Here is a 144,179-nt window from a genome sequence, read left to right as displayed (position 1 = left end):
TGTTGGACTGGCTTCAAGTTCACTCTGAGGAAGATCCCTGCTACTGATCTCTTGAGTCTGCAACTGATCACTGGACTCTTTTCCATCTGAACTGAGATAGTCTGTTCCCAAAGCTTCCTCAACAGCAGAGTCTTGAAATGCAGGGCTTTCAGACTCTTGAACTACCAGGCTTTCAGTGTCTTCATTCACCCATCTCATGGTTCTTTCCTCCACATCCATCGGATCAAAGTCTTTCACGCAGAACTCACTCCTGATGCTGTGTGTCTCACACTCTGACTCTCCTGCAGAAGGTAGAATGCTTCCCTCCTCATCAGGCGACTCAACAGGTAGGAAACTAATATCCAACAGCAGGTTCCTGTGCACTATCCTCACACTTCCTTTTTCATCTTTCAGCTTGTAAGTGTGCATCTGCAGGTTTCTGTCCACTACAGTGTACACTACAGGGCCCCACTTATCTGCTAGTTTCCTCTTTCTCCTTTATTTGCCACCAGCACACGGTCCCCAGTATTCAGACATGTACCTCTGGCTTTCTTGTTGTAACCTTTTGCCTGTTTACGCTGCTCTTTTTCAGAATGTCACTGCGCGATCTCAGCTGCTTCATGGAGGTATGACATCAACGACTTCAGGTAAGTACCATGATCAACAACTACGGGGTCATGTAGCACCTGTCTGAACATAACGTCCACCGGCAATCTCGGTACACGACCAAACATAAGCTGAAATGGAGCGTACCCTGTGGTCTCATGGACTGTAGCATTGTAGGCGAAGGTCAGTGTTTGTATTTGCTCTGGCCATTTGTGCTTTTCTTTCAGGGGCAGGGTTCGGAGCATACTCCCCAAAGCTCGATTAACTTTTGGGTTCTCAACTGGGTTTAAAGCTGAATTACAACGGAGTGTGACTCTGACGACATCTTTAGCTTTACCCATTAGTCTGCTTAAGATCTCTTGATGCTGCTCTGCTAATGGTATTCCTCTTTTTCTCAGATACGTGTCCATCAGTTCCTCCCATTCGCGCACACTAAGCTTGTCTGATGCATCAACACGGTACACTGGGGCCTCTTTTGCTTCACTCTGCATGACCAACCTCACTCCAGTCAAGTTAAGTGAAGGTATTTTGGTCTTGCTGGTACCTAGCCTTGGTGTTTGTGCACCTCTATTCTCTTCTTTACCATAACTAGCCTCTTTTTGAGATGCTAACATGGTCTGCCCCACTTGTTGAGCAATGTGTGCTATCAAACCTTCCCAGTTTGGATCTGTCATGTCTGGAACAGCTAAGGGCACAGTGTCAGCTACTGGATTGGGATCATGATCAATTACACATGTGGAGCATAATACAGGAGTTCTTTTCACTTTACTTTCCCTCACAATGGGAGTAAATGGGAGTAAAAATAGTCACTTAAATGAGAAAATTCGAAAATAAATATTAGAAATACCAAATGTCTGTTTGTTTTCTCACAGTTCTTTACTAACAAAACAGTGAACCTCAATGCAGCGTCCCTCGGCGACCCAACTGACGTAGATCTGGAAGCAAATCTTCAAATCCGGGTCACGGCACCAATGTAACGATCCGTTGCTGACCGCCGTTACCATCATCTGCGTTGTGCATAAGAAGACCCAGGACACTTTCACTTCTGTTCACCAAAAGGGGATTTATTGACAGCCACGCCCAGCATTAACGTCATTCCTGTGGATTAACATGAATAAAGTTCATATCTCTTTAAATAAAGACAATAATCTCCCCAGCATAAACAAAGCGAACTGGCGAGAGGTGTGCACTCACTTGAAAATGGCGTCAGTAGAGCACCAGGAGAAGATGTTAAAATAAAAGTCTCTAAACAGTGAACAGTAGACATATATTACTTAAAGAAAAACAGAAATAAATAAATACAAAATACAATAGTAGGATTTTAGTGAAAAAGCAATGTGTTACATTCAAATTGTATTTATTATAACTCGTTACACGCGTCTGACTGTTTCTATAGAAACCGGAGCTTCTAATGGCCGCTGCAGTGACGCGATGACTTTACCAATCGGCAATTGGCTTTTATTTAAAAGGCAGGACTTATTCCGCCATATTGCGCATTGCACTTTTCTCCCATTCAAAACAATATGAGTGACGCATCTTGTGTTCTATAGTCTTTGACTGAAGTCTCACAGCAGACATGCCCCTTAAAACAGAGCGTTCAAACCAGAGGGCTAAAATCAGTGTAGGAAAAATGCCTTTTATTTATAAATTATGACAATTTTGGATGTAAAGCATAATAACATTATAAGTGAACCCAGGAAACATTATAAAACAATAAAACAACGCAGTTCATGACCCCTTTAAATGTATAGGTTCATCTAAAGTTCAGATTTTCTAGCTCATACAAGCTGACCTTTCTGAATGTAAACTTCCTTCTGCCACAACAGTGTGTTAGTGCCTGGCACAGCGTAGCCAAAGGAGTCAGCCAGCCTGTTGTGTAAGAAGTGAAAGTTTTGAGGAAGTGTGAATCTCCAGTCTTACAACAGACCTGGCAAGAAAGCTTGCTCTACTTTTTTTTTCAACACAGAAGCGACAACACATCTGTTTGTTTCCCATGCTGACCTCATATGGTTTTATCATAACTTGAAGCGGAAATTACACAACTCAGTGCTGGATTGTTAGGAATGCTTACTTTTGTATGAGTGAACCATAACACAGAGTGAACCACTCTGATATTCTATATTCAGACCATATAGTCAAAAAATTCTTAAAATTTTATTATTAGCATGGTAAAGATGCCAAACGCTGTAAATTATAACGTTCAATTAACTAAAAAAAACTGATTCTCCTATTTTTGCAAAGCAAACAAAAGGGGGGAAACATATGTAATCAGATAGAAAGCAAGTAAAGAAAGCAAACTTAATGAAGATGTATCTTGATTCTTGACAATGCCTTAAAGGGTTAGTTCACCCAAAAATGAAAATAATGTCATTTATTACTCACCCTCATGTCGTTCCACATGAAATTAAGATATTTATGATGAAATCCGATGGCTCAGTGAGGCCTCTATTGCCAGCAATATCACTGAACCTCTCAAGATCCAGAAAGGTAATGAAGACATATTTAAAACAGTTCATGTGACTACAGTGGTTCTACCTATTATAAAGCGACGAGAATACTTTTTGTGCACCAAAAAAACAAAATAACGACTTTTCAACAATATCTAGTGATGGGCGATTTCAAAACACTGCTTCGAAGCTTTACTTTTTTTTTTTTTTTGAATCAGTGGTTCGGAGCGCCAAAGTCACGTGATTTCAGTAAACGAGGCTTTGTTTACATGATCCGAACCACTGATTCGAAACAAAAGATTTCGAGTTCTCCAATTTAAAAATAGTTTAAACCTTGGCATAAACAGTAAATCAAGAATAAGAATGTTTGATCCTGTTTCACAAGAGGTAATTGAAATAACTGTCTCCATGTCTGAGATTCTTTGTGAATTAATTTTTTTTTTTTTTTTTTGCTTGATTCCATTGGTATTCCATAATTTTAATCTGAAACACAAGATAAATAATGCAATGTATGACATATTGAACAGGCCTGTCCACTTTCATCTTCCAATCACATGCATCATTATTGTACACTCATTGGGAGTCAGAAACAGGAGGACATCCATCTAACACATGTAACACATGTTTTACAACAGGTAAGTATTGATTGTCAAAAAAAAAAAAAAAACTCTGGCTGGATGCTGTCACAGAAAATCCAAGAATCAGGTGTGAACAATACTGGTTTTCTGTCAATATCGGACACTGCAAACCAATGTTGGACACTGGTTTGCCATAGAAAGAGTTAAAGCTTGGAAAATATTGCATAGCGTGAATAAAGAGGGTGCAGAAGAAATGTGAATGAGCAGGTGGTGCATGTCTGTGCATGAATGTTTGTGATTATATAAGCGCCTCATATGTGAGTCAGCATGGCTTCCATTAGGATGCTAGTCTGTGAAATCCATCAAATTTCCTGTGTATACTTGTAAGGTTGGGTGAAACTCAGAAATGAGGGAGAGTATAGGATCCAATTTCAGAGGTTTAGAAATAACAAAAATACAAATGACTAAGGGGCTGTTTACACGACACCGTTTTCAACTAAAAACAGAAAACGTTTTATGCGTTTTGGGTATTTATTTGCACGACAACGGTGTTTTGGGGGCCTGAAAACGCAAACTATTGAAAGCGGGTTTCAGAGGACAAGTTTTTGAATATGATACCGTCTCTGTGTAAATATAAAAACACAAATTTGTGAAAAATGTGATGCCACGTGCATGCGTATTACGTGTTTAATCTATAGGTGCGTAGTGTTTCTTTACAAAGTGACATCGCCAACTACTGGCCTGGCATGCATAAGACAGCGATAGTCGTTATCGTGGATCCGTGTGAACGGATCATTTTGAAAACGTTGTCACCTGTACGCGAAAAATGCAAAGGAAAAACTTTTCTGTGTTTGGTACATTGTTGTCATGTAAACTTACTCTAAGAAAACAACAGAGAAAACTACACAGGACTACAACATGTGGCACAAGAACAGAACAGGGCAGAATGTAACCTAAAAGTCAAACATAAAAACATAAAACACAAGGTTAAACAAAACTGGGAATATGTAACAATACTTTACTTTAAAAGTTCCACTGAAACTCTGCACTGAACCTCTGCAAATTTCTTTAAAAAAAAAAAGTATGATGGATATTTGGTAGTGACAAGTATGAATACAAATTACATTACAATACATTACAAAAAGAACCAGCCTAAACCAGCATGGAAACTCATAGCCAGGAATGATGATGACTGTGGCTCTGGACTCAGTTCCTCGGTTATTACTATAATTTCTTTTATACTTGTTGGATGATGACCAGAGCTTTCCCAGAAATGTCGTAAAAACCACTACATGAGCAACTCTCATATAATTTATTCAGATAGTGATGGCTGAAGACCATTGTCCACTGCTCCCTTCAGTATACTAGCATATAAACCTGTTGTCCCTTAAAGTTCACCTGCAGGTCAGATCTCTTTAGTTCCTCTAAGCTTATGAGCTCAAAGTTATGGTGGCATATTTGGCATGAAGTATTTTTTCTGAGTAACAGTAATTCAAAGTAAAATGACATGACAAAATGAGACCTTTATTGGCATATGCAGGCAAATGAGGGACTGCATGTAGTCTCTAGTCTAGGCATATATAAAATTTGTGTTTTGAGAATGGCGCAGTTCGTTGTAGGCTTCTCAAAACTTTTGCAGTGCACGTGTGTGCGCAACAAAGAGACCCTGAGCTAACAGAACAGACTGGTAAGGTTGAACAGGAAACCTGCTTGCCTACTATTCTGCTACACACTCAAAAGTATGTACTTTTTCTTCACAAAAACAGCAGTCCTACATACTTTTAGGGCATAGTATAAGTAAGCGATTTGGGAGCAGGGTATTTAACTCTTGTCCCTCTAGCAGTTAAAAAACAAAACTGCATGCATTTTGCAGAAGAACATTGTTTTGGTTGTGCTTCGGCTCTGCGTGTTTGTACAGAGGAATATTATCCTCACTACTGGCTTAAGATACTCTCAAGCTGACTAGCTGAAGACATTGCTGTAGCTTTACCATTAATTGACATAGTACTTTGAAATTAAATTCCAGCGCAGCGCTTCAACAACCCATAATGAAACAAGCCTTCACAATAGATAATGATTTACAATAAACTCTGTTAGAGAGCTACATATGCCATGTTATCTGTTAAATAAAATACCTAACTCACCTGTTGAGTAACCGCCATGCTCAGCCAGAGCAACTTTTCTCTATTTACGGATATGACGAGACACAAAAGGGTGAGTGATGTGTGTACGCAATTTCCCACGAAAACCATCCCGACAGGTCTAAAATATAAACGCATAATATTATAACTTATATGATGCACAAACTTATTTGATATGGCTAGCTAAACACTGGGGTGGGTTGTAACATATCTTTAAAAAGTGTTATAAGCATCCCCTTGCATACAATTAAGAACAGTTTCTTTTTATTAATTTTACAGAATGCCTATACAGTGGAAAAGGAAGATGTGTGAGGAGGAAAAGGGCTGCCAGTGTATTAATGAAATGATAAGGTTTTAAAGAAGGGCAGGTCATTCAGATCAGTTGTGAAGAAAATGTTGAAATGTTGGTGAGGATTCTGAGACCGCAACAATGGAAACTTTTTTGTTGTCTGTATGGAGCCATTTGGCAAATTCAAAGCCAAAGGACATGTGGGTAAAATGTGCCTTATGCAGTTTCTGGGCCCACAAAGCCTGCACTCCAGGGTTAACAACATTCATTTGTCACCATTGTGACTCTGATTGGGAATTTTCACACACATTGACTCACACACACATTGACAGATTTTTTTTTTTTAGACCTATACATGTTCTTTACACAGGTACACTGGATTCAAGTGTTCATTAAGTATAAATACCATACAAGGAAGTTTGTTCTAGTAGACTTATTTACAGTACACACACTTCCGAGTCAAACGTGTTACATCCTACCCAGGTATGGTAGATTGTAACAAAGGCACACCATGTATTTTACATTACCTTATAGGGGCTGTGATATTCACGCTGAGGTTTGAATTGGTGCCTTTTGTAGTAAACAAATGTGGGTACTTGGTATGCAAGTTTGAGCACTCTAGCTCAAAAAATCAGTGAGTTACAGAAGTCTCCCCTATATGACAACCAGAGTGAATCAGGGTAAGACAAAAACACATTTTTGGAACAACCCTATGAGTATCTGCAACCTATTCCCACAGTGCCCTTAAAGGAATTTGTCTCTGGTTTCATAAGCATTACAATGAAGGTAAGTACAAAATCATGTGTCTACACACCAGAAAGATCACAAAAGCATGCAAATTGAATTGTGTTTTCCTTATTTGTTTTGTGAATATCTTTCAAAACTTATATTTTGAAGATTTATTGTGGAAAGATGTAAAATTGTTTAGATTATGATTATTATTTTTTGGCTGTTGAATGAAAACAGTAGCTTATTCAAAATACTATATAGGCCTACAATACACAGATACACAAATGGTATGTGTGTGTGTATAGACCTATGTATATACTGTAATAAAATGTAACACAATACAGATATTACAAAACAATAACCAACAGATCAATACATATCATGTGTTTTGTTTTGTTTTGTTTTGTTTAGTTTTTTTTACAAGTTAGACTTGTCATATGATGGCTGTGCATAATCATCCTCTCTATACAGGTGGTCTGAACTTTCACTTGTTATCTTTCATCCATAGACATTTCCATTCCAGTTTTGTGCCAGACGCCTGTTGCACATCCAAAATGTGTAGACAGAGACAGAACTCTAATACAGAAATTCCTGCTCCACACGCACAGACCACCAGGTTTAGTGAATCATTCCGGCTTCTGAAGCTTTTTTGAAAATGAGTTTTACAAAATCAACACGTATTAGTGGCTACAGTCCGGTTTACAGCAAACCATGAGTCAGTGGGAGAAACGTGTTTAAGATTCTTTTTTTTCCTTTACAGGGTAGTAAAGCAAGCAGTCGGTGTAGTGAAAGGAAAAATGTACATTCCCAGACGGCCGATTCATACTTCACAAAACTGTCGATAAAAGTTGAGAAACTATATTTCTCTTAAATGTTTATCTGTGTCTTTGACATCACTATGAGCTGAGCAGTGACAGTATGAGCTGATATCATCGATTTACACCCCGCTCAAAACAAATAAACAGCCCTGTGTCCTTAGCAACAGGCCTTGCCTAAGAGATTTAAAAAATGTGCGCTGAAGGAATCTGGTAGTATAGTTAACTTCACCCTTACAAGTACAACACATCCGGTCAATACACACCCACTCACCTGTCCTCTGTGCCAGCTTTACTTTAGATGTTTAAGCTTCTCAAATATTTAACTTTTTACTTCTCTGAGTCAGATCAGAAATGCCCATAATGAACTGAGAATTTAATTTTTAAATAATGACAAAGTAACTAAAATTTGGAAAAAGTGCTGCCCACTATCTTATTCTGACTACATTGATTATATGAAAGGATATGAAGAGGATGTATATAAACAGATAGGAGATGCGTATACAGGTGCAGAGGTCATTAGACCACTTTGTTTCATTTTGCGTCACTCTGTTTATTTGGTATATAAACAGTGCAGTGGTGATATACTAATGGAAATTTCCTGTTTCAACATAAGAAACAATATAAACTTAGCTGTAAATAACAAATTCTCAAATGACCCCATCTAGCTGACCTTAAATATGAAAGTGCTTCTATTTTGCTTTGTCATGATAAATATTATTATCAATGTTTAACAAAGAATGTTTAAATCCGGAGAGATAAGCCATTTTAACCAGGACACGGACCATGTCCGTGCGTCACCTATCAATGACATCATACCTGCGTTACCCTCGACTTACAGTTTTGTTTTGTAGAAACCATGGAAACACAAAGATCCTTTAATATATTACATGTTTTATTAGACAAGAGAACAACTGTTTGGTTATATTTATAGACAGAAAACTAATCATTGTTTTATAGCTCAACATGTTTAGTCTTATTGTTTGAATCTCGTTTTCTTGATTTTCCTCGATTGCATGTTTGTACCATGCCTTAGAGAAAAACAATATTTTGTCAAGTGGCTAACATAGCATAATCAGATGCAGCTTTATTTTTAGTAACAGTAATACAGCATTTTCTCCATCATACGATATGATTTAAAACTAATAGCATGTCAACTCCAGCTATCCAGCATTTATTAATATGATATTCTAATATCGATCTAGCTTACTGCAGTGTGTAACAAGTGTCTCATAGCAGCCGCTGAGCGAACGCTCAGAGTAATGTTACAACATCATTTTCAACACACTCAAATGTATCTAATCTAATAAACAGCGCTGTGTTACTTCATACGCTTGACTGGAAAAAGCGGAAGTGGTGAGTCTGGCGACTGCGGCATAATAAAAGTTGCGCTGCTCTCAAGGCATGTGTCGCGCTCGTCTCTCATTAGCAATTGCTCCAGCGGCCTCGTTCCGCTCCCACAGCACTCAGCCCTGCTCTGCTTCATACTACAGTAACGTTAATAATCTCATCCATGAACATGATTTCTGCCCGAGTCCCGTCCTGATTCTTTTCCACCGGCTGTGACGTGAAGCGACAGCTCCCAAGATTCCACGCTAAATCTCGGCATCATCAACCTACGCCTTTGTTTTGTATAGGTGACCTCTAGCGGCGAAAATTTACATAATGTGCCTTTAATGTTGAATCTTACACTTTTCTTTTTTGATTTTACATCATAATGTTTGTTTGTTGTTTTGTTTTGTTTTTGTTCAAAATCCTAAAAATTTCTGTTTATTTCAAGGTTTCAATTAGATTTTGAACCCCAGATTGTCAAAGTGGTCTCAGACATTTGGATCCCCCTGAACTGTATTATTTGACTGAATGATTTGAAATATCAACAATATAACTGTCAGCATGCAATTAACTGGCAATGATATAGCAATGTTGCAGAAAGCGATTTTTTTGTTTGTTTGTGTAATTCTTGTATTGAGAAATCTGTCTAGTCCAATGTCATCGTCTGACATCATATGAATGAAACTCATCTCATTGTCAGATGAAATCTGCTGGTGACCTGCAACCGATACGTAAGAAATTGTGATATCAAAGACCATACATATTAACTAGCATTTACAAAAAAATTTAATTGTATGTCTAGACAATGTGCATTAAAATATGTTAATGTCATCCCACACCATATTAACCAAATTCATTTATGCCAGAATTGTCAAAGCTTGTCTTGTATTGACAGTTTTATATAGCATTAATCATGAGTTGGTCATAGTTGTGGTCCTGTTATGCCAATACAAAACTAAATGACGTGTAGATTCACCTGTTATACTTTACAATCACAGCAGTGTAGTGAATGATGTTAATGTTATCTAGATGATCTGTATCTGTTAATGACAGGTCTGTCACTGCTTGTCATGTTGTATTTGTTCAATGGTGCATTAATCATCAATTTGTCATATGTGTCGTGGTCTCATATCAATGTGTTTACGCATAACTGAATGACGTACACTTCATACTTTATGCAATCTGTATTATTTATGCAAAGTATTTGTAGTGTATTGAGTGGGTTTTCAGGTGAAATTGTCTAGACTAACTAGAAAGTGTTTACAGTGTGAATGTGTAAGTGTGGGTTGTCTGTTGCATTGTTGCCATGAATACAACCGTATTTCTAATCACTCACACCTGCAGTCAATAATGTAATGTCAATCAAAGTCATGCTGCATAAATCAGTGTAAACATGCTTGTGGTTGTATCACCCGTTTCTCAACTTTTTTTTTTAAATTATATTAGATGCCCTAAGTGGCTTATCCTGATTCTGTAACAGCAGTTTAAAGTTGATTTGAAATGCTGTGCTAAATCTTTATTATTAAACTTTAATTAATTATTGTATGTAAAATATAATTATATATTAGCATGTGGATAGTTTCATGTGTTATTTTGATTATTTTGAAAATGTATTTTGTGTATACACAAAATTATGCTAAAGCAGTGGTTCTCTACCAGGAGGCCAGAGCCCACTAGCGGTCCTTTGCAAACATCTATAAGGGCCCCTCAAGATTGTCACATTGTGGTGTGGAAAACAACACGCACAAACAAGGAATCCTATTTTAAACAGTCATTAATCACAAAACCAAAATATGTAGGAGAATTAAAGGAGAGTATAGAGGGTATGCACTTGATGTCACTGTCGACCGTTATGACTGTGGTTACGCCCACTGAGTGGCAAAAGACTGAGTGGCAGGATTTTGGGGTAAAGTCATACCCTATATATTGTATTGTTATATATTGTGTTGACAACTCATCAATTAAATATTTACCATCTTATATTCTGCATAATTGGGTGTTTTTAAATAAACACTGACAAAAACTATACAAGTTTTAGGGCTGGACGATATGACGAAATATATAACAGATATAAGTGATCACTCCGATTTAGAACTACTTATATTGTATTTATATAAAGCGTTCACAGGCAGATTTGCTTTATGTATTTCCCCGGCGACGAAATCAGGCACATATAAATGTCAGGAAACACGATTCCTGGCTGCATGCCGATATCCATGAATTAGGTTTCTTTGACATGTCATAAGGAACAGTTTCGAGCCCAACCTTTAGTGTAATTGTTTGTTTTACTCGCGTTTTCGCATTTTCCCCTATTAAATCCAGTCATGCAGCCGGTTCTTTTGCCAATCAGTCCAGCTGAGGGAGCGCGTTCCGGCGTGAAAGTGACGTCCATGCATACCCTCTATACCACCACACAAATCAAAGACAAGAACCAATAAACACAACACAAGGCTATATATATATTCAAGGGGCAAACAAAGGAAGCTAAACTAGAGACAGGTGAAACTAAACAGTAACTAAGGAAACCAACAAGGCTAAATGGAAAGGAAACAAGAAACACCATTTTTATAAAGTTTATATTTTTATAAAGTTTTTTTATAGAGTTTTTCCTTCTTCGTTTAAAAAAAAAAAAAAACAACAACGCATCCACACAAGCACTGTATATATATATATATATATATATTTTTTTTTTTTTTTTTTTTTTTTTTTTTTGGTAACATTTGGGTGATTGGGACACAACGTTTGGGTGACTGGGACAGCACATCTGTCCATTGATTTAGAGTAGTGTAAGCATATTTACTGTATTGCACATGTTAGTTCATACTTTGATATAATTTTATATGCAATATTTCCTTTTCTGTTCATCATCATTAAGAGTCCATGTTTATGTTTGTTCAACTTTATTTCTCAGTTTATAAATCCATCCACAAAAGAAGGCTTTAAGTCCAAAAGTCATTGAAAATATTTAAAAATTAGCCTACCTGCGTAGTATTGCATTCTGACGCCTCTGTTCTGCAGTATAATGGGAGAACTGTGAATGTTTCTGTATACATGTTAACTTATAAGCCCTGGTAGCGCAGTTATAAGCAGCAATATTTTGGCTACGTCCTCCATTGCACAGACTAGCCTCATGTAAACAAAGGGGATAACAGCGCGCGCTCCGATGTCACTGGCCAAAATCTCAGGTTTCACCGTCTACACGGCAACGCTGTAACCGGAATTTCTAAAAATCTTCACCCTGGCCGGAGTTTTCAAAAAAGTTCGGTTTCAGTTACCGGATGCTGCGTTTGCTTGTGGACGAACGGCCAAACCGCATAGAAAAAGCTGCGGTTTTGAAAATGCCGTGTTGGTGTGGACAGCAAACACGTGAACAAAAGACAATAATCTTGACAAAGATTTTTTAAAATGTTTCAAAATAAGACAAAACATACATTAAAATACTATCTCTTATTTAAATTCACCCCCTCAACTGTTTTTTTTTTTTTTTTTTTTTTAAAGAAAGTACAGTGTTAGTTTGATCTTAATATGAAATATATATATGTAGATGCTAAGAGAGTTAATCAACACTGTCTGAATTTGACCAGCATGTTTTTCACAACAGGACAAAAGACAGTCGTCTTCTCATTCAGTCTGGACTGAACATCAATTTAATGGAACAAACACACTGGAGACTAAGTGGCAACTTGCAGTTGTTCCCTTTCTTTCTTCTTTTCTATAAATAGGTATTATTTAGTGTATAAGGATGATTCAGCTAGTTAATTTAGATGTTACCACATTTCTGTCAGGGATGCTGGTTGCAGCACAAAGAAATATAGTAAGGATCTTGATGCAGCAGCTTCTTCTTCTTCTTCTTCTTCTTCTTCATTCAAACAAATTCAAAACACCCGGAACCAGGAACAGAACAACCAAAATTACAATGACGAGGACAGACAAAAAACTGAAAGAAACACTACAAGATAATTAATCAGACAGCTGGGACAAATGAACTCAATGATGGTAACCATAGAAACAAAGGAGTGGTGGGAAACTGAACAAAGGAAATACAAACAGAAAGTCCAAACACAAACTGAAACGTGACAATTTTAGGTTAATATTTTTTCAGTGTAGTTGCTAAGCCAAGTCCTGAGCTATGTTCTGTCTGATAGAATCGAGGCTGGTCAGCGCTACACAATCCTTGGCCAATTTTTCTTTTCTAACCAGTCAGTTTCCAGCTCTTTTCTGCTTCTTATACAACACACGTGTAGTGAGCATGTGGGTTTCGTAACCTAAATTGCATCAGTGATTTGTAACCCCAGTTGACCCTTGTGAGTGATGTGCTTTATAAACACGAGCCTTTGAGACGTTTGCTCTTCCTTTCCCTTAGACTAAACATCCATCTCACTTTCAACTGTCACTTAGGTAATTTGGCTCACCACACCAATGAATGAGACATTTTTCACCAGGTTTTGTTTGGCATGTTGGTGCTTGTAGAGCCTTTCCTGAAAGTTCCCAGAAACACCCAAAGAATTGTCTCAGCACAATGGTAACCCAGTTTCTCTAATTAACATTTTATTCTTTTTAGTTTATTGTGGGCAGGCACACTTTCAGTGCAGTGCAATGAACTCTTTTGATATGTTTCGGCCTGAGCCTTTCCTTCTTTTCAAGCAATTTAAAAGTTCCACCCTTTCATTTCCCTAACTTCAAATTATCCCTCATGAATGAGAAGCCATGAAGAATATTTTTTAGTCAATATTCTATTATATTTAAGCTACCTTCAACTAACCACTTCCCTTTATCTACGTCTTAAACAGAAATCTTCCCTCCTCACAGAGAACCTGCGGTCTTCTGCATTTGAACTTTGCCTGTCGTCTGGAAAAAGTAAACTCTTATATCTATTTTTTTTTTTCTTCCAGTTAGCACATTTAAGGCACTAAACCACTTTCAGTTGCCATGGCAAAATTTTTCCTGCCCTACTACAAATGAGCACATTCCCGCACATCACCCTGTGCAGTTTGCTCTGTATTTTTCCAGCTTGATTGTTATGGGGCTTGACAGTGTATGTTGACTCAGGTCAATACGGTGGTGTTATTTTGTCTGGGTTCATTGCAGTCAGTATGCATCACATCATGCAAAGCCAGTTGGGAAGTTGGATCTGCTACCACTACTGGCTCATGAGATTCACTGATTCACTATTTTCTTTTCCCTATGCAGCCTCATTTTTGGCAGACATGCCGCTTTGCAAGTTCAGAGAGTTCAGCAATTTCCCTGTAATGTAAGAAAGGTTTTAGCTGTTACAGCAATTACAGGGCCAAGCACAGTGGATGAAACATAACTTTAGCACAATCCAATGAATCAGAGAACAGTAGAACAATTATTTTATGATAATCTGTACTATTCAGAATGCATATGCATCTAATAAAGTATCAAATATCCATCCAATAAATGTTGTACGGTGAACTTAAGATTGGACAAAATTTGTAGGAGATTTTTAAAAACTGTTCAAAAGTTTGGGTCAGTAAGATGTTTTTGGAAGCAGTCTTTCATGCTCACCACAGCTGCATTTATTTGATCAAAATGCAGATAACTGTGAAATATTATTACAATTAAAAATAACTCTTAATCTCAAAATGTAATTTATTCCTGTGAGGGCAAAGCTGAATTTTCAGCATCATTACCCCAGTCTTCAGTGTCACATGATTCTTTTGAAATCATTCTAATATGCTGATTTGCTGCTTAAGAAACATTTATTATTATTAATGTTGAAAACAATTGTACTGCTTAATATTTTTGTAGGCACCGTGATACATTTTTTTAGTATTCTTTCTATTCTGATGAATAGATGTTCAGAACAGCATTTATTTGAAATAGAAATCTTTTATAAAATTATGTCACTAAAAGTATAAAAATAGCCTATTCATTTCTTAAAAATGTATATTTTAGTTATATCCTAAACAAACCTCTGTGTTTTTGTATACTTTCTTTATATGCTTAATCTATGTCTTAAAAATCTTTAACATTTTTGATTGGCAGTGTATATATTTCTATGTATACGAGTAGATATAATACTTTAATTGTGTGAGTAAGAATAATTGCCATAAAAATGGACAGAAAACATATTAAAAAACAAAAAAGTTTTTATTCAAGAAATGCACATTACTGTCAACAGTAATGTGGATTGTGATTCATTTGGATGTCCAATTTTCAAAAACAGCATTTATCATTTGACACAAAAATCCACCCTAAATCCATACAAAAGCATCTGAGAACACCTCGTGATATTTTTTTTTTTAAGTATGTGTAAAAAAGGATTACAACGCATGTTGCAAGTCAATAACAATATGAAAAATCAGCAATAAATACATCATTGAAATAAATTATTAAAATAAATAAATACACAAATAAATAACAAATTAAAATATGACATCAAGTATCATGGTGAAAGCAATGAGACCTTCAAAATCTTTTAAAGCTCTGAACTCCGCTCGTTCAAGACAACTGTTGGATTAACATTATTTTGTGTGGAGTGCACTGAGCTTGAATTCATGTTTTCTAAACTTTGAACTTTCACATCAGGCACCTGAAAGGACACCATCGGACAGGGTCCATTGATATTCGAGCACACCAGCTTCTTCAGTGAGGCTGTGTTAACAATGTCAAATCCAACTTTCCCACCAAATGTGCTGGGCATCCAGTATTCAGGAGAACAAATAGCATTTCCCATGAGCCCTTTGAGAGAGTAGGGGGCTCCCATCTCCACCATAGTCTCCCCAAATACAGCATTGGGTCTGGGTTTCTCCACAAGAAGGCCAGGATACAGCTCAACAGCGTCTATGTGACCATACAGCTTCTTTAGTTCGTCTGCCAGCTCCTTGTCTCCTGTTTTACCATACAAAAAAAGTTACAGTTGAATAAGAGGTGTATTTTTCATAATATTCTCATTTCTAAATCTGTATAAAAAGAGTTCTTTGTAAATTTTTGCCATATTTTAGGCACTAAGAACGATAACTATATTAATGTACACACCAACAGATGATAACATTTTTTTTTTAAGCGCACAGTTGCATAAGCGCTTTAAACTCAGGTGGATTCTGATTGGCTTTCAATGTTTTTATGGTTCATCAACTGGACAAATTTGTTCTGTGAGTGATTCCAACAATATAGTTCTTCTGTGTCGTTATCATTGTAATTGTAGTGTAGACATCCATATTCTCATAGATTAGAATGATTATTAATACTTTTAAGTTATAATTATCATCTTTGGTGTGAATGGGCCTATAGGATTGACACCAGTGATGTTCACGGTTTGTCTTACCTGTCATCTCCTCAAAGGATGAGTAGGGCTTCATGTTGAAGCGTTTTCTGTAGGCATTGAAAGACTGGTAGCGCATCTGTCTGGAATGCTCCAGAGCATTAACAGCCACTCCCTGAACTGAAGCCGGCAGGTTACGTCCACCAGATACCTGTTCAGACAAAAAAAATTAGAGAAATTAGCAAAAACAGTAAAGTTTAGTTAAAGATGGACAGACATTTATGTACACTCATGTCGTTTCAAACGTGTATGACTTTTTTCTTCTGTGGAACACATAAGATGATATTTTGAAGAACTTTTTTGTCCATACAATGAAAGTCAATGGGGTCCAAAAAGATCTCACCCACTTTCATTATATGAGGAAAAAAAACCTGAAACATTTTACAAAATATCTTCTTTTTGTGTTCCAGAGAAGAAAGCAAATTATACAGGTTTTCAACAACATAAGGCTTCTCTAAGAAGCTTTCTATCTACAAGTGAAACTCACCCTTCCAGCCATCTGTTTAGTGAAGGACTCCACCATGTTGCGGATGCCATGTTCGGTCACTATAGAGTTGTTAAACACAAACTGGTGGTAGCCGTAGACCTGATCCTGGATCTGAAAGTTATCGGGCATCAGCGGGTGCCAGTGATACAGAGTGTTGAATTCGGCTGCAATGCGGTTCTGGTACTGGAAGCGTTGATTGAAGAGAAGCTCTGGGTCAAACTTGAGCTTGAAGTTGTAGCCACTCAGATGCTGAACATAGTCCTCGATCACGATTTTGATGGTCTCACCTGGGAGAAAAAAGCAGGAATATTTAATCCCTCTACAAAATTATGAAGATTAGTAATGTTTCAGATGATGCGACATTGACTCACCAATCAGGATGAGACGAGTGGTTTGAAAGATTCTCTCATCGTCCCAGTCAGGATGCTCTTGCTTCATGATATCACATACACGGTTGTGTTCACGGAGCCAAATGGTAGCATACATCATCAAACCTGGAACCAGACCGAAGGCTTCATGGCCCACAGCAAATTTATGTTGCTCTGGGACATGAGGAGGATAGTGCATCTCCACCTGGACATCCTTCACCAGCGGAGGGTACACCTCACCATCCACAACCTAAGGGTTAAATACAGTTTTCATTAACTTTTACACATTATACCAACAATCAATACTTGTATACATACAATACTGTATGACTTTCTTTCTTCTGAGGAACATAAAATATTTTGAAGAATGTCTTGAAAAAAAGTCAGTGGGGTCCAATGTTTTTTGGTCCCTACGGACTTTCATTGTATGGACAAAAACGGTTCTTCAAAATGGCGTCTTTTGTGTTCCGCAGAAGAATGACAGTCATACAGGTTTGAAACAACATGAGGGTGAGTAAATGATGACAGAAATTTCCAGTGTCCATTTGTCTCATTATAGCACAAACCTGATACTTTAGCTTTCCATCTTTAAATTGACGAAGTTTGTGTTGTCTTTCCAGTGTCTCTCCATAAATGTGCCCCAAGTCCACCTAAAACATTAGAGAACATTTAGAAATTGCATTGTAGTTCCACTTTAGACACTTTAGATGGGATGTAAAATGGTTAATGACAGAGCTTTGAATGCCACTTACTCCATGACCCAGGGCTTTGGTGAAAGCTGGTCCTTTTTTAAAGTCAGACTTAAAGAACTGGTGAGTGAAATGCTGGGCGAAGAAAGCAAACATAAGACTGGATCTCTGTGGATCAGGAATGAACTGTTTCCTCAACAGCACTTTCTCCACCACCTGCTTTGCATTTGGGAGTTCAAGAGTAGGGCAGTTCTGAGGCAATGGGGCGAGTGTGCGGGTGTAATAGGACAGATTAGAATATGCTTCCCAGCTTTTGTAGTTATAATCTGCATTGTACGTCGGTGGACTGTCGACCAAATGGGACCTTGCTGTAAAACAAAAAAAAGGCAATAGTTTACTTTGTGTATTTTTTATTTACATTCAGTTTTACACTTAAAATTAACTTAATTCAACTTACATGTCAAGACGTATCTCATTATGCCATCTCTCAAGAAAGAAATGTTGTTGATAATGTCCCAGATCCATTTATAATGCGTTAAAACGTAATGTACTATGTTTGCCTGTGGTTTCAGAGTTGATCTAATACGCGTGAGAAGCTCAGCTGTGAGGCAAGAAAAAACAGTGTTGAGTGAACACATTTTCTCTATGTAAAATGTTTATCTGTAAAGACCATCCATAGCCAGACTTACGGGTAGTGCAGTTTTCACCATAATAACCTGTCCTGGTACAGTCACATTCATAAGCATCAGCGCCTTTGGATAAACACACACCCTGGTTTTGGCAAGGCTGTGCACAGCAAGGGTCGTCTGCAAGAAACAGTCATAAAGAAAAAAGTGATTATTTCCATGCATGATTATAGGTTATTGCATTTGGGTAGAACAATCAAACTGTGAAAGAAGCACTTTCAAGTCTTCTTTGCTATAGCTGAGCTGACTTACATCCTTCACCGGGAAAGATCCAAAAGCTTGAAAGTAGCACCAGGCAAACCAGTTTATTCATTCCAGAAGTTTTTATCTAGAATGTCCTACACCGAAGCAGAGACGCGTACTCTGGTAGCTCGTGGAATTCTGTGCGCCTTGATGCGATCCTGCGCCTTTTAACTGCTGTTGGGGAAGGAAGTACCTCTTGCGCAATGTCCAAGATAAGAAAAAAAAAAAAGTAAGGTAACGTCAAAAGCAGACCTCATTTTTCCACAAGTGGCACATTCAACAAGGATTTATATTTAGGAAGATGTCTTCATTTATTAAATAAAACTGAAATAAAATTGTAGTATTTATTTATATCTGTTGGTAAAAACCGTTGGAATATATAAACCTAATAAAACATCTTAACGGTTTTATAGCTATATTCAGATTTACAATGGGCTATATTAAGTAATATAGCCTATAATTATATAATTATTATTATAAAGGAAACAAGCTTATAAATCATACAGGATTAGGTTTTTTTTTTTTTGTTTTTTTTTTTTGAAAATGTAAAAATGCAGAAGGTTTTCTGTGATGGGTAGGTTTAGGGGTATAGGACTAGTGTAAGGGGATAGACTACACAGTTTGTACAGTATAAAACCATTACGACTATGGAGAGTCCCCACAAAGATAGTAAACCAGCTGTGATGTGTGTGTGTGTGTGTGTGTGTGTGTGTGTGTGTGTGTACGTGTACATGTCTTTCCATCCCGGTGGGGACTTAAACTTGAATGTTCACATCCTCGTGTCACCGTGGGGACCTAAATTGTTTATAAACAAGCTTATAAATCATAGGCTACAGAAACTGTTTTGTTTTCTTTCTTTTTTTTCTTTGAAAATGTAAAAGTGCAGAAAGTTTGTACAGTATAAAAACCATTATATCTATGGAGAGTCCCCACAAGGACAGTGTAACAACCACTTGAAATGAGGGGGCAGAGAACAGTGCACCAGAATGACAGTTAACACTATTCTTTATTAATGTTTAAAACACACCACAACCTCATAAAATACATTACCCCCCTTTATCAGCTTGTAGAATCACACGTAGAGGGGCTTACGTCAGCGGGGAAGATACACTACTGTATTTCCCAGTTAAGTCACTCAGTGGAAAGAATCAGTCCATCGGGCTTAGCATAATCGTTCTGCTCAGGAACCAGAAGTTGTACCCCTAACTATCTGACACAATTACCCCCCACTAACTGGCTATGTTCCCTGCCGGAGACACTAATTGTCCGTAGTACGGTGTACATTTTAGGATTTCCTCACACCTCAGTCATATAACGTAAAGGCGTCATGCCTCAGACTAAAATGCTTCAGTCATCGGCAGTGGCGTGCACAAGGGGCGGGGGGGGGGGGCTTGAGCCCCTGCCCCTTTGAGCGCGAAAGTGAAAGTGCCCACAGTTTTTTGGTATTGCCTAACTTTCTATTGGACTTTTCTCCCATCATAATGCCGTCCTTCAGTTGTCTTTTTCTTTCTCCCTTTTTTATATATTTAACTGTTACTATACCCAAATTGATGTAAGATGTGTGTGCGAGCCTTAATTAAATATTACACTGGTTAGGTTCTATACAGAAAAGAACATGCTGATTTTCACATTGGTCTGCAGATAAACAGCAACGGGCTGAATGAAAATGTAAAATGTGACTCCATCCAGATAGTGGTATTCTGTTTTTATTGTTATTTTTATTTTTTATGCATTCCATTTTTATTCTTATGTATTTGTTTCCTTTTTATGTAAAGCACTTTGATTTACCATTGTGTATGAAATGTGCTAAATAAATAGAATTGCCTTGCCTTGCCTAATCGACTCTCTGACAGTAGGTGGCGCTGGATCAGCAGAAAAGCATAAAGCCGTTTCCTTGGTAACCTCTGTACACAAAGCAGCTGTGCTTATAACAACGCAGTCAAATAGCTCGAAAGATTTTTTACCTCTCTTATAAAAATTAACCATGGTTTTACTACAAATAAAACAAAAAACATGGTTATTTTAGTATACCATGGTAACCACAAATTACCCTGGGTTTTGCTACACTATAGTTTATGGTATTTGTAGTAAAATTATTGTTATACAAATAGTAGTCTATCAATTCGACAAAAAAAAAATTCATAGTTAAAATTTTAACCATGGTTAATTTTCGTATAGTGTTCACGATAGTTTGCAATGCAAGCTAGTTGCAATGTGTTATTTAGCTAACTTTTTATACATGCAAATAAAACAAGTGAATAATATTTACAAAATAATCTCAGTGGGATGTTTTATACAACTTAGTGTAACATTTAACTGCGTGCACGTGACGTCACATTGAGGCGGGGCCTTTTAGTCTGAGGCGCATTGCCATTTTGTCCGATGACTGAAGCCTTAGTCTGAGGCATGACGCCTTTTCGTTGTATGACTGAGGTGTGAGGAAGTCCTAAAATGTACACCGTACTACGGTCCCCACCAGTGAGAACTCCCGCACACAAAAACTCCCTGAGCAGTAATCAAACATTCTTTAAATAGCCTAATCATCTTCACACGCATCACCTGTACACATTAATTATATTAGGAGCACCTACTCACATTGACAGGGGACGTGTACGTTAAACATTCAAATAATTTCCTTCTATTCATCACAATAGTAAACCAGACGTGTGTGTGTGTGTGTGTGTCAAGGCAAAGATGTAGACAATACGGGCATCCCAGTGATAATACGGGCAATCGGGCATCCAATTCCAGCTCATGAGCGCCATCTATAGGGCAAATGTCGCTATTACATTCATTCGTAATCTTGCATAGATTTTGCATTATTTTTATAATTGAATTATTATTATTATTATTATTATTATTATTATTATTAAATAAATCTCAACTGAAAACCTAAACACTTACGTATGTAACGACATTTCACGTTTACAATATTAGGCCTATGAGAAAAAGAGAAACATAGAAAGACAACGTATAGCCCAGCGCTGAAATAATTCCCATCTGTGCCCATCAGAGTGCTTGTGAAATATGAAGATCTGGGGCGGGGAAAGAGTTTGCGAGTGTCCGCCCAAAATGTAACTGATTTTTAGCGAATCGATTCGTTTGAATGATTCATTTCTTTGAACCGGTTCAAGTAACCTATTCACTAGTCATTGAGTGATCGATCAAGTGCTACCATTTAACGTTTTCTTTTTTGTGGTTAAATAAATATTTTGTTCAATACTGATATTATTACTGATCATTTCGATTACGTTTTTGTATTGGTTGTATTTAGCGTAGGCCTACTTTTGTGGCCCTACTGTTTTTCCAGATAATCTAAAGATATGTTTATGGTTACAACACGTCACCTACATATTGTTGTTGTTTTACTTATAAACTATATTCTCCCTTACGGTCGGATGATTTTTTTTTTTTATTATTATTATTATTATAAACTGTATTCTCCCTTACAGTCGGATGATTTAAACGCTGTGCGAATCGGTTCAATCGAATCCTTACAATGAACAGTTTTAAATGAACGATTCATTTTCACGACTCATCTTTAGTCCGCCCAGTAATGCGCATTCTTCTTGGCTTCCTGAAATGACTTTCTTGTCGGAGAGGGTCCAACATCACTGTACCACCAGTTATGGTAAGTTCTTGCATGTTTCATTTCTCTATAAAATCGTAAAATGTTGAGTATCCACGCGTGTAAATGACTTATGCAACAAAATCGTACTTCAACAGTTTCTGTCATACTTTCTTCTGAACTGAGAGCGAACTTTTGGGTCTCAAGACGTTGAACTGTGTGTTATTCGACAAGGCAGTATCATGTTTCAACCTCTTGTGCGTTTTTCTTCCTCTTTTTATTGTCTAATTTGACAGATGTTTTGACCGTCTTGAAATAAAGTGCCTTCTTGAGCTCCAAATTGCTGTCAGAATGTCCTCCATAGACCCCTACCAGTACATCATAGTAAGTTACTCTTTAAGTTTAAAGCGTCATGTCAGTAAGGAACGTTTTAAAGTATCATGTATGCTGTTTCATTAATGTATGCATAACAGAGGCTTTAAGTCAGGGTAAATTATAGTCACTATAATGTTAACATTTATTTATGTCATAATTTATTTGTGGTTGTTATAAATGTGCATTAACATTTAGACTCTTAAAATGCTGAATTTATGACATTAGAGACATATCTTCTGTTTAGGCATAATTCTGTTTGGGAATCACCTGTTGTCCATTTCCTACTTCAGTAGTTAAATGAGCTTCCTTTATAGCCTACATACACATTTTACTGCTTTTGCCACTCTAAATCCCTGCCTTTGTGGATCTTTTAAATGTGCAGGTTGAGCATCAGTATTCTCATAAATTGAAAGTGATTGTGGTGAGAGCTGAAAATGTGACTAAAGGAGCGTTTGGCGATTTATGTGAGTATTTATTTATGCAGTCTTCTCGCTTTTTGAGGAAATCCTTAAATGAGCATTTATACTTAAGTGACTGTGTGTTTGTTCACAGTGGACACCCCGGACCCTTATGTGGAACTGTCAATTCCAACCACACCAGAGTCAAGAAAACGAACACGCCACATAAATAATGACATTAACCCAAAGTGGAACGAAACATTTGAATTTATATTGGATCCCAAACAAACCAATGTTTTGGAGGTAAAAAATTCAAACTCTAAATTACTAAACTAAAATAAATTAAAGGGATAGTTCACCCAAAAATGAAAATTATATATATATATATTTATTTATTTATTTATTTATTTATACAGTCAAATCAAAAATTATTCAGACATTTTTGATATTTTTGTTATATTTTTACTAGTGGGTGCAGGAAACTATAGTTCATTTATGTAAGTTAGGATAGCAAAATAAAGTAAACTGTGACATATTATACCCAAAAATTCTTCATTCAGTGGACTACCAGTAAAATTGACAAAAATTTGGAACCAAAAATTATTCTGACACTTTGACCTGACCATGTTTTGCTTTAGTGTTATCTGACATAATTAAGATTTTTTTTTTTCTGACACAGTTTAACTCTGAGATCTTGTCATATTTTATTACCATTTTTTTAAACTATAGTGAATAAACTGTATTAATGAATGAAATGTTCAAGGTGTCTGAATAAATTTTGTATATATAATAAATAAATATATATTTAAACATAAATAAACATATTTTTGTATATATAGTAAATAAATTTGATATATATTATATATATTATTTTTATATTTATATTATTATTATATTATTGTAGTTAATCAAATTAAATATGAGCATGGAGAAGTTTTATAACCAGAAAATTCCCAAATACTTGTTGTCTTAATTTTGAACTAGACAGAGAGAGAGATAAAGAATTAGATTGATCAAAAGAGACAGTAAAGAAACGTGTAATGTTACAAAATATTTCTATTTCAAATAAATGCTGTTCTTTTGAACTTTCCATTCATCAAAGAATCCTGCAAAAAAGTATCACAGTTTCCCTCAAAATATGTTTTTAACATTAATAATAATAAGAAATGTTTCTTGAGCAGCAAATCAGCAAATTAGAAGGATCATGTGACTGAAGGCTGGAGGAATGATGCTGAAAATTCAGCTTTACCATCACAGGAATAAAGTACATTTTAAAATATATTATAGAAAATAGTTTAAATAACTGTTTTAATAATAATTCACAATATTACTTTCTAAGAAATGCAGCCTTGGTGAGCATAAGAGTCTTCTTTCAAAAACATTAAAATATCTCACCCACCCCAAATGTTTGAATGGTAGTGTACATCTATTTTTTTTTAGCATTTAAAACCTAAAAAAACTCTTTTTGGAAATGTTTTGCTTTAAAAGTGTGTCTATGCTGTTGTTGGCTTGTACAGTATATGGTTTATGCAGCATTCATAAAGGTGTTGTATTGCAGTTTAGAAATATTAAAAAATACATCAGCACTATGTCATAATGATGTTTGAATGCTGTCTATTTAGATGACACTGATGGATGCTAATTATGTAATGGATGAAACTCTGGGCACAGCTAAATATTGCCTCTCAAAGCTCAAAGCGGGGCAGACAGAGCAAGTGACCCTCCCTATCGGCAAGGTAAAAGCCTAAAGCTACTTTTAGGTTTACACCTTTGAGCCTGTTATGAATTAACATCATGGTTACTGATTTAAAGTGTCATGTTGTTTACAATTATTCTCTTCTGATTTTTGCTAGACGACCAAAGTGTTCCTCGACTTGTTCTTAGAAGTGTGGTATGTATGAAGTAATGTTTATTTCTGCACATTCTGTGCTTCCTTTGTGGTGATCCATATATTTTTTATTATTGGTTTATCAAATAAGAATGAATAAGTGACTGAATGTGAATCACTTTTGTACAGCTCGTCCACAGACTTGCGCTTTAGCTTGGCACTGTGTGATCAGGAAAAGCTTTTCATGAAGACGCGCAGGGACAGAGTTATGCTCGCCATCAAGAAGCTTCTCAAAATGGAAAACCCACGCTTTCTTCCAGCCTCACCGAGAGAGGTAAAGTTAAAAACCACACAAACAGCCTTGTGAACCATGTTATGCTAAAAAAAGGATCTGTGTGGCTAGTGTTAGAGATCCTGTGTGATTTCAGTTCTGTGTGTGCTTAGGTTCCCACTATCGCCATTGTGGGCTCTGGAGGGGGTTTCCGTGCAATGGTAGGCTTCTCTGGTGTGATGAAGGCTCTGTATGAATCTGGGGTGCTTGACTGTGCAACATATACGGCAGGACTTTCTGGATCAACGTGGTCAGTAAACGTTGAATATTCAGAAAAATCCCATAGACCATTTCGAACACCTCAACAACTGCATAGCGAGCACCACTCACATCAGAAGTGGTAAAAATCTCATAAACGTCCATATTGGCTATTTTTCCACAGGTATATGTCCACACTGTACTCGCACCCTGAGTTTCCTGCGAAAGGCCCAGGGGAAATTAATAAGGAGCTGATGAGCAGGGTCAGCAATAACCCACTCAAACTGCTTCTGCCCCAAAATATCAACCGCTACGTCAAAGCACTGTGGAAGAAGAAATCGGCTGGACAGCCTGTCACCTTCACTGATATCTTCGGGATGTTGATAGGAGAGACTCTTATTCCAGCGGTGAGATACTGTGTGCAAGAATACAAACTGGTTTACTGAGAGTTCTTACTGCAGTAGGACATCAAGAGCTGCATGAACTGCGGTCCACTGTACTCTATTTATACTCCATTCAAGTACAAAGACTCCTTTGTATGTTGTTTCTCTATTATGCATCCCAATGCAAATGGACCCTTCTCTTTTAGGAAGGATCATCCCTGTAAATCAGGAAGATATTTATCTCAATATAAGAAGGCACTACCGTTCATAAATTTGGGATCAGTAAGGTTTATTATTATTATTATTAGAGAAAGAAAGAAATTAATTCTTTTATTCAGCAAGGAGCATTAAATTGACCAAAGGTGACAGTAAAGACTTTTATAATGTTCCAATAGATTTCTATTTAAAATAAATGCTGTTCTTTTGAACTTTCTATTTGTCAAAGAATCCTGAAAAAATATATCACGGTTGAACAGTAGTGCATCAGCAAAACTGTGCGCTTGATGTTCTGCATTCATGTTGCTTATCTGTTGACTGCAGTAAGAGAGTTTTAAATCATTTTCCCAGATCACTGATAACATTGTTTATCTGAATTTTCCATGTGACTTTTTATCAATTGAATGATTTTACTACTTTCAGAAATTCTGTATTTAAAGAATTTATAGCATGTGCTGATATATAGATGCAGCTTAAACACTGATAATGGTCCATTGAAAGTGTGTCTGATGTGCATGATGACGGTGATATTTTAGGAAAACTATGTTGCTTGAACCATATTGCTATCTAAATATATAGCTTGAATGGACCCACATTGTATCTAATAGAAAAAGAGGTCTTTCTTGACAGCACCCAAATATTTTATCATCATTTTACCACTTCTATGGAGCACAAAAGGAGACTTAAAATTTAATGGGGACTAGAGATTGTAAGCTTAAACCAGAACACAAAATCACCATAAAAGAAAATAATCAGTAAATAATACAACTTTATATATACAGTGTATAGTATGCTAAAGCCATACGATAGCTTAATGTGAGGAAAAATCCTGACTAGCACAGTCTTAAAGTTGTGGCAATAAGTGTTGCATGCACTGCAAAAAAATGAATATCTTCCTCAGTATTTTTGCCCAGTTTTCCAATACAAATACCTAACATCTTTGATTTACTTGAGATGCAAATGTAAAATGAAGTCTATAGTCTAAAGTCTATAAAAAAATAACAAAATTAAGTGAGTTTGTTTAAAACAAGAACAAATATCTGTTAATGAGTTATGTAAACTTCCATTTGAAATAAGCTGATTTTTCTGAACCCATTGGCAGATATTTGTTCTTGTTTTAAATCATAAACTCGCTTCATTTTGATCAGTTTCATAGAAAACAAGACTTTATATTTTATGTCTTTTTCCATCTCAAGTTAATGTATTTTGATGTAAGAATCTCCAGATGATTGCACTGGAAAACAAGACAAAAATATTGAGGAAGAGTGCGATCAGAAGGTACAGTAAAAGTTATTTCCATATTCTAGTGGTTGGGATCAGAGCAATTCAAGCTACTTTTGGTTTATGAAATGAATTAAAATATTGACATATTGTTTTCTCTTCAATTAATTCCTTACATTTTCTTTATTTGGTCTTTAAATGGTCTTTAAAAAATCATTTAAAAAGGTATTAAAAATTATCCCTGAGGTACCTTTTAGAAAGCGCTACGTAAAAAAGTATTATCTTAATTTAAATTTTTTGGCTTACCTCAACACAGATGCTGTGAACACCTAAAGAAAAATAAGTTTGATCATTAAGCTTACTTTGTGTGTTTTTGTGTGTTTTGCACAGAGAATGGACACAAAACTGAGCGCTTTGCAGGAAAAAATTAATGAAGGTCAGAGCCCGATGCCTCTCTTCACCTGTCTGCACGTCAAACCTGATGTTTCTGAGCTCATGTTTGCTGGTAAGGAGAGAGTTCACATTAAATGGGCTACAAATACCAGCAAATAACATTGTATTGCATTGTCCATTATTTATTGCTTTGTGAATGTATAAGTATTTTCAAAATGAAATGAAAAAAGACTGTCAGTACTTGTCATGATAAACAAAATAGTCAGAATTCATGACACCTTGCCCTAGCCTCCATAGAAGCTGAACACTATCGATTTGTTTATATTTGCTTAATACTGTGGAAAACATGCAAATATTTGTTATGGGGCCTAATGATTGACCCACTGTCAGTCAGTCTAAAATTCCACAGCTCCTCCCACAAGTGTAGACACACTATTTTTAGAGGCTGGTCATTGTGAGTAGGTTGTTTTCTGTTGAATGGGATCTGAGCATGTGACTAAACAGGTGAGAGTTAAGTGGAAGTATTTGTCAGGCACTGTCTTTGTGTCATTTTCATTTAATAATATCGGGTGTTTTTTTTTTTTTTTTTCCTGTCAGACTGGGTGGAGTTCAGCCCATATGAAATTGGCATGGCAAAGTATGGCACCTTTATGCCTCCAGGGCTGTTTGGCAGCAAGTTCTTCATGGGCAGTGTTGTGAAACAATATGAGGAAAACCCCTTACATTTCCTTATGGGTAAGACTGAGACAGCTCTGAATTTCAGACCCCTAAATGAAAATGAAAATGACAACAGTACAGTCACTCATGTACTTTACAATTACTCATACTTCCCATCAGATTTACTGAATATTTTTATTAGGTGAGCAACATTGTGACTATCATGATGATTAACTTGTCATTTAGATTGTATTGCAGCATTAAGCAGGATGTTTTAACAGCAATTGAAACTTTAGTAAAAAAAAATAAAATAAAATCTGTTCAAACTATCAGTTCAATGAACCAGTTGAACCAATTAACCATTTCAGTACCAATTTGACAGTTTGCGTCACTAAAATGATCACAGAAGTTTCTACATAGCATTTTTTCTATATTAAAATATATTTTAGTAAAAATATATGTACACTATCGTTCAAAGTTTGGAGTCAGTATGATTTTTAGATATTAAGATATTAATACTTTTATCCAACAACAAGGACACATTTAATTAATCAAACATGGCAGTAAAGACATTTATAATGTTACAAAAGATTTCTATTTTTTTAAATACTGTTCTTTTGAACATCATTTAACATTGATAATAATAAGAAATGTTTCCTGAGCATCAAATCAGCATATTAGAATGATTTTTGAAGGATCATGTGACACTGAAGACTGGAGTAATGATGCTGAAAATTCAGCTTTACCATCACAGGAATAAAAATTACATTTTAAAATATATTAAAATGGAAAACATTTATTTTCAGTTGTAATAATATTTCACAATATTACCATTTTTACTGTATTTTTGATCAAATATATGCAGCATTTGTGAGTTTTCTTTTTTTTAAAAAAACATTCAAAAATCTTACCAACCCCAAACTTTTGAACCGTAGTGTATTTAAATAAAGTTTGTTACAGTAGTTTATATAAGTGAAAATGATTAAATGTCATACATCTTTGTGTGCAGCTGTTTAGTTGAAATGATGGTATCTCTGATTTAAAACTTTACTGATCATATTCATGTTCTTCATACTTTTATTCTCACTATGAGCAACTCTTTTAAATGTATCTTATGTTGAATCAAGATCTCTAATCTTGCACAAGCATCTTAAACCTTTCTTAGTTGAAGAGTTTGAGTATGAGCTATACATCCAGGGTCATACGCAGGGTTTCATAATTAATGAGTCAAAAAGTAGAGTTTGCTAGGGGGTTCAGGGGCATGCAATTAATATCATTAAAACTGCCTCACTCATGGATGTGTGAATCCACTACGGAGCATCATCATTGCACTTTCATGTTGTACTTTGCAGCCGCTGCTATTGGCAAACAAGAAAGGGGCAGAGAGAGTTTAGCTTTATTTTCAGTTCAAAACCTCACAAAACTATGTAGCTGTATAGATGTTATTATTGCAAACAAGACCATACACTCAGTCCTGTTTTGGAAAACACAGTTTTTTAAACCTTTCTTTGGAGGGAGTCAAACATTTGAAAATTATTTTGTTAATTAAATATAAGCGAATAAAATGAGCTGAGGACAACGACTCAAAAAAAGACTATCCACACTTTCTTTGTTGGCCAGTCTGAAGTGAATAACATTTTGGATTTACAGGATGTCAATAAACATTTTACAGATTTTGTGCACATTTACAGGATGTCAATAACAGTTTGCACTGCAATATTAAAATCTAGAAAGAAACCACTAGACTGATTTTAGTGGGCTGTTGGTTGTGATTGGCTTAGACCCTGGCATGTTTTCAGTAATTTTTCAATTGTCCATATTTAGATAACTTTTTTAAATATGTTGCAGCATGCTTTGTTCTAATTTATATATTATCTTGAAGTGAAACAGATTATTATGGCAGTTATTATGCCTGTAACAGTTGGGTTCACTAGTTCTAAAAATGTTTTGCTGTTCCGATTTACATCTCATTTTACAACAGATTATATCTATAACAGTTGGTTTACAAGTTATAAATAATTCATCAGAGTACACTGTGGTAACCTGATTTTGTAGGGATTTTTTCTACTTGAGCTAACACTTGTGTGAATTCTGTTAATGTAGCCTTCTGTTACCAAGTTTATTAATATGAAGTACTAGTTTAGTCAAATAATAATAATAATAATAATAACAGTTAATATAAATTATCACATGAAGCACATTTTCATTTTATTTATTTATTTATTTTTTGTGGGTGGGAGGGGGGGCACTATAGACAGTCTTAATCCACCACTGAGAGTGTGCATACACATTCATTATTAATCTTATGCCTGATGAAACTGCATGTTCAACAATGTGTGTTCAACAAGCTGAAAGAAGTCGATCTGTTTCTTTGTTGGAAATGATTAAATGTAACTGAAGTTTTATTGTTGTCATTATAAATATTCACTTTCCCATGGCCACGGAGGAGTCTCAGAGATTGTGGGACACACATTCAGTTGACAGACAATGACACACTATTTTTTTTAAATATTTATTTCAACAAATGACAACCAAAATCAAATCTCTAGAAGCTTGTGAACAGTTTTGCAGTGGCAAAAGTTATGCTAATTCACAAGCCGAGTAAGAGTCATACTCGCAATGGTAATGTTAATTATTAAACTAAACAAAATACAAACCTTTCAAAAACACTCAGCAATGTGATTATTACTAGATTTGCTACCCAACATCTTCTTGTCACCTTCTCAACCTGCTTTCCTTGGTGTTTTTACACGTAGAAAAGGCTAAAAATGTATTATATTTCAGTACAGTTCAGGACAGTTTTCTCCCTGAACGATGATGTGAGTTACTGTGGCTGTTCTCGATGCAGCAGGAATGACCTACAATGGTGACATTTTTCATAATCACGACAGAAAATCAAAATACTGCCCTAAACTCACTAGCAGAAGGGTAGCGGAAGCGGGATCCTCCTAATACGGCATCTAAACAAGACAGTTACCCTGAAGTCAACACGGCGGACGTCAGCTTTACATTCTCTATTATTTCACAACCTTTATTATATACACCTCAGAAAAATACCGAGGTCCGGGCCTCGGGAACCTCAGCAGTCCTGTCTGCATCAGAATATATAATCCATCATAATCCTGTTTACCAGTTCCATGTATTGTTTGCTGTAGTATTGTAAAGTGTTTGATGCAAGTGTGTGTGCTGCAGGTGTATGGGGGAGTGCTTTCTCCATCCTCTTTAACCGGGTTCTGGGGGTGAAGGAGACAACCAGCAGTAGCACAATGGAGGAGGAGCTGGGTGAGTAAGATTGTTGCTCTTATTCTTCTAGCTGTCAAGAGCCAAAGAACTTGATGAAAGGGACAAATTGCACCATATTTCAAGAGAACACAAATGTAGGACCAGCTAGATTGTTATCTTATCAGCAAGTTTGTATTCTTGTAACATACTAAAATGTGCCATTACTAGTTCTTCTAGTGCAAACGTACAGTTGACACACATGAGTGCACAGTGTTTGTGTGGAAGTGATAAGATTAACACAGGGATCTACACACTATTGATGTATGACCTCAGTCAAACCCCTTGCAAATATTCAAAGTTGAAGTAAACCAACAGATAACACTAACAGATGAGTTTGTTTGGTATGTTTATGTTTATAAATAAAATTAAGTTGTGATAAAATTATATTTTACGACTTTTAGGACTGTTATAGATTTTCTGCACTGACACTTTATTTTCCACCACACTCTCATTACTGTAATCAAGTTATTAATTCAGCACAACAAATACTTCATGATGTACACTTACAAATACAAATAGTTTACAAATGTGCTATTTGTTTTTTATACAGTAGGCTATTAATAATCAGGGGACCACAGTGCACAAAACCTTAATATGCTTTTTCTAGGCAAAATTTAAATGCCTTTTTTTGAGCTTCACCAATAGTGTGTAACTCAGGACTGGGAAAGAAAGAGGCTGTGTGTGTAATACTGTTTGCATCTTCTGTTTTTCAGAGCAAATTAAGCCAGAGCATATTGTGGGTGATGATTCAGCAGATAATGAGGAGGAAACTCAAAGAGGTGAGAAAGAACTCTTTTCACTCTGTTTTACTTTCTCTCTCACAGACATGCTCAGTTCAATTCAGGGCTCAACAATAAGGACGGCCTGCTGGCCTGGGAAGTGTATGAGTTTTGGGCCAGTTGACAGGACTGTCATTTAGTGTCGCATCATTACATCTTGTGTTTATTCATCATGTACATGTTTTTATGCCTTAAACGTTTGTTTTTTTGTGATATGCTGAACATTGTTATCTATCTATCTATCTATCTATCTATCTGTCTGTCTGTTACCAAGGTAACATTATCCAACTGTCTAATCTTTTGCACCATATGCAGTCATTTTCCAGTAAAATTGTGTTCATAACTTTCATTGATCATAGTTGCATTTGGTTGCAATTTCAGCTATTATTGCGCAAAAAAAAAAATTAATAAAAATTTGGAGTGTTAAAAAAACTAAATGTATACGGTTATATAACGCTTATCTTTCTGAGGCATATAAAATGATACAAAAATATTTTTTTGTTTTTGGTTCAGTGAAAATATTGGCATAGTACGTAAAAATCTGGAAAAAAAGGAGCTGAGACTCATTGTTTGTTTCTGTTTCCTTCTAGGAGGCACAGAGTCCTCAGAGGCAGAAGATGAGCGGCAGCGTCATGCTCAGGCCAGCTGGGTTCAGCGCATGTTGACCTCCATTATGGGGGACAGCACCCTGTTCACCACACGTGAGGGCCGCGCCGGCAAGGTGCACAATTTCATGCTGGGACTCAACCTAAACTCTTCCCTGCCCTTCTCTCCCTTCAGCGGCATCATGAGCCAGACCTCTGTGGATGAGGAGGTTGATGCTGTTACAGGTACTAATTAATCATTTAGCTGCCACTTTTATGCACATTTACAAACATTTTTATGCCAAGAACGGCCAAATATGATGATCCCCTTGCGAGGACCCCCTTCCTAAAACAGAAAGTCTATTATAAATAGAAAAGTCATTTATTTTCATATATACAAACCTCATTATACTATATGAGTAAAATCTGTGACATTATAAAAGTGAGATATTATAAAGACATTTGTTTGGTGTTGTTAAATGATTGTTTTTTTAAATTATTATATTTAGTGTAGAGAAGGGATTAATATTATCTGGAAAATCTAGAAACTTTATCTTTTGTAATATTAGGGGCCAGATTTACTAACAGCTTGTGCCAGCGCAAACCCTCTTTTGGCGTTAAAAAAACTTCTGTCAGGATTTTCTAAAGACACGTGAAAAATTTGCACTGAAAAGGCATGCTATTTTTGCGGCTGACCTTATTGCATATGCATTTGTAGGAGTTTCCCTTTCAGACGCAAAATTTATGGGAGGAGAGTATTTAAGTGAATTGATTGATTAACTTTATTTTAAGTATTTAAATGAATCATACAAGGTGACTTACTAAGGTTTGCGTTAGTCAGTTTACTGGTATATGCGCCATTATTTAACGCATTATTTAAAGCATGTCTTAAACCAGAGGCTAAATTACACTGTTTTTGGTAGATTGCGTTGGTCATTTTGGAAATTATCCGGTTGTCTGTGATCTTTAATTTGTGTGTCGTCAGTAGATCACACACAGAACTTTCCACTGCCATCTGCGCTTTTTTGGAATTGCGCTCTCACGCTAATTTGCCCTGTTTAGTAAATCTGGCCCTAGTTGTACAAACCCAAAGAGAAACATTTTAAAGGTGCAGTGTGTACATTTTAGCGGCATCTAGCAGTGAGGTTGCGAATTGCAATATAGAGAAGCTACGGTGGCCAACACAGGACAAAGATGTCGTCGTCTGAGCCGCTCTGTAGAGCAGCTTGTCCGTTTGGGGCTACTGTAGAAACAAGCCGGCGCAAAATGGCAATTTAACATGTAAGGGGACCCGCAGTGTATGTAGATAGAAATGGCTAATTTTAAGGAAATAAAAACATAACGGTTCATTATGTAAGGTCTTTATACACCACTGAAAACATAGTTATGTATATTATATTGCATTTCTTTCTTTCTTTGTTTATTTATATAGCACAGTTTAATACAACGTTGGTTGTCCAAAGTGCTTCACAATCCCAAAAAGCTAAAGAACAAAAAAACAAATAAAACGATATAAACAAACATATAACTTTAGAGAAAACATGCACACTATAAAAATCAAACTCCATCATTAAAACTCACAGTCAGAGTTTAGCAAATGTGATTTTAACGTGACTTTGAACACAAGTAAAGGTTTGGCAGATCTAATAGCGACAGGGAGATCATTCCACAATTTAGGACCAGCTCGAGAAAAGACTCAATCACCTTTATGTTTGTATTTTGTCCTAGTAACGCAAAGAAGATATTTCCCCTGAAGATATTATTTTCGGATCTCAAGGATCTGGGGGGAGTGTAAATTGTAACCATCCCAGACAGGTAAACAGGGGCTAAATTGTGAATGGCCTTGAAAACAAGTACGAGAATCTATAACGGAGTAACAGAGTCATGTTTTTTTTCAGACTTGATCATTCTCGCTGCTGCGTTTTGGATTTTCTGTAGACTCATGAGCGCTCTACCATCAACTCCATAATAAAGGGAGTTGCAATAATCCATTCGAGAAAAAACCATAACTGAAATTGCCTTCTCAAAATCTGATAAAGAAAGAAATGGTTTAGTCTTTGCTAACAAACGTAAATTGAAAAAACATGATCTAACAACTGTGTTTATTTGACTATCTATCTTTAACTCACTATCCAAAACAAACCCCAGGTTTTTCTGTTAATAGATCCTCCTAAAATGTACACATTGCATTTTTTCAATTAAATTAAAGCGTATTTATATAGTGCTTCAAATAAAGATTATTGCTTTAAAACCCCCCAGTGAGCAAGAAAGTGCAACATTGGTTACGACAGACTAAATAGAGACTTGAAATTAACTTTGAAATTAACATAATTAATGTAATATTTGTTCACAAAACAAAATGCAGTTTTTTTTTTATTTACTATTGTTAAAAACAAGTTGTCAATAGAAGTTAATATATATAATCTTGATTATTTAAAAGCACAATATGTAAGGTTTTTGGACCACTAGAACAGTGTTATATATTTTGTTGACTTGTATACTTACATTATCCCAAATGTTTTCAAGAATGTTTAAGTCCAGAGAAATAAGCCATTTTAACCAGGATACGGACCATGTCCATGCGTAACATATTAATGACATCATACCCGCGTTATCTTCGATTTCCGGTTTTAATTAGTAGAAACCATTGAAATACAAAAGACACTTTAATATATTATGTGTTTTGTTAGACAGGTGAGCAACTGTTTTGATATATTCATCGACAAAAAAAACTAATCATTGTTACATAGCTCAACACAGTAAGTCTTATTGTTTAAATCTCGTTTTCTTGATTTACCATGAGTACCATGTTTTACCATGACTAATATCGATCTAGCTTACTGCAGTGTGCAACAAGTGTCTCATAGCAGCTGCCGAGCGCACAGAGTAGCATTATATCAACTTTCCACACAAATGTACCTAATATGATAAAACAGTGCCGCGTTACCCCACATACTCATGACCGGAAGAAGCGGCATAATAAAAGCTTAACTGCTCTCGAGTTGTGTGTCGCGCTCGTTTCTGATTAGCAATCGCTCCAGCGGCCTCGTTCCGCTCCAGTGGTTTTCTGCCACACCCTGCTTCATACTACAGTAATGTTAATAAATCTTTAATACATTAGCTCATCCATGAATATGATTTCTGCAAGAGCCTCATCTGATTCTTTTCCACCGCCTATAGATATGAAGATAACACCTCCCGTGATTCCACAAAATCAAGGCGTCATCAAGCTACACCTTTATTTTGAATAAGCGACCTCTAGTGGCCCAACTGGCCCAAAACTACATAGTGTGCCTTTAAAAAAACCACAATGAACAGTAAAAAAAAACTTTTTTTAGAAAACGTTGCTGTATTTTTCTCTAAAAATGTCCACAGACCCCCTAGCACCTACTGGTTGTATTCCGACTGTATGTTTTTTTTTTTTTTTGTAAACACCTGACTGACCGTAAAGTGCCTTGTTCAAAGGCACAATAGTGACAACTCAAGGATCATCCTTCGCAAGATTTAAACCTTCAACGTTTTGGTCCAGAATTTTACTCTGTGTTTTTCTTAATGCCTGAAACCTCTACTTAACTGGGTCTTGTGAAGTATGCAGTTAAAAGAAATGGGTGTGACGGACTGTAGGTGGAACAATAGGCTGAAATCTGGTCAGGTGCCACAGGACTTGATGATGGCTTTCAAACATTATTTGGTGCCTGAGTGGGAGGATGTCAGTTAGTCAGCTCAAAACTACTCACATCTAAGAAATACCAACACACCCACTGCAGATTAACTTTTCTCCCAGGGGTTAAATATACAGATATACCTCAATACATCACACAGGAAGCATCTTGGACACATCCATATCACTGCAAGATCAATGACTGATTTAAAATGAAACAGTTTTGAGCATTAGTTCGCTGATGAGTAAAGGCAGGGTTTCACTTGATAATTGCTGATGATGATAATAATAGCACTGTCAGTGTCTCTGTGGCTCAGCAGTAGTCTACTTCCTGTTGACAGTTGAGTGTGAGAAAAAAGATAAGCTCTTATAAGAATTTGTACAGTAATGTTGAATAAATGATGACATTGTTGCAAAACCTGCAACATAGAATCTTCATTACTCACAAACAACTAGGTGAATGTGATTGACGGCATCCTGTAGTTCCTTTATGTTATTGCCACAAAACAAACCACAACGGTAACATTCAAATGAATCTTTTCTGCAGATCCTGATGAGTTTGAGCGAATCTATGAGCCACTAGATGTGAAGAGTAAAAAAATCCATGTGGTGGACAGCGGCCTGACCTTTAACCTTCCCTATCCTCTCATTCTGCGACCTCAGAGAGGAGTTGACCTAATCATTTCCTTTGACTTCTCAGCCAGGCCCAGTGACTCCAGCCCGCCATTTAAAGTGAGTGTCTGCCCTCAGGCTTGTGCATGACATGTACATTTAAAGTTTAGATAAACTGGGAAATGTCACACAATGCAGATTGTGGTGTCAGTAAAAAGGAAGAAGACAGAAATATTACTTTCATTGATTTCTGCCTGTGTTTTAAACTTGGGTTGCGCTGAGAACAGCAGAATGGGTCTTGGTCATATACACCTCCATTTAAAGTTTGGGGTCGGTAAGATTTTTTTTAAGGAAGTCTCTTATGCCCACCAAGGCTGCATTTATTTGATCAAAAATCCAGTCTTCAGAGTCACATGATCTATCAGAAAGCATTCTAATATGCAGATTTGGTGTTCAAGAAAAAAATCGTATTAATGTTGAACGATGAATTGAAAAGAACAGCATTTATTTGAAATTATAAATGTGTTTACTGTCACTTTTGATTAATTTAATGTGTCCTTTCTGAATAAAAGTATCAATTAAATAAAAAACTTTTGAACGGTAGTGTTTGTTTCTCTGAGCGTAACTGTCATCTAAATGTGTCCTTGTTTGTCTGTGTTAGGAATTACTGCTAGCTGAAAAATGGGCCCGTATGAATAAGCTGCCGTTCCCCAAGATCGATTCGAAAGTATTTGACCGAGAGGGTCTGAAAGAGTGCTATGTGTTCAAACCCAATAAGGGAGAAAAGAACTGTCCCACGGTCATTCATTTTGTCTTGGCCAACATCAACTTTCGGAACTTTAAAGCTCCAGGTGAGAGAATGGCATTTTTATGCTACACATGTATATGAACAACCAGTCAGTAAATACTGATAGTAGTTTTAAGTTTCACTACCTTTATTAATTTTTTCGTTTTTAACATTTTTTAAGCATGAATAACAGAAACAGTTCTCATCTCATTTCATGTAAGACATGACCTGTGGTTGAGTTAGCGAGTGAGTCATTCCAGCTGATTCAAGTTGTGAGTGTTCTGACTGATTCAGTCTTATGATTCAGACTCTGTGGCTCCATTGTTCAATTCATTCTGATTGAACAATTTGGTCCACTTATTCATGAGCAAGAACCACAGTGATTTGTTTGCAAATTGTGCTGTTTGTTTGTTTATAGAATATAGAAATAGCGAACTCCTTTTTTTGTGGAAAAGGTCAGATTTAATAGTTCTCTTTTCTGTTTTTTTGAAGGAGTTCCTAGAGATTCAGACAATGATATAGAGTTTGGCGACTTCGACATATTTGACGATCCAGCCTCTCCCTTCTCTACTTTCAACTTCAAATACTCCAACCAGGCCTTCAAGAGGCTTCATGACCTCATGGAGTTCAACACGCTCAACAACATTGAGGTCAGTTCTACTCCTTCAAACTCTGATTCAAACACCTTCACAGAAATCAGCGTTTGGTCTTCATTCTACATGACTCTGTTTTGTTTTATAGGTCATAAAAGAGGCTATTAAAGACAGCATTCTGCGGAGACGAGAGAACCCATCATGCTGTTCGGTTTCCCTTTCACTCAATGAAATTGAAAACAAGAAGTTCCTGAAACGAGATACCAGCATTGCAAAATGACACACCTAACAGATAGCTATGCAAATAGCTATACGCAAAAGACTTGACATGTGAGAAGGCATTGGTCCGCTAGTGCTTGACGAAAATCAGAGAGCAGATTCATCACACAAGATTGGATTGACCTTATTACAGTGTCATTTTTTATGTTGCATTCCAGACAATATTGAATTTTCCCACCTCATACTTGAAAATAACCACTGGAAAGATGCTTGAGGTCAGACACATTAAATTCGAAGCCTTCAGGGTTATTATCATAAACTAAAACCATAAAACAACATTTTCATTAACTGAAATAAAATTTAATACAAATATTTAAATAATAAAAATGACAAAAAATTACTAAAACCGAAAATAAAAATTAAAACTAATTAAAAATATTAACTATAATAGTATAGAGGGTATGCACGTAACGTCACCGTTGGCCGGAGTGACTGCGGTTACGCCTACCGAGTGGCAGCATTGGTTTTCAGCGTGAATTCAGCGAAAACACTTCTACAACGGGAAAGAACTGTGCGATTGACTGTACAGATAGAATTGTTGAGAAATCTGAGGTATATTTTTACAGACTTTCGAAAGCTACAGAAAAGAGAAGCAAATGTATCGCTGCAGTTCACAGAAACAACTGGACTCCAGGCAGCGAAATGGGGGTTTGCAATTATCATTTTGTGTCAATATGTTGGATTTCGAGGTAAAATCATACCCTATATATTGTATTGTTATATATTGTATTGACAACTCATCAATTAAATATTTAGCATCTTATATTCTGCCTAATTGGATGTTTTAAATAAACACTGACAAAAACTATACGTTTTAGGGCTGGACGATATGGCGATATATATAACATTGATATAAGTGATCCCCCGGATTTAGACCTACCTATACTGTATTTATATGAAGCATTCACAGGTAAATTTGCTTTATGAATTTCCCCGGCATCGAAATCAGGCACATGTCAGGAAACACGATTCCTGGCTGCATGTCAATATCCATGGATAACTGGATCTTTGGTAAGTTGTAAGGAACACTATATCGAGTCCAACCTTTAGTTTAAACTGATAATCATTTGTTTTACTTGGGTTTTCACAGTTTTCCCTATTAAATCTAGTCATGTAGCAGGCTCTTTTGCTACTCAGTCCGGCTGAGGGGACGTGTTCCGGCGGGAAAGTGATGTCAGTGCATACCCTCTATATCAATGATACTAAAATAATAACACATACTAAATAAATAACACTGGTACCAACCCTGACTTCAATGAGAAGCACCATTTGATATAATTTCCAAGATGGCGACAAATAAAGCGACATTCAGTTGGTTATTTTAAAGTAGAGGTGGGACAATTCTGAGATCCTGGTTGTCTGGAATGATCTAAAGGTGGGAAATGGACAATTTCAATTCAAATTATGCCACCTCTGACATCTGGAATACAGAATCAGGGACATTTTTTGTATTTCAGCACTGATTTTGGGGGAAATTCTGTGGAATATTTTTCAATATGTTAAAATGTGTTAACTGATCTGAGAGCTGAGAGTACTGCACTCTTATAGGTCACTGAAAACTTATCAAATTAGCCAAAATTTAATAAACAAGTACTCAATGGGCAGGGGACACGAAACGCTTTGTAAATGAGAGCCATTATTCTGTGATTCGGTGTGGACCATTTTCCTTTTTTTATGTGAACATCATTCCAAAATGATGTATAAGTCATGTGGTCAAATTCTCCACACCTTTAATGTTAAAATGCTTACAATTTTGGCTGTGTGCTTCTCTACGGAGCTAAATACTGGCAGCTTTGTTTTCACTTGACATTTAAGCAGTAAATACTGTTCTGAGAGTAATTTATGGTCTCAGTGGTGGCTTGAACCTCAGGACATGCTGCTCTTTATGTGATTAGAAAACAATTTATGTTCTTCGTTCAGTTCTACTGTGACACACCTATGACCACTAGATGGTTGGTGGTAAGCCCTTCCTTCAGGACAGGATTCATCTCATTTTTCAGCGAAATATTCATTGCTTAGAAACTGGATTTAGCTGCTTTTATTTATTTTGCTTACAAATGTGTTCTCCTGCCCTAGGGGTGAAAGGAAGAAGGTGAAATGCCATCTCACATCTCCCACGCAGGACTCCACCTCTTTGTGAGGTGTCAGGAACAATGACATGATGGGACATGTGAAAATCTCCTCATTTCCTGTTTGTATCAGATATTTGTGGCAAATTATGGGACATACAATATCTAACTTCCCACATAGTCATTCCTCTGGTTTACATGATGAAAGTGTACACACGGTTATTTATTTGTATGCTTAATGCTTAAAGTTTTTTTTTTTTTTTTTTTTTTTTTTAAGTATTTTAAAATTCATTTTGAAATAAATGTCAATGGGAATAAAGCGATTAAAGTAGATCAGGTAAGGTCATTCATATAACTGAACTCAGGTCAGTAGGATAAAGGTGGAAGGTATAGATACTGCAAAGACTGGTTGTGTGGTAAAAATAGACCTTAAGTGTTAGAGTGCACTTTAACCCAACCCAAAATAAATATCATCCTTTAGACATTCCTTGATGTTTGTGGTCTGTACGGTTGGGTTTGTATAAACTTGATTATGATGTTGCGAACACCACAACTGTCAGATCCTTTGAAAGTAGAAATACTGTATGTTTGTATGATTCATGTATACACAACATAATTATGAGTGTCATGTACTTTTAAGTGAAGTTACTAGCCCATGAGGTGTAGTGTTGTGCATAAAAATAATAAAAGGATATTCATACCAATGAATCGCCTGGGGACTTCTGGAATTATGCAAAGTGTTTACTTTCAGAAAATGACTTCTAAAATGATATTCCAAAATATGGCAATACTATAATTTCACTAATACTTAATAGGCTATATATTTGATGAAAAATGTACTTTAAACAAAAACAAAACACTTTTACTGTGGAAATCACACAAGTGTCTTTTTATTGTTTTGGCAAAAAGGCACCTCATTTCAGGAAATGTCTAGTTGCTGGGAAAAACTGCAGTTAGGAATTTCCTGAAGGTACTGTACAGTAAAACTGAATTTAAAATGCAAATCCTCACAACTGAAAAGCAACGTATAGTTGTTGTTGTTGTTATTAATAATATTAATACATTAGCCTATGTAAAATAAGACAAATTATGTTAAATACTTTATAAAAATTCCATCCACCGCCTCAGCATCTTGTATCAGCTGACAAGATTTCAAGGTGAGTATTCCTGCACAGATTTCTTTCACATAGCCTACCTTTCATCTTTTATGAACAGAACTGTTATCTCAAACACACAGATCTCATCAGAGACAAGTGTTCTTCTTGGTCTTCCTTTCCCTTCTCCTCTTCCAACTCCGCACAGTTGTACTTCTCCTCTATTTCAAGTAGCCTGTTTACTATCATTTTTTGGGGTCCAGCATATTGGTGAGTGAACTACAAATTGTGTGACAAGCAGCTGAACAATACGTATAAAGTTTCTTTTTTGAAGAGTGCTATTGCCCAGGGAAGAACTTTGATGCCAAAAAACTTGTATATACTTAACACGTATGGTTGGTTAATAAAATTTGATCCATGACACCACATTCATATAATATAATGGGTTGATTTTTTTTGTTAATTCTAAAATGGCAGATGTCTATCTACTCAGATGTAGGCTACTTGTACAGCCCGTTATCTTCCCTAATACACTGGTAGAACATTTTGGCATTGCTTGCTAATCAAATTTGATAGCATGAATGAGCGCTTTTCAACTTTGGAAACGCATTCATTTAGCCTATGTCGCCATCTGCTGGATTGTTGGAGAAATCACATTTACTCAGTATTAACCTTAACTCATGTCTGACTAAAGAAAAGTATATGAACACACATCATTATAATAATGTGGTGCAGGATAACATTATTAAGTATAAAAAGAGTTAACTACATTCATGTCACTGATTGAAACCTAAAAGAAAGTCAAAAAAAGGTTGGGGAGAATTAAATTTTTTTACATAGTTGTTAATATACACATCAACACAGCAACGTCCAACCCAAATTGTTAAAAAAAAAAAAAAAAAAAAAAAAAAAAATGGGTGCCGTCTAGAGTTAGACATAAGATGACACGTGTAGGTGATAATTCAGGCCACAGACACTAGGGGGCTTTCTATGCGGAAGTCAACAAGCACCGAGCTGCTTCCTGAAAGTGCTGGGACTATTCTGTTTAAACTAGGATTTTCTAATTGATTGATTGAACCAGCCATGTCGAAGAACACAGTATCCGATCGATTCAGAAAGGTTGATATAGATGAGTACGACGAAAACAAGTTTGTCGACGAGGAGGACGGCGGAGAAAATCAAATAGGTCCGGATGAGGCTGAGGTGGATTCTCTCATCAGATCATATCCTTTCAGTCCCATTACTTTTATGGTTACTTTTCATAGATTTCTTGCTTACTTGCAGTATGGCATTTTGATTTGTCGTTTTTTAAAAAACACTTGATGTGTTGGCGTTAAGTTTCTAAAATTAATTATTTTTGCACTCTCGTCCAGACATGGGTGTGGTAGTCAGTCACTTCATTCATTTAGGTCATGCATCTTTCACATTGTCATTACAAGTTTACATTGCGGATTCAACTCTTCAAGTTTTTTTTTAAACCGGTAAATTGCGACTATAATGTTCGAAGAGTTTAGCACATAACCTATACCCTAAAGATGTGGCAATTATTTAGAATGGGGTTGCTGTAGAAACACTTCCGGATGCCACCGACTTCCGGTTGCAAGATTAAAATCTGAGGGTGCTCTTAATTCTTTACACTTTATAAATTATATTATATAATTTCCCACATATTATAGTAGTTGCATAATAATAACTATAATAGAATGAATAGTGATAATTAAGAGTGAATGTTATTAGTGAGTAGATTTGATTTCAGGCGTCCTGCGGTGCTTTCCTTAGTGCCTGATACAGGTAACCTGATGGGGGCTTTGCAGGCAGTATTGAAGAATCCACCTATCAATACCAAGAACCAGAATGTGAAGGTGAGTAAAAGCAAAATCACTCTGAATTATCATACCCCAGTTTCACAGACAAGACTTAAGCTAGTCCCAGACTAAAATGCATGTTTGAGCTGTTTGAGCTGAAAGCAACTTGCATTGACGTATATTGAAATATGTCAGTGCCATTGTTTTGTCTCAAGATGCACAACAGTAATGTTTTCTTTTTTCTTTTTTTTTCTTTTTTTTCTAGGATACATTTATACAAGCTACTTAAATGTCCTAATTGAACTAAGGCTTAATCCTGGCTTAGTCTAAGCCCTGTCTGTAAAACCAGTCCTTAAATTATCAGTCATGTTAAACTTTTAACATAATCATCCCCTACCAGTGGTTCTCTTGAAGTTAGACCTAGAGGTTTGTTTAGGTCCCCTAGCAGGTTGAGAATTTTACTTAGGTGATCATGATCACAAATATTTGCCTAACAATTAATTGTCTTACAAATAATTGCAATTAACAAATTAATCGGCTGTTACAGTGTAAGCTTAATGCCCATACATCTAGAGACAGATTTTATTCTCAATGTAAACTCAAATATTGAGTGTAGAATGACATTGATAAAGTATTATATCAATGTCAATGCCAGTTTTATTTATATAACACCATTAAAAACAACATATGTTGACTAATGTGCTGTGCTTTACAACAATAAATACAAAAAGATAATGATAATAAATAATAATAATAGTAAATGTATAGTAAAATAATAATAGTAAAAATAATAATAAAAGCAAAGAATTATACATTTTTTTTATATATTATGCATATTTTTATGTATTATAGATAAATATAATTCATGCTTTTTATAGATGTTAATAAAGTATTTTAATATTTTTAAGTATGTAAAATACACATTTCATGGCATTTCTATAAGTTACTTAAATTCTCTTGATTGGGTGGCCATATAAGATTGGAGGTGTATAGTCATCTTAAATGAATGGATTAAAGATGCATTTATTTTCAAGGGTAGCTCATTATATGTGTGTGTATGTGTGCAGGACCGGGCTGAAGGCCTCGTGTTGAAAGTGCTCAGCTCGTTCAAGGCTAGCGATATAGAAAAGGCTGTTCAGTCTCTGGATAAGGCTGGAGTCGATCTGCTCATGAAGTACATCTACAAGGGCTTTGAAAAACCCTCTGACAACAGTAGTGCCATCCTTCTTCAGTGGCATGAAAAGGTAAACACATTTCTTTAAAGGAATATTATAAAAAAATGATAATTCTCGCTATATTCATTTTCTCTTTCTCTCTCTCTCTGTCCATATAGGCTCTCTCAGCAGGCGGCGTGGGCTCCATCGTCAGAGTGCTCACGGCCAGGAAGACCGTTTAATGTTCAGCACCTCAGCACCATTGGCGGAGGGACTGGCTGGCACAAGCCCTCGTGGTCTGGTTTCTGCCCACACTGCCAAACTGTGGAGGATGTCCAGTCACTCACCTCTCATCTTTTTTTAAAACGATCAAACATTACAGTCCCATTTGGATTTGTTGCAGTGAAGATAAGCACCTTGGATCTATGTTAACGGAATGGTGATGAGAAAATGTTCTTGTTGACCTCAGTAGATATTAAGCACAGACATTTTAGCTATTATCAAAGGAAACGTCTCTTTACTCGTCCACTTCACGTACTTCACATTCTCATACCTGTCTCTACGTAAATTCTCAACAGAACAGAACAAACAGTGCATGTAATCACATGACTAAATCATTACACAGTCATGTCATTGTTTTTTGATTTATTTAAAGGAACAGTTGTCCCCAAAATAAAAAATTCTCTCATTTACTCACTCTCATATCATTCCAAACCTGTATTTTCTTTCTTCTGTAGAACACAAAAGAAGATTTTTGAAGAACGTTTGAGTGCTATCAACATTCCAAAACCTTTTTGTTTTCTTTTCTGTTGCACAGAAGAAACTCATACAGGTTTTAACCAAAATGAGGGTGAATAAATGATGACAACATTTTTATTTTTGGGAGAAGCTTTAGGAAGGTGATCAAGCTTTTGTTTGTAGAGGAAGTTCTCTTCACACTCTCTTGCTCATCTGCTCCCTTTTAAGCATAATCAGAGCTGGTTTATGGAATATGCCAACATCAGTATTTTCTTTTTTCCTACTTGCATGCTCTGCATAATATATTAGTTCAGAGTTGGTTGTTGAATCTAGCCTCATTTGAACGCCTGTGCTTTCAAGAGGGAGATTTCCAGCTCAATTTCTTGTGATCAGAGTGTTTATTTTCCTCCACAACCCCTTCAGTAATTCACACGTTTCCATTTTCTCTTTGGTTTCATATCACACCGGGATCACGTTTTAAGAAACAAAAAAGGGAATAACTTTTCTTAAGTTGCCAAAAAGGTTTTTATTGTTGATTAATATTAGTGTGTTTTTGTACTCTTTACAAAAACGATGAATTTAATTTTTTTTTATAACGCTGAGTATTAATCGAATTGTCCAACAAAAGCTTATGTATATTTTGATCACATCATTTTTGAACTGTGTTACCAATCGTAGAACATGATTAACATTATTTCTTAACTTTGAACTCAGACTTTATGTCAGGTGCTGATGATATAGCTAACCTCTGAGACACGAGTGTTTGTGTACTCTCACAATTCCCACCAAACACAGAAGCAAGCGCTCAAACTGCAATGGAGAATTTTGCTTCCACTGTGGTCTACTTATTTTTGCCATACTTGAAGCCATACATAAACAACGCGAGGAAGTCTCTACTTGTTCATTTACGGCTCTAAGTGAATGTTGAGTTTGCATCACGCCAGTCAATGATTTGATTAAGTGCAAAAATTATGAACTAGTTTACCAACTGCCTTATAAATTGTTCCTTTTATATTGTATGGTTCTTTTGAAAAATAAATGAAATAAATACAGTCTGTTTTCTTTTCCATCTGTTGATTAAATGTGCAAACCAGAAGACCTATTTGAGGTGTGTAGAAAGCTGTTGTGGCTGTTGTGTGTCTGGGTTATTCTTGTTAACTAAAACCAAAGCCATATAAACTAAAAATAAACATTAACTAAAATTAAATGGTGTGTGTAAAAAAACAAAAACAAATTATATATATATATATATATATATATATATATATATATATATATACAGTTGCAAGAAAAAGTATGTGAACCACTCGCAGAATCTGTGAAAATGTTAATAATTTTAACAAATGGAATTTGAAGATCAAGGTAAATTGTATTTAATTTGTCTTCCAGGAAACATGCAAGTATTTTCTGTTGCTTCCGAAGGGCAGTACTAAATTAAAAAAAATGATCAAGCGAAATAAGAAAAATTTGGACCTCTTCATCCTGTTCAAAAGTTTTCACCCCCTGACTCTTAATGCATCGTGTTTCCTTCTGAAGCATCAATGAATGTTTGAACCTTTTTTAATAGTTGTGTTTGAGTCCCTCAGTTGTCCTCCATGTGAAAAGACGGATCTCACAACCATCACAAAACAAAAAAACAGTCGTAGATCATCCAGGTAACCACACACAGTATTAAGAATCACAAACTTTTGAACTGGGTCATTTTAATAAATACAGCTATTTTTTTGTCTTATGGATTATATGTAAACATCTTTTATGTAAAATATCTTACTCAGGACAGTACTAAATAAAAAATAACATGCATTTTGTATGATCTCTCTTATTTTGTTAAAATTTTGCACATTTTCACAGATTCTGCAAGTGGTTCACATAGCATGCAGTACATTGGAAGCATCTTTAAAATAAAAAATAATTACATTTGAAAACATTAGTATAATTTACAGATTGCAGAGAACCCTACTGAAGTAGAAAAACATCCACACCTACAAACCTAGATCAAAAAAGGACATATTCCCGCATTTTACGCACTTTCAAAACAAAGACGTGTATCTTTTAAATATAGTTACATTATGTTACATTTTCAATATTCAGAATGTGTAACTATCCTACAGGACTTTCTACACTTTAATATTTTGCCGCTATAAACGCTTGAGATGCTACAGACATCACAGTGTTTACAATGAGAGTCGAGCACGTGCATAGCAATCACAAGGGGGCGCTGTTTTCTCTGCACTTACATGCTTCTACTTTGTTTATGCAAAGACTCATATCATATAAATGTGCGAGTGCAAATGTGGGTCACAAAAAGTGGTATCATGTGACAAGTTCAAAGATCAATGATGGGGTGAATATCTTTGGAAATACTGATAATGAAGTTAAAGATTAATGGGTTTGTGATTTCATGGGAATGAATCACTCTGTACTTATAACATGATTATTTTGATTTCTTAGAAACTAGTGCATCCAAAAATAACGTAGAGAGAAGAGGTTTTAAATATGCCATTTCTGAAGTCTTATATAAGACTGAGAACTAGAGCAGGAGTGGGTGGATAACTATGAATTAAATATACAGTCTTACAAAATACAGCACAACATCCAAATTAACAAACATGATTTCAAACAAAAAGATTAAAACTTTTAAGTCTGTTCCTAAAAAGAAGACTAGGTTGTATATTTAATCATACACATTTTTTAAATTTAGGTATCAATAACAGGAAGGTAATGAACTTCTTTCTTGTAAATGGCAATGACTTTATACATACATATTATTACTACCAACATTTGCAAAAAGCTCATATAAATGACATCATACCTCAGTGACAATAGTCTGACAAGTTGATTGTGCGTTGTCCGTATAAAAAAATCAATATGGACAATAAAAACATGAACCCTGCCTTCCTTTACATTCTAATGGCACATTTTAGGCATATTTTACATATATCAATATTTAGAGTAACATTTATTTAATTTAATACGAAGAGCCTGAATATGTCATTGCTTCCAAACAAATATATAAAAAGTAGTTTGTTTATAAATATACTTAAATAAATATCATAATACTGCCACAGCTGAATTTAATTAGAGCAATGAAACACACTTGTATTACTAAAATAAAACTAGAGCTCATTCCTGAGTGATGAGAAGTCTTGATTATTGAAGTGCGGCTCAAGAGTCAAGACTATCTGAGAATTATTATACTCTGTTGTCATGCCAAATGTGTATGTTTATACATCTCCATATGAGTAATCATGGGTCACCTGTCAGAAGCAGCAGAGGGGCTTTATTAGCCCATTGTGTTTTACAAGTGAATTGGCATTGTTTTCTGTGTGGCAGTTGCTATGGAGACATAAGTGCACAGCATTTTCACACAATTATACTACTAAACTTAAATGGCTTGCGTAACCAAAACACTTTACTGGTTCCCTGCTTACAAAGTAACAATGTACAGTCTGCCTATCGTTATTGCAGAATAAACCTAAATAGAGAGAGGTGCGCCTTCTTAAAATATAAAAATAGTACAATTATAATAAAAAACAAACAAACATAGAAAGCAGTCAAAGCAGACCTAAAATAAAGATTTGTCCAAAATGTAGTAATTGGCTTTTATTTATTATTCCACTAAAGGTATAATAACTTATTTTTATTTTACCTTGAAAATAATGGGTTAATTAGATCTATGGCAATATTAGGAAAAAGAAAAATGTTCAATTTAAATTTTAAATTAAATTTATTTGTATAGCCTTCCATTTTTAATAATGATTATCACTTCCAAACCAGCTTTAGGGACAAGTTCAAGTGAGCAAATTTAGGTGCAGAAATCAACCCAGAAAGATTTAAAAATTAAAAATTAAATTAAATTCCATATAGAGCACAGTTTAAAATCCTTGCAGAGTTTGTTTCCGGTGGCCAGAAACACGCACACTATCATTCCTATATTCCTTGTGATACGAACCTATACACAATAATAACTGCAAATTGAAACATTCATCAGATTAATAGTATATCTGCAGACTGTATCATCATTGATGTGAGCTTAGTGACTTAGTATGTTGTCAAACACGGTTCAGCTGAGTGTCTTATGTAACCTATGCTCAGCTGAACAAGTTTGCATAGAGAGATCCGTAGAGGGAAGGCAGGAGGAGGCATGTCTGTCTACATATTCATGTTTCTTTTTCTAAGTGGCTGGAAACCATGGAGACAGCAGGCTGAGGTGGAGGCGCTTCAGTTGTGCCCATGACGAGGTGGTTACATAATACAGATCTCCACAGAGGAAATGGAATAAAATGCAAAATGACATCACAGTAAACATGACATCTATTTACTTGTAATTGTTTTGTGCAGTGATACTCCTTACAGTCTCTTTTATTGGCCTCATATTTTTTGCTTGTTAAGTTGTATGTTCATTTTGACCTGAAAGCACTGTCTATCTATCTATCTATCTATCTATCTAATTAGTATAGATTAGAATCAAAAGATATGAATAATACAACAACACTATCTTTAAACCTCAAGCATTTGCTCCTGCTCCAAAATGTAAACACCTACAATTTGATATAGATAGTGTCTGGACACACCTGTTCTCCATGAATGAATTGCACTGTGTTCTGGTTGCTAGGTGGGGGGTAAGAACTGATCTACTGTGATTAAAGTGAATAATGGTTGGTAACATACAGCCAATCATGCTCACTGCATATTCACACTGGCATTCCATGCAACGCGTTTCTTATCATATAGGTCCAGATATAATACAATACATCCTTTAAGCAACATTTATTCTTTTTTTAACAACTGTAAAGTGTCATTATAAGCAAGTTAGGGATGAGCGCCATTATTTGTCCCTCCCACCGTGCTACTGTGCTCTCGTCATTAGTGACGTAGAATAGTTAAGCGCGCGCTCTTCGGTGTGGCACATCTCGTTAACGGCGGTTCTTTGGACGGATAATCACTCTTTTCCCTAAGTAGATATGATGTTCATGATCTTAAACAGACAAAGGAAATCGGTAAGACGTTTTTCTCATGTTTTGTTTTTAAAATTAAAGCGTTTTTGATGGTTAGGGGAAGGTTAAAGTGGTGTTAAAGTTAGTCGAGCTTGTGAAGTGACTAGAAAAATCCTGTTTTGAGAAAAGGCCACTTTTAGTATCTGTTTGCTGTTTTGCCTGAACGATTGCCCTACAGCTTGAATTTCGGGTGAGGAACATCGATAAAATATCCAGTTTTATATATTATGATAAACGTGGTTCAGTGTACAAAAGACTCAGCTTCTGCTTTTGACTCGACTTCATAGATCGGAATAATAGCACTTTAACTGACCGTTTAACACCATATTACGTTTTATGATTTATGATTGACGGTTAAAGATGTAGTTCACTTAAAGATGAAAATGACAGATGTTAGGCAAAATGTTGTTGACCGACAGCCTCAGTCACTATTAACTTCCGTTGAATGGCAAAACGATGCAGTGCAATTGAATGGTGACTGAGGCTCTCGTTCTGCTTAAATCTTTTTCAAATAAATGTGTCATATCAATAAGTATAAAGTATCTTGTCTTTGTCACATGACCTGTCAGCTTGCTCCAGACCTGTAATATGATGTTTATATTGCACCTGTTTTGAATATAAGGTTATGAGAGGTCACGTGCGTTTGTTTCGGCGGTACTGGTTTAATCTGGAAAGCTCAGTTCCTCCTCGAGCTCCGGGTCGCGTGTCTCTCGCGCCTTGAACAAACATTAAACCCGGAAATATAAAAACCACTGAGCGTATCGTCAGTTCAGCAGTTGTTTTGTTTTTCCTGGCTCCTTTTGTTTATGGACATTAAATGTAAATTATCAGGTTTAGAAAGTAAATTAGGTTTTAAACTACAGTTTGTTTGTTTTCTATATAATGTTGCAGTTGTTTAGCCCTACAGTTTAACATTTTTTTTTTAAAAGCAATATGACCCGAGAATATTGATACAAACCAAAAACACTGGTTGACTTATCCAAGTTGGTGGTTACAATTTTGGTAAACCCTTTCAGGGTTTCCACAGCCTTTGAAAACCTACAAATCTCAGGGTGATATAATTGGGATTTTCCATGCCTGGAAAAGACATGGGACTTTCTATAATCAATACAAAGTTTTCTACAGCTGTAAAATATTTATAGTTGACACTGAAAGTTAAATATCCCAGAAATCTGAAACTACTGGAAACTTCAGTGGAATTCATTGGTGAAAAGGTTTGTGAACCCCTGACTAAGTTAAACTGAAAAAAAAGGTCGGTAACATCTTTAAAAAAAAATGTCTCTTATGCTCACCAAGGCTGTGTTTATTTAATCAAAAATACAGTAAAAACTGTAATATTCTAATATCACAATTTTAAAATAAGTTTTTTTTTTTTCTATTTAAATTTTTTTTTTAAATTTGTAATTGTCAATCTAATATGCTGATTTGCTGCTCAAGAATCATTTCCTCATACTAGCTGCAGTTAAATTGTCATGGATGAATTCAGTGTGTTTCTCTTTCACTTCTTTAGGTCATCATGCATAATCAAGGTTGTAGAACTTGTATTCTTTAACCCACTGAGTGACATCAGACACGATTGGTGCAGCCGCTGTTTCTTCTCTGTTGAAAGGTCTACTAAAGTGCCTTAGAGCAAGACTGTTCTTCTGTTACATCTGTTTGGTAGGTTTGTTTCTTCACAAGACCTACGTGGAATCTGTGTCCACAGACTTTCGCAATCTGTGGGGATTTCTGCAGAATTTCAGGGTGCTTTCACACTTTAGCACTTTCATTTTTTTTGGATGATGGGAACACTCTTTTTCCAATCGCACCTGCGACCCGTACCCTAGTCTGCATAAAATAAGTGGTCTGGGGTACGGATCATGTGAACTCCATTAAGGTTCACTGATAATATGAATGCAATCCTACTAAATTGTGCAAGTTCAAAAACCGAAATATAAAAGTGAGGTGAGCAACACTGCATTTTGCCGCCTTCTCCGGTGTCGCCGTTACAAAGCAACAGGGGTAAACAGTTGCTGCTTTGATGCAAAAGCACCACGGTTCGGACCCAAATAATATAATGTGAACACAATCCAGTGGGGAAGGGGGAGCAATCGAATTCTTGTTCAGACCAGGCAATCGAACCAAGTGTGAAAGCACCCTAAGTGAGTTCTTCACATCCCCCCACTCCTTACATGTTCATATATTAAATATTTGGCTACTTATGCCCTCATCTTCCAATATAAGTGTAGTACTATCAGCTCAGTTTAACACAAACCATGTTTAAAGCCATTACACAGATATCCCCACACAGATATTGCAGAAAATGTGGTACAAAACTGCCCAGATTTCATGTGGGCCTTCTCATCACATATTTGTAAATGCTAAAAGAGAAGTTCTCATTTTGCTGTGTTTGCCTCTATCCACCTTGACTTTGATAGATCCACCAAAATGACTCCCAACGGATATTTAATATTTGAAGATGAGAGTTTCCTTGACTCTACTGTGGCCAAGATGAATGCTTTGCGTAAAAGCGGCCAGTTTTGTGATGTCAGACTGTTGGTAAGACCCCCTTTGTTTCAGGAAAAATAAACATGCCTTCCTTGTGATACTGTATACATGTACACGTATACTGTATTACCGTTCAAAAATTTGGGTTCAGTAAGATTTTTTTTTTTTCTTGAACAAACTAGGTTGCACTTATTTGATCAAAAGTACAGTAAAAATAGTAATATTGTGAAATATTACAATTTTAAAAAATTTGTTTAAGTTAATTCAGTATCACATGATCTTTCAGAAATAAATCTAATATGCTGGTTTGATGCTCAAGAAACATTTCACAATGTTGAAAAGTTGTGCAGTTCAGTATTTTTGTGGTAACAGTGATTTTTTTTTTTTTTTTTTTTTTTTTTTTTTTTAAATGGAGATCTTGATTCTTCCACGATTCTAAATAGACAACTAAACAAAATAACATGTAATTTACTAGAGGTTCTGACAAAATGTTAATTGCTGCTTAAAAATATTAAATTAATTTTAATGAATTAAATGTTTAAATTAAAGAATAATTCAATGACTCCCTCGTTAAGACTTCACTTGTTTCAATTCTGGATGAATATGCTTTTTGAACAAATCTCTTGAATGAACGATTCAATTACAATTTTTTTTTTTTAATAGTCACACCACCACCTACTGGTGTAACCATGTAATTGATACAGTCTTTAAAGCATCAAGTTACTTTCAAAAGTTTACTCTATTTTTAGCGCAACCGTAGACATCAGTGTTTATACCCGAACTATTTTTTTTTTTTTTACCAGACCTTTTGTGATAATTTAAATTATTGTAACACAGAAATAATGACACTGTGTGGTTGATTTGAGTGTTTGTCAAAAGTTTAGACCTTGCCGAACCGTTGTCATTTAGGAATAAGACTGCATGGGTGTTTGAATCGAGATTGCGATCTTGTAACGATTAATTGTGCAGCTCTAATTTAATGCATCCTCTTTGAAATAAATTTCTTTCAAAAAGTATCTTACTGACCTCAAACTTTTGTATAATGCTCTCTGTACCCACTCACAACATTCTTTATTATGGTACTTCTACAGGTCTGTGGACATGAGCTGATGGCCCATAAGGCTGTGCTGGCTTGCTGCAGTCCTTGCCTCTTTGAAATCTTCAATGCTGACTCTGAGCCACAGGGTGGGATTTCACTGGTTAAATTCGACGACCTCAACCCTGATGCTGTGGAGATCTTGCTGAACTATGCCTACACAGCGCAGTACATATCACATGGCATTTAAACTTTTCATTACACCTTTTATAATGTCAAGGACATACAGGTCTCATATATCCCCATATTCTCCTGTTGACAGACTGAAGGCAGATAAAGATCTGGTCAGAGATGTCTATTCTGCAGCAAAGAAGCTCAAATTGGAGAGGGTCAAACAGGCATGTACAGGCATTTACATGGTCAGAATTCTCTAATGTATACACTGCGGTACTGTTCCCTGATATCCTGAATCCTGTTTTTCAGATCTGTGGAGATTACCTGCTATCAAAAATAGACTCCCAAAGTGCCATTTCATACCGCAACTTTGCTAGCAGCATGGCTGATGGGCGGCTTCTGGGCAAGATTGATGGCTATATCCAGGACCATCTTCAGGAGATTTCAGAACAGGATGATTTCCTTAAACTTCCTCGACTAAAAGTATATCTATATATATATATATATAATATAATATAATATAATATAATTTTAAATACTAATTATGTTTTTTGCATTTACTTTTTTGTATAATTCCATTCATAACTGTGTCTATATAGCTGGAGGTTATGCTAGAGGAGAACCTGAACTTGCCTGGTAATGGCAAACTGTACTCAAAGGTGATAAGCTGGGTGCAGCGCAGCCTGTGGAAGAATGGAGATCCCCTGGAGAAACTAATGGAAGAGGTCAGTATTATGGCTTTATATGTACCCTTTCCTTTCACTTTGCTCATGTCTCCTGAATTTCTGTTCAAAAGGTTGACTCAGGTTCCCCCACTTCCCCTGCCCCCATAGTTTTGCCTTTAACCTTGTAAATTTTGCAGTACGTGCTCCTCAAAAATACTGAAACTGAACGGTTTTCCAGGTGAGCCGAACAAACTATGTTAAGTCTGATTTTTTTTTCCCGCCCCTTCGCTTTCTTTCCCTTGACTGTATTGACCTGAATTGTCTTTGTGACTTAACATTTTCTCCCCAACAGGGCTTTTTGGACTATTATTAATTTGATTCTAATGGCTGGTCCTCCCCATTGATCTCCCCATATCTCCTGTAGGTTTAGTATACACATCAACAGCAGATTTTTCCAGCCCTGAAGAAGAATGCAAGATCCCAACCATCAGTGGTACTAAGTCAACCTACCAAAAGCCATGTGCTCCCATCTGTGCAGTGTTCCCGAGAGCGTTGCAGCTTTTTTTCCAATCCCACTGTGCAGCGATCATTTGTTTAGATAGCTCTTTGACCCAAAGCGAAGTTACTTATAGTTAGAATGATCTCTCCTTCCAGCAATTTCTACTATCACAGTGACTGTAGACATGTGAAAGGTCATGGCTCCCTCAAGGTCCAGGCAGTACACAGTTGTCAAGGACCTCCCTCATAGCAGCTGACTCCACTGCTTCAAGGAACAAGGCAGAACATTGCTTTGTTCTTGTTATGGAAACACCCACATGGGTCTTGTTGGTGTTTTGTTGTTGCAGGTGCAAACGCTGTACTACTCAGCAGATCACAAACTGCATGATGGGAGCCTGCTTGAGGGGCAGGCAGAGGTCTGCAGCTCTGAGGATGACCACATCCAGTTTGTGCAGGTACATGACTGGATTTCAGTCCTCCCATTCCAGTGCACTGCCTTCTCTGCTGTAGAATAGCATGGCTCCCATTTGATAATGTTTCAGGTGGTTTGCACTAAAAGGCAGATCTGTAAACTACCACCTGTCTTAGCTGTGTTTGCACTGTGGAAGACCTTAAATGGTGGTATTGGCACTGGATGGAATGGGTTTAGCCTTTGGCCCTAAGTCTGTATGCATGCAGTAGAGATAGGGGGTGACGTTTGGGCAGGTTTAGAGCTGCCTGGTTTGGTTTTGCAGAAGAAGCCTCCTCGAGAGAGAGACGAGATGAGCTCAGGCGCCTCTGGCAGCCTCTCTCCCTCCATCAGCCAGTTCAACAAGCACGAATGGAAGTACATTGCATCCGAGAAGACCACCAGTAAGTCTATAGTGCTTCAAACTTTTATGCTATAAATTTCCATAGTTATTTATGCAGGGTCCCAATGGTCATGTTACCTGGATCAAAAAATTAAGTTAAGCATGATTTCCATGCTTAAAGTGATGAAGATTTCTATAGTGGACTTTTTCTTTTTACTCTGCTCTAAAATTTCCTGTTTGTGAATTTATTTTATTTTTTTTAATTAATAAAAAATATCCTTATCTACTAGAAAATCCTGGGTTTTTGTTGATTACAAGAAGTAAGAAACCTGTTTTTGTGTAAATTAACTAGATGTCTCTTGCAGATAATTCATACCTGTGTCTGGCTGTTCTGAGAGGCATGCTATGTGTGATCTCCCTGCATGGCCGCACCAGTCCTCATACTTCCCCATCTGCTACACCATGCGTGCTGAAGAGCCCCAGCTTGGAGACTCAATCAGAAGATCTGCAGGAGAAGCTGTTGAAGCCAATGCATTACGCTCGCTCAGGCCTGGGAACCGCTGAACTGGACAGCAAGCTCATTGCTGCAGGTATGAAAATGGGCTACTTTCCCATAGACTGAAGTGAGACCATAGATGTCTCTTGAGCTGTCGCAATCTGTCTCTTCAGCTGTTGCAGTCTGTCTCTTGAGTTTTACTAATTACAACATGAAATAAACATGAATAAACATCAGAAGGTATGTTGAAAGATACAGTAACAACCGCAGAAAAGCGTCAATAAAACTGCTTGTAAACAATCTCCCATTTACCTCAGAAAAGTCCAATAAATCATTAGTCCGCAAGAAAAATTAACTTGGAGGGGAGCATTTAGCTTAATATATGCACTATATCGCGCATTCGTTGTATTTTTACTTAACCTGTTCTTCAATATTGAATGTTTAAATAAATCAGTTTTATAGCACCCACCATTTAAATGTTAATATAAAAAAATTAGTAGAAACATAATTGTCATTAAAAATGTATTATAACATTATTATAAAAATGTCCTTATGTGCAAGTTCCTTGTATAGTTTACAGCATAAGTTGAGAGACTTTTTTTTTTTTTTTTTTTTTCTTTGAGGAAATTTTGTCATGTACTGTACCTGATAGGCCCCAAAGTAATCAATATTGAATCAAAGTTAATCGAATTGAAATTGAATCACAAGCTTGTGAATCGAAATCAAATCCAATTGTGAAATTTGTCAATGCCCAGCCTTAGTGTCAATAAATGTTTGTTTTTGTTTGTTTGTTTTTTTTCTCACTTGAAGCAAATGTTGCCCCCAGACCCCCCAACAACAATATATTTGTAAACATGTCACCTTTTTCACCTTTTGTGAGTTTGCGGCTCTGTTATTAAAATCTATTTTCTATTTTTTTCTTTATTATCAGAGCAGAACATGCACAGATGTCATGTAGGCCTTTTCGTGTCATTCATGCAAATTTTGCAAAACAAACATTCAGTGTTGATAGTGGTGGAGCTGGAGAAGAACAAATACAAAAACGAAAGAACCACATAGCATGACACAATAAATGGTCATAGATGGAAACATGAGCAGGTCATAGGTTTGTGAAGATGTGATGTTATCTGTCTAGGTGGTTACAACAGAGAAGAGTGCTTAAGGACAGTGGAGTGTTACGACCCAAAGAAGGATTGTTGGACTTTCATCGCTCCCATGCGCACTCCACGAGCTCGCTTCCAGATGGCTGTGCTAATGGTAAAGACAGTGCACTGTTTCCAGTCCTAAAGTAGCTTTACTGCATCTGCTATTACAGCTGAATGAATGGTTTTTCTCTCAGGGTGAGCTGTATGTGATGGGTGGCTCCAACGGTCACTCAGATGAGCTGAGCTGTGGAGAGATGTACAACCCCAAGGCTGATGAGTGGATTCAAGTTCCTGAGCTCCGCACCAATCGTTGCAATGCAGGTATGCATCGCTTCTATTGAGATTTTTGTCTTTATGCAATCAAACTAATTGTGTTTGTTAATTGCAAAAATAAAGTAATTGATAGCAAAACTCTTTGCAGTGCAAATAAATCTGTTTTCATCACGCATGCACAAATTTGCTCTCTGTTTTGCTGCCATTGTTTCCTACTCTAAAACCTTTGCTTGCGAGTTGAAAAGTTTTTGAGTTCTTTATCAACAACATGAAGTGGATTAAACATTACATCAGGGTTTCCCAGACTGGTGTTTGTGAAGGAACTGCAGGGGTTTTGTAAGTTTAATGAAAAACTAATAATTAAATCATAAAAATGTAAAATTAAAATAATATAAAATTATACTAAAAATGTTTTTGAAAGACAAATGCCTCTAGGGGTGGGCAATATGACAAATCTTTTATCAAGATATGAGTAATTTTATCACTGTGTGATAATTTATGTAAATTTGGATGCTGTCCCTGTAAGACTGACGGCACCAATCCATTATACTAGGGCTCTTCAACTGGCGGCCCGCGGGCCACATCCGGCCACAATCCTCTTTATCCGGCCCGAGGGCACCCCAACCTCACTCCTCTTCTTTTCCTGGTGGTGCGGCTAAATTTGGTTAGATACGTGGCCGCAGTGGCGCCTGCAGCTGCACTGTTTGTACCATGCACGCTCCTCCGAAAAAGGTGGTGTTCTCATTAAGGGGTGGATAATCTCTCTCGTTTCTTCTCAGGTGTGTGTTCCTTGCAAAACAAGCTTTTTGTGGTGGGTGGATCTGATCCCTGTGGCCGAAAGGGCTTGAAGAATTGTGACTCCTTTGACCCAGTGACAAAAATGTGGACCAGCTGTGCACCCCTCAACATCAGTATGTCAATTAAATTTTATATTCTGAAATGACTGATTTGTATTGTACAAACCTGAATGTGTGGTTGACTATTGTCCCTCTTCTGTGTTTAGGGAGGCACCAGGCGGCAGTGTGCGAGCTAAATGGATTTGTGTACGTGATTGGTGGCGCTGAGTCCTGGAACTGCTTAAACTCAGTAGAGCGCTACAACCCAGAAAACAATACATGGACCCTGGTGGCCCCCATGAACGTGGCCCGTCGTGGAGCTGGTGTGGCTGTGTATGAAGGTAAATGGAGACTTGTTGAAATAGGAGATATATAGATGGCATTCTAGTCCAGCAGGGTTATAAATTCTCACTGGTTGGAAAATGACTTACACTTGTTAAATTCAGAAATTGCCTTTAATTAAGTTATTTCCCAATTGCTTCCAGGGAAGCTCTTTGTGGTTGGAGGATTTGACGGCTCTCATGCTCTGCGCTGTGTGGAGGTCTATGACCCAGCCAAGAACGAGTGGAGGATGTTAGGTAGCATGATGTCAGCACGAAGCAACGCAGGGCTGGCTGTGTTGAGCGGTGTGCTTTGTGCTGTCGGGGGCTTTGATGGTAACGAGTTTCTCAACACCATGGAGGTGTATGACCCAGAGAAGAATGAGTGGAGCCCGTTTATAGAGGCGTTAACTAAGAACTGAAGGGTGTCGGGATCCCTTCCTCAATCCGACACATTATGCGACGTGATTGTGTTTTACTGATGTTCATCTGTTTGTTGAGGTGCTGATGAGAGAGAACTCTGATAGATGCTCATATAGGGTTGCCAAAAGCAACATAAAGCCTTTGCATATTGCATAATTACTATGTAAATAAATTTCTTTCTCCTTTTTTTTTTTTTAATATTATTTTTTTTTATTTGTTGTTTCACTATCAAAGCTTGTAGCTGGAGTAAAATGGAGATGGCATGACTGCAACAGGTTTATTAGATTGTTATAATATGATCTGTAACAAAGGTTCACAACTTGCCGCAGTGAGGCACAGTGCTTATGAATGATTTGACGATGATTATTGATGATAGCCTTTCTTATTGAAGATGCTATCTATATATGTAAAGTTGGCAAGTCTTAGACCACAGAATACTTAGCTAAAGCTTATCTTAAATGGAGCCATAATGCTTCAGTGGAATTGTATCTTTTGCCTTTTTATAGCATTTTTATACAACTTATCTAAGTGTCTAATATGTAAAGCTGACAAGCATACATTCCAGTTATGAATGAATCTGTGCCACAGGCTTATTTTTACCTAGATGCTTATCTGTGTCTGCTTTATGCTAAAGAAGCCAATGATGATAATGCCACTTAACACCAATTAATGTCTCATCTCATTTATTTAAAACCTTGTTGGACCTGATTTGTAAATGACTTTCTGATGTTTTACTTTTGGTGCAAAAATGGTGCAAAAATTAATAAACCATTTCAACTTGTAGTAGATTGAGTGTCTCAACTTTCATCTGTCCTACTGGAAGGTTACATTTTTAGTTTTAATTTTTTGGGCTGCTTTTTTTCGCTGGTTAGATTTAACGTTTTTGTTAATGATCCTGAAGAGTTAAACATGAAAGACAAGTCTGCTTGATAACATCTCTGCATTAGCATTATTAATCATGACTGGAAAGGTCATGGAAATTTTATAGCTTGTATGTGGGAAATCTGTACAGTGCAATGGAGATTGGGTATCATCATGTCAAAATCACTTTCATGCAGATTACATGCTGCGTTAAGAGAATTAGACTCAGGAGTAATAGAGAGTACTAGGTGCTAGGTGCCCGAGTGAAATTAGTCTAAAACATTTACTTTGCAGTTGGACTACGGGTCACAATTTTCATGCCCAAGTCATGAAGTCCCTGATCCCTGGTAATGTTAGGGCAGGCCACTGTAGGTAAATGGGTCAGGCAGTGTCACTGTGAGATGAGGAGACTTGAGAGTGAACAGATCCTTTTGAAGTTTCCACATATGTCCAGGTCAGGCAAGGATATTGACCTTGGATTCTATAAGACATTTCAAGAAACTTTTAGATACTGCTTTGTTACTTTTGTACTTAGCTGAAAATATAATGCTTCTGAAATTACTGAAAAGGAGGCCATATGAACCAGTGTTATTAGAATCATTGAGTGTAGTTTTTTTATTAATATTTAGAATTCATTTTCATTTGTATATTTTCTGTTTTCATTTTAATTTTAGTTCAAGCTTTAGTCATTTTGTTGTGTTTTTGTCATTTTTATTAATTTTGTAAATATGTAAAAGCTTTTATTAAGTTTTATTATGGTACATTAAGTTAAAATAAGAAATGTTTCCTCAGCAACTAGCTAAAATAAAGTTTGTTTTTAAAATATTTTATTTGTTACTTTTATTTTGAGTAATGAAATTTCTTTTATGGTTAAGTTTTAGTTAATAATAACCCTGATATAAACAGATGTATAGTTTTCATATTAATTTATATTCTCTTTATTATTTAGTGGTTCAATTTTTTTTTTTTACTTTGACTAAAAATGTTCAATAGCTCCAATCCTAGCTAGTGCCCCTTTTGTCCCAGTACTACCCTTGTATTAGCTGGGTATAACCAAGTATCTTATTCTATTTCACTGATGCTTTAATTGGTACATATCCTCTCCACATGTCATCTCTAGGGTGTATAAACCTATTAAACATGGTCCAAAAAAAAAAAAAAAAAAAGGGAAAAAATGACAATCAACCTGTCATATACTCCACTGTTTTGGTCCTTTACAATTAATTTTCATTTGAATAGCTCAGTACAACTCTGGTTCTGTTATGTGTAGAAAGCCACAGGATGTAGTGACTCACAATGAAACCACACAGTACTGCCAAAGAGCAAGAGCTGCATTCTAGACTATTCAAAGTTAAAATGGTGTATTTTCTATTTATAATCTAAAAAAAAATGTAATAAAAATCAACAAAATGAGGTTTGCAGTTGTGTAAAAATCAAATACTACCACACTAAACCCTCTCAGTGCTGTTTTGTTTTGTCTGAGAGGGGATTATGTAACCATCCCATTTTTCATAGTTGTGGTCTCTTACATAAGACAGGCAGTGCCTGCAGGCACAGCTTTTACAGACCCTTTACGCATAACATAAAATGTCTCAAATGCTTTGCTTTTACTGACACTGCTATTTAGAGACTTGTTCTTTCACTCACTTTATCGCCAGGATGTATGTGCTGGCAGTCGGCCCAAAAACAGGTGTGCGATAAACAGGAAATGACACATTACTTCATATAGTTCATAGCCCACAAAGTCAAACTCTAGAAGATGTGAGGTTAATTGTTCACCTCTCCTCTCTTTAACAGCATTTATCACACTTTATCTTTCTGTAGATAACTAACTGTCAAAAGTGCTTTCAGGAACACAACTTCAGTTTGCTATCAGTCCCTATACCCAGCTAACAACTTCTCAGAATGTTCAGGGAAAATTATTTTATGGTTATATATATAAAAATAAAAAAAATAATAAAAATAATAAAACGTAAAAAGAACATTCTTAGAATGTCATTTGGCTCACCCAAAATTAACCAAATTGGAAAGTTCTTACATTAGGAGAAAGTTTGGTTAGCTGGATAGCATCCTTTAGAAATTGCTTGGATTCTTATTGCTGGTTTAATCTATCACATTCACAAAGGCATTATTAATAATTAATGTTTTCATTTTTTGACTTTGCCACTCATTTGGAGAGTTATACTGAAACAAAGGACAACTATGGTCAAGGTATTTGCATCATGTGACCTTCCATAGTTCTTGAGGCCTAACCATGCAGATCCACCCTCAAGCAATGCTATTTGAGGACAGAAGTGTGTTGTTACCAATAATTAAATTTGCTAGGAATCAGAGCAAACTAGACAAACTACCTGTATCACCGGCAGCCTTGATTTACAAAAGCATTACAGTACTTTTCCAGAGTTCTGCTGAAATGTGAGTGAATGATTAGTTGAATAATTCATTTACAATATAATGAATCATTAAGTGTTTGAATACTCTATTAGGAAGTTTAAAAAGTTTGCCAGAGGTGACGGAAGCTGGGCACAATTGTATGAGGAGGAAGGGGAGAAGAAGGCATTGTATTTTTGGCAGTAGGCAGAAAATATCCGGCAGCTGCATTTCTTGTTTATACATCTGACACAGGACGTTGTTCCTTGCAAATATGTGCTACACGGACGAATTTTTACCCAGCGTCTCGCGCATGAGCGGAACATTTATAAATTAAAAAGTTCAACTTTTTAAAATGCAGTGTCTGTGGAACTTCTTTTAGCTTGACACGCCGTCAAGTAAATAACTATAACTAAACTATAACTATAAAGTGAATAGTGAAGTGACTTCACTGAACACCACACACCACAACTATAACAACACACAGGGACATTTTTCCAGCTGATGATGAATGATAAAAAAATCAGAACACAAGTTTAAAGAGTGCGAGCATTTAAAGTGGCAGACGACAGTGCTGCGTGTGTTTATAAAACAAAAACAAAAAAATGTTATGTCTGTTGGTGTGGAGCAGGAACGGTATTTTTGATCAAATAAATGCAGGCTTGATGAGCATAAGAGACTTATTACAAAAACATAAAATAGGAATGAGACTTTTGATACACACATACACACACACACACACAGTTTGTTTTGCTATCAAAGTGAGGACATTCCATTGGCGTAATGGTTTTTATACTGTACAAACTGTATATTATATCCCCTACACTACCCCTACCCCTAAACCTACCCATCACAGAAAACATTCTGCATTTTTACATTTTTAATAAAACATTGTTTAGTATGTTTTTAAAGCTATTTTAAATATGAGTACTCATGAAATGTCCTCATATTTCATGTTTACGTCGTAATACCCATGTCATTATACAAATTTGTGTCCTCATAAATCACAAAAAATGCTCGCACACACAAACACACACATATATTAATATATTTATATATTAATATACACACATTTTTTTACATTGCCCCTTTTTTACATTTGATCCCCTGCCCCTGAGGAACTCTCTGCACGTCCCTGGTGTGGATGAGTGGACACCAATATTGTTACAGTTATCATTATAGTTATCGTTCTTGGTGTGAATGAGCGTTAACTCTAAGAGAATAGCAAAGTCCAGAAACTCTTTTGTGTGTGAATTCAGTTGGTTATGTAGCATGGCTCACAGTCCCAGTCCCAGAAGGCAACTTATTATGCAGCGTGTGGTTTTAGTTCAGATGAATCCTCTTTGCTCAAGCTGTTAAGCATTCACATCCCATGGGTGAAAAATGTCCTTCTGGGACTCATTACTTTTGCAGACTGCCCAGAGAGTAGAAATGAAGAACATTTGTTTTAATGGATGTCTATATCAAAATTCAGAAGTGATTATTGCTAAGAATGCTTCCTTCATGGACATGCAATAGACATAAATATTCTGAAGAATTTCCACTCCAGTTAATGCATAATAAATGGTTTACTGGAATCAGGGAATATGTTCTTTGTTATATGACTTCCAATATTTAGTTTGTTATTCAAATGTTTAACTAAATTGAACATACAGAATGATAACTAAATATTAAAATATACATCTTCCTGAAATTAGAATGAATTATGTAACTTTTAGGTTGAACTAGTCGTTGACGCTTTCAGTTTTCTTTTTATGACATGATGAATTTCCTTTGAATGTGAAAGTAACAGGTTAAAAAGCATTTAATGTGTCACATTAGGACACAATTCCTAATGCTGTGCTAGAAAATATTTATGTCTGAACATCATAAATCACATCTACACACTGACGTAAAGATAGATAAGCTCTCAGATTTCTGTAAAAGAATTTTGTGTACGTGTGGTGCATGATCTGCTTGAGAATGCTTCAGGTTGTCACGTGATCTATAGTGAACACAGCGTTCTTCTGTGGAGGTTCTCTAATTTAGGAAGTCAAAAAACACCTTAGCAACAGCACACCAACAATTGTCCAATATGCCCGAATGGTGGCATGGTGCCCAGGTGCTCAGATTTGGCCCAAGAGTTTCTATAACCCCTAAACAAAGGGAGAAAGTGTTGGAAGCGTTCACATACAGAGCACCAATCACAACACAGCACATTTTGTACTTTTATCTCATTGGCTGAGCAGGCTTGATTCAGAACAAAGTGAAACTTTATTTAACAACAACAAAAAGGTTTTGTGGCACAAACATGAAGAATGTGCTTACCGAGAACATTTGCACGTGATAAACTAAACAGTCAGTCCAGGAACATGATAAAATACTAGAAGATAGTTGGCAGCAGATGCATGCAGGGAAGGTTTAATCACACAGGGGATCAGATAGTTAACGAGAACTTTGTTTACACAGAGAATAATCCACTATTTTTTAGAACCTCATGGGGGGGGCAAATATACAGCTGTCGAAATCAATCCACCCCCCCCCCCAACTGATGAGAGATGTTGATGCAGTGACTTAAAATATGCTGATTCTATCCTCTGTGTGGACGAACTTTAACCAGCATCAGTTTAAATGTTCATTTTTTGCCTTTTTGCCATTTATTATGATATTAAATATATTGAGAGGAAGCTAAATAGGTGAGAGAAGGCAGACGGGATCCAGAAAATTCCACAAGCCTGGATTCGAACCTAGGTTTTTTTGCGCGCAACTGCACCAAAAGTCAGTACACTGTCCACAAAGCCATTAGGAAGCATGAGGCTAATCTAATCTGATAAATATTAGAAACTCATGGGGGGGGGGTAACAGAATTCGACAGCAAATATACAGCTGTCGAAATCCGTTCCCCCCTCAAATGATGAGAGATGTTGATGCAGTGACTTAAAAGACGCTGATTCTATCCTCTGTGTGGATGGACTTTAACCAGCATCAGTTTAAATGTTCAGTTTTTGCCTTTTTAGAATCTCATAGGGGGAGGGGGGGGAACAGAATTTGATGGCAAATATACAGCCATATGATTAGAGATGTTGATGCAGTGACTGAAAATGTAGCGATTCTTTTTGGGAAAAGTAGCGATTCTTTTTGTGAAAAGTAGCGATTCTTTTTGGAAATGTAGCGATTCTTTTTGAAGAAAGTAGCGAATCTTTTTGTGAAAAGTAGCAATTCTTTTTGGAAATGTAGTGATTCTCTTTGGGTAAAGTAGCTATTCTTTTTGAGGAAATGTAGCGATTTTTTTTGAGGAAATGTAGCGATTCTTGTTGAAGAAAGTAGCGATTCTTTTTGAGGAAGTGTAGCGATTCTTTTTGAAGAATGTAGCGATTCTTTTTGTTAAAATGTAGCGATTCTTTTTGAGGAAAATAGCGATTCTTTTTGAGGAAATGTAGCGATTCTTTTTGTGAAAAGTAGCCATTTTTTTTTAGAAATGTAGAGATTCTTTTTGTTAAAAGTAGTGATTCTTTTTGAAGAAAGTAGCGAATCTTTTTGGAGAAAGTAGCAATTCTTTTTGTGAAAAGTAGCGATTCTATTTGTGAAAAATAGCGATTCTTTTTGAAGAAAGTAGCGATTCTTTTGAGGAAATGTAGCGATTCTTTTTTAAGAAAGTAGTGATTCTTTTTGTGGAAAATAGCGATTCTTTTTGAAGAAAGTAGCGATTCTTTTTGTGAAAAATAGCAATTCTTTTTGTGAAAAATAGCGATTCTTTTTGAGGAAAGTAGCAATTCTTTTTGGAAATTTAGCGATTCTTTTTGAAGAAAGTAGCAATTCTTTTTGGAAATGTAGCGATTCTTTTTGAAGAAAGTAGCAAATCTTTTTTTGGAGAAAGTAGCGATTCTTTTTGAGGAAGTGTAGCGATTCTTTTTGAAGAAAGTAGCGATTCTTTTTGAGGAAATGTAGCGATTCTTTTTGAAGAAAGTAGCGATTCTTTTTGTGAAAAATAGCGATTCTTTTTGTGAAAAGTAGCGATTCTTTTTGAGGAAAGTAGCAATTCTTTTTGGAAATGTAGCGATTCTTTTTGAAGTGGCGATTCTTGTTGAAGAAAGTAGCGATTCTTTTTGAGGAAGTGTAGCGATTCTTTTTGAAGAATGTAGCGATTCTTGTTGAAGAAAGTAGCGATTCTTTTTGAGGAGGTGTAGCGATTCTTTTTGAAGAATGTAGCGATTCTTTTTGAAGAAAGTAGCGATTCTTTTTTTGAGGAAATGTAGCGATTCTTTTTTTAAGAAAGTAGCGATTCTTTTTTGAAAAGTAGCGATTCTTTTTGTGAAAAGTAGCGATTCTTTTTTAAGAAAGTAGCGATTCTTTTTTTTTTTTTTTTTTTTGAAAGTAGCGATTCTTTTTTATGAAATTTAGCGATTCTTTTTGAGGAAAGTAGCGATTCTTGTTGAAGAAAGTAGCGGTTCTTTTTGAGGAAATGTAGCGATTCTTTTTGAAGAATGTAGCGATTCTTTTTGAAGAAAGTAGCGATTCTTTTTGAGGAAATGTAGCGATTCTTTTTGTGAAAAGTAGCAATTCTTTTTGGAAATGTAGCGAATTTTTTTGAAGAAAGTAGCGATTCTTGTTGAAGAAAGTAGCGATTCTTTTTGGAGAAAGTAGCCATTCTTTTTGAAGATAGTAGCGATTCTTTTTGAAGAAAGTAGCGAATCTTTTTGGAGAATGTAGCGATTCTTTTTGAAGAAAGTAGCGAATCTTTTTGAAGAAAGTAGCGATTCTTTTTTAAGAAAGTAGCGATTCTTTTTGTGAAAAATAGCGATTCTTTTTGTTAAAAGTAGCAATTCTTTTGTGAAAAGTAGCGATTCTTTTTGAAGAAAGTAGCGATTCTTTTTGAGGAAAGTAGCGATTCTTTTTTAAGAAAGTAGCGATTCTTTTTGATGAAATTTAGCGATTCTTTTTTAAGAAAGTAGCGATTCTTTTTGTGAAAAGTAACGATTCTTTTTGTGAAAAGTAACGATTCTTTTTGAAGAAAGTAGCGATTCTTTTGAGGAAATGTAGCGATTCTTTTTGTGGAAAATAGCGATTCTTTTTGTTAAAAGTAGCGATTCTTTTTTTGAAAAATAGCAATTCTTTTTGGAAATGTAGCGATTCTTTTTGTGAAAAGTAGCTATTCTTTTTTAAGAAAGTAGCGATTCTTGTTGAAGAAAGTAGCGATTCTTTTTGAGGAAGTGTAGCGATTGTTTTTGAAGAATGTAGCAATTCTTTTTGAAGAAAGTAGCGATTCTTTTTGTGAAAATGTAGCAAATCTTTTTTGGAGAAAGTAGCGATTCTTTTTGGAAATGTAGCGATTCTTTTTGAAGAAAGTAGCGAATCTTTTTGGAGAAAGTAGCGATTCTTTTTGAGGAAATGTAGCGATTCTTTTTGAAGAAAGTAGCGATTCTTTTTGTGAAAAGTAGCAATTCTTTTAAAAAAAAAAAGCCCATAAAATGTAACTATAAAATAAAAAGTTAGTTCACCTAAAAATAAAAATTACCCCATGATTTACTCACCATCAAGCTATCCTAGGTGTATATGACTTTCTTCTTTCAGACGAATACAATCGGAGTTATAGTAAATACTGTCCTGGCTCTTCCAAGCTTTATAATGATAGTAAATAGAGGATGAGATTTTGAAGATCAAAAAAGTACAACCATCCATCATAAAAGATATCCACACAGCTCCGGGGGGTAATAAAGGCCTTCTGAAGCGAAGCGATGCATTTGTGTAAGAAAAATATCCATATATAAAACTTTAAAAACTAAAATAACCAGCCTCCGACAGACAGCCGTACACATCGATTTATGGCGAAAGAGTGAACTCTGACCCAATGCATGACGTAATGAAAAACGCGGAAGCACAGAGGATAGAGCAAAACAAAACACCGGTCACGAATTAGAATATATAACTGATCAAATTGAATGCCTTGTTGCTTGATTTTAGTGTTCTTAATAAATCATGTTGTGAGCTTAATGGCAACAAGGGTGTGCTTAAAAGGGTACAAAAATGCACCCATTAAGTACAGCCAGACTTTTTGCATTTAATGATGTACATCTTAATTGAAATGCTTTTGTCATTTAAAATAAAATTAAATATTATTTTGTGAGAGATTAATATTTTATTTTAACATAACTTCTTGTACTGAAACCAGTATCCTGTGCACTAAAAATGTCTCAATGTAGATTTTGGTAAACTTAATAGGTACGTTTACCCTTGCATTTTGAGTCTATATACTTCTCAGTGTTCTCTATTACAGATAATCAGACCTAAAATTATGGACTCAGCAGGAGCTTCAGCCTTTAGTATGGAGGATCCGTTTGCTCAGTTTATGCAACAGTTATGCACAACTCTCGTCAATTCTCCTGCACCTGTCAGTCATGCCAGTCCCATGGTCAATCCCTCTCTGTTTTCTGGATCTGAGGAAGAATGCGGTGGATTCATACTACAGTGCCAATTAGTGCTGGAGACTTACCTGCATCAGAGGACCATACCTGCATCCTTGTGGTAGGCCTAGTTGATCGATTTTCAAAGGCCTGTAAATTAATTCCATTAAAACAACTCCAACAACCTTGGAGACTCCAGAGAATCTGTTTCAACCTTGGCTTCCGAAATTAAAGAAATTAGAAATTCTGACTGCAAAAGAGTGTTAAAGGAGAAGATCTGAATTGAATGAAGCTGTTTTACAGTTTGTCAATGTATAGAGGCAGGTCCTGTTCCTCATTGTGTGTCAAAGCATGAATATCTGATTGTTCAGCACAGTGCATGTGGAACCAACCCAAGAATGTTCTCATCCAGCCCTCAACTCTCCAAACACACACTTACGCTGAGGGAAAAACAGTTGAAATAAGGTCCCTAGTTGTGACTGCCAGGAAATATCTGCACAATGTTGCCATCTGCAAACCAACAAACAAACTACGAGTGCTGATGACGTCACGACAACTGATCATTGACCAGCTTAAAAGCTCAGAACAGTTTAAAATGAACATCAACAGCATCTTAATAGATTTTCCAATCTCTGTTTATGAAAGCTGTGAGCATCAGATGAACTAACAACACAAACGCATGAGTAGATCCCAACTAATCTACCTAAAAACGATGTGGACATTTATGCTTATTCTGATTTATGATTATTCTGATGATCGAGAGTTAAACAGACTCTTACAGTCTGTCAAACGTCAACCCAAAGGGTCTACAGAGATCATTTTTGATCTGTGAAAATGCCAGAGTGCTTAAGGTTATGAGGGCATACTGTCAGGGGCTTTTACAAATGCATGGCCCATCTTTTGATGTGGGAGGCTGAAGCTCTCAGCTCTTTCAAGGCAGCAGGGTGTAAGCAGCCCCTGCCATGACCCCGTTCAAAACTGCCCTGAGAGTGCTTGTAAAAACACATTTCTGTGTCTGCAGTTAGTGTCAGCTGCCTCCTCGCTGTGAGGCTGTAAAATCCATTCTGAATGGCCGCATATCAAACTATGCAGAACTGACACAGACAGACACTGACTTACATGAAGCACATGGTCTGTCGGAATCTCTCTTCTTGACATACAAATGACTGGTAGGTCACCTGAGGTCATATTAATAAGTCGCTTGGGAAATATCACAGTCTCTTAAGCTTCAAGATGCAGGAATAGAGAAAGTAATATGGATATTGTGAATCAGTCCATAAATCAATGTTTCAGACAGTGTATTTGAAAATGATTTCGACATTTTGACTGAATTTCATTGCATTAGAAAACAAAATATCAATCTAAGTGATCCTAGATCTTTTCTCAGACACTGAACATATCTTTCCTGAGTCATTTTGACCAAAAACTTGGTCATCAAAGTGATTTTTAGTGGCAGTATGATGATATCTTTTCAATTTTATATGTGTTAAAGTAAGCACAGGTTGATTTGCTTGGAAAATGTGATTGTTATCTTTCTTTAAAATAAATGTCCCTTCATTTGATACTTTGATGTTTAATGCATTCATACATTTTAAATACTTGAAGGGATAGTTGACCCAAAAATGAAAATTCTGTCATAGTTTACTCACCCTCATGTTGTTCCAAACTGGTATGACTTTTTCTCTTCTTTGAAACAAGACATTTTCATAAATACTATTTGGTGCCATTGTATGTGCACCAGAGTATGAACAAAATGAATTTATGAGCCTCGAGTTTCAAGACAGATGTGATGAATGGCTAAAGCAAGAGTGAGATTGTACAAACACTGACACAAGTCTGATTCCTCATAAAGCACACTGAATGAAAATGTACACAGCATCACAATTTAAAATGCAAGTAAACACAGCTTGTAAAGTGAGAGCAATTGTTTTTAATGTGTGATTATTATATTTATAATATATGAAGAAAATGAGAAACACAAAGAAAGAGATGCTGTTTGTTCCACAGCCATCCAGACACGAGGACTGGCAAAATGCATAGTATTTAAAAATGAAAAGCTGTATAAGCAGATGCCACATGCATCATGTGTTAGAAGAACATGCTGAGCCACATGGAAGAATACAGGACACCAGCCACTATGACCACGAGTCTCATATGTCTCCAATCCACTTTAGAGAGAAGAATGACAAGAAGAAGCCAAAAGAACAGCAGAAAATGCAGTCAAAATGGAGTGCCACATGACCTGAAGTGTAATATATGCAGCACTGACTCTCAGGAGCAGGATAGAGAAACAGATATATGACCATAAATCTGCTATTTCACTTCCTCTTAAACAAACAGTGCTATAGAGCATCATGTGATGAGACTAGACCATCACGATTAAATGTATATAAATACACTATAGACTTTTGTTTTTGAAAGAAGTCTCTTATGCTCACCAAGACTGCATTTATGTGATTAAATATGCTGTGAAATATTACAATTTAATATGTGCAGCTCATTTCCCTTATTTTTATTTTTGCCATAACATGAAAATAATTGTTTTATTGTATTGGCAAGAATTTGATTGGTTCATCCTTAATTGATATAATAGTTATGTGGGACACATCACCTTAATGGACAAATATTAGCAAACATTTTCTGCTTTTAAGTTAATCATTTGTTATTTGTATTGCGGTATGATTTTACACCATGGCAAATTCTTAATTTTTAAATTTAATCAATTGCCATAACCTTAAATGACCTGAGCACTAGCGTCATCTACTGGGGATGTGATGTTACTCCACTATACCGGAGAACCTCTTTAAAAAAAGCTGTTGAATGACACAAAGAGTGACACCAGCATTTGCATACATTTTTTTTTTTTATTATTTTCCAAACAAAGAACGCTGTATACATTTTTTCCCAAACAACAACATGAACTCAAATGTATGCCAAGGATGTCAAACTAAAAGTACTTCATGCTCTAAAAAGTTTTTCCATGTCTTGGATGAAGCGTCTATGAAATGGAACTATCAAAACCTGGGTCCAAATGTACAACTGTCAACTTATGTTTTTATGAAAGGGTACTGTAATAGCTGCAACAACGGTGTCAATATACAATTTCCAGGTAGTTATTCTATAAAGTGATGTAGTATGTACAATCCCCGAAACATCTGACGACCAACACAGTAGTACAGACCAGTGACATGACAGTGTCATGTGAACTAAGCCATCACATTGTACTGGTACACAGTGGCAAGATGCAGTCATGTTAGTGAACAAATGTTGCTGCTACAGGAGTGGTGTGTCAGAAAATGCACTTAAAATCTCTTACAGTTCTGCGAACGTCATTGGTCAAGTCTGATATTAAAGGACAGAGCCATTGGCTGTAAAAGCCACCTTCCGAGCCATGAAAAGCCAGTCTTTCATGAAGCACTCAGTATGATTTCCTCATGGTGTTACCGTCGCAATATCCATTTTGACTAAAATTTTGGTGTGTTAAAGGCAACGTCTGAGTCCTCTTGACTCAAAAAGGACTCAACATGTAACAATGAAATGATTGTGTCAACTGAAAGGGTGAGAAAAAAACAAAAATCCACACTGGTTTGACTTCCATGGCCCTCCCACCCCATTCCCAATGATCGACCCTGGTCTCGTTCCCATACAAAAAGACAATAAAAATACAAATCAAAGCAGCCACAGTTATTGAGGAGCCAGGGCTCCAGAGACTATTTTACTCCAGATGAGGAGGAACAGAGAAAAAAAAAAGAAAGAGAGAAGAGAGGATGAACCATCAGTCTGTCCCGGGTCAGCTTGGACCCTCGTGTCTCACAGGATTCATTTGTGCTCCTTCGTTGGGGCGAAGTACAACTCCATGGGCTTGTTGACTTTCCAGTACTTCTCGCTCACCAGCTCCAGGGAGAAGGAGCCGTTCAGGACCTGTGAGGAGAGAAGGGACACTGTCACACTGAAGAAATGTACGTATGACATGTTTATAAAAATAGGAGTACAATGGTATTCATAGTTTTCATGTGATGTATAGCCTGTATTAGTGTGCATCATCAATAAGGTATATACTGAATTTGATCTTTTAACATCAATGTCTTAGTACATTAAAGGCATAGTTCACCCAAAAATGAATTTCGTCATCATTTACTCACCCTCATGTTGTTCCAAACCTGTACAAGTTTCTTTCTTCTGTTGAACAGAAAAGATGATATTTTAAAGAATGTTTGTAACCAGACAGTTAACGTCACCCATTAACTTCCATAGTATTTTTTTTTTTTTTTTACTATGGAAGTCAATGGGTGCCGTCAACTGTCTGGTTACCCACATTCTTTAAAATATCTTTAGTATTCAACAGAAGAAAGAAACTCGTACATGTTTGGAACAACATGAGGTAAGTAATGACAAAAAATTCATTTTTGGGTGAACTATCCCTTTAAGCCACGAGAAGCATTTTTTACATGAAATATTGTGTTGGGTGCTGTATATGGATCACAAGCCTAAAACTTTTTTTTTGTTTTTTAAGAGGGGATCTAAATAGCTAAATAGCTTGAAACGGAAAATTGAAAGGGCTGTGCTACAGTTCTATGAAAGTTTTGCCCTCCAGGTCACATGACTGAAAACTATTAATTAACTGCATTAAAATTGAAATTGGTGTAACATCTAAGCAGCAGTATTAGATGATAATTGTTTATACTATCATAATATTTGTCAAAATAATCATAATATGATTGCTTGACCATATTGTGCAGTCCTAGATGTCTTTAGAAGTAGAAGCGGCACTAAACTCACTGTGAACTGGTTGTTCGCTGTAGGGATGTAGATGGTGTACTGTTTTTCACTGGCTGCCTCTACATTGATAGGGCTTCCTTCTCCGTTCTTGCGCATTTCCTCCAAAGCCAATCTGACGGCCAAGTATTTGGAGAGGTGGTCCACTGTGGCGTTCCCCGAAGTTTTAATGTACCTGGTAACAAATTCCACATTCAAGTTCAGACTAAATAAAATGAACAACAACAATAAATTATGGTTAAGCGAAACAAATTAACTGCATATATGTTGGCGAATAGATTAACAGAGATGGCCCACCTTGTCTGTGCGGCGTCTTCTTTCTCCATCAGCGTTGGGTGAGGGCGGAACACCAGCTCAATCTCGCTGGCCCCGTCCAGTGCCAGGTCTCCTCCTCCGTTTTCGGTGGCATTGTCCATATCCAGTCCCGAGTCGTCAGAAGTTTTGGTTCGTTTGATGCTGGGCCCGGCCTCTTGGTTACTGTGCACTGATGCATTGCTGCAGTGTGAGCTGTCCCCATTGTCCTCCGCCCCGCTGCCATTTTCTATCTGGTGCTTCTTCCCCCGCTGCAGTCTATAGCGCCCCAGGTGGTGGAAGTGGGAACACAATAACAAAAGCAGTCGAATTAAAAAAAATTTAAAAAAACGGCAAAATCAACAGAAGATGATCAAAGAAAGCTGTCTTAAGGCCTGTTCACACCAAGGACAATAACTATAACGATAAAGATATAGTTCTAAAAATCGAAGAGCAGTCCACACCACAACTATAACAATAACGTCACAGAGAAATTATATAGTTGGAATCACTTTTAGAATGATTTTGTTCCAGATGATGAATGATAAAAACAATGACAGCCAATCAGAATTCACCTAACTTTAAAGAGCTCGAGCATTTAAAGTGACAGGCGACAAAACTCAGCGCGCGCGCTTTGCATAAATAGAACGTTATCGTCCGCTGGTGTGGACGCTAATATAGTTATCGAGTTACAGAATCTGTTAACTGAAAAACATAATATTTAATATCCAGTCAAGTTACAACTGATTTCAGCACATAATGACAGTTAATAATATGTATGATAACACTAAAAACAGCAAGCTAAACCTTTATGTCATACTGAATTCACGAAAATAAATATGTTATTAGAAAAATGTTCCACATGGATGTATATCAGCCATCTAACCTGTTCATGGCCTGGATTTTTAGGCCCTCTTCAATACTATGGCTGAGCGCCTGCTGGTTGTTGTGCTTGCTGATGCGGGCCAACACTCTCTCCTGGTGGGCTTCGTACTCGTCTCTGCTGGGGTAGATCTTACTGATCAAGGCGTCAAAGTTGGGGTCTGGACGGAGGGAGCGCTTAGACACCAGCTTCTTCCTGCATGTTGGACACTCCTTATTCCTGTGAACCAGAGAAGATATGAAAATTACAAAGTGACAATGCAAATATACAGTTTAAAATCAGCATGAAATCATATTTCTCTTCCCTATTTTTCTCGAATGAAAAACAAAAAATTAGGGTTGGATTACGGGTTGGGTACCATTTGAATTTTAAGGATTCTGATACTTATCGATTCCTTATTTCGATTCCAATATGTGGTACTATCATGTATTATTTTACGTCACAAACAAAATGTACAGTATGATATAAATATGAATACATAAATCCTATGGGTAACACAAACCCACCCCGATCTGAGTGCAGTGATGATGCAGTCGGCACAGAAGCGGTGCAGGCACTCCTTGGTGGTCATGGTGTTCTTCAGCATGTCCAGACAGATAGGACACATAAGCTCACTGTGTAAGCTGCGTGGGGACACAGCGATCTCCAGACCATCCGTGATGGCCTCCTAGAGGAGCACAAAACCACAGAAGCAGAATTGAGGGTCTAAAACTAAACTACATATACCAAAACTGTTTCTCGAAGGGCTTTCATTAGCACATGGGTTTTTAATCTTTTGGGTGCCACGGACCACTATATGATAATCCTGATGTGAGGGATCCCAATCCTAAATTTTAAAAGACATCTATATTTTAAAAACACCCAAATTAAACGCTGAAAAATTAATATTACAAATCTAAAATTTGTTTCTATTGTTACTGTATATATTTTTCTACTCACTATAGCAATATACTGTTAATTGTATTGTTTTTTAAATTTAATTTATCATCACATTTTGATTAATCAATCAAAAATGTATATATTTAATTTTTTATCTAATTTAATCTATTTATTAACTAATATTTTTTTAATCATATTTTTTATTAATTAATTATTTTAATCTAATTTATATATTTAAGGTATTAGTTATTAAAACACTATATTATTATTATAACATTTTTTTTTTTTTTGAGTTTTTCTCTAGACTTTTTTTCATGGACCCCGTTACTCCTATGTGGCCCCCAGTTTGAAAACCCATGCACTACCATACATTCAGAATCACGCTTGAGAAACCTAAATGTACAGTAATTGGCATATGAATTTTCTTACCTGTGGAGTTCTCTGTAATTCATAGAGACTAAGCTCCCATGTCTTGCTGAGGGGTTGAACCCCATTCGTCTGGACCGTCTGTGTCATATTTATATACTGTGTCTCCTTCACCTCTGTGAAGAGAACATTACTGACATGATGATGTGCAGAAAATAATATGAAAATCTACTACATGATGCGATGAGATACAGAATCAAAACAAAACAATAATAGCATGTTTTATGTCAAAATTCATACACAAATATTTAGGACTTACTAAAAACCTCTTTAAGACAATGATCTAACAATTTTCAAACATCATTTTAGGACAAGGACAGCAAAGTCGTTTTTTTCATCATTATCATCTCTGACAACTGACATCTGAGGGATGTTATGGTCTGATGACGTTGGTTTAACCCGAAAGCTGGCGCGTGATTACGTCCGTTAAACTCTACTCATGTTTACTTCCATCATCAACTCTGCAGTTTTTTGTTTTGTTTTAGATCTTCATACTATAATAAACCATTAATCTGTCTAACCCTGCAGTCACAGAGCTAGCAGGCTAAAATTAGCTTCTGAAGGCACTTATAACTCTTTGTGTCACCGAATAGACAAAGCATCTTCCTGTACGTACAAAGTGTCTTTAGAATGACTGTGCCTGCTCTCCAGCAACGGATAGAACAAAAGCAAAACAAAATAAACGGAAGAGAAAAAAATAAGGCGGAAAGGTTTTATCTCCTGCGCTGTCATGAAAACGTAGAGCTAACGGCTAACTCTCTCTGCTAATCCAGATGCTGTATTCACAAGCTCCATTAAATCAACTTTGAACTCAGTGTCGGCGAGATTATGACATATAAAACCCTTTGCCCTAATAAAAACGTCAATATCGACAACTATGAAAAAAATATTTCTGTTAAAACGGAGCTGTTTACATACTTACATTTCAATGTTGTGAACACTCTCTCTCCTGCCAGCGCGTTCTGCTAAGCTCAATATGGCGGATTCAGTGGGCCCAAATGAACTCTGGGAAATGTGGTATTTTTGAGTCAGAAAACTGAGTCAGTTTCGCAGCCATGCACCCACTTTAATAATGTGCAAAATGAAGACATGCAAGTACATTGTTTTTCTGTATAAGTTCAATTGCATAAACGACGCGTCTTATTCTGCCTTACACGTTAATATTTAGCCTATATGTATAATAATGTTTAAAGAAAATGGAAAAACTTGACTACAGTTTTTCTGTTCATGCTAGCACTTTCATGGACTAGCCACCTGTCCATTATAGTGAATATCATTATAAGGTAGAACAAAACTATGAAAGCCAATTTCCGCCACATAAGAAAAAGAAATCATGCTTTGGTAAATAATATAAAACAAATCACAAATATGAGATACTAAGTCATAATTATGAGATACTGGCAAGGTTTCACAGACAGGGTTTAGGCTAGATTAAGCCAGGATTGGGCATTAGTTTAAGGACATTTAAGTCTTAACGTTCTTTGGAAAAACATTACTGGTGTGCATCTTGAGACAAAACAATGGCACTGACTTATTTTAAGATATCCCAGTGCAAGTTGCTTTCAGTTAAACAGCTTAAAAATGCATTTTAGTCTAATGCACTGCAACTGAAGAAAACACATGCTAATAGAAAAAACACCAGCAAATTAAGAAAACATCTTCATCGGTTTGACGTGCTGCAAATGCACACAACGCATCTAAATAGCCTACAGATACGCGCGTTGAGCTTTGTGCTATTTGCAGCGCGTTTCTGTAGGCTATGTGGTTGCGTTGTGAGCATTTGCAGCACATATGTTGTCAGACTGTTGAAATTGTGTTTTCTTCAGTTTCAGCGAATTGAGCTCTCTCTGCACTAAGCCTTGTCTGTGAAACCGGGGGACTATGTCATGATTATGGCAATTTATCTCATATTTTTTTTATGACAAACAATGTTTTGATAATGATAATGATAAATTATGCATAATTTATCATTATCAAACCAATGTTTTTCTTCTTATGTGGTGGAAATGGGCTTCTATACACAAAACATATTGCAAAAAACCATAGAGATTAAATATTTCAGTAGCATTTTTTTGTGCGTAAACCTAGAAAAGTAACTGCAAACTGTGCCTCTAGGGGGGAGTAGAGTAATAACATAGCATAGCCTACGCTTTTTTGGATAACCTGTAAACTTTTTTTTTTTTTTTTTAAGAGGATTCATTCTGCTAACAATACACAAATTGCATGTGTAAATCTTAATGCACATTTTGCACTTCTTTTTTAATTGGGAGTAATTTCAAGGACGCACCATTAACATTTATTTTCTTCGTTTTATACTTTGTAGACGGTCCCTAGACACAGAATAATCGAGGCTGATTAAAAGAATATAAACTGCGATGTAAGTTCTATTCTACGTTCTAATACTATTCAAGTGAAACAATGTTTATGCCATATCTTGCCAAACCGTTAACCCATTGATGTTTTGAAGTTTTTTCCAAAATATCTTTTACGCGGTAAAATACAAAGTTGTTACATAAAAATTAATTGTAAATACATTAATAAACAAACAAAACAGTATAACGTTAAATGCTCTATGCTCCTTAAAAATAACTAAAATATTGTTCGGATGTTGACAGAGTTGAGAGGATAAGCGGGCGGCGCTGCCACTGCAGTTTGAGGAAGTTTGAGATGCTTGAGTCACAGTTTATTTGCGATCGTCATTATCTGACAGTCAAAATAGCCGCTGCGCTTTAGAACAGAATCGGACTAACGGGAAAAAGCCTCCGCTCGGGACCGGGACAAGCCACACTGCACAATGGGAGCATCCTCATCCAGTCTGTTGGACGAGAGTAAAATAAGCTACATTCGAGGTAAACAGATTTCCATGTGTAGCCTATAGTATTCGAAAGTTTATAGCCTACATAACGGCTGTAGCTTTCTTATGTTTAAACTTGAGATTTATTATCACAATTGAATGGGACTTTCTCTCGTGTACTCTTTATTTATCCGTGTTCTATTGTTTTAAATTAAAATTCAGCGTCTTACCACCAAATCATTATTTCATTATATTAGTTATTGTAGGCAACTGAAATCCAAGAATAACTTTACTAAAACACATCAGACATGCATGTAGTGCAGGAAATGTCATCAGTTTCATACTGAGAGCACAACCTACCACACGCCCACCACACCTTTAACCCCACCTATCAACAGTTACCCCGCAACTAATGTCATGCAATAGCTCAGTTTAATTATCTATGTCACATACATAAATTCCGAGTAATGAACCTTGAGAAAGAGTGCTGTTGTTCTGAATATCTGCTTGTTTTTGATTTGACTCTAAGTGCAAACTTAGCCTAACTTTAGTAACATAGACACATTTATTGTCTTTAGCTATGTGTACCTACACGTAGGCTTCTTGTGTACATACATGTTTTAACATTATACTTATATTTAAAAAATGAAATTACATCTGCAATTAATTTCTGTAATGACCCTTTCCTTGAACCTTAACCCACCACGAAACATGCTTACCCGTATCCCACTTCAATAGCAGCAAAACTCTTTTGCAATATACAAAATGAATGCAATATGCACAAAACCATTTTTTTTTTACGTAAGCTCATAGTAGTTTAATACACCTAATATAAAGAAGCACCATAACTTAAAATGTATGTAACATGTAGACTCTAATTTACAGATTAATTTATGCATTCCACAGTTCTTTTGCAGCGCTCTCAGAATCGCTGATGTACTGTCTTTGTGAATGCACTGAAGTGTGTATGTGATTTCAATGGAATGTCACACATTCTGAGCGCATATACTGCAGAGAATGGGTTTCCTTCCCCTGATGGGGAGCACAGCTGTTTCTCCATAATGGGGATTGTTTTGCTCTTATTTCATCTGGCCAGCAGTGAGCAGGAAGTATTGGACCAGAGTGGAAACTCATTCCAACATTCACTTCTCTTTATTGTTCAGTCTTTTCAACTGAATATTTACCCCCATTTGTTTGCTGACTTAAAGTAATGCCAATGCTGAATAAAAAGGTTGTGTTGCCTAAATTCTGCATAAGTTAAGGTACTTGCATGTGGGCTTCAGTTTATAAGAAAAGTGTAATTTAATAAACTGCACATTATAGAAATTATAATGTCCCCAGTTGCAGTGATATTAAAGACACCTAATACAGCTGGACAGATAAGTTTACTATGATCAAAGCAGAATGAAACACTATTTATAATAGCTGACATAGTGACATCACATTCATGAGGTTCAGCTGGTAATCTATTAGCAGAATAGGAGTTTAGGTTATAAACTGAAACAGAAAGGGCTTCAGTCTTGGAGTGAATACCGCCCTTGTGCTCCAAAAACTCAAGTTATTTGCCACGTCCTCTTGGCTTTTTTTTTGGGTCCTGGCATGTATTTGCTCAGTGCTGTCCAATGTATACACATGCAGGTTAAATGAGGACTCAGATCACTTCAGGGGTTTATGCTGTCGTTAGAACGCTGCATGTTTGATTACATTTGTTTTCTGTCCCATCACAGTTATTTACTTGCCATTAAACAGTCATCATGTAGATGAAAACATAAAGAATAGGCATAAAACAGTATAAGGGTGTGGGCTGACGTAACAGATGGTAAAAATCAAAACAACACCAGCATATAAAAGCTGCACAGAATGTGTCCTTAATTATGATGCGCTATTCACCACTCCCTCCTCCACTAAACTCCTAAATGATGTCATGGGTTTTTGGCACTAGGATTGATTTAGCTGAGAGGGGCTTGATGTGCTCTGGACTCTCCTTCATATGCTATAAAGTGACCCATATGTTGCTGTTTAGCACAACTGTGAAAGCCAAAAATGTATCATGTTTTGTTTAGCTTGTTTGTTACCTAAATGGTAAGACTTTACAATAAGCTTCCATTAGTTAACGTTAGTTAATGCATTAACTTGTCATTGTTAATGTTATCTCAGGTCCATTAAATAGTATTAACAGATAGAACTTTTGATTTTAATAAATATTGAAAATAATATTAACTAAGATTAATAAATGCTTCAGAATGTTATGTTCTAATGTTAATTAATGTTAACAAATGGATATTGTAAAGTGTTAACCAAAAAAGAAAAGCATACACTGTTTTTAGCATGTAAATGCATGCATACAGTAATGATTAGTGCTTTCTGCAGGTGTGTAATTATGTACTTCCAATCAATGCATAATTTTAATATAAAATATGACTGACGGGTAATTATATATAATTATCATCAGTCATTGTGTCCGTCTTGTATTTAAACTCCCTGATATGATCAGTCCCTTGTCATTTCTCGTATATGACTTATGTTGTTTGTGTTGGATTGTTTTCTCCAGAAATCTCCTGCATATTTGTTTAGTTTATTAATTAAGATTTATTTTGGATTCTCCTTCATCCTCATGCTATCACGGCCACCGTTACACCTTTAGAATGACATCCCATAATAAAGTCAATTTATTAGTCACATAAAAAGATTAAGCACACACAGTACTACTATTTTTTAAAATGGAGAGTGTTTGTGAACTGTTGACCATTTAAATCTCCTGCATTTGAAATCACCAGTTTAATAGATGAAATAATGCTGATGAGATGCTGTTGGAATCCAGTTTGTGTTGCTGTTTAGTCTTCACATTATTAATCCACATATATCATGCTGTATAATGACGGCACTTCTTTAAGTGTATCTTGTGTTCTGTTGGTCTCAGCGTAGTTTTAATACCACCATATTCTGTGCCCACTGAGGTATGATGGCACCTTGCCGAGGTGTGTTATTCAGCTTTCTCTAAAAGGAATCAGATTACACAATCATTCTCTGTTCTTCAGCTGTTACTTGTCCTCTTGCCTTTTTAATGCCAGCAACTAGCATTAGTAGATAATTGTGCAAATCTACAATCTGGATCCACTTTCCTAATGCAGTTGTTTGAGTGCTTGAAGGAACCAACTGAGCTTCACATCAGATGTCCTTTGCCACTTACTCCGAGCCCTTCATTTAAATTTGCAGTGGGGCTCTAGGGGGAATGGTCATATTTCACACTGTCGTTTACTCACCATATGGGAGGAAGATGTGTAGGGAATTCTTTGACAGAAACATTCATATTTCACCCGTTCCATATGGTGAGGTATAACATTTTTCAGCATTTCCCATTTGATTACAATTGTGTCCAAACACCTTGAAGAAATGCAGATTGCCTTATCGCAATCTCTATAGAACACATTCCTACCACATACTGCAGAACATTCCTCACAAATTAAGTATAGAAATGTACAAGAATCGTTCAATTTAAAGAAAATAAATAGGGTCCACCAATGAAAACTTGCCACCATGGTGATTTTCAAAATGTTGCTATGTGGTTACTAATGGGTGTTGCAAGGTGGTTGATAGGTGGTTTTTCAAAATATTGTTATGCTTTTACTTGACAGTTTGCGGGTGATTTCTAGGGTATTGCTAAGTGGTGGCTAGGAATTTATATATAGTTTTTAGGTGGTATTCTTTTAAGGTATTCTAGGTGGTTTTTAGTTTCTAGGTGGGCTGTTGGAGCCTATACTATGGTGTTTATGTGTTTTTTAGGGTGTTCATGGTGTTAACTAGGGAATTGCTAGGGTGTTCCATCCATCCATAATCATCCATCCATTCATCCATCCATCCATCCGTAGAGTCGTAGGGCTGCTGGAGCCTATGCTATGGTGTTTGTGTTTTTTAGGGTTTTCAGGGTGTTAACTAGGGCATTGCTAGGGTGTTCCATCCATCCATCCATCCATCCAAACTGTTTATTCTCTGTAGGGTCACAGGACTGCTGGAGCCTTTGATATGGTGTTTATGTGTTTTTTTAGGGTGTTTAGGGTGTTAACTAGGGCATTGCTAGGATGTTCCATCCATCCATCCATCCAAATCGTTTATCCTCTGTAGGGTTGCAGGGCTGCTGGAGCCTGTGCTATGGTGTTCTATGTTTTTTAGGGTGTTCAAGGTATTGCTAAGGGGCCATGATATATGCTAAAGTGTTGTAGGTGATTGCTAAAGGTTTTCTGGGTGGTTATTGTTCCAAGACAAAAGAGCCCACCTAAGTCTTTAACGGCATTCTTGCTCAAGTCTTTCCTTCAATGTAAATCTAAAAGATTTTTCCCCTCTGTTTATAGTCTGCCATGCAGGTGAAAATCATAAATTTAATTGCTTAGAAACATAATAGCACACCTCTTCTCAACAAGTCAAACATTTTGAGGTATCATTCATATGCAGAAACGGTGTTGGGCAAGACGTTAAGAGGTTTTGAAAAGAACGTCTCTGGTGTGTTTCTGCTGTTGGGAGGAGTATTAGTCAGTGAATCAGTTTGATTCTGAAAGGAGGAATGGTTCTGAAACCTCCAGTGGAAAACAGCTCAAAAGCCTTACTCTGACCCACACCCTCATAGATTAATTTCATGATTAGTCACACACTGACATACACACTAAAACAAATCTGCTACATGTGTCACTCTATCACACCTTCATCTTCACCTTCACACCTTCATTTCACTGTGGCCTCAGACTTGTCTTACTGAGTGACCAGCTTGCCACATTACAGTTTGGATTCAAAACTATAAAGGACTGAAACAACCTCCTCATAAGCCCACACTGACAGAATAATATAGCTCCTCCAAGAACTTCTCACTTTTGCTGAACCACACACTATTTTTCAGTTTGGACTGGGGGGACAGTGGAGAGCTGTCTCCCTTTTTGGGCGTTTCATGCTTCAGATCTCTTCTGCAGGCCAAGAGGTGATGGGAAAAGCAGGCTCTCTGCTGGTCATCCAAACCACTGGACTTATAACTCTGCTCTGATACTTTTAAACATCAACAAGAGTTAGACAAGTGGTGTGTAATATGCTGTAAAACAAGACAATAAAGTGTAATTAGCTGGCTCTTTAAAATTGTATTGCGAGCTATTTGGGCTGCATGCTCACTTTTGAAAATAAAGGTTCCAAAAGGGGGTTTTCACAGCGATGCCATGTTGGGTTCCCCAATGAACCTTTCAGTGGTCCGTTCTTAAAAGAACCATTTTATATATATGCAATAACTTTTTTTTCACTATTTTGCAATGGAAAGGTTCAATGGATGTTAAAGGTTCTTCATGGAACCATCAATGCCAATATAGAACCTTTTGTTTTTATGAGTTGTAGAAATATTTCCTACACCTTTTAAGCCATTTTAGGTACTTAAAACTATATTTTCAGCTGTCAGAGAAACTGGTTCTGCCAAAACGTTGTTGCACGGCACTGAGAAAGCAGCAGTTCAATGCAAACACTCAGTTTGCTTAAAAATTCTGCATATTACTGTCATTTTTATCTGTTGGTTGTTCTGCTACATAAATGTCATGTATTGGCAGCATCTCAGGCTGTCAGCTAAATGTAGGACATTTTGAAATATGTCCATAAAGAAAAACTTTTTCCAGTCCCACTGTGACATCTGTAGATAGAGAATGGAAAGTGCTATTCTTTCCATTTTCAGTTTCAGATGGTAGTTTAAATCATTGGCCGCATCTGAGGTGTAACGTTTGTGCTGAACCTTTTGCTTGATTTTACAGCTGCCTCGGAAGTTAGCTGCGCTTGTGTTGCAGGAAATGACTTCACTTCACACATAACAAATATGACATAGATGCTTAATTTGACACTCTAAAAAAATGCTGGGTTAAAAACAACCCAAGTAGGGTTGAAAATGGACAAACCCAGCGACTGGGTTGTTTTAACTCAGTGGTTGGGTTGAATGTTTGCCCAACGTGCTGGGCAGTTTTATTTAACCCAACTATTGTATAAAAATTACTATATGACTGGCTTAAAATGAACCCAAAATAGGCTAAAAATCAGACACATAATTACTAGAGGCAACAATAATAATCAAAAGGTGAACATTTTTTAATAAGCACTTTAGTAAATGTTTGTTGTTGAATTATTATTCATTAAACTTAATAATAAATGTTAATTTCCAACAATTTAGGTTCATTTTAAACAACCAATACAGTAATTTTTTTTTTTTTTTTTTTTTTTTTTTTTTTAAATAGTTAAATAAAACTACCCAGCAGTTTGGGCAAATATTTAACCCAACCACTGGGTTAAAACAACCCAATTGCTGTGTTTGTCCATTTTCAACCCAACTTGGGTTGTTTTTAAGCCAGCGTTTTTTAGAGTGTACATTTCGACTTCGTTAGAAAATAATTGTGCAACCAAAAGCAGTGTATGCAATGCAATGAGATGCATGATTGTGTGCTTGATATACTGTTTCAGACCAAAGTTTTTGTTGTCCAGAAGATATTTGACATAAGGGTGGGTAACAATTGCCTTTATTCTCCCTGCTCTTTCCTGCATCAAAGGAACACACATATGTAGGGCAAAGGATAAGGGACATATAAAACAACAAAACTGAAGTCCCAGACACTATCCTCTGTCAGGATATCATGATATGTGGAGAAACTGGATGGGGGCTATTTAAAAACCTGTTTGTGTGTGGAGAGATGAAGGGAAGTTTAAGACTTAAGTTATAGTACAGATGTGCACATAGCCATTTTGCTGTCTGCAAAACAGTTGAGAAGACACTCTGTATTTATGAATCGACACGGGAGACCCACAGATCTGCTTAACTCATCATTGGACATAATACATTTCACATTCTGTTTATCATTGACCATCTGCCCCCTTATCTGTTGTTTGTCTGTTTATATGTTGACATTAAGAAATATAGTTTGGGGTCATTGAGTTTTTTTTTTCTGAAAGAAATTAATACTTTTATTCAGCAAGGATATTAAATTAATAAAAAAAGAGAGACATTGATAATGTTACAAAATATTTCTATTTCAAATAAATGCCATTCTGTTTAACTTTCTATTAATCAAAAAATCCTAAAACAAACAAACAAACAAACAAACAAACAAACAAACAAAAAAACCCTAACCCTAATGTTGTTTCCACAAAAATATTAAGCAGCTCTCTTTTCAGCATTAATAATGATAAGAAATGGTTTTTGAGTAGCAAATCAGCATATAAGAATGATTTCAGAAGGATCATGTGACACTGAAGACTGGAGTAATGATGCTAAAAATTCATCACAGGAATAAATTACATTTTAATATATATTCAAATAGAAAACAGTTCTTTTAGATTATAATAATATTTCACAATATAACTGTTTTTACTGTATTGTTGATCAAATAAATGCAGCCTTGGTGAACATAAGAGACTTTCAAAAATATTAAAAAATCTTACCAACCCTAAACTTTTGAAAAGTAGTGTATACTTATAAATATATATAAACCTCAATACATATTTTAGCTTTTTCTCTCTGTTTCCTTGGCAGTTGAGGATTTACAGTATCTCACAGAAGTGAGTACACCCCTCACAATTTTGTATATATTTTATTATCTTTTCATGTGACAACACTGAAGAAATGACACTTTGCTACAATGTAAAGTAGTGAGTGTACAGCTTGTATAACAGTGTAAATTTGCTGTCCCCTCAAAATAACTCAACACACAGCCATTAATGTCTAAACCGCTGGCCACAAAAGTGAGTACACCCCTAAGTGAAAATGTCCAAATTGGGCCCAAAGTGTCAATATTTTTTGTGGCCACCATTATTTTCCAGCACTGCCTTAACCCTCTTGGGCATGGAGTTCACCAGAGCTTCACAGGTTGCCACTGGAGTCCTCTTCCACTCCTCCATGACGACATCACAGAGCTGGTGGATGTTAGAGACCTTGCGCTCCTCCACCTTCCATTAGGGTTTAGGTCTGGAGACATGCTTGGCCAGCCCATCACCTTTACCTTCAGCTTCTTTAGCAAGGCAGTGGTTGTCTTGGAGGTGTGAGGGGATCATGCTCTGCTTCAGTATGTCACATTACATGTTGGCATTCATGGTTCCCTCAATGAACTGTGACCCACCACCATGCTTGACTGTAGGCAAGACACACTTGTCTTTGTACTCCTCACCTGGTTGCCGCCACACACGCTTGACACCATCTGAACCAAATAAGTTTATCTTGGTCTCATCAGACCACAGGACATGGTTCCTTAGTCTGCTTGTCTTCAGCAAACTGTTTGCGGGCTTTCTTGTGCATCATCTTTAAAAGAGGCTTCCTTCTGGGACGACAGCCATGCTGACCAATTTGATGCAGTGTGGGGCGTATGGTCTGAGCACTGACAGGCTGACCCCCCACCCCTTCAACCTCTGCAGCAATGCTGGCAGCACTCATACGTCTATTTCCCAAACACAACCTCTGGATATGACGCTGAGCACATGCACTCAACTTCTTTGGTCGACCATGGCGAGGCCTGTTCTAATTGTGGAGAGAAAATGGCTAATTGGGCCCAATTTGGACATTTTCACTCACTTTTGTGGCCAGCGGTTTAGGCATTAATGGCTGTGTGTTGAGTTATTTTGAGGGGACAGCAAATTTACACTGTTATACAAGCTGTACACTCACTACTTTACATTGTAGCAAAGTGTCATTTGTTGTCACATGAAAAGATATAATAAAATATTTACAAAAATGTGAGGGGTGTACTCACTTCTATGAGATACTGTATCTGCATCAATACATCCTGCAATTACATAAGGCCTGTAATAGCACTGATTATATTTAATTACACCAATTACCAAGAAAGGCCCACTGCCATATAGAGATTCCATCATCACTAGTAGCTGTTTGAAATCTCAGTCCAGTAGCAGTCAGATGAAAAGATGCCGAGGACAAACATAAACATTGTGTGTATTCAAAGATGTGTAGTAGATTTGTGTAGTAGATTTGTCATTTGAATGCACTTTTACTCTCTTGTACCTCTTCATGTTTCAAAACTGTGGAAGATTCAGTGAATCTAGACAGTGTGGTACAATATCAAAATGACAAGTGCATTGGTGCAGCGCTATTAGTACTGAGTCTGACTGTACAATGGTACAGTACATGGTTAGAGAGGTATTGTGGTATGTTGTTTTATAGCTTCTGTGTCTTTTAGAAAGTGAAATTTGCTGAGTTGTCCAGGATTTACAACAGCCATGCTCTTAGCACAAGTGTGTGTGTGTGTGTGTGTGTGTGTGTGTGTGTGTGTGTGTGTGTGTGTATTTGTGGTGTATGAGTCCTCACAGGAAACCACCATCTCATCTCCCTGCCCTCCTCAGAGCAGTTGTCTGTTCTCTAACTCACTTATTTCAACTTAGCTTAAGTCAGTCCATTTGTATAGCACCTTTAAAGGGGACATCGGATGCCAATTTTCCACAAGTTAGTATGATTCTTTAGGGTCTTCATGAAAAGTCTATAACATACTTTGATTAAAATTTCTTAATGGTTATGTAAAAAAAAAAACACCCTTTTTACCTTGTCAAAAACAGCTCTGTTCACAGCGAGCCGTTTCGGTGCATGTCCCTTTAAATGATAATGAGCTAGTGTTCACCCCACCCCTATCTTCAGTGGGCGGGCTGTAAACACTATTTGGCAGGTATAGAGTACCACAGGGATGACGTGTTTTTGTAGGCAAAACCCAGAAGCGAGTTAGCATTTTAGGACTTCCGGTTCCATCGCCCCGAAGTCAATGGGTTTTTTGAATGGGTTTTTGCTAAATTGCCTGAAATAAGGTCTGTAGTTAACAAAGCCTCTAAATATTTTCACGTTTTGATCTATGACATAAAACACACCAGTTATAACCTGCTTGTGATTTTTTAAACCTTTATTGTGTCTTTAAAAACAGCGGTTGCTAACAAATTGCTAAAAGGGACTACTTCCTTTGGCGGGGACTTTAGACGTCATCATGACAAACAGGACATTTGGACAGCATTTCTCATGAAAAAGTGGATAAGTATTCATACACAGCGCAGATCATAATCAGCGAGCATGTTTTTAAATAAAGTTGTTTTCTAAATAAAGTTTGAGGAAGCTTGGTGGTGGTGACGTTGATCCGCGACCATGGTGTGCTGTAGTCCGTTTACAGCCTACTGTTAGCTTTTTATATCTGACAACTTTATTTAGGCTTCAAAATGTATGTATATGATTAAAATACATTTGAAAATTACTTGTTAGTCATTAACACCTTTATAAACCTTATTGTAGTGTTACCATGTTATCTTTACATAAAATGTATACGGTAAGACAATCACATTAATGCATTGTTCATTATAAACGTGCAGTTATGAATTACAGTGAGAAGGTTCTGAATATAAGTTTGTTCGACTGTATTATTTTGATAATGAACAAGCTGCGATGTCACATTTGCAGTGCTTTGTTGTGTGTGCGTGAGGCGCCGGCGCGATCAAAAAGCAGTCTTTGCAAGGGAATTGCCTCATCGTCATGGCAACGGTTCGTGGCCAGGTCAGATTACATCAGAGTTTGTTGTCGTTTGTTGGAAAATCATACCATACTGCTCAGACATTCCCCGACCCAACAAATGCCGATTAAACATGTTCAGTCGGGTGAAAACAAGCTCCGACCAATAGCAACAGACACCTACAGGGGTGTCGTGGGAGGGGCCTGTGCAAATTTACGTCACTTTGCCAAGAATCTGTGAACTGCTTGATCTGACATAAGCCCTTTAAAGTGCTTATGATTTGTGGAGATTTAAAAAAAAGCACTGGGTGGATGTTTATCATTATAGGGTGGTTGTGTAGACACACTGCCAACGCACATTTATGTCCAAACACCATGTAAAAGTGAATTTTGCATCCAATGTCCCCTTAAAAAAAAAAAACTTTACATCAAAGTCCCTGAACTCTAATACTATAATAACAAGGAAAACTCCCTTAAGACTCCCTTAATATTATTTTATTCCAAAATAATAACTATAAGAATGCAGTAACATATTTCATATGCATTTTATTTGTTAACTGATGTTCAGCTGTTCTTTTCAGTACTTAACTTATTTTCTGATCATCAGTCATCAAAGCTTGTTATATTTGTACTGAGTTTATAATGGGTCGAAAGCAGGAATTGATTATATTTTTTGTATAATTTTATATCCAAATTCACTCCCTTTTAACTGGATTAAAGTAATAATTAACCTAAAATTAAGAAGTCATGTGAGATTAATGTGTAGAAAAAAGAAACTTAAGTCAGTTCAGATCATTGTATCAGTCAGTTGAAATCAATGACTAGGATTTATGAACAAATCATTAAGTCTCAAATGAACTGGGAGGATTATCCATGACTAGTTAATTATGATAGTTTCCTTACACAAAGAAATTGTATACAGCATAAGTCTGACAATTTATTCAGGTTTTTAAGTAATGTCTTGAATAACTCCACATATTGATGACAAGTTGCCAAAAAGTTTTAGCAGATTAACACTCATTGTGCAGAGAAGGCAGAACACTGTACTACGCCTTTTTAAAGACCCCCTTTGGTGAAAGTTTTTAATGTTGTTTATATGTCTAAGTGGTGATTTTAATATAGCCTACTTTAAGACAAACCATGTGCAAATTCATCCATCAACACCATTGCTGAGTATTTTCTCCTTAAAGGAACACTCCACTTTTTTTGAAAATAGGCTCATTTTCCAACTCCCCTAGAGTTAAATAGTTGAGTTTTACTGTTTTTGCTAAGCTATGCTAAAAGTTGCTCTGTCAGACCCGGAGATCGGCTGAATGGATTCGAAAAAAGTAAAACTCAACTGTTAGGTTGAACAGTTAGGGGAGTTGGAAAATGAGCCTATTTTCAAAAAAAGTGGAGTGTTCCTTTAAAACTGCAGTTTACCAGACAGTCTCAAAAACGAAACCATAACAAAAATGCAACCAATCTCATCAACGTGTGGGGCAGGGCTTTTCCTATAATTCCTATTATGCTCTGAGGACATTTTAACACAGTGAGCACAAAAACACAGACAGGAAAAATATAGTAGATGTATTATGTATGACATATATTACGATGTCATGATGAACTCTATGTCTTTCTCCACCGACTTTTTATGATGTCCAAAGCATACTGATTTTTAGAAGGCAGCTGCCTGACTCTGAGATGGTGAATGGGAACATGGTTTGTGTAACATTAGCAAAACATTATTAGCTGTTTGGTAATGTAGTCAAGACAAAGGCTAATCATATCAATTACCATTATGTGTCCGGTGTTGTGGAGAGTGATACATAAAACTCATTACTATTCTGATACATTGATACAAGCCTGTATAATTTGTTCTTCCTCTTCTTCTTCTGAATCAGTTTCTGGTTCAAATATATATGGCTGAATTAAACCAATATTTTCACTTGTCATTGTGCAGCGTTTACTACAGTAAAGTTGACAGAGTGGATCAGGTATTCTGAGCTGGTGTGATTGAGTGGAGACGGGGCTAATTTGCATATTCATGGTTCAGCGTATACTAAATGAAGTAAGGGTGTATAGTTACAGTCAAGCTTTTTTAAGTCATACAGAAATTATTTTCCCAGGAAAAAATGTTTAAATATGTCATTTAGATTACAAAAGATGAGTTTTAAGAAATAAAATTATTGACTGCAGGGGGACTTTAAGACTCCACAACATCCCTTTTTGTAATCCCAAATCAACTGATCAGAAACATCATGGGGACCATAAGTGGACCACAAGTCAGTAGTAATCTGTCATTTTCTAAATTGTATCAGACACTGTTTTGTAAAGCACTGGTAATGGTTAATATAGCGTGTCTAATGAGCACCGTAAATTACATATTACTCATCCACTGCCAGTGGCTGAGCAGAACTTCATCCAGACAATCAGAATTCTATACTATTTACTCCTTGGCAGAAAATAATATTTCCAAGTAAAATCAAAGGATATTTTCCCTTAAAATCTTGGAAATTGGGATCCAAGCCCAAGAGTTGTTGGAAATAAAGTTTTGAATTTAGGTTGCACAGTGGAATAATGCTGAACTGGACTCAGGCCTGCAGTCTGTGCCATGTTATTTTGGCAGTGCAGTGAAGTGGTAAAGATGGCTCAGTCTTCTGGAATGAGTCACTGTCTGTCAACTCCCTTAGAGTCAAGAACAATAATATGTATGATCTTACTGTATTACCTTTGACAACTGTCGCAAATCAAACCACATGAAAAGTATATATTGTGATATATATCGTTATTGTAAAGTACAGTTTCTTATATTGTTATATAAAACTTTTGTCATATTGCCAATTCCTTGTCATGCATGCTTCGAGCACTCTAACTGATTTCGGAAAAATATATTAGTATACTACACTTACTAGTTTTGTATATGAAGATATGGCAGAATAGTAAGAATGTTATGCTAGTATGCTGTTCATAAATATGTGTAAAAAGGTGTTAAAACAACTGTTTTAAATGTTTAAATATTTAATATTTAAATATAAATGAATATTGAAATAAATATAGTATCTTGGTTCATTAAAATGTACTGCCTGGATCTTGGATCAACAGGGCTAGGGTAATTCTGGTACTAGTATTTGGGTAACTTCAAAAATACCACAGTACACTTAGGATTATAGTACTTTACATGTGCTTTAATATTTTAGTAACTTAATTTGACATTATTACAAAGCAAACTTTTTAAAAATGCACTGAAGTGTGTTAAGAAATAGTGATGAAAGTATACTCTCTTTAAGTACACTTAAAAAGGTTAGTTCACCCAAAAATGAAAATTCTTTTATTATTTACTCAACTTTATGTTGTTCCACACCCATAAGACCTTCGTTCATCTTCGGAACACAAATTAAGATATTTTTGATGAAATCCGAGAGCTTTCTGATCTCCCATAGAAAGCATCGCAATTACCACTTTCAAGGCCCAGAAAGGTAGTAAAGAAATCGTTAAAATAGTCCATGTGACCACAGTGATTCAACCTAATTTTATGAAACGACGAGAATACTTTTTGTGCACAACCCCAGACCCCCCTCCCCCTTAATTTATAAAATTAAGGTTGAACTACTATAGTCACATGGACTATTTTAACAATGTCTTTACTACTAACAATGTCTTTACGATGGTTTTTGTTTTCTTGGCCTTGAAAGTGGTGATTGCAATGCTTTCTATGGGGGTCAGAAAGTGCTCAGATTTCATCAAAAATATCTTAATTTGTGTTCCGAAGATGAACGAAGGTCTTACGGGTTTGGAACGACATGAAGGTGAGTAATTAATGACAGAAATTTTAATTTTTGGGTGAATTAACCCTGTAATATTGTAGTATCTGCAACAGGGGTGTTTCCTCCGAGGAGGCAAGGGAGGCAGTGCCTCCTCAAAAAAAAAACTGGATGAGAAAATAATCGATATTACAAAAATAAAACAATGCAAATGTTACAAAATTTTACATTAAAAAGTGTAAAAGTCACTCGTTTTTCTAAAGAAACACTGTCAAACATCGACACCCGCAGGTGAAATTACAGCGGGGAGTCCGCGTCTCTTGTGCCTCCCTTCAGCTCATTGAAACAAAGCAGAGCCCCCAAAGCATGCGGTGGGTTTAGTGGGGGGTAATTGAGAATGAATGGGGGAAAGTCACGTGAGAGGAGGCAGTGCCTCCATCGCGCTATGATTGGATATGATCGTTTACAATTGGACATGATTGGTTCGTGTGATAAATCCCACCTCTTGTTTTCGTGCACGTTCTCATCGAATCGGCCTGAATGAAGACACCAATGGCGTTAATGGGAAGATTAATTAAAAAGTAAGTGATCAACTGTCACTTAGATATCACCACTTTATTTCATGTCAAAATCAAACTCGAAATGGCCTGAAAACATGATGACTGAGGGGGTTATTAGTGAGCAATCAGCGTGGTGAAATTAAAGGTCCATCTTTGTGTCTGTGAGTGAGTGACCAGTGTGTACAAGCTTGATGACTGCTGAAAATAAATTGATTATTAAAAAGAAAAGCTGAATATTAGTTTATAAATAATATATATCGTTTAAATTGTTACTGCCTTTAGTTATCATTTTGGAATAAATGTAAAAATGCGTAAAAACACTAACTTTATGAAATTTATACTTGGTTTTAATAAATAGAACATTACATAGAGTAAAAATACAAAATAGAATTGTATGTGGTCTCTCTTTTTATGTAATGTTAACTTAACCAGGAAAACTGTGTAACAGGAACATAAATGAGGACGTTGCCTCCTCATTTTAAAACACCACGGCACACCACTGATCTGCAAGTACAGATTCGGAGTACACTACAAGTTAATGGCACTTCTTTTTTCACAATAATAATCTGATCGTTCATGTGTGTGTAGGCCGGACAGAGGCTGAGCTGAAAAACTTTAGTCCTCATTACAGAAGGCAAAGCTGTGTTGCCTTCTTTTGCCATCTGAAGGATGAGGTGGAGCAGCACAGAGCAGGACAGGCCCAGCTCCTCAAACAGAAGGTGAGAGCATAGCTATCTTATACTGACAACATCAATTAATGTGGTGATTTTATTGCATTCTCACTTACTGTACAGTGTCAGTGTTATCTGATTTATGATGTTGCAGAGTCTTACTCTCACTGATTCTAGTATGTTTCACTTCAAGGAACCTCCGCAGGCCTCAGAAGTCCTGTACAAGGACAGCATGCTTTACTTTGATGACAACAGAAAGTGGAGAGAGAGATTTGTCGTAGTCTGCGCTGACTATAGCCTTGAGCTACATGATAGCCAGGAGGTCTGTAAATGTTATCTTTGATCATTGTCATGTAAAAGCCACTTTTTATGATAGAACATGCTCATGATTCTGTTATATTTTATGCATCCAGTCTTATACAAAGGGAACCCCTGCACGCCACAAACTTCTCCCAACAGGAGGCACTGTACTGACCTCAGAGGAAAAATACACTGCCATCGTAGACAAGGACTTTCCCGATCCTAATGGTGAGTGTTTCTCTAGTTTTACATTCTGATCTCTTTCTTCCTGTCCGAAATCGCTTACTCTCTTGAGTAGGTTCTTAATTTGAATAAGTAATTACTTTGTGACCGCTAAAAAAGTACATTCTATATAGTATGAATGTGTGTAGTATGAATGTAATCTGGACGTACTACACAGTGTTGCCAGATTGGGTGGGTGATTTCCAGCCCAAAAGCTCACCAAAACCTGCCCACTTCAACAAAAAACTGCTTTAACTGTCAAAATAATGTGATAGAATTTTATTCATCAATTTTATACATCAATTTAGATGTTTGAAAACCGCCAAACTGACCCCAAACCAGCCCAAATTTTGTCCACCTGCCCAAACCGATTTTTACCCGCACAATCAAATTCAAAACCGCCCAATCTGCCAACACTGATACTACATTCGCCACGTTGTCATTATCATGTGACCTACTGTACCAGCATCAGCTGTGTCACTTCACAAATCCTCTCCTGTGGCATCATGGGATAATAAAGTGTCCATCATATGCACACTTCAGAATCTCACCAGAAGAAGTAGATCATCCGGGTACTTTTTGAGTACTGTGAATTCGGACATACTTCTTTTGTCACGTACAGTTTTTCGTCTACTATATAGTAGGGAAGTATGCGATTTCAGATGCAGCCTTTGTGTGTTGTTCAGGTTCTAAGGAAGAGCCCTCCGTTCCTGTGGTGGCGGTTCCCGGTCCGCTTCCTGTGTACCTTAGACTGCCTTACAGACGAGACTCATACTTCTGTTTCCAGCAGGAGGAGAAGCGGGCCCGCTTTGTCTCGATCCTGAATGACTGCGTTCGTCATCAGAACCAAGGTAACAGATCAGTCCTCTGTCTCAGAGTGTACTTTTTTTAAATGTTGTTTGCGGTATATTTGATTAAATTCACAACTTATACCCACTGGGAAATATTTCTATTTACTCAATTCAAAAGTACTTCTTGAGGTCATTCTGACTAATTCTCTGTACACCCACCCAAAATCAAGCCTAAACACATGCTATATTACAGTAGTGAGGCTGATCAGAGGATACCTCAAGCTGCTCTGCTCTCTCATCAGTTTACTACTGTTTTTCTGTGGTGGTCATGGTGATACACTAATAATATCCAAAATTGCAAAGCTCTCTTCCTGCGTACTTGTCGCTTAGCGGTTACACGGCCTCTGCAGAGCATGAAACTGTGTGCAATAATGTTCTACTTCATCACACATACAACTGAAAAAAAACTCTTCACACCTTCATGCTTTACGTACTGGGTAAGAGGAGAGTTAACCACCAACACAGAGTAAAATCATACTGTTGTAAGATTATTTTAATGTTACACATAACTTTTTTTTTTATTTTTTACTTTTGTTGTTGTCTGCTATCGTAAGATGAAAGTCAGATTAGAAAAGAGTTAAGGGTCAAATCTCAAACCCTTATTTATGCAAAATAATAATAATAATAATTATGATGTCTGCTATGGATAGCAAAGCAGCACTAATGATTGTAGATGTTAGCAGTGTTGGGAAAGCTACTACAAAACTGTAACTTGCCAACAGGTTTGTCAGGTCTGTGCAACAAAAAAATAGCTCAATGCGATATTCTCCATGGGGTGGCCGAATTCTTGACTGAATTTACATCTGTGGGGTGTTTTGGGGGTGCCGAAATTGTACGTACGGGGGTGGACATCAACCCACGGAAATTTTTTTCCCCACAGCAACAACTTAAAAGTAGCCCAAAACTGGACTTGGCAACACTGCTTGCCAAGCTAGCTACTTATAATGTAAAGTAGTTAAACTATATCCATACTAACCTTACAAAAAGAAGTATACTTAAAGTTAATTTTATAAAGTAAACTTAAGTATAGTTCAATCATATTTTCCAAGTATACTTTATGTAGTAAGTATAATAAAATCAATGTACTAGCAATATATTTGTAAGTGTCTTATTTTATTACTACTTGGGACTGAACTGGTCCACTGTTTAATTTATAGAAGTATACTTTTAAGTGTACTTTAAATGTAGTAAACAGTTGTAAACTTTAAATACACAACTAGTTTAGAAACTTTTTTTTATTGCAGCTACTGTGAACTATAATATAATCGAACTTATAAGGTATACCTTAGTTTACTAGCTATATACTTCTAGCACACTTTTTAGTTTGTAAAAGTTTTTAAAAGTTTTTACACTTTGAAGTATACTCTTACTTTTCTTAAATATATCTTGGTCAAAGATATAAGTGTTGGACTAAAATACTGGTCAATAAGGCAAGCCAAGTGTACATAAGTAAAACTTTAAGTATATCTCTGATAATTACATAAAAGTTGTCTGAAAGTATATTCGGTTACACTGTATCTTAAGGTGACGTAGTTACATTGTACTTACTCAAATAAGTACTCAGTAATATAAATTAGCTACATGTACTTACTATAATGTTATGGTTAGGGTTTGTTTTAGTGTTAGTTACTTGTAAGTATGCATAATTTACTGTTATTGCTATAGTAAGTACATGTAGTAATGTGTAAGTACAGTCAAACCAAAATTAATTCAGACACCTTGAACATTTCATTCATTAATACAGTTTATTCACTATAGTTTAAAAAAATGGTAATAAAATATGACAAGATCTCAGAGTTAAACTGTGTCTGAAAAAATAATCTTAATTATGTCAGATAACACTTAAGCAAAACATGGTCAGGTCAAAGTGTCTGAATAATTTATCAATTATCAGTTTTACTGGTAGTCCACTGTATGAAGAATTTTTGGGTATAATATGTCACAGTTTACTTTATTTTGCTGTCCTCACTTACATAAATGAACTATAGTGTCCTGCACCCACTAGTAAAAAATATAACAAAAATATCAAAAATGTCTGAATAATTTTTGGTTTGACTGTATGTCACCTTAAAATAAAGTGTTACCAAATATTCTATATAATTTTATTTTTATTTTTTTTAGTTTAAAAGAAGTGTACTTTTAAATGTAAATGTACTCCAAATACAGCTATAAAAGTTAATGAAACTGAATCGAAAAAGTAAGGAAGAGCAGCATTCAAATATTTATTTTAAGAATGCTCAGGGACTTCTGCACAGAAGCTCAAATCAGTGAGTCGCTTCTTTTTGAACAGGTTCATTTACATTAACAATCCAAATGAACCGACTCGCTAAAACGAATCGTCTTCCCAATGCTACTTATGTGTTTAAGGTGAGTGTGTTATTATTACCTCATCTAAGTGCACAATACAGTGTGTCATTAAAAGTGGCAATGTAGCGTTTTGTTGCGCTGCTTGGTAAAATAGCTTATTAATGGCTTTTTTGAAAACAGGTAAGCTAAGTAAAATGTAGTTGCGTTAGTGGTATTGCGCCACTGAATAAGCTACTCCTTAACAGTAAAAGTGAGATTGTTTATCCCTTATTTAACATTACAAGTCATTTATGATGGGTTTCTCAGTTTTCTCTTTTTATCACAGCATCATACTTGGTAATTCCAAGCCACTTCTGTGTCTTGGTCTTTTTCCCTTTCGTTTTCATAAACCAGAAAAGAGAAGTTTCTTAGAGGTGCTCACATGATTCTTCATTACACAATCAATTCATCTGACAAAACTATTCTCTTCTCTATATTATCTGCAGATTATCTGAAGAGTATGGCATGTGAAGTGCAGGCTTTCCTGAAGGCCATTCACTTCTACAGGCAGGAGAAGGGCCACTATGAATCATGGGATATGCTGATGGGTCGTGACTGTGAGGTGGGCCTCCTGGTCTCCATATTACTCACAACTATGTTTTGAATGAGTTTCCAGAAAAGCAGATTCCACTTCTTTTGAATGAATCAGATGAGTCATGGTTCTTTTTTGATGTAGTGGCCACAGAGATGAACAAATAGTCTGACTTAGGTGGACGTCATAGTGTGGTCAGCAGACTGGTGCAGTCAGAGGCTGAGTGTGGACAGAGGGTCTGGTCAGGGATTTAGGAGTGTCTTGCTGTTAACATTCCATTTGTGGATCATTGGACTGTCATTTCATGCTTGACTGAAAGTTTTAAATGTGTGCCTACATGTACTTGTTTTACAAGATCAAGTACATATGATAGATACATGATTTATTTAATAGCTATTTAATTTATGAAATTCATATTTAAAATGTTACATTTAAGTATTTAAATTCACATTACATTTAAGTTATTTAATAAGTAGAAACTACAGAGGGCCATGGTGAATATATTTCAATACTTTGCATTCCCCTAAAAATCTTAACCCAGTTTGCTTACAAATTTGAGTCAATTTGTAATTTGTTTTGTCATATGCCAGACAAAATTTGAGTAATGGCACACCTCTTCTCAAAACGTAACATGATTTGAGGTACTGGACCATTCATGTTTGTAGAAGAAATCTAATAGTGATACATGCCTTAGAGGACACAACAAATTATGCCAAAATTCCTCTTGTAATCTCCTGTTGTTATGAAATCTTGAGATCACAACAGGGTCTTTCACAGGATGTCCCGTAGCCACTCAAGGAAACACCTCTGCCTTCCTCCAACTATTGTTGGGTCCCACATTGAACCCTAATTTGGTGGACAAGGTGTTGTTTTGTAAGAGAACTGAAAACAGACATGAAAAATAGGCTATTTTAACAAGACAAAACAAATCCTGAGAGGTGATCAGGACCTCTACTTTTTAAATAAATAAACAAATGAAATATTGTAAACTAAATTATTATATTATAATACATTACCGTAACTTCTACCATTTAGTTTTTAAAGACATTAATACTTTTATTCAGCAAGGTCACATTAAATTGATCAAATCTGACAGTAAAGACATTTATAATGTTACAAAAGGTTTCTTTTTCAAATTAATTCTGTTCTTTTGAACTTTCTGTTCATCAAAAATAAAAAAAAGTATTAGTTTCCTCAAAAATATTAAGCAGCACAACTGTTTTCAACATTGATAATAATAAGAAATAAGTTTCTTGAGCTCAAAAGGCAGAATATTAGAATGATTTTACTGTATTTTTTTTATAAATGATTAATAAATTATATTATCAAAAACAGTTTTTTGTGGCTACATTCATTTAAACAATTAGCATCATTATACAAGAAATTTGATCGTAGAATAACCAGTCAAAATCAAAAAGTATTTATGTAATAATTTGTATAGCATATTTAGTTACACTCACTGACGGACAATTGTATTTGTCTTATCAATAAAACTCAGTATCCACATAGGACTCAACTGCCACATCATTGTGGTGATTCTGGCTGTTGTAGACTAATTCATTGCTGTGACATTATACCACTGACAACCCAGTGATTCAACACTTTTACTGTTCCTCCATGAGTCAATGCCATGTGGATATTTTTGTGTCTGTGACTCAGTCCGGTATCATTACAGCTCTTATTCTACCATGGGCTTCCATAGTGACTCGCTCTGCCTATCTGCAGGTGCTGGCTAACCTGGTGATGGAGGAGCTGCTGCCCTCGCTGCAGACGGAGCTGTTGCCCAAACTGAAGGGAAAGAAGCCAGAGAGGAAGAGGGTGTGGTTTGCGGTCAGTGAGATCAGCCTGCCCCTCACATCTATTCTTAGATCTTTGACACGCTATGTGTTGAATGTCACAGTCAGGCAACATTTTGGCTGGTCCATTCTGAATATATAAATCCATTGTTTTTCTGGCCTCCACACCACCCAAAACAATAAAAGTTTTATACCATGAAACATAATTCTCTTTCACAGAGTGTACCAGTTAGATGAGGTCACTGCTCTATAAAAGGACATTTTTTTTGTCATTAGGCAACATGTAGACAAAGGCAGCTCTATGTTCATAATGAAGTGGGATTATGGTGGCCACATTTAGGATGTTACTGTGTTTTTGATTTTTTTCCTTTGGTGGTTAGACAGTGGAAGCAACCTATGAGCTTGTACATGAACAACTGCGAGAAGGATTGGAGAGTTTGAAAAATGAGTGCAGAGATGCCACCAAACAGCAGGAGGCGCTCATCCGCTCTGACATGGACCAGATCATCAACTCACAAACATTCCTGGAAACTAAATTGCAAGGTATGGACAGATATCAGTCCTATATACAATGTTCAGTTCCCCTTAGTTTTTTTACACTACCGTTCAAAAGTTTGAGGTCAGTAAGATATTTTTAAAAGACTAAAGGTGCGGTAAGTAGATTTTGAACAGCGCTGTAGGACATTGTTGATATTTGAAATCAACCCAAACAAACCCACCCCTCTCTTCATTGCTCCACCTCCAAAACTCACACTCCACTCATTAGGATTCCGAGTCGGTCTCGAACCCTGGCCCAATCACTGCTGGCATGTGAGTCGAGTGCACTAACAATGACACTAAACACCGGATTCTCTAGCGGTCGTCAGTGTGCAGTGGTTTAACTGCAAAACTCTCACTATCTGGCCCATGTTACACACGCAATGCGAGTGGATGTCTGGGTCCTAAAGAGCTTGCCCAGTCATAAACCTTCATTCCAGTGATATTCTTTTGAGCTCTTTTGTATTGTGTCCCATCTCTCGTTCTGCAGTTTTTTTTCTTATTTTCAAATCTCCCTCTTCCTTGTCTGTCATAGCATGTGATCACAGCGATGTGGATATGTTTGCACGAGCTCTGTTCAGCACTTCAGTGAAGGCACGTTTATTTAAATAGCATTTTATACAATAGACTGCTTTAAAGCAAGCAGCTTTACAATATTAAATATGAAAAAAACAGTCATGCAGTCATGGAATGGACTATGACTTTCTGTTGTTAAATACTTTAAAAATTAAAAACTGCTATAATTTGAACCTTTAAAACATATACACCTAAAGAATCCTGCAGTCACTTGACTATTTTCCCTTTACTTAGATTGCACAAAATAGTGATTAGTAATGTAAATGCTAATGATACTGTCTTGATTAAATAAAGTTTTTTGTCAGGTATTATGCATATGGTGGTGGTCTTTATGACGCCTTTCTTAAAGTATCGCAATATATCACAATATATCGTATCGTAACCCCTGTATCGTGACACGTATCGTATCGCCAGATTCTAGGCAATACACAGCCCTACAAGGAGGCATAAAATTGATCAGAAGTGACTAAAGACATTTATAAAAATGCTATTTCAAATAAATGCTGTTCTTTTGAACTTTGTATTTGAAAAAATACATCATGGTTTCCATAAAAATATTAAGCAGCACAACTGTTTTTAACATTAATAATAAGAAATGTTTCTTGAGCAGCAAATCAGTATATTAGAATGATTTCTGAAGGAAAACTGGAGTAATGATGATGAAAATTCATCTTTGCCATCACAGGAATGAATGACCATTTAAAACAGATTAAAACAGAACTAATTTTTACCATTTTACTGATTTTGATCAAATAAATTCAGTCTTGGAGAGTATAAACGACTTCTTTTAAAACATTAAAAAAAATCTTAGAAACCCAAAATTTTTGAACGATAGTATATAGACAGTATAGAATAATGTAGCATTATTTAAAAAAAAATGTTTTTCCTTCATAACACAAAAATCATATTAACCTATTGTATTTTGAGAGTACACCATAGGTGGAATAATAATTGTTTCTTTAATATTTAATAATGTTAGTCAATCATTTTCTCCTTTATATGCTACTATTTCTTTTTGCTATCATGAATAATGTGTTTAAAGCAAAATAATAATTGGTAACAACATTATAGTTGTGTTTAATGAGTTACATTTTTTGCTAAAATACTGTGTATCAGCCAATGATTTAAAGAAATAATTTTCATTACATACTTTAAAGATACAGCCTTTCAATTTATTCATACAATTTCCTAGTTCGGAGTGTCTATTTACACTAAGTGCAAATAGCGTCCCTTGTTGGCAAACGCGATTTACACTAGCTCCGCCCACGAATGTCTGGTTGGGCCACTCAAGTTTTAAAAAAGACATGTAGATTCAATGTCTTCAGTGGCACAGCAGCAGCAAGTAAGGCTTGCAGACTTCACTTTTAATGCGATCAACGCGGGTTCGAATCCACCTTTTGCCGAGCTCACATTTATTTTCTATAAAAATGAAAATAATGCTCAAAAAGTGGAAATAAACTGCGAATGAGTGGTTAATAATATTAAAAGTGTTTATTGGGTAGGGTTAGGGGAAGGTGTAGGGAGTGTTTTTATTCTCCCAATAAGGCAGCATCCATTTAATAATTGTAATAGTTATAATCATTTACACTCTATGATATTATTGCATCATGTTAATGTACAAAAATACTGAGGTGCAAACAACTGATACTGATACTGATACTTTTACATGGTGTAAACAGAATCTATCTCTATTTTCACCTGGTGTAAATAGCATATCGCTAAGAAAATGCTGCTATTGTCACTCAGTGTAAATAGAATATAACTATAATAAAATCTTGTTTAATAGCTACCAGTGAATGTGTAAGCAAATGGCCACCTTGACTTATATTATTTTAAGACAATCAGGTTACCCAACTCTTACAAAATTAAATATGACCATATTTTGATTAATGTATCTGAATATTTTTATGCATGTAAATGTAGTCAGCGAAACAAACCAAATCCATCTTCATGTTGTACGGTACCTTTTGACTTACTTTCTGTTTGTGTTAAGCTTTAGTATCAGAGCCAGCCATGAAATACTGTTCAGAGAGCGTGGCCCCATACCTGACCTCTATCCTGGAGGAGCTGATGGGTCCGGTCAGCGCAGGCTTCCAGGCTGTGAGACTGCTGTTGGAAGACGAGCTGACCCGAGTCTGCAAGGATTTCCCTCAGGGGGGAGTCACAGAGGAACTTCAGAGCGTAAGAGAGTGCAGAACATTTAGAAATATGTGGCAATACAGCTTTCTGGCATGCAAGTTCTTAAAATGAATATTTATCTGCTGATTTCAACATTTCCTGGCCAAGGCAATTGCACAACAATTGAAGCAAATCAGGTCAGTTTTTCCTTTGAGAGGAGAGTGAAGTGTTAGACAGCAGAGCTGACGTGATTAGATCATGCTGGAATAACGATCATCTGAAGTCACAAACACACTCAGACTCCCTCGAGTTCTCATGAGTCATGCCTGTCTGTTTGAAGGCTCTGAAGCAGGTGGGTCGTGACCGGATGGAGGACTGTTACCAGCATGTGAATGTCCTGAAAGAACAGCTCCAGGAACTCCGCAACCGCTTCAAGTTCTCCAACTCGACTCGAGTAGTTCACTGCACCCAGAATCAAATGCAGCAGGTGTGTTTCCATGCTCTTGGTGGGGCTTTTAGATGTTTTATGTTCGTGTAATGAAATAGTTCATCTGGCCTTCTGACTCAAGTATAATTGCAAGTATAAATCTTTTCAAATCTTTTTCAGACCTCAGTAGTGGATATAAACTACTGGAATCATATTTGTCCTATAGACTGCTCCACCAAAATGGAGAGCATAGCCTCACCTTGTCATGAACTTTGGTTCCCCCTACAGGCCAAAGGAATATAAATGAACTGTGGCATGGCTGTTGTTTTGTTCCACTCTTTTTAGTTGATGGAGAATGCAGTGTACACTTTTGAGCTCCTGCTTCAGTCTGCCTTAAAAGATAAACCTGACAAACAGGCCTTGGTCATGGAGAAAGCCAAGCTACGTGTCCTCAAGGTTGGTTTTACGCACATTTACATATGAGTGTATACATGAGCAAGGCAGCAGTACACCATCTTACTAGAATAATTCTAATATATGACAATCATTATGAAAACTTTTGCTTTTGCCTTTAGCAATTTGACTATGACAGCAGCACAGTAAGGAAGAAGATATTCCAGGACGCCCTGGTTGACATCACCCTGCCAGCCATCAAGAGAAACCTGGCCCCCGGCTGCAAAACTGTATGCACTATTCATCTCTTAACAAGTTTGTAAAAAAAAAAAAAAATGACATTGTTCTGATAATGATATTATCAGAGGATGATATTGTTCTGTTTATTCTAAGCATGCACTGCAGTTTTGTCATCTGCCTCTTTAGATGCTCGAGCTCTTTAAAATCTGCTGGATTCTGATTGGCTGTCATTGTTTTTATCATTCATCAGCTGGAAAAAATCATTCTGAAAGTGATTCCAACGACATCGTTTCTCTGTGCCGTTATTGTTATAGTTGTGATGTGGACTCTGCTATTTTATTATATTTAGAACGATTTTTAGAACTATATCGTTTAGGGCTGGGTAAACAATATCGATTTCTCGACTTTAATCGATTTTCATTTTTACGAACCGATATCGATTCTTAAATCCCAAGAATCGATTAGTCTAGTCTGTTTTCAGTTGATGAATGAACAGAACATGTAGCGCGCCTCCCATCCAATAAATCGCAATAATCTTTGTGCTTTGTTACTTTTGATATGAAGCAAAGTCTCAGATTTCAAATTATGTCCATCTTATTATGAGATTCAAAAAATAAATACCGTTTTGGCGCTGTTTAATGTGACGTGACAGATCGCGCCTCAGTTAAAGAGAAGCGGCAGCACGGAGCGCATGTGAACATCCTCTCCTCCGCTTTAATACCAGTTACAGCGCGAAATAAACATGACTAAACATCTGAAGGTATGTTAAAATATGCAGTACAACTTACCGAAATCCGTATCATGTCTCAGTGTTTCAACGTCGGAAGACGTCAGTAAAACAGCTTGTAAACAATGTCACGTAAAGTCACATTTACCTCAGAAAAACCATATTCAGTGACCATAAACTCATTAGGCAGCTAGAAAAGTGAACTCTAGAGAGCAGCATTCTGATAAATAGCTATGCACGTGACATATTCATTATCATGTCAATATTTAATGCATGTTTGAATAAATCAGTTATGACAGCCACGATTTAAATGTTTATATTAAAAAAAAAAAGAATTGGAGTAGAAATATGATTATGTAATTCTAAACTTTATTTATTATAAAAAAACAAATTACACTCAATTAAGTGTTTGTATATAAATAAGTTAATTTTAACCTTCAATATTATAGTAAAGTAGTACCAACTGACTCCCATGTGTAGTTTACAGCATTAGTTGAGAGATTTTTTTTCCTCTAGAAAATTTGCCATGTACTGTAACTGATATACTACATCCAAAATAATCAATATCGAATCGAAATCGCAATCGAATCGCAAGCATGTGAATAGAAATCGAATCGAATCGTAAAAAATTGTGTCAATACCCAGCCCTAATATTGTTATCATTATGCTTTGTGTGAACGGGCCTTAAAACTGGGAATCAAACTACACTGGCTGTGCTGTATGTATTTGATTCACTAAAAAGAACTGACTAGTCTTACAAGTTAGTAATCAAATATTTTTCTTCTAGACTGTTCATATCTTTTTTAATGTCCATTACATAAAAACGTAGATTGGTGTAATTTGATACTGAAAAGTAAGACTGACTAGCCCTAACTAACTGCTAGTTGGGTAACATAATGGCTATGTTTATGCAACTGGCCCCAGTTCTTGGTTCCCAACCCTAATGATGACCTGGATGACTGAGAATACTCACAGATAGTGATATGTGTTTGTGTCAATGAATGCACTACTTAGTAATGGTCAGCCTGTACAGAATCATGATTTTGTTTGATATTAGGCTCCTGCTCAAATACAGGGGTGATTAGCGTTTTGTTTGAATTGTTGACTGAATTTTTTTTCTCTTTTTGGCAGGAGCTTCAGAATTTTGAACAATTCGTCTTTGCAGATTACACAAACTTTGTTCAAGTGGAGAATATCTATGAGAACTTACTACTCAACCTTTTGAATAACGAAGTTAACAAAGGTAAACTGTTTTAGCTGCTTGTTTTGAGTGTCTAGAGACATATTATTAACTTCAGAATACTCAACATCTACATATTGGTCCATATGTTTGCTGTACAGTGGTGAAAGAGGCAGCCAGCCTGAAGAAGAACAACCTGTTTGCGGACAGTACTGACCTGCAGTGTGTTAGTCAAAGCAGCTTGGCTGACAGCCGCACGCCGCCCCTCTCTGCCCCTTCTAGCCCACCCCAAGTGCTGGCCTCTGTGGCTCTCTCTCAGAAGGCAGAGCAAAAGATCTCCTCCCCACCAGGAGGAACCGTCAGTGAAGACACCCACCAGACACATGATACTTCAGTCATTCCTACAGTGAAGATTACAGTGTCTTCTCCAGAATCTGCGGAACCTCCAGAATCACCGTTCAGTGTTGCTGAAAGCCAGCCAGATGTTCCACCAACATTACCTAATAATTCATCTCCTATTCTAGAGAGAGAGTCAGTCGCAGAAACATCAGTCGCAGAGACTGATGTTTCTTCAACCAAACCTGAAACCATCATATGTGCAGAGGATTCATCTTCTCCACAACCAGAGACACCTTCCAAAGTGAAGGATGATGATGTTACAGAGGGATCTTCTGTTAGTTCAGACCAAGCAGTCTGTCTCAACTCAGCTGCAGAAAGGCCTGTTGCTCTTGCTGATGCCTGTGAAACCCTAAATGTGGAAGCAGATGAGCAGAGTAAAGATGCAAGTACTCCGCAGTCTGAAATCAAAGAGGAATGTGTCCGTACTGTCCAACCTGACGCTAAACTGACGATCAGTGAAGAAGTTTGCACAGATGTATGTGTTGAAGACACTGATGTGGACGCCAAGCACAGTGTGGATAGCCAGGTGTGTGAGGCAGTGCCATCTAGTGATGACAATAGTAATGAAACGCAAGACAGTCCTGCAGTGGATGCTTCTCCTGCTCTTGACTCTGTTCCTGATGGTCCGGTAGGGGGCGCTGTTGCTTTAACATCAGAGCTGGAGGACCATAAAGGCATTGTGAACACAGATTCACCAGAGGAGACCGCTGACAGTGTGCAGGCTATCAGAAATCTCATAATGGAGGTCATCGAGGTAGAGGACATAGTGAGACCTTGTAATGAAAACCAGCCTTAAAAATGTTTTAATGAAAAATTATCATCAACTATCCAGCTTTGCTAACAAAACCAACTACAGTGTTCCAATGTTTTTTTTGTTTTTTATTCCATATATATATATATTTTTTATAGTTACATCATTTACTATTTTTTATTATTAATCTAATGATTAACATTTAAAGTCTGACTTTTTGTAAAATACTTTGACTCACATAGCAACCAAGTGTCTATGTAAACAGAATTCAGTCCTTTTTAACACTTTATCTTGTATCATATTAACAAAAATGGTTGTTTGTACCTGCAGTTTTTTTAGACAGCATAATTTTAATGTTAGAACATTTTTATTTTATTTTTTTAAACAATGTGAGGCTATTAAAATTAAATGACAAAAACTAGAAACTCTAAATTTTTAGATGGTACACAAATGTTTTTAGTGGACTAATTTATTCACAAGCTGTGCTGGCCTGTACAGACAACTCATTCTTTATATTAAATAACAAGGGGGTCATGCTGATCACTAAACAATTATTTTTTACCATGCTGTAGATTTTCTGAAAATGAGACACAGTACCTTTGTACATATGATTATCACAGAGAGTCTGTTAAAATAAATTTCCACAAAACAAAATTAGTGCATTGTTTTATTTCTTCTGTTTGCAGTTAAGGACAATTCACAGGATCATTATAGCAGCAAAGGCCAAGATGTTACGAGGCACGTTTTGTGTCTGGAAATACAGAGCGGTCCTGAATTCATTGTGATAAATTAAAACTAAATTACAGTACTCTAAAATAAGACTTAAAAATGAACAGACACATGCTACAGCTCAATCAGAAACATGATAATCAAGTAAAAACAATTACATAAAATTGTAACAGAGGCAGCATTTAGCACCTTACTTATAGTGTTGTAAGACTCTTTTCACAGCAATGAATCCTGGACATGGTTAGGTAGTTAATTCATAAATATCTCTAAGAGGAATGTCTACTAATATATGCTATCTGACAGACACAGCGTATAGTTTTGTTATAAGACAAGTAGTGCAAGATAGTGAGTGATGCTACATCTTTATGAAGCTGTAAATGCAGTTTATGGTCATTGGGTTAATGAAAACTGGCTATATAATAATCCATTTACTGGCCGAAAGTACATTATAATATCATGTAAAGATAAAATAGTCAATAACATTTTAGCTGATAATTATTTAAATATGAAGAACAGATTTAATCCAGTTCAGTGATTATACTTAATATTAAAGTGCACTCTCCAAAACCTAAAAAACAAAAATAAAATGTATAAATAAATGAAGACTATTCTGAAGCTAAACTGTAACTTTGTCATTAGTAAGTCAGTTGTTTCATTGGTGGTATGTAGCGCATGCAGCACATTATACTTTACCTGTATGTCTCTCTCTCTCTCTAAAGATCAAAAAGTTTTGAACCCAAATTATGCCCACTGAACTACAGCGCTTTATATCTTTCATAAATAATATTAATACATTGTATAAGATAATGTAAAGCATTACATAATGTAATAAAGCTTAGCAGATGTGTGTACATTCAAAAAGTCAGAAAAAAAAAAACAATTTATAACCAAACATGGGAATATAAAATATATAACATATTTTATATTCATATTTGAATGAACGTGAACTACTGATTTGCTTGTTAATTAATCATTTAAAGTTATAAAGCATCACCAAGCATTTTACGGGGGTCTCGTCATTAAATCTGCCTTTGAATCCAAGGGTGGGCTCACATTTTGTGGAAGAGATGGTTGGTTCACAGCGTTTGAGTTTTCAAGGAGATTAAAATCGTCTTGTAGCAAACTGTTATGCAGTGACTCTATCTGCTGGATCCGTACCCGTGGAAGAACGGCTCATCAGGACGAAAGCCGTAGGCAGTGGCAGGACGTGCTTCGGCTCCATTACTGAGGAAAGAGATTTGAATCGAGTGAGCGTTAAATCTGATGATCATGTTACCTTTAACATGTTGCCTCTAAGAGTCACTAGATGGCCTTCTTCCATACATATTATTAGGAGAGACGATATCAGGTGCGTATAGAAAGATTGATTTGTTAACGTAGATTCTGTATTCGTGTCGGTGCTGTGCTGTACTACACATTAATTCATTAAGCTTGAATGTTTTTGTAAATTTAAATATATAAATTATATACTATAACTATAGCATAATATTTTATATATATTACACACACATAATTTCTATGAAAATTGCTATCTAGCTGGCTTTTAAATTCCAAGAATGACTTTTGACATTGATATTTTGCACTATAAAAATGTGCTTATGAAATAAAAGTGGTGTAATTTATTAAGCCCTTAGATTGGTCCAAGCACACTGGATACATTTCATAACCACCAATAATGATTCATTGTAACAATTACATTAAATGAGAAGTTAACAAAGAGAATTTAATGAATTAATGTTTTAACAATATAAAGACTTACAATCACATAACAAGAATCAACCAACAAAACCAAGACTGACTCATCTTGTCTATGATGATATAAACAGAGATGTAAAAAAAAAAGTTATACAAGTATAAAATGAAAACTGCAATCTTTCTGTGAAACATTTACCTGCTGCATATTGTCCCATGAAAGACTGCCAAAAAGCCAAGATTTCAATTCAATGGGCTCTGCATGCCAATGTAAACCATACATCCTACAGTATATCAGCCTCCCATACTGTATACTATTGCCCACCGGCAGCGTACAATACAGGCTACGACATGTACAGTGTCAAGTTACAAAATGTTTAAGTGTATTAAATATTCAAAACATAATATACTCAAAATATTCCTAAAACTGTTACATTATTCAAGTAAATCTGATGAGATTTGTTTAATAAAACAAAGCAACTAACAAAGACTGAATAAAAACAACATTTCATTTTTGAGAGGTGTGACACGTTCCTGTCCTTCTTGCACCTCGACAAGAATTTTACACTCATTCAGGATGAACAGAGCCAGAAAAGTGCTGTGGTTCTAGAAACAAATTGGCCACTGGCTCTGTCTGCTTCCCTTTAAACTAACAGTTTCAGGCCTACGGTCTTTAAAATATGAGCTGTTTGCTTTGCCCCTATGTGCCCATATTACATTGTGTTGTTTTTAGCCTCATATGACCTCCAGTAATCAAATACAGCTAGCTCCTCTTAGCACCCCGACTCTCACACACTCTGCTGTCTAAAATATGTCTTTTTCCTATTGGCCTGCCAGATCTGTCAGGCTGAATTTGAACAGCGGGTAAGAGGGATTCATGCACGGATTGACGCCACCTGTAGGTGCTCTGAGCCTCTGTTTTTTGACTCCGACACCTAAATTTTACCTTCTCACTTGGGCTTTCCTTGAAAGCAAGTTCTTTAGCAAGAAATACAGGCTTCAAGAGCCTGGGATAGTCATCTACAGAGGAAGAATCTATAGCTGAGAGTTATAAGGGTTAGTTTTGTGCTTCAACTTGGTATCAGGACATTAATTACGGGAAGATAACGCCCAAAAATAACACTATGAACTCAGATAAGAAAATTAATTTGAATTTGAATTTGTTTGACGATTTATCTCAGTCCTGTGACCGACCCTGCCTATGATCCATAGCGAGCACATTCTTGTCTAATTATGAGGCAGCCTGTCACCTCTTCCTGCACGGGGCTTCAAAACAGGGTAATAAAAGCTGAGTGGGGGTGGGACTGACAGCTCATAGGGAGCCAGGTCGGCCCTGGCGTTCTGGGGGGAAACGGCCAAAGGTGCCCGTAAAAAAAGGCCCTTTTAACCAGACATTGTTTCATAGCTCAGAAGAGTGTGTTTGCACAGGAAACGGGTCTCGGCTCTTTTATAAAAGGACGTTTCTCCTCCTTTTTTCCCCAAGTCGTTCTCCAGCCCGCGCTTTGATCTCCCGTTCCTGTCACATCTCCAGTTACAGCAGCCCTTTTTTCCCCTTCCTTTGCCTGATTGCGTCTCCACATCCCTGTTTTCTATTTTCCTCCTGCCTTCTCGTCCAAGCTCCCCAAGGCTTTAGGGACACGCAGCGCCACACTGCTTGAATAAAGGCGGATTTGTCAGGCTGATGTGTGCACACAAAAGACACGCACACAGAACTGGTTTTCCTCTGAGACATCAGAAGCCCATCTGCAGACAGTGTGTCCCGCTCATGCTCAGAGTGACCAGTTTTAGCTTGATTCAGCACCTTGTCTGTCTCTGGGAATCAACAGGGCTCTGGTGTTAATTATATTGGTATGTAGGACACAATACAATAATATTGCAATGCTTACTGTATGGTTATTCAAAATGATAATTTGTGATTAGTCAAAATTAATGCATTAACGTATGCGATTATTTTCTTTTAGTTTAACACGTTAAAAATATTTAACGCAATTAACGCAGCATCCATTTTTTTCCGTCATCCGTTAGCTAGCATTAAATTATATGATCTGTCAATGTCCTATGTGGCAGACACACGACTCATGCGAACAGAAAGCCGCTTCAGCGCACCGGCAGCAAAAACACGCAAAATTATGCCAAAATGCCCGTTTTGATGCCAAAATGCCCTTAAATTAGTTAAATAAAGTCTTAAATTAACATAAAAAGTGAAGAAATGGGATGCATTTCAGATCCGCATCATGTATTAAAGTGACAGCAGCCTAATAAACCTGCTGTAGTCTGTCATTAATCCTAATCAAACAACAAAAGAAAAAGAGAAAATCATTCACTGCTCTTGACTAAATCACTTTTATAGCTTAAATAAAAGTGAATATAATTTATGCAGTGAAGGCTATAAAGTGTTGGATAACTTTATTTAATTTCTGTATATTTCCTACCTGTTAGATCAAATATTTAAAATATACTGTCTTTATGCTGTTTTTTTTACACTAATTTGGAGATTAAATGTGAAATTATTACTATAAAAAATAAATTAAAAACTTAATGTGAGGTGTGATTACTCGTGATTAATCAGAAAAAAATGTGTGATTAACTACTAGATTGACAGCACTAATTGTGATCTTTTACTCACTTGTTTCTCTTTTATCTGCATTGGATTTTGGTACTTTGAACAATGAGCAAAAAAAAGCAGTGTATATTATGTATATATATTATATATAAACTTTATAAGTGTATATTATATATACACTCTACAGTTTTATTTATTATTTGATGCTTTTATCCAAAGCAACATAAATTGCATTCAAGGTTTCCCTTTTTTTTTTCTTTAAATCAGTTAATGTATTTCCTGGGAGATATATATTTATACATATATTTCAAGTGCAATTTGACATTGTTAGAGAAATCTCTTCTCCAACAATGTCAAATTGCACTTGAAATGCACCCACTGACTTTGATGCAAATCTGCAATAATTAAATAATCTAACGACACTTTACACACATACACTACCATTCCAAAGTTTAAGGTTGATAAAACTTTTATGTTTTTTTAAAGAGGTCACTTATGCTCACCAAGGCTGCATTTATTTGATCAAAAATACAGTATAAACAGTAATACTGTGAAATATTATTATAATTTTAAGTGCATGTTTTTTTTTAAATATATTTTAAATTCATCTAATTTATTCCTGTGATGGCAAAGCTGAATTTTCAGCATCATTACTCCAGTCTTCAGTGTCACATGATCCTTCAGAAATCATTCTAATATGCGGATTTGCTGCTCAAGAGACATTTCTTATTATTAATTCTGCAAACTGCTGTACTTTGTACTTAAATAATTTTTGATTCATTCAATGCATCCTTGCTGAATTAAAGAAAATAAAATAAAAAAAAACACCTTACCCCAAACTTTTGATCAGTAGATTTGTAAAAAACAAAAACAAAAAAAGTCTAAAGATGTTCTCATTAATGTTTATACAAATTTATGATATTTAATTTTGATGATAGTTGATGCCATATAGTATGAAGAATGCAAATGGATTTCATTTATATATATATATATATATATATATATATATATATATATATATATATATATATATATATATATTAAAAAAACTATTCAATGTGAATGTAAATTTTCGATACCGCTGTACTATTTTTGTACCATACAACCCTACATGGGAATCAAGATGGACCACATGAGTGAATCAAATACATGTCGCAGGTGAAGTCAAACCACTCCAATGGGCCTGCGTTCACACACATCGTTTCACAAGCATCTTAAGTAAAGACTGAGACTCTATTTGATTATTATGGTAACCTCTGTCACTCAGAGCTGCCCACTCAAATTAAACCATTCATCCCAGGACCCTAATGTTGCCCCCCACCCCTCGGTGTATATTTGAAATGTATCACTTTACAAAGAGCCGCTGGAGAACTCGCCCCTCCATCTGGATCCCGCCTCTATCCTCACCCACATGACAGCGCGGCGGCACTCAGTGCCCCAGCCGTCAGTCCGCAAAGTGCCCAAATCCCCACCCAGCCAAAACAAACAGGCCAACGAGCAGCACATTCTCCATACAAAGCACACAGCGCATATATTAAACACGTCCAGTGAAAGCAATCGTATCAAGTATGCGCTATCAGGGCAAGTTTAGACTACAAGAGTAAGCATGCACTATATCAGAGCTGCATATCAAACACAAGTGGCAGATCCATTTCCTCACAGATCAGCTCTTTGGCAGGCTGAGATAGTCAATGTGAGCACTGGAGTGGATGGAGAGGTGAAATGTTATTTCATCTGTACGCATGTGTGTCTGTGTTTGTAGAGGAATGTAGACAATATATTTGGCTGCATGGGACTTAAAAGGCATGTTTATTTTTGGGCCATAGAGTGCCACTGACAGAGAGGAAGGCAATGTCAGACAGAGTAATATTACTTGGTACTTTTTTTGAACAGCTGTAATCATGTTCTTCAAATGATTAAACAACTTAGAAAACCCAAAAATACATTTAATGTGGAAAATTTTAAAATGCTGCTCTCTGAAGACTACAAAAACAAACTGGTGAGCTCAAAGGGATAAACAATATCAATGGCCTGATGGTCTGTGACCAGTGGGAGAAAAGGACCTTCACTTGCCCAGCTTTCACTACACTACATGTTCGTGATTTTATGCCCTGCTAACCATATCCAAAATATTTGGATTTTCGTGATGTATTAAAGATTGTTGCTGATTTAAATACATCACTGAGGTAATATAATCTGTACTGTAGATGGTTTACATGAGGATGACTTATAAAAGTGCCAAAAGTGTCAGTTAGAACTGGAGGAATATTATGTTTCACATCGTATGGCAATGTTCTGTAGCGAAAGTGTATTCCCATTTATAGCTGTCACAAAGCTTTTTTTAAAAATAATAACCTTCAATTAAAATACATTTTTTTCTAAAACAATGCTGGGTACATTAAAATATAAACTACTGGTCTGACTAGGCAAGATGTGAAAAAGTATTTTATTTTTCCCTTGAAGGCAACAATATGTTAATAATGGTTTCTTGAACCAAAAACTGTACTAATTAGTTTTACATGACCATTTCCACCCTTCTCTCTGAATCTTAGAATTAAGCTGGCAGCACTTCTACAAGTATACAGTAGTTCATCCAAAAATGATCATTCTGTGATCATTTACTCACCCTCATATCATTCCAAACCTGTATGACTTTCTTTTTTCTATATGACAAAACACAAGATATTTGTAAATGTCTGTTTTTTTGTTTATTTTTTTCTCAATGGGCTCCAATGTTGTTTGGTTTCCAACGTCCTTCAAAATGTTTTCTTTATTTTGAGAAAAGAAAGTCCTTATGAGTAAATGACTCCTTATGTATCCTTATGCTCTGTGGCGCACCATTTTATATGGTTGTATTTGACAGGCTCTGTAGCGCACCCCTTTTCACCAACAGTGACCAAGCTTTATAAACTTTTAGATCTCATCGAGCCAAACAACTTTCGGACTGTATGTCATATGCCAGTCCAACAGGAAGTCAACTATTATGGGTTGTTTGAAAAACGCATGCTCTGGAATTTGATATACTCCACCTAGGGGATTCATTTGATCGTAACCAAACTCAGTCAGCATGAAGTAAAGACATTGAGGATGCTAAATTGCAAGTGGATTTTTGATATCTCGAATGGTTTGGCCATGGTGAGGCAACAAATTTATGGCGAAAAAAGGGAAACAGGAAGTGTGTTATAACTTCTGCATTCATTCACTGATTTTGATGAAACTTCAGCTGTGTGTTTGTTGGATATGGATAAGACTATTATAAGACTAAGGCCTAATCCACACATGCATGTGTATTTTTTCCTCCTTTGTTTAAAAGATATTCCGTCCACATGAAAACGCAAAAACACGTCATGAAGCGCTGTCAAGAGCATGCCAAACCAACAGGTGGCGATATAACCCTAACCGTAAAGCCATGTTGGCCAATCAGAAGGAGATAGCAGCGCACAATCTAATGTTAAACAAAGAAGATAACAGCGTGCACTCCGAGGTCACAAGCCAAAATCTCCGGTTTCCCCGGCTACACGACAACACTGCAACCGGAGTTTCTGAAAATCTTCACCCTGGCACCCTGAGTTTTCAAAAAGGTTCGGTTTCAGTGACCTTATACTATGTTTGCGTGTGGGCAAATGGCCAAACCGCATAGAAAACGCTGTGGTTTTGAAAATACCCATGTTCGTGTGGACAGGGCTAAAGTCATAGCGCCACCAACTGGCAGCAGGAATGTGCCACTTTCTAAATGCTTTGAAATCGCCCTTATTTTTACCCGATTTGCTTCAAGCTTAGTCAAAATAATGACAAGACACCGCAGATGTACACCTCTAAAAAGATTGTAATATCTTGAATAATGTTGTCATGGCAATGCGTCAAACTTTAATATTTTTTGGGGTGTTTTTTTAGACTCTTCGCATGTTTCAAATTGCATGAAACTCGACACACACATCAGAGTTGTTGACCAGTACACATGAGCAATGCCTTAGAAATGGGCTTCTAGGAGGAGCTCAGGAGCGCCACCTTTTGACTAAAGTGGGGGGATAGTTTTACGTACAGTCACCAAACTCGGAATATATATTGTTTTCATTGAGCTGGACAACTTTTTAATATATAGTCATTAGCTCCGACTAATAGAAAGTCAGTTATTTTTGTTTGAATTTGGATTTTTTGAATCAAGCTCTGAATTTTTAACTACTGCTCCAAAGGGCGTCATTCGATTCACAGCAAACTTTCTCAACATGATGCCAAAATATTGGAAGATGCGAAAAGGTATTGCATATCTTGAAGAGTGTTGCCATGTTGAGGGATTAAAGTAATGACAAAAAGGGAATCTGGAAGTGTCTTACATCTTCTACATAATAAATTATACACCATTTATTTCTATATAAAATAATACAAATAAAAAGTAAAAAACATTTTTTTTATAATGCATTATGTGAAAGTAAAAATATGCAGATGCTATCTGGCTGAAAAAAAAGAAATAAATCAAATGTAATGCATAGTATAATCACTTAATGGCAGCATAGGCCTGTTTTTAAACAGAGTTGAGACAAGTCTTGTTGCTCGTAACAGTGTTTTCAGACGTAATTAATTACTTTTATTAGCTTTTGCATTTGGATATATATTCAAACATAATCAAAGACTACTTTCTTTTGCAGTTTAGATTTTACTATTTTTTGTAAATGTTGAATTTCCTGGCTCAACTGACTGGTAAACAGTGTCCAACTTATCCTTTGATTAAAATTACCAGGTGTAAACAGGTACGCGTGCGTCTCTCTTGTCCACTTGTGATCAGATCGACCAAAACACATCTTAATACCAGGTGTAAACAGGTTTAACCCATTCATTGCTGTGCGCTTTTGCCTGCATAAATGGATAAGAAATCTCTTATGCCTTCTCTTTTTCTATGAATCTGAATAACAAAATAAAGGCATAGATCCAGTTCATTTGTAGTGCACTGACAACATAGTTTTATATAATTAGTTTAATAAAAATATAAAAAGACCTCAAGATAAATACTTCTGAACTTACACATTTTGAGCTGCAAATGACAACTTCACACTCATTTGTTGTTGAGAACAGTGTATCAGACATAATGGCTTGCTTTTATTAGGTATTGCATTTGGATATATATTAGACATTATCAAAATCTACTTTGTGTCAGTTTAGATTTTATTTTTTTGTTTAAAATGTTATTGAATCTTCTGGCTCAACTAACTGGGAAGCAGTGTCCATAATAATGTGAATAATACTTTTAAAATACTTTTACTTTTTACCAGAAAGACGTTTCATCAGCTTAATAATCGGATTGCTGTTAAACAACACTACAATCCATTGAATACACTATTTTTTCCCTCACAGCCTCGTTTTCATTACAGTCAAAAATTAAATATGGCGCTACCCTGATAATTGATGAACTTTACAGTTATTGAACTGAACTGAATCAAAACTGAACTGACTTCAGCTAGTGACACTACAGACAATGCAGAGCTGCTTTACAGCATATTTAACCTCTGTTTGCATCAGTGATTTTCCCGTTTATCACTGTAAAGCTGCTTTGAAACAATATGTATTGTATAAAGCGCTATGGAAATAAAAGTGACTTGACTATTATTTAAGGAAATACATTTAAAAATCATTTTACATATGTATTTAATGTGAGAGAAGCTGATGAGGGTAACAGCTGCTCACTCACCAGGCGCTGAAGTCTCCATTCTGAGAGTGGAACTGGCTGTAGAAGTCTGGACTGAGGCCGGGCTCAGGGGGCATCATACCGTCTGTACACACACACAAAGTATATAGAGCAAACAAACGTATGAGACAGCGACCCAGCAGAGCCACTTCCACCCAGCAGCTCTCCTCATTTATCTTCCTGACAACCTCTCACTATGACAAGGCTTTGATGACACCAACTCGACGGACGATCAAGCCAAAATACAGCATCACAATTCTCGTGAAAAATCTGAATCTAAATGTAAGGGTTTTAACTTTCCATATCTGTCAATTTGTGGCACAGGATGTCAATCAAGTCATGTCAGGAGACAAGAAAACAGTGAACGTCTTTTGTGGTCTCAGCCATGTTCCTCTAAGGGGTGTTTTGGTGTGTATGTGTGGTTTCGAACCAGTGCTGTAGAAGAGATCAGGCTGCTCTAGGGCGTCCGGGTCGTCTCCATACAGGTATGGCTCTGCATCCTCCATCTGTCTGCTTTCCACCATCTCCAGCCACTGCGAGTTATGCCAGCGAAACTTCTCACTTTGGATCTTCTTCCCCCACTCTTCATCATACTCCTTTGAAGAACACACACAAACATGTATATTTATTCGCCTGAAATGTGTTACTCCCCTCTAACCTAAATTATACCACACAGCTGTGCAAATTTATGTTTTTAAGTTGTCAAAACAGGGCTGGCACTCTGTATTTCAGCGCCAGTTCTACTTGAACTCCCCATAAGAGATTTCCAGTGAATATCTCAGAGGGTCCCATACACTGTCATGTCTGGCAATCTACCATTTACCGTTGCACAGACTTCTAACACCGTCCGGACCCTCCGCAGCAGATATATTTCATTCCACAATGAGGGCTTCTGTCTGAGCAGGTTTTTCCCTATAGGCTGTGGCCGCTGATGGAGCCACAGGGAAACAGACTCTGGTTTAATCCAGTGATTAAAGGTGCAGAGCCCACAGACTGGGTGGAGTGCCACACACAACACACAGGTCGCCCACAGCCGTACACTTTCTGCCCAGCTTGCACTTTTGGTGAGATGGGGAATCAGTTGATTTTGTGTTTTTGGATTCTTTTGCCAAAGCATGTCAAGTGTGTCACTCTGTCTACCTCCATCTCTTCTAAAGAAATGGTGATGAACTAGAGCGATTCTAAGAGAAGTGTGACTATACAATCAGTTATTTAATATATAACAAATACAATTTAATCAATTTACACTATACACTATGTTCAAAAGTTTTGGTGGCAGTAAGATTTTGTAATGTTTTTGAAAGAAGTCTCTTATCCAGCTCACTAGGGATGCATTTATTTAATAAAAAAATACAGTAAATATTTTTACAATTATTAAATATTATTACAATTTAAAATAAATGTTCTATTTGTATATATACACTACCGGTCAAAAGTTTGGAAACATTACTATTTTTAATGTTTTTGAACGAAGTCTCTTATGCTCATTAAGGCTGCATTTATTTCATAATAAATACAGAAAAAACAATAATATTGTGAAATATTATTACAATTTAAAATTATGGTTTTCTATTTTAATATACTTTAAAATATAATTTATTTCTGTGATGCAAAGCTGAATTTTCAGCATCATTACTTCAGTCTTCAGTGTCACATGATCCTTCAGCAATCATTCTAATATGCTAATTTGATACTCAGTTATTATCAATGTTGAAAACAGTTGTGTTGCTTAATATTTTTTTGGAACCTGTGATACTTGTTTCAGGATTCATTGATGAATAAAAGGTTTAAAAGAACAGCATTTATTCAAAATATAAATCTTTTCTAACAATATAAATCTTTACTATCACTTTTTAGCAATTTAACACATCCGTGCTGAATAAAAGTATTAATTTCTTTCAAAAGAAAGAAAGAAAAAAAATTACTGACCCCAAACTTTTGAACAGTAGTGTATATTGTTACAAAAGATTTCTATTTTAAATAAATGCTGATATTTTTTATTCATCAAAGAATCCTGAAAAAGTATCACAGGTTATAAAATAATATTAAGCAGCACAACTGTTTCCAACATTGATAATAAATCAGCATATTACAATGATTTCTGAAGGATCATGTGACACTGAAGACTGGAGTAATGATGCTGACAATTCAGCTTTGCATCACAGAAATAAATTATATTTTAAAGTATATTAAAACAGAAAACCATAATTTTAAATTGTAATAATTTTTCACAATATTATTGTTTTTTCTGTATTTATTATGAAATAAATGCAGCCTTAATGAGCATAAGAGACAATAGTAATAGTACAAATAGTAATGTTTCCAAACTTCTGACCGGTAGTGTGTGTGTATATATATATATATATATATATATATATATATATATATATATATATATATACACACACACACACACACACACACACACACACGCATTTAAAAAATAAAAAAAACCTTTAAAGTTATACAGGTTTGGAGTTACAGGGTGAGTAAATGATGACAAATTAAGTTGTTAAGAAATCTAGTTTTCAAATGCTTTTTTTTGTTACTATACTAAACTGAAGACAACAAATTAATTGTTACTCTCACACAGTGGGAAACACGTCTAGCATCCTTTGCACAGAGCTGATCTCATAAAGAAAGATTATAAAGTTAACCATCTCTGCTTAGACAAAGTATTAGATGTACCAATACTAACTCATGCTGAGGCTGGGATTTTTTTCAGCATTAGCTCTCTATGGTGAGACAACAGAGGGGGGGAGGGTGCAGGAGGAGGGCTGCTGGAGTTTAGAGCTCAAGGCCAGCTCTCTGTCCCGGGGTCTAAAGGCCCACAGAGGCGTCCTGCCGCCGCCTGCTCCGCTGAATGAAAATATGGATTAATCAGCCGAGGCCCCCTGTGGCAGAACCTAAGTAAATAAGCCCTGTTTCTCTTTTCTTTGCGGTGTCCATTCATCATGTGGACAGCAGTGCAGAACTGCGCGGGAGCCCGGGGCAAGAAGCAAGCCCAGAGGGCCAGTGAGAATACACACTCACACAAACCTGCACCCACTATTTTAAAGAGTTAGTTCACCCAAAAATTAACAGTCTGTCATCATTTACCCACTCTAATGTCATTCCAAACCTGAATGACTTTTTTTCTTCTGTAGGATATAAAAGAAGATATTTTGAGAAATGTCTCAGTGTTTTTCTTTGTCAATGGCCTAAAATGTTTGGTTACTAATAGCAACATTCTTCAAAATATCTTGTTTTGAGTACCGCAGAAGAAAGAAAGTTTTGAAATGACATGAGGGTGAATTAATGACTTCATTTTTGGGTCAACTATTTCTTTACATCCGTTCTAGATTGTTAAGATATATAAAATATTAAGAATATTAAGATACTTTCTCAAAAAAGCAAAAACAAAGCTGTTGTTGACACTTGTAGATCAGGGTTGAACCAGCTAATCAAGGTCTTTAGGGTGACTTAAAAAAAAAGGAAAACCTGTACCACAAACGAGCTGCTCTGAGACACATAAAACACAGAATCATGAGCTGCAGTATTTGTATTTGCAACACAACAAATTGCAGATTGTTTTGTAATTGTTTAAGGCCATTTTATGATTAACGTGGGTCATACGTCTTCTCTGGTCAGAAAATATGGAAATCAGATGTGTTGGGGCAAATTGGAGGTCAATTCTACAGGATGTTGGCCCTCCAGGAACAAGATTGAATGTAGATGCTTTGAGAATCGTTTTGAAATCAGATCACAACTCCATGAATCAAAATGGAGAGGATGTTAGCTGACAATGTACAATTAAAAAGACTTAAAAAGAAAGTTATGAACCTTGCTACCATCATATTTTTTCACTTTTAAAATCATCCTCTCCTCTCTTTTATCTTAATGAGCATAAGCGAGACTTTTAATGTCAAATTAATCTGTAAAATTAATTGATCTTGAGATGGCACAAAGCAATTGATAAACATGATTGTCTGAAAGAATATTTCAAATCATATCAAATAAAAATCTTTAGAAACTGGAAAAAAGTATGTTTCATAGAATGGCTGCTGAAAGTGTAAATCTGCATACTTGATACCAACGTCAGCCTCAGTTCAAACATGTCAGTCTGCTGAGCCAGAGCTATACATCTGCACTTTCTCTGTCACCACGGATACAAACCAGATCCCACACGCATGCTTTTATGTGGCCGAGGCTTAACGAGCAGGCTAATAAAGTGAATGAAACACTTCCCCAAACAAACCTGGCTCTCAGAGTTCACCACCAATTACTGCTATCTAATGTCAGTGAGTGAGCATTAACTGCAGAGATTTTATCAGCACTGTAAACACACATGGTCAGCACTGAGCAAAAACTCACACAGGGGTCTCTGATTCAGATTTGAGTGCACATGTGTAGTGGGGTTGTTTTAGAATACTTACGGCAATAATGTCCAGAGTGTTGTCACACACCTGTCGGATCTCCACATTTTTGTCATGCATTAGGTCGATGAGGTAAGCTGGGGCCTCTTGGAGATACGGTTAAGGAGTTCACAATTCATTGACAATTAAAGGCTAATAATTGCTGAGTTCAAATTCATTTACCATAATTACAAATCTTCACTCAGTAAAAAAACATTCACATTTTCATCAAAGTGAACACTGCTGAAATTTTATAAAAAATTAAAATAAAAAATTTAAATTTTTATATGAAAACCTCTATCCAAATTTGTGTTCATCATATTACATTTTATTAAAGCAAGTGCCACATAAAAATAGCCTTGGTCTGAGTTTGAGTCCATTGGTCTGGGTCTCAGAAGGTAAAGTTTTGGTCTGGGTCTTAAGCGGTCTGTTATTAGCCTGGATGTAGTTCTACCTCAGAGGCATCAGGCATCTGTAAAATATTTTTTCAGGAAACCCAAAAAATGTGCTTCATGTTGTAACATAAAACAAATATTATTTAATATGTCTGAATCAACCGGACTACTTTAGGCTACACAAACGAAAGTCATTTTTACTGGTTAGATCAAGCATAAATAGATTTGTAGGGTAACTATTGTATCTTTCCACTTTTTACAGTTCAGACAAACCAGTTTTTTTTTTTTTTTTTTACATTCTCCTTCTGTCTAGATGCTAAAATAGACCATACAATAGCATGTAGCTGCAGTATTGAAGACTGAAGGACCCAACAGTATCAATGCATCAGTGAACACAGGCCAAACAGCTGTCAAAGACCATTTACCAAACATTTGCTCAAAATAACACACACACGGAAAATCAATTTATTGTAACAAGGATACGAGTGTCCTTAATGATGACATCTCTGGTGGCCTGGTGGAAAACCATCTGGTAGAAGACGTAGATGATCTGACACACAAATTCATCATCTTCCTGTTGGGCTGGAAACAGCAACACAAGCAAATGAAGAACAATACTTTGAGCTCACGAAATAAAGCATTTTGCTTCATATAAAGAAGGCACACTCACTTCCTTATCACGAGAATATCTGCACATCAGCATTAAGCTGAAATGCAATACGGGAAAACTAACAAACACGCACACTCTAGAGCAGCTGTGCAGGCATTTCCTATCCAATGGTGCCTGTTCATGCGAGCTGATGTTCAAAAAACCTCCTCCAGTGGATCATGTTTATGTATGAAGGCTCTCGTGAGAAGCCACCATTTGGGGAGAGTATCAACTTTTCTTCTGAAACGATACAGAAAGCTCCTATGGAGAACTGTGCGGTTGTAACTGCCCCCTCCTAAATTTAATAAAAGCCTTTATTTCAATTTTGATCTGGCTCAGAATGAACTCGTCCCCTGGGATTGAAATTCCTCTAGAAGAATGATAGCAAAGAGGCTTTAGCTGCTCCATGGGACCAGATACTGAATACCGCTACAGCAAGAAGTTGTACAAGCTTTGCACAAGCTACAAATAACATCACAGTGAACATGTCAACGCCTCTTCAGATGAGAAAGAGCCAATGAACGAGTATACGAACACAAGTGCTGAAATGATATGTATAAATAAAACAACACCCCAAGCATCTGTCAATGTGGCGTTGCCACATAATGCTTATCAGAAGGGAAACAAATGTCAGATTTGTTATTGCATTGCTGTGATCAAAGTTTCAAAATATTATATGGCATGTAGTGCAAAAACATTTCGGATGTTGAATGTCATGTAATTGAGACCATTGTGTCTGGAGTGGGATAACAAAAAGTTGCCAGTTCAAGAGGTTTCTTTTCTTTTTCTCTTTGAGAGGAGCTGTATATGTTGGGACGGTCCCGATCTTAGTCCTCCACCTCCTTGCTGCTTTAAACATTTATTCTTTTCATGGCAAGGAAAAGCCCCGCCATCAGGATTTATTGAAATGAGGGCTCACATTGAGCAGAACCAGCAAATCTGATGCATGCCATGAGCCTGGTACTTTCCTGTTCTTGAAAACACTGTCACTTCCCAGCACATAATGCATAAAGCGAGAACCAGCCCTCCGTGTCCCTAGCAGCCATGGGCTGTTTATTTATTCTAATTTATTCTAATTTAATATTAGTTTAGTCTAAATAAACTCTTCAAAACTCATTTCATCAGATCACATTAGAGAAGACAAAGCATGCCAAATTGAAATCTGGTACTTGAGTGGCTACAGACACGCAAAGCAGGGGGGCAGCTGTCGCAATTCGGCCAAACAAAAGTAGAAATGAAAACAGCGCTGATCTTTTCCTCTGAAATAATTTTTATGGCTAGCGATAATGAAAAAGATTTGTTTGTCAAGAGAGTTTGGAGATCCGTTTGTTTCTTTAAGCACTCATGCACTGGCTCAATGGTAATAAATGTGTGTAAACTTTGGCAGCACTCTTACCATTTAGCAGCTCAATAAGAGCAGGAATGATGCCGGACTTTGCCAGCATGACTGCACAGGAGTCGTCCATTGACACTGTACCGATCATGATCACCACCTCCAGGATCAGGTCATCCTCTGCTGAACCTGAAACACAGAGGTCAAAGACCAAATCTGGTTGAGTATGATGAAAAAAATGGTATATCATACTACTCGTAGAAGGAATGCACAAGGATGACTTGCTACCTTTGCCAAAATGTGTAATATATGCACATTTAGTAATATATACTAACACTATATAGACCTACCATTTCAATTGTGACAAATAAATGAGGGTGATGTCAACTTAAAGCCCTTTTGAGACTTATCATGATTGGACTGTCAAAAGTTAGGCCAATTTTACACAAAAATGGACTGCACATATTTATCCCTGGTATAATAAACGGACATCTCTCACTAAAGTAAACGTGAGAATGATATGTAGCACAATATACCATACTGAAGATTAAAATGTTAGGGTTGCATACTGGTTACTGTTTCATATAACATTTATAACACATTTATAACATATTTATAACATGAAAAATATTTATAATATGAATATTTTGAATGCTACCAATCCACATAACAATTTAACAAAACAGGATGCACAATGCAGGATAAAGTATGGGTAATTGACATTAAAAACTTTTGAAAAGTTGAGATGTCTTGCAGAGTATCTTGCTATACTCTATTTAAAACTATTTTAAACAGCATTTTGAAAAATTACACATACAGTTATACATTTTGTAAGCTCAAATTATTATTAGAGAGATGGCATAAACTACTTATACTTCTAAAAAATCATGTCACACTACAGGACCTTATAATGAACAAAGACAGAATTATGAAAAACTTGTCAATCTACATCACCTTGATGTCAATAAAAAAGTACCAAGGGCATGCTATGCGAAAATTACTCGTATACAGTGTAGTACTGCAGTGTATTACACCTACACAAACAGGTACATGTTAGCTTTACCGGGTTTGAGGTGGTCTTTTAGGTAGGGCACCAGGTTGTATTCTTTCAGCAGGAGCTCCCAGTCCAGGTCAGGTATGGTGAGGTTTGCCATTGTACCCAAGCACTCAATAACAAACTCTTCATTGCCCTCCAGCTTGATCTGAGCTGCCAGATCACCCACATAGTCCTGGAAAGTAAATGACACCAAATATCGCTAGATGTTTCATGTAAGACATCATTTGGCACAGAAATTACAAATATTAGGCCTATCAAAATATCTAAAACAAAAATTTAATTTAATTTTTAAAAACTTGTTAAATTTTTAAAAAACATTTTTAGTTTAAAAGTGATTGACTGTTATAAAGGTCATTTTAATAACATGACAATGCTAAATGATGCTTTGATGTATTCAGTAAGTTTATAATGTGTAACTTGTAACTCTCCATGCATGGCAGAAATATTGTATTTACAATGAAGAGTTGTTTCAAGGTTCCATCGTGTTGTGAGACGTTCCTGATCATTTTCATCAGCAGTGGGTCCTTCATTTTGAGTGCTCTTTTCATCAGCATCTTCAATCCATTACCTGCAGATAAAAAAATAATCAGTTTCAGCCAGAGTTTAATCATAAGTTTGAACAGACTTCATGTATTATTTATTACAGAAGAGCAACAGTTGTCAGTAATGTGTGACAGTATGCTATATGACATGTAAACACAGATGTTTGTGACAGTGTAGTTCAGTGTTGCATGTCATTCCAGGGGAAATGAGATACAGGCTCTTACCCTCACAGATTATCTGAGCATTAGTCTTGTTAGCAGCCAGGTTGATGCAGAAGGAAATGAGCTCGGTGTCGATTCTCTCTTCACCAAGTTCAAAGAGCATTTGCATGAGCTGCTCACACACAACACAAGATATCATTCAAAATTTCAAAATTACTATACCCAAGGTATCAACATACATGTGTCATACATGAAAACATTGAATCAGCTATAGCAGGGATTGACAAAGTTTGGTTGGGACAAAAGTAAAAAATCAGAAATTTCAAAGGAATAGTTCAACCAAAAATGAAAATTCTGTCATCATTTACTCACCCTCAGGTTGTTCCAAATTTGTATACATTTTTTTGTTATGTTGAACACAAAGAAGATGCTTTAAAGAATGTGGGAAACTAAACAGTTCTGGGGCACCATTGACTTTCATAGTATTTTTTTTTCCTACTATGGAAGTCAATGGTGCCCCAAAGCGGCCTGGTTACAAACTTTCTTCAAAATATCTTCTTTTGTGTTCAACAGAACAAAGAAATTTTTACAGGTTTGGAACAGCTTGAGGGTGAGTAAATTATGACAATTTTCATTTTTTGGTTGAACTATCCCTTTATGGTAGTCCAAACTGTCTTTACACTGCTGCAAGCATTTTTTTTTTTTTTTTTTTTTTACAGAGGTGGGAAATTTATTTAAACAAAGATTGCAGGACACAGTGTATCACTGTCACGATCACCAGCTGGAGTGCCCAGGATATCCACCAGATGGCAGTTTCAGCTGTTTCTCATTTACCCATATTAACTCTGTCTATATAAACCTGGTTAACTCAGTCACTCTTTGTGAAGTCTTGTATATGTCATACTGCATTTCCTTTGGTTTTGACCCTGTTTGCCTGAGTTCCGGTCCTGGTATCTGTTTGGACTGTTTGCCCATATTTATGACCTTTTGCCTGTTTATTGGATCACGTCTTTGGATTACCCTTAATAAACTACTGCATTTGGATCCTCAACCTTTGCGTGTCCGAGCAGTTTGTGACAGTCACGTGCTTGAAGGCACACACTGATTAACATGATAGCATGTTGAAAATGACTCTGATCCTTTTATACTGGTTTAGTCCATTCAGTTTGCATATAATGATGCTTCAGGTTCACCTACTGTAAAAATTAGTGTGATTCCAAATGTACAGTAAATTAGAAAATAAATATTTTATTAATTATATTTAGATTATATTCAGTATAATGATGATTAACATAATTATTTATATTTTAATAATGATACTACCAATAATAATAATTATTTTTATTAATAGTAAAAGTAGCACAATTATTTATTTATAATTATATTATAATTTAAAAATTTATTCATTAATAATGATAATAATAATTAATATGTAAAGGGTTAGTTCACCCAAAAATGAAAATTCTGTCATTTATTACTCACCCTCGTGCCGTTCCACACCCGTAAGACCTTCGTTAATCTTCGGAACGCAAATTGAGATATTTTTGTTGAAATCCGATGGCTCCGTGAGGCCTGCATAGGGAGCAATGACATTTCCTCTCTCAAGATCCATAAAGGTACTAAAAACATATTTAAATCAGTTCATGTGAGAATAGTGGTTCAATATCAATATTATAAAGCGACGAGAATTTTTTGGTGCACCAAAAAAAATAAAATAACGAATTATTTAGTGATGGCCGATTTCAAAACACTGCTTCAGGAAGCTTCGGAGCGTTATGAATCAGCGTGTCGAATCCGCAGTTCGGAGCGCCAAAGTCACGTGATTTCAGCAGTTTGGCGGTTTGACACGCGATCCGAATCATGATTCGACACGCTGATTCATAACGCTCCGAAGCTTCCTGAAGCAGTGTTTTGAAATCGGCCATCACTAAATAAGTCGTTATTTTGGTTTTTTTTTGGCACACCAAAAATATTCTCGTTGCTTTATAATATTAATACTGAACCACTGTTCTCACATGAACCGATTTAAATATGTTTTTAGTACCTTTATGGATCTTGAGAGAGGAAATGTCATTGCTCCCTATGTAGGCCTCACGGAGCCATCGGATTTAAACAAAAACATCTTAATTTGTGTTCCGAAGATGAACGAAGGTCTTACGGGTGTAAAACGGCACGAGGGTGAGTAATTAATGACAGAATTTTCATTTTTGGGTGAACTAACCCTTTAAATATAATAAAATATAAATGAAATCCATGTTATTGTTGTTGTTGCTATTGTTGTTGTAAACAGAACTACTTAAGAATAAGAACTACTTACTATTATAAGAATAATCACAAAGGAACAAATAATCTGGGCTGACAACTGTCTGACAGAAAAGTACCTGGAAAATCTTAATGTGACACCTGGAATAGTATGTCACAACGAGGAGCATGTGTGGTTTCCAAGTGTCCTCAGAGTGATATCACAATAGACCTATTAAAGCACAATTTAAAACTGAGGAGGATTGCAGAGTATGTAGAGTATCGTGCAACAACCAGAGGGAAAACAAAAGAAATAAATGATGAAACAGACGTTTCCTGACAGAGAGAAGTATTAGTGCTGTCAGTGTTGGCAAAGGGATTGTTATTTGTGTTTTTATTCATGAGCCAGAGAGAGCTGAGGCAATATCCCACAGTCCACTTCAATCAGGTCAACACTGCAGACATAGGACATGCCAGGCCTATCTTAAGGAGGTAACTGGTCAGAAGCCAATGAATTGAGCATGTCTAGGTGAAGAGAAAAATTAAAAGATGAACAGATGAAGAAAGATGAGCTTCATAGTCCGCAATGGGCACAGCCATGATGTGGGCTGGTTGGATGTTAAACAGGAAGGCACAAACAGACCAGCGCAGGCCTGTGAAGAGGCAGCAGTGAGCAATCAGGCCTCTCCCATACTGAGTATCACATAACCTGGTCCCAGGCCTCCAAATCACGCAGTCTAGACTCACTGGCACCTGCTTGCTCCTATTTACCAGCAATGGGAGGCCCTGCCTCGTACCCCTGAGTCATCCCCTCCCTCCCATCTCCGTCTCTGAGCTCTCCATGGTTTCATAGCTCCATAACCCCTGCAAGCATTTCCTCACACACACACACCTCACAGCTTTGAGTAATTATAGCAAGACCCCTTTGTGGCAGAGGAATGGGTCCAATGCCGGGCCTCTCCTCACCAGTTCAGAACCCAGAGCAGGGAGGCTGTTTGATCTAAATCCTCCCTTACTGAAGAGGGTCCAGGCTAACTGCCAGAGCAGACCTGAGGGACACCAGATCTACTGGCAGAAATGGACAGACTGACTTTAGCTATTGATGAAGAGTCAGGGGAGTCTTCAAAGAGAGGAAAAAAAAGAACAAACTGACACACAAAAGAATGAATTAAAGAACAAAAGAATGAACAACTGAAAGAATAAAAGAACAAACCACTTAACAAAAAAAAAAGAAAGAACAAACACAAAAGAAAGAAAGGAAGAAAGAACAAAAAAGAAATGTAAGAAAAATCAAACAAAAAAACTACATGAAAGAAAGAACAAACAAACGTAAGAAAGAATAAATTAACAAAAAATGATAAGAAACAAAGAATGAAGGAATGAACAACTGAACAAAATTGAAAAAGACAGAATGAACTAAAGATCAAACAAAAGAATGAAAGAACTAAAAAGAATGAACCACTGAAAGAAAGAAATAAAAAACAAACAAAAAAAGGAAGAAAGAAAGAAAAAACGAAACAACCAAAGAACAGTCAAATGAATCAAAAGAATGAACGAACAAACGAAAGAACGAACAAACAAATGAACGAAAGAAAGAAAGAAAGAAAGAAAGAAAGAAAAACACTGCATTCTTCCCTAAGGAGTCCCGCAGCTATTCTGACATCATGCCCCAACCGTCTCCAGGCGGATTGGCGGAGCGATTAGGTTGAGGAATTTAACTTTTTTTCTTTCTTTTTTTTTAACAAGCATCTGGTAGGCATTTTCACCCAATTAGAGAAGACAAGCATTTTAAAGATGACAACGTTCGGCCAGAAGTTGTTTCAGAGAAATTGTACCCAGGCAATTGCTGGTGACCCCACAGAGGCCCCCTCCTATTAAATTAGCTCTGTTATCTCATTAACGCCATGTGAGAGAAAGACAGCACTACAATTATCCCACTTTACAACACTGTGAGGTGCACACATGATACATGCATAACACACACAACAGCAGCAGCAATAACATGCAGTATTTGGAATAGCATAGCACAATTTAACCCGACTAACTCTGTTATTCGGGTCTTTGCACCATGCACGCGAACTTCCATCAATAACGGCACTTCAAAACATAAAATATTTTGCTCTTAACAGCAAATAAGCAATTAAATGCCTCTGTCACTTTTAGTATTTAACTCTGCATACTTCATAGAGCAGGCCTGTCAATTAAACAGATCCCAATCATATAGATCAAAACCATATTATCAGTTAAATTAGGTTTTAAACAATAACAATATTTTATTTCTGAAATTACTGAAAAAATCATCTGATTACAGTACATGCTACTATGATAAGAGAAGGAAATGATGTCTATGTCCTTAGACTTTTGGGCAAGTTATGATTAAGATATGGTTAAGATTATCTAATTAATTTAAAGGGATAGTTCACACAAAAATGAAAATTCTGTCATCATCTGCTTGGTTACAAACATGCTTCCAAATATCTTACTTTGTGTACAGCAGAACAAAAAAACGTATACAGGTCTGGAACAATTTGACGGGGAATAAATGATGACAGAATTTTCATTTCTGGGTGAACTATCCCTTTAAGAAATAATCAACAGAATAATTGATTATCAAAAAGCCTTAAATCTCAATAATCAAAAGTGAATAAAAGTGAATAAGACTCTGACCTGAGGGATGCAGTCAGTATACGCGAACATGGATTTAGATTTGTCATCAACGCTGATGTGGTACAGGATACGCATCGCTATGTGCTTGTGCGTGTCATCGCCTACAGAAAAAGGAAGAGAAAAAAACCTTCAGAAAGATTAACAACGCATGTAAACTTTTAAAGCGCTATCTAAATTGATCAGTCGTGGTCAGTTAGATAATGTATTTATACTGGCTCGTGCAGAGAGCAAGTCATTTATCATAGAGATTGGAGATAAGAGCATGTGGGGTATGTGATTACAATCCAAACTCATTTCACGGGGGAGAGAGAGAGCATAGACACACATGCAGCACAAACACTCACACTTCTCCCTACAAACACTCTCATTAATAACACTTTATGCCCTCCTCCTCTTCTTCCCTAATGCTGATATTCCCCTGTGAGATAGGAAACACTCAGATAGATCAATGGTATAATCAGTCATTATAAGTCCAACCATGGCAGTCAGGACCCAAGACACCCTAGAACACATTATCACATCGGCGATTGGAAGCAGATGTGACCATTGGGGAGAAAAAAGTGATGGAAAGCTGAGTAGGTAAAGAAAAGGAGAGAAGAGGTTGGCTTAGTTTGTTTAATTGGGGACACAGGAGGAGGCATATATTTTAGTGGCATTAATAAGCGAGGGCCGTCCTGGGCGGGCCCTCTGTGGCTGGAACATGTGCTTCTTGTTAGTGGCTGCAGACGCAGATGACCGACGTCGCTGCTTCACCTCAGTGAGAGTAAGCGGAGATGGACGGGCTTTACGACACCAGTCGTGTTAGCCTCTTAAACTCAGCCCTAACTGTTGAAGCGTAAACGGCTGACACGGTGGAAAAAACGTGCAGCAATTAAGCCCTTAGATGTAATCACGAGAACGATTTACAAAGCAGCATTTTGATGCAAAGGTGTCATCCGAGCTGGTCAGCAAAAGAGCAGCATGTGATTGGCCTCAAATTACCCAAAATATTGTGGTTGATGCCTGACAAAGACATACAGAAAGCGCTGTTGGATTGTTGTGAACGACTAAAAATGAAAACAGACACAAAGAGGAATTATTCTCCTATGACGTGTGGCTGAACTCAAAGTCACTGGGTAAATGTGTTTGGCTTAGCTAGATTCAGGATATCTGATAAAAATGGCCATAATTTAAGTCAAACCTCCATCATCTACACCTGCACCAGCTTCTGCCAAAGCAGGTTTTTGGTTTCAGTGTAACTGTATATTCTTCAGCTTGTAAAGAAAATCATTCAGATGTAGATCATATGTTGGTTTTCAAATTTAAACATTTCAGCGTTACTGATTTTCCAGCGCAAATAAGAGTGTATAATACACATCTTTAATTTGGAAGCGTACAAATATAATTTGTCCATTAACCTTGCATATACAAGTTTTATCTAATTTCTTGCTGGCCCAAAGAGGTTTATTTCAAATGGAAAAGAGGAAAATGATATAATCCAGTTCATTTAGGGCTTGGATGAGATGTGCTATTCAGGAGTTGGTCCACAAGGTTTTCTAAACCAGGGGTTTTCAAACAGGTCCAAGGATGCCCATTGTGCAAGAACAAGAGAGCAGAAAATTTAAGTGGAGAAAAAAAAAAGATTTCACAAAATGTTTTTTTTAGGGCCGTCAAAGTTAACTTCTTACTGTTCAAAAGTTTGTTCTTTTGAACTTTCTATTCATCACGAAATGTATTAACAGTTTCCTCAAAAATATTAATCAGCACAACTGTTTTATACATTAATAATATTAAGAAACGTTTCTTGAGCAGCAAATAAGCATATCAGAATGATTTCTGAAGGATCATGTGAGACAGAAGACTGGAATAATGATGCTGAATATTCAGGTTTGATATCACAGGAATAATTATAGTTTAAAATATATTAAAATAGAAAACAGCTGTTTTAAATGTAATAATATTTTACAATATTACTGTTTTCATTGTATGCTTGATTAAATAAATGCAGCTTTCGTGAGAGACTTCTTTCAAAAACATGAAAAAAATCTTACTGACCTTTTCAAACTTTTGAATGATAGGGTAAATATATAATTGTTATTATTTCTACAGAGTTTCTCAGTGAGGGTTTCAGGCAATATCTCTTGTAAAACTACTTTGGAACTATATCTGTTGCAAACTCCTTGGCATTAAAATTTAAAAAACCTTTCTGTGCAATTCAATTACAGTGGAACAATGGTCTAATCTCATTCATATGAAAGGTAAGAGAGTTACCCAGCAGAGCAGTGAGTTTGGGCAGCAAACCCACATGCACCATCTTGGTGCGTAAGCCCGTGTCAAAGGAGAGGTTGTGAAGGAGTCGCAGAGTGACGTTCATCAGGTCTTCGTGCTCACATGGAACCAGACGAGCTAGCTTCTCCACAGTGTCCATCTCGGCCTATTACAAACGCATAAGTGAAGTACACATAATACATTTTAAATTAAACGTCAAAAGAAACAACTACATAAAAATATTTAAACTATCTTTTCCCTTTAAATTAGTCTGGAGAAACAAACAGAATCATCTTCTTTTCTCACTTGTTCCTAGTATCCTACAACAGCCAGAATGTTTTGTTCAACATGTGTTTTTATGTACGTACATGATGAAAGATTTTCAAAGCCAATTGTCCATTTCTTTTATCTACAACAAGGATTTGGTTAAGGGATACAGGAATAAAAACAACTTCTGTCTTGATAAATGCACATTCATAGCCAAAGTAGATTGACTCCAGGTGGACTGACAGTGGAGCAGAGTAGGACAAGCAGGACGAGTCTCTGTACAGCAATGACAGAAAAATCCTGATATATCTGATCCCATAAACTTCTAAGACACCTGAAAGATGCAGCTTAATGCTTAAAATGCATTTATCATTATTTCATGTCTGTAGTGATCTCATAGTAATTTCATGAATGTTTATTTCAAAGCTTCTGAAGTGCTGGACACCAAGAAGATCTTACCATGTCATTAATTTTTTTATCGTGGCTACGATTCGTTCCTTCATTTTAAGTAAATCGTGCACACGATATTATAATTTGTTCCCTCAATTTAGTAAATAATGGACACATTGTACTAATTTGTTCCCTTTTTTGATTTAACTAAAACAAGAGAACAAATTATTAAAAAGTGTCCAAGATTTAGTAAAACTAGGGAACAAATTGATATATTGTGCGTGTGATTTAGTAAAATGAGGGAACTAATTATTATATTGTATGCACAATTTAGTAAAAAGAGAGAACTAATTATATTGTGTGAAAGATTTAGTAAAACGAGGGAACAAATTATTATATCGTGTACACAATTTAGTAAAACGAGGGAACTAGTTATTATATTGTATGCACAATTTAGTAAAACGAGAGAACTAATTATATTGTGCGAAAGATTTAGTCAAACGAGGGAACGAATTATTTTATTGTGTACACAATTTAGTAAAACGAGGGAACTAATTATTATATTGTATGCACAATTTAGTAAAACGAGAGAACTAATTATATTGTGCTAAAGATTTAGTAAAACGAGGGAACAAATTATTATATATCGTGTACAATTTAGTAAAACAAGGGAACTAATTATTATATTGTATGCACAATTTAGTAAAAAGAGAGAACTAATTATATTGTGCGAAAGATTTAGTAAAACGAGTGAACAAATTATATTATGTGCGCAATTTAGTAAAACGAGGGAATTATTATATTGTGCGAAAGATTTAGTAAAACGAGGGAACAAATTATTATATTGTGTGCGCAAATTAGTAAAACGAGGGAACTAATTATTATATCGTGTGCACAATTTAGTAAAACGATGTAACTAATTATATCATGTGCACAATTTAGTATAACGGGGGAACTAATTATTATATTGTGCAAAAGATTTAGTAAAACGAGGGAACAAATTATTATATTGTGTGCGCAATTTAGTAAAACGAGGGAACTAATTATATTATGTGCGCAATTTAGTAAAACGAGGGAACTAATTATTACATTGTGCGAAAGATTTAGTAAAACGAGGGAACAAATTATTATATTGTGTGCGCAAATTAGTAAAACGAGGGAACTAATTATTATATCGTGTGCACAATTTAGTAAAACGATGAAACTAATTATATCATGTGCACAATTTAGTATAACGGGGGAACTAATTATTATATTGTGCGAAAGATTTAGTAAAACGAGGGATCAAATTATTATATTGTGCAAAAGATTTAGTAAAACGAGGGAACAAATTATTATATTGTGTGCGCAATTTAGTAAAACGAGGGAACTAATTATTATTTTGTGCAAAATATTTAGTAAAACAAGGGAACAAATTATTGTATTGTGCGCACAATTTGGTAAAACGAGGTAACAAATTATTACATTGTGCGCACAATTTACTTAGAATGAGGGAACGAATTAGTAAAATTTGTATTATTAAGTTCATTTGTGCCCATGATGTATATATTTTTCCCGCATGTCATGTATAAAATTCAAAGTCAACATACACACACACACACACACACATACAGTATATATATATATATATATATATATATATATACACACATACTGTATATGTGTGTGCGCGTGATGAATAAAAACAATAAAATGAATGAATGAATGAATGAATTAATAACTACTACTTCTAGCACAAAATGTTTGAGCAGTTTGAGCAGTTATACATTTGAAAGGCTTTAGAATTTTAACTGTTTTATGAGTTCCTTGTTTTGTGTTTTCATGTTTGAAAAGGTTTCAAAGTACATTGTGAGATCAGTTTTACAAAATGTAATACATGAGGGTTTTTACCATGTCGTTCTTGTTCTCCAAGAAGATGCTGAGCTTTTTGAGGAAGGAGACCACCAGCACCAGCAGCTCTTCGTTCTCTCTCTCTAGAGACTTGACCAGCAGGTGCACAATGTTCTTGTTCCTCATCTTGAGCTCTGTGCGGGTGTCCTCAGACAGGTTCAACAGCAGGTAGAACGCAACTAGAGCCATAGGGAGGAAGAGGAACACATAAACAAAGCCTCATGAATGACTCCTACTAAATGACTCCTACTCCTAGAAATCTTTCACTTCCTGTACCTCGCAGCAGCTGCTCCTGTTTGACGAGGAAGCTTTGGTATTTCTTTAGGGTTTTCTCATGCTCCTTCCGTAAGCTCTGGTTGTCGGGGTCTTCGTCACGTGGATATGTTAAGGAATAATCTAATTAATTTAACATGTTAATTTAGTGATTCATTTTTGACTTTTAGATTAAAAAAAAATTAACAAAAAGGATATAAGCCTTGCTCTTCTTCTCTAACTCATCCTGCCACAGGTCATATTTCTTCAGCTCATGCTCGATGATGTTCATGCACAGCACGCCGATCTTATAGTGCGTGATGAGCCCGTGGAACTGAGAGAAACTGCAGGAAGAACACGAGTCGTGAGGGTCTGTCCTCCTCTGACCTCTAATGGCACATTCAGCCAGACACTGATGCATGCGATACAATCTGAGAAATAGACAATGGCTGGTATGCAGAGACACCGAGACGGACATGCCAGATGAATTTCATACTCTAGTCCTGATTAGTACATAAACAGAACTGAAAGATCGGGCCAAACAACTCATCATACATTTCAAATACATCCTTCAAACGTCAAAGTCAATCTAGCTTGTGGAAAGAAATTTCCACATTAGCCATCTGAAAATGAGAGCCAAGGAAAACCTTCAAATGAGAACACAGTCTTTCATTGCTCAAATAAATGCTGACAGCTATCTCAGTGAAAGCAGTAACCTGATCTGCGCCCCACTAAAGATGTTTTGAAAACATATCATGGTTTTCTTAAGGCTTTCAATCTTATACAAGAGCTTTATCAGAATGATATATGGTATGCAATCTGCTTCTTAAAATAAAAAGTTAGAAGTGAAGGTAGCATATTAATCCTCTAAAATATCTCTCTCACTACACAGTAAGATTTTTTATTTTTTGAAAGCCATCTCTTATGCTCACCAAAGGTGCATTTATTTGATCAAAAACACAGTAAAAACAGTAATATTGTGAAATATTATTACAATTTAAAAAAAACGGTTTACTATTTTAATATATTTTAAAGTGTAATTTATTTCTGTGTGTCATGGTGTGGCTGTATTAAAGTGCACGATGATGGAGAATTTAACAAAAACAGTATTTAATCCAAGAAATCCAAGGAAAGAAAACACAGGAGATTACAGGAGAAAGCTCAGCAAAAATCACCACATATAATATAGACGACACCAAACAAAGAAATTAATGAACTGCGAGCTTAAATACACATAGGAAGCTAATTCAGGTTTGTAATTCCAATTAGTAACCACAGAAACAAACTCGTGTGAAAATGAGAACAAAGGAAACAGGAACTAGAATTAAACCAAAAAAGAACATACACCTGACACTGTGATATCAAAGCTGAATTTTCAGCATCATTACTCCAGTCTTCAGTGTCACATAATCCTTCAAAAATCATTATAATATGCTGATTTGGTTGGTTGTACTTCTTAATATTTTTGTGGAACTGTTTTTGTAACAACATAAAAATTTTGATCAACTGAACGCTTTCTTTCTGAAGAAAAGTATTAATTTCTTTAAAATAATAATAATAATAATAATAATAATAAACTTACTGACCCCAAACTTTTGAATGGTAGTGTACATATTTATCTGAATGATTATTAGTTGACTGGTCAGTATGAAGGAAGCCACAGGATGTGTCATTGTGTTCAAAAACAGCTGGTGGGGAGGGGAGGGGTTGCTAATACAATGCTATATCAGATATGTACAATAACAATCATAGAAAAAAACAACATTACGATGTCCAGAAATAAATTAATAGTACATTAAGAACTCATGTTTAATGCGATATTATCTAATATATCTGTAATACAATATTACTGTTAGTCCCGAGATTCTTCATATTACACTGTAAAAAAAGTTGCTGCCTTAAATTTTTAAGTAAAATCAACTTGGCTGTTTAAGTAATTTCATCCTAAATGACATTAAACTGACTTTAAAAAATGAGTTGTATCTTGTATAACATAAAAAAAAGTTGAAAATTGCTTAACTTATTTTGATAAGACTTAAAGGTGCAGTATGTAGGATTTCTGTCCGCTAGAGGTCGCTAGAGGCCTATTCAAAACAAAGGCGTAGTTTGATGACGCCAAGTTTTAGCGCGGAATCTTGGGACATGTGGTCTTCACCTCAACGGACGGTGCAAAAGAATAGGGATAGGACTCGGGAAGAAATCATGTTCATGGATGCGATTATTAAAGTTACTGTAGTATGAAGCAGTGTAGGACCGAGTGTTGTGGGAGCTGAACGAGGCCGCTGGAGCGATTGCGCAACACACGCCTCACGAGCAGCAGAACTTTTATTATGCCACTGTCGCCGGCGCCGCTTCCGCTTTTCCAGTCATGAGTATGAGGTAACGCAGCTCTGTTTATCATATTAGATACATTTGAGTGTGTTGAAAATGATGTTATAACGTTACTCTGTGCGTTCGCTTGGTGGCTGCTGTAAGACACTTGTTACACACTGCAGTAAGTTAGATCGATTTTAGAATATCATATTAATAAATGCTGGGTGGCTCGTGTTGATAAATGGCATGCAATTCATTTTAAAACGTATTGTATGATGGAGAAAATTCTGTATTACTGTTACTAAAAATAAAGCTGCATCTGATTATGCTATGTTAGCTACTTGACAAAATATTGTTTTTCTCTGAGGCAAGGTAAAGCATGGTACTCGCAAAAAAATCAAGAAAATTAGATTTAAACAATAAGACTAAACGTGTTGAGCTATATAACAACAATTAGTTTTCGGTCTATAAATATATCAAAACAGTTGTTCCCTTGTCTATTAAAACGCCTTTGGTGTTTCCATGGTTTCTACAAAATAAAACCGGAAACCGAGGCAGACCGAGAGTTAACGCGGGTATGACGCAATTGACAGGCGACTCCTCACACGTCCCGGAGCCTTGGTTAAAATAGCAATTTTCTCACGATTTACAAATAGTTGGAAAAATTTGGGATATTGTAAGTACTTAAGTGAACAAATTATATAACACTGGCCTAGTGGTTTTTGGATATTTTACTGCAAAAATCGTACATATTGCACCTTTAAAGTAATGTAAAAACATAAAACGTATTCATCATATAATTTTTTACAGTGTCGGAAATAAATACATAGATCTGCAATTAGCATTCGAATTACCTGGTGGTAGAAATTTTGTTAACCGTGTCAAAGGTTCTGGGTTCTAATCTGCCCTCATATAGGTTTTTTTCTCATTTAAATCAAAGATGATCAATGACTGTATATCAAGAGCAGGGTCGCGTTTGTGTGCATTTTGTTTTGTGATTTCACCGGAAAGAATAGTCTCTGCAACAGCATTAAGCAATAGATTGACACGCTCGTCTGTGTGAAGACTGTGCACAAGCCAAAAGAGAATGTAAACCCCGCCTACTTTGATTTGATTGGCCATCTCAATCATTTTGACATTGACGTGCGCTGTTAGACCGCTGAGGCAGAGCAGACTAAAAATGTAACTTTTAAAACTTTTTGTCATCACAAGAACCTACAGAGTTCTGCATAATGAAGTGCAGCAGAGCAGTGCAAGAATTTCAAATATTGGGGGGGACAATTTGACCATTTCTAATTACTGGGGGGGACTTGTCCCCCTCAATATCTATGGTGGTTACGGCCCTGTTCTACTCTATTCTATTCTATTCTGTAAATCACCACAACAAAAATTAATATGGCGGTTGACATAAAGGACAAAAAAGCTGTAAAGGAATTGTGTACCTTGAGAAGCAGAAAAAAACGTAGATGATAGTAGTTGCTAACTCCACACTGTGTTTCCAGTCCTCTCTCAGTACCCGGGCCAGAGCTCCAAGTGCAGTCTCTGAAAAACATCAAACATATCACAAACTCACAAATAACTGGATAATGATCGCAGATTAAACCCACACGCTCCACCAACAAAATCAAACATATATTGCAAGAGAAGTCAAAACTGCTGAAATTGCTGCTGTTGTGCAGCAGTTCATGACCTTTCATATGTTTATGACGGAGGTTTATTATAGAATAATAACACTTTTGACAGTGAATTGAAAAAAAAAAAAAAAAACAACTGGTTAATTTAGTACCATTATGCAGGAGCTCCTCCAGGTTATCAGGGTTACGGGCCAAATGGAGGATCAGAGTGGACCCTCTAATCTTCTCAGGGATGTTCTCATACAACAGCTCTATGTAATCATCGATTTTATTAATATTGGCCTCCTCATCAATCTGAAAAAGAAAAAAGAGATTATGGAAATACATCAACTTTAGACTACGGCTGTCAATCAACTAAAATGTTTAAGTTTGTCACAGTTAAAACATTCAGGAAACTAAATAATAGTAAAAAGGCAGTCTTCAATTGATATTAAAATTTCTATTAAAGGGTTAGTTCACCCAAAAAATAAAATTTCTGTCATTAATTACTCACCCTCATGTCATTCCAAACCTGTAAGACCTTTGTTCATCTTCGGAACGCAAATTAAAATATTTTTGATAAAATTCAAGAGGTTATTTATCCCCAATATAAAGCAACGTAATTACTGCCATTCAAGGTCCAGGACAGTCCAGAAAAACAATGTCTTTAGTACTTCTCTGGACTTTGAATGGCGGTAATTACGATGCTTTCTATTGGTGACAAAAAAAAAAAAAAATTGGATTTCATCAAAAATATCTTAATTTGTGTTCCGAAGATGAATGAAGGTCTTACAGGTGTGGAACGACATGAGGGTGAGTACTTAATGACAGAAATTTTATTTTTTGATGAACTAACCCTTTAGGGACGTTGTGGGTGATATTTCATTTGTTGAGCTTCACTGATGATTGAATTACACCATTCAAAGACTGCAAATGACTTTAATTTTATTAGACGCCTCATCAGGGTTAGGTTTATATACAAACTAAAAAGAAGGAGGATCAGTTTCAATCAGGTTCGAATTAGTTGGTAAAAATCACACAGAACAGAATGAATCAGCTATCATGTCAAATTAGATAAATGTTAACGGCATTAAAATTAGCAGCATTTGACATTTTTAATTAATCACATGTTTTAACACATTCACTTTGTCAGCCCTAATTACAAATAACTTTAAATGTGTTTGGGTGGAAAACATACTTCCATTCCTTCAAACGGCAGTAGTTCTCTGGGTTTCAGCGGTTTCTTTTCCTTCTTCTCTGCTATGGACAGACAACATGAAACAACGAACGCCATCACCATTAAAATGTCATATAATATATTAAAAATAAATAAATAGATAAACACTACTAAAACAACAACATGGTGAGTTGCTCTTTTAAAAGTACAACAAAAAAAAAATACTTTTTATTGCTTGCAAAAGGAAGGGATTTACATTTACTGCTGGGCTTCTTTCGGTTCTGTAAATACAGCAGCAGATGCTCCACTTCTGCCAGTTTTGATGGATGAATGATTTTACACTCTTCCACCACCTTCCTGGCCAGGGAGGAAATGTCAGTGCTGGCATTCAGACTCCTCAGCCGGATGCTAAAAAACAAACAAAGACATAAATGTAAAACAAGCTGAATGAAATGTAATAAAGAGAATAGAGAATGTACAGAGTGTGTGCATATATATACAAAGCTAATCTCTGCTTACATTTTCTGGCATTCCTTCTTTTCCTCATGCCTGGCATTGCCTGACTCTCCTAAAATGGATGCTTCCACCTCATAGTACACCACTAGAGCCTTTTCTGTAGGATGCACATCTATATCACCAATCCTACATTTCCTAATAGACACAGGAGAGATCAAGATTGGATGTGACAGTGAGTTGCAATAAACATTGGATGTGTCTCAAACCCTATAGTGAGCTGTATAATAGGTGCAGCTTACTCGGGACGCGCCCAAAATACTACATAATTGTCTAGATGAGCAGAGACACTGGCCTCACAACGGGATGGTTACAGTAGGCCACGCCCACGGCAAGTGGAGCGGATGAATTTGACCCAGATTTACACTATGACAACAGAAATTATAAGGAATTAATTCACTTTAAAATAAAACCAGCGGGAGTAAACACAAATTAATAATATTTAGTATACACACATTATATGCAGTGTCTCTACCTTGTCGATCGAACTAACATAAAGCATTCATACTGCGATATATGTTTAAGTTAAATGTAATGGTTACCGCTGCAAATACTGCGAATCGTCCGGCTGCATTTTATTCCGTTCATGTGAAAGCGCGAGACGTCGGTTTGGGTGCTCTTCAGATTGTTGTTGACATGAATGAGAATCAAAGCATCGTTCATCCGCACTGGACTGATCCGCTATCACATTCACATCTGATGGGTCGAGGAGGGACAGAAGCCTGAACTGAGCGCGATCGCCATCTGTAGGACGGGAGGAATATGAGGGCGGAGTGGCGTCTTTTCATAGATATTAAATCTATTGTATAGTGCTATGGAGTTTCCAAATGACTATGGTATAGTGTTATTATGGTTAGTTTTCAGTTTTTTTGATGTTGAAATTTTAATGTTTCCATAAGACAACAAACATGCATTTCTTCATTGGAAATTATGGATTGTAGCATTGGTTATATGCAAGTTGTTTATTTACATATGTGTTATATAGTAGGGAATATAATCGAATTTATGCATAAATGAAAGCAGTTAGGCTACATTCTCCAGAGGATATGATTACCTCTAACAGTATGAGTTG

The 144,179-nt window shown here is 36.3% G+C and overlaps 7 protein-coding genes across 9 annotated transcripts; 4 read left to right on the top strand and 3 right to left on the bottom strand.

Annotated features, from left to right (window-relative positions):
- Window positions 1-15,011: 15,011 nt before the first annotated feature.
- On the bottom strand, window positions 15,012-18,900 carry LOC127522420 (prostaglandin G/H synthase 2-like). Its single transcript, XM_051912385.1, has 9 exons — window positions 18,687-18,900; window positions 18,438-18,554; window positions 18,206-18,349; window positions 17,812-18,116; window positions 17,626-17,709; window positions 17,063-17,309; window positions 16,692-16,978; window positions 16,208-16,355; window positions 15,012-15,771 (listed from the first exon to the last, which is right to left on the bottom strand). Exons 1-9 carry the CDS (start codon window positions 18,745-18,747, stop codon window positions 15,359-15,361), a joined length of 1,806 nt encoding a protein of 601 aa, XP_051768345.1. The 5' UTR covers window positions 18,748-18,900; the 3' UTR covers window positions 15,012-15,358.
- Window positions 18,901-22,213: 3,313 nt separating this feature from the next.
- On the top strand, window positions 22,214-41,599 carry LOC127498743 (cytosolic phospholipase A2). 2 transcript variants are annotated; one of them, XM_051868434.1, is made up of 18 exons: window positions 22,214-22,308; window positions 22,542-22,629; window positions 23,003-23,084; window positions 23,173-23,321; window positions 24,641-24,754; window positions 24,872-24,909; window positions 25,036-25,180; window positions 25,291-25,427; window positions 25,560-25,782; window positions 27,586-27,700; window positions 28,186-28,323; window positions 31,438-31,527; window positions 32,241-32,306; window positions 32,897-33,007; window positions 37,099-37,283; window positions 37,825-38,014; window positions 38,443-38,600; window positions 38,692-41,599. In XM_051868434.1, the coding sequence occupies exons 2-18, from the start codon at window positions 22,597-22,599 to the stop codon at window positions 38,821-38,823; spliced, it is 2,106 nt and encodes a 701-aa protein (XP_051724394.1). In that variant the 5' UTR covers window positions 22,214-22,308; window positions 22,542-22,596; the 3' UTR covers window positions 38,824-41,599. The 2 variants fall into 2 exon arrangements, with proteins under 2 accessions (XP_051724394.1, XP_051724385.1); XM_051868425.1 differs by having other exon boundaries at window positions 22,216-22,308; window positions 32,897-33,136.
- A 1,350-nt stretch (window positions 41,600-42,949) lies between these two features.
- Window positions 42,950-46,734, top strand: LOC127523669 (actin-related protein 2/3 complex subunit 5-A-like). The gene is made up of 4 exons (XM_051914655.1): window positions 42,950-43,209; window positions 43,776-43,847; window positions 44,858-45,034; window positions 45,124-46,734. The coding sequence occupies exons 1-4, from the start codon at window positions 43,069-43,071 to the stop codon at window positions 45,184-45,186; spliced, it is 453 nt and encodes a 150-aa protein (XP_051770615.1). The 5' UTR covers window positions 42,950-43,068; the 3' UTR covers window positions 45,187-46,734.
- A 3,811-nt stretch (window positions 46,735-50,545) lies between these two features.
- Window positions 50,546-60,606, top strand: LOC127523658 (influenza virus NS1A-binding protein homolog B). Of its 2 annotated transcripts, XM_051914634.1 has the most exons (15): window positions 50,546-50,682; window positions 52,190-52,338; window positions 53,097-53,217; window positions 54,258-54,430; window positions 54,525-54,600; window positions 54,686-54,859; window positions 54,976-55,101; window positions 55,887-55,994; window positions 56,274-56,391; window positions 56,696-56,920; window positions 57,962-58,083; window positions 58,166-58,292; window positions 59,024-59,155; window positions 59,248-59,421; window positions 59,566-60,606. In XM_051914634.1, exons 3-15 carry the CDS (start codon window positions 53,107-53,109, stop codon window positions 59,820-59,822), a joined length of 1,923 nt encoding a protein of 640 aa, XP_051770594.1. In that variant the 5' UTR covers window positions 50,546-50,682; window positions 52,190-52,338; window positions 53,097-53,106; the 3' UTR covers window positions 59,823-60,606. The 2 variants fall into 2 exon arrangements, with proteins under 2 accessions (XP_051770594.1, XP_051770602.1); XM_051914642.1 differs by lacking the exon at window positions 53,097-53,217.
- An 11,672-nt stretch (window positions 60,607-72,278) lies between these two features.
- On the bottom strand, window positions 72,279-77,726 carry LOC127523817 (E3 ubiquitin-protein ligase RING2). Its single transcript, XM_051914916.1, has 7 exons — window positions 77,612-77,726; window positions 76,693-76,805; window positions 75,891-76,051; window positions 75,388-75,603; window positions 74,508-74,780; window positions 74,214-74,385; window positions 72,279-73,355 (listed from the first exon to the last, which is right to left on the bottom strand). The coding sequence occupies exons 2-7, from the start codon at window positions 76,777-76,779 to the stop codon at window positions 73,254-73,256; spliced, it is 1,011 nt and encodes a 336-aa protein (XP_051770876.1). The 5' UTR covers window positions 76,780-76,805; window positions 77,612-77,726; the 3' UTR covers window positions 72,279-73,253.
- A 1,614-nt stretch (window positions 77,727-79,340) lies between these two features.
- On the top strand, window positions 79,341-108,995 carry LOC127523809 (protein Niban 1-like). Its single transcript, XM_051914904.1, has 14 exons — window positions 79,341-79,538; window positions 94,864-94,994; window positions 95,140-95,268; window positions 95,360-95,474; window positions 96,155-96,319; window positions 99,112-99,227; window positions 100,923-101,027; window positions 101,374-101,536; window positions 104,100-104,287; window positions 104,565-104,711; window positions 104,997-105,107; window positions 105,227-105,334; window positions 107,143-107,254; window positions 107,353-108,995. Exons 1-14 carry the CDS (start codon window positions 79,484-79,486, stop codon window positions 108,384-108,386), a joined length of 2,679 nt encoding a protein of 892 aa, XP_051770864.1. The 5' UTR covers window positions 79,341-79,483; the 3' UTR covers window positions 108,387-108,995.
- LOC127523828 (kinesin-associated protein 3-like) lies at window positions 108,996-143,845 on the bottom strand. The gene is made up of 20 exons (XM_051914927.1): window positions 143,650-143,845; window positions 143,114-143,245; window positions 142,851-143,002; window positions 142,616-142,677; window positions 141,591-141,732; window positions 141,247-141,346; window positions 137,711-137,835; window positions 137,516-137,614; window positions 137,240-137,418; window positions 134,696-134,858; window positions 132,446-132,546; window positions 127,601-127,709; window positions 127,289-127,401; window positions 126,840-127,005; window positions 125,840-125,965; window positions 124,278-124,376; window positions 123,421-123,506; window positions 119,436-119,601; window positions 119,009-119,090; window positions 108,996-110,294 (listed from the first exon to the last, which is right to left on the bottom strand). Exons 1-20 carry the CDS (start codon window positions 143,679-143,681, stop codon window positions 110,210-110,212), a joined length of 2,319 nt encoding a protein of 772 aa, XP_051770887.1. The 5' UTR covers window positions 143,682-143,845; the 3' UTR covers window positions 108,996-110,209.
- Window positions 143,846-144,179: the final 334 nt, after the last annotated feature.

This window comes from Ctenopharyngodon idella, chromosome 2, assembly GCF_019924925.1.
Source record: "Ctenopharyngodon idella isolate HZGC_01 chromosome 2, HZGC01, whole genome shotgun sequence".
Taxonomy (NCBI): domain Eukaryota; kingdom Metazoa; phylum Chordata; class Actinopteri; order Cypriniformes; family Xenocyprididae; genus Ctenopharyngodon; species Ctenopharyngodon idella.
Note: the sequence above shows the minus strand (reverse complement) of the source record. Positions and strands in the feature narration are given on the sequence as shown.

Bases quoted from the DNA above. Each gene is read 5' to 3' on its own strand.
- LOC127522420 (XM_051912385.1), bottom strand. From the start codon at position 18,747: ATGAATAAACTGGTTTGCCTGGTGCTACTTTCAAGCTTTTGGATCTTT. The intron at 18,350-18,437 runs GTAAGTCTGGCT...CTTGCCTCACAG, and splicing joins TGGTGAAAACTGCACTACCC to CTGAGCTTCTCACGCGTATT. The intron at 16,979-17,062 runs GTGAGTCAATGT...TTTTTCTCCCAG, and splicing joins CACTCGTCTCATCCTGATTG to GTGAGACCATCAAAATCGTG.
- LOC127498743 (XM_051868425.1), top strand. From the start codon at position 22,597: ATGTCCTCCATAGACCCCTACCAGTACATCATA. The intron at 25,428-25,559 runs GTCAGTAAACGT...ATTTTTCCACAG, and splicing joins GGACTTTCTGGATCAACGTG to GTATATGTCCACACTGTACT. The intron at 27,701-28,185 runs GTAAGGAGAGAG...TTTTCCTGTCAG, and splicing joins TTCTGAGCTCATGTTTGCTG to ACTGGGTGGAGTTCAGCCCA.
- LOC127523669 (XM_051914655.1), top strand. From the start codon at position 43,069: ATGTCGAAGAACACAGTATCCGATCGATTCAGAAAGGTTGATATAGAT. The intron at 43,210-43,775 runs TATCCTTTCAGT...GTGCCTGATACA, and splicing joins TGGATTCTCTCATCAGATCA to GGTAACCTGATGGGGGCTTT. The intron at 43,848-44,857 runs GTGAGTAAAAGC...GTATGTGTGCAG, and splicing joins CCAAGAACCAGAATGTGAAG to GACCGGGCTGAAGGCCTCGT.
- LOC127523658 (XM_051914634.1), top strand. From the start codon at position 53,107: ATGACTCCCAACGGATATTTAATATTTGAAGATGAGAGTTTCCTTGAC. The intron at 53,218-54,257 runs GTAAGACCCCCT...GTACTTCTACAG, and splicing joins TTTGTGATGTCAGACTGTTG to GTCTGTGGACATGAGCTGAT. The intron at 59,156-59,247 runs GTATGTCAATTA...TTCTGTGTTTAG, and splicing joins CTGTGCACCCCTCAACATCA to GGAGGCACCAGGCGGCAGTG.
- LOC127523817 (XM_051914916.1), bottom strand. From the start codon at position 76,779: ATGACACAGACGGTCCAGACGAATGGGGTTCAACCCCTCAGCAAGACA. The intron at 74,386-74,507 runs GTGGGCCATCTC...ATTTGTTACCAG, and splicing joins GAAGACGCCGCACAGACAAG to GTACATTAAAACTTCGGGGA. The intron at 73,356-74,213 runs GTGAGTTTAGTG...CTCTCCTCACAG, and splicing joins CAGCGAACAACCAGTTCACA to GTCCTGAACGGCTCCTTCTC.
- LOC127523809 (XM_051914904.1), top strand. From the start codon at position 79,484: ATGGGAGCATCCTCATCCAGTCTGTTGGACGAGAGTAAAATAAGCTAC. The intron at 79,539-94,863 runs GTAAACAGATTT...ATGTGTGTGTAG, and splicing joins TAAAATAAGCTACATTCGAG to GCCGGACAGAGGCTGAGCTG. The intron at 104,712-104,996 runs GTGTGTTTCCAT...CACTCTTTTTAG, and splicing joins CCCAGAATCAAATGCAGCAG to TTGATGGAGAATGCAGTGTA.
- LOC127523828 (XM_051914927.1), bottom strand. From the start codon at position 143,681: ATGCAGCCGGACGATTCGCAGTATTTGCAGCG. The intron at 125,966-126,839 runs GTAAAGCTAACA...TCTGTGTTTCAG, and splicing joins AAAAGACCACCTCAAACCCG to GTTCAGCAGAGGATGACCTG. The intron at 124,377-125,839 runs GTAAGAGTGCTG...TGCTGTTTCCAG, and splicing joins TCTTATTGAGCTGCTAAATG to CCCAACAGGAAGATGATGAA.